General features: G+C 42.3%; 9 protein-coding genes and 2 long non-coding RNA genes across 18 annotated transcripts in view; 4 read left to right on the top strand and 7 right to left on the bottom strand.

Annotated features, from left to right (window-relative positions):
• adgrf3a (adhesion G protein-coupled receptor F3a) overlaps positions 1-1,631 on the top strand; it is a 25,078-nt gene extending 23,447 nt beyond the window's left edge. Inside the window, exons 15-16 of the mRNA XM_071382468.1 lie at positions 199-234; positions 329-1,631. Of these exons, the coding sequence (XP_071238569.1) occupies positions 199-234; positions 329-388 (96 nt within the window). The 3' untranslated portion in view covers positions 389-1,631. The remainder of the gene's footprint in view (positions 1-198; positions 235-328) is intronic.
• LOC139563630 (ankyrin repeat domain-containing protein 66) overlaps positions 1-5,375 on the bottom strand; it is a 5,778-nt gene extending 403 nt beyond the window's left edge. The window contains exons 1-3 of the mRNA XM_071382469.1: positions 5,197-5,375; positions 4,581-4,809; positions 1-969 (exon numbers count right to left, since the gene is read on the bottom strand). The exon at positions 1-969 is cut by the window's left edge and continues 403 nt beyond it. Coding sequence (XP_071238570.1) covers positions 873-969; positions 4,581-4,809; positions 5,197-5,344 — 474 coding nt within the window. The 5' untranslated portion in view covers positions 5,345-5,375 and the 3' untranslated portion in view covers positions 1-872. The remainder of the gene's footprint in view (positions 970-4,580; positions 4,810-5,196) is intronic.
• A 470-nt stretch (positions 5,376-5,845) lies between these two features.
• tdrd6b (tudor domain containing 6b) lies at positions 5,846-21,301 on the bottom strand. 2 transcript variants are annotated; one of them, XM_071382882.1, is made up of 3 exons: positions 21,055-21,301; positions 6,934-12,598; positions 5,846-6,582 (listed from the first exon to the last, which is right to left on the bottom strand). In XM_071382882.1, exons 2-3 carry the CDS (start codon positions 12,563-12,565, stop codon positions 6,536-6,538), a joined length of 5,679 nt encoding a protein of 1,892 aa, XP_071238983.1. In that variant the 5' UTR covers positions 12,566-12,598; positions 21,055-21,301; the 3' UTR covers positions 5,846-6,535. The 2 variants fall into 2 exon arrangements, with proteins under 2 accessions (XP_071238983.1, XP_071238982.1); XM_071382881.1 differs by having other exon boundaries at positions 5,846-6,585; positions 21,055-21,300.
• Positions 21,302-25,190: 3,889 nt separating this feature from the next.
• Positions 25,191-55,237, top strand: smc6 (structural maintenance of chromosomes 6). 3 transcript variants are annotated; one of them, XM_071382873.1, is made up of 27 exons: positions 25,191-25,260; positions 26,420-26,573; positions 26,659-26,776; positions 27,015-27,120; positions 27,282-27,418; positions 27,964-28,025; positions 29,202-29,282; positions 29,556-29,657; positions 30,533-30,652; positions 30,809-30,904; positions 32,641-32,787; positions 33,073-33,161; positions 33,820-33,990; positions 34,858-35,036; positions 35,266-35,467; positions 35,794-35,908; positions 39,730-39,890; positions 45,577-45,712; positions 46,026-46,106; positions 46,244-46,414; positions 46,613-46,750; positions 47,676-47,821; positions 49,815-49,940; positions 50,218-50,323; positions 50,647-50,799; positions 54,750-54,847; positions 54,978-55,237. In XM_071382873.1, the coding sequence occupies exons 2-27, from the start codon at positions 26,442-26,444 to the stop codon at positions 55,066-55,068; spliced, it is 3,264 nt and encodes a 1,087-aa protein (XP_071238974.1). In that variant the 5' UTR covers positions 25,191-25,260; positions 26,420-26,441; the 3' UTR covers positions 55,069-55,237. The 3 variants fall into 3 exon arrangements, with proteins under 3 accessions (XP_071238974.1, XP_071238975.1, XP_071238976.1); XM_071382874.1 differs by having other exon boundaries at positions 25,240-25,404; XM_071382875.1 differs by having other exon boundaries at positions 25,259-25,719.
• Positions 55,238-56,415: 1,178 nt separating this feature from the next.
• On the bottom strand, positions 56,416-67,872 carry LOC139563885 (visinin-like protein 1). Its single transcript, XM_071382880.1, has 4 exons — positions 67,637-67,872; positions 64,945-65,111; positions 64,444-64,659; positions 56,416-58,645 (listed from the first exon to the last, which is right to left on the bottom strand). Exons 2-4 carry the CDS (start codon positions 65,104-65,106, stop codon positions 58,448-58,450), a joined length of 576 nt encoding a protein of 191 aa, XP_071238981.1. The 5' UTR covers positions 65,107-65,111; positions 67,637-67,872; the 3' UTR covers positions 56,416-58,447.
• Positions 67,873-69,169: 1,297 nt separating this feature from the next.
• On the bottom strand, positions 69,170-84,226 carry LOC139563884 (sex comb on midleg-like protein 4). Of its 3 annotated transcripts, none has more exons than XM_071382878.1 (8): positions 84,087-84,226; positions 78,365-78,594; positions 77,255-77,384; positions 72,858-73,058; positions 71,983-72,144; positions 71,011-71,229; positions 70,635-70,780; positions 69,170-70,221 (listed from the first exon to the last, which is right to left on the bottom strand). In XM_071382878.1, exons 2-8 carry the CDS (start codon positions 78,587-78,589, stop codon positions 70,096-70,098), a joined length of 1,209 nt encoding a protein of 402 aa, XP_071238979.1. In that variant the 5' UTR covers positions 78,590-78,594; positions 84,087-84,226; the 3' UTR covers positions 69,170-70,095. The 3 variants fall into 3 exon arrangements, with proteins under 3 accessions (XP_071238979.1, XP_071238980.1, XP_071238978.1); XM_071382879.1 differs by lacking the exon at positions 84,087-84,226 and adding an exon at positions 79,322-79,422; XM_071382877.1 differs by lacking the exon at positions 84,087-84,226 and adding an exon at positions 78,767-78,906.
• On the top strand, positions 83,638-85,345 carry LOC139563886 (uncharacterized). The gene is made up of 2 exons (XR_011672660.1): positions 83,638-83,807; positions 84,277-85,345. It is a non-coding gene; the product is annotated as an uncharacterized lncRNA (long non-coding RNA).
• A 7,266-nt stretch (positions 85,346-92,611) lies between these two features.
• foxo3a (forkhead box O3A) lies at positions 92,612-110,912 on the top strand. 3 transcript variants are annotated; one of them, XM_071382916.1, is made up of 4 exons: positions 92,612-93,087; positions 93,255-93,388; positions 93,514-94,086; positions 107,295-110,912. In XM_071382916.1, exons 3-4 carry the CDS (start codon positions 93,553-93,555, stop codon positions 108,735-108,737), a joined length of 1,977 nt encoding a protein of 658 aa, XP_071239017.1. In that variant the 5' UTR covers positions 92,612-93,087; positions 93,255-93,388; positions 93,514-93,552; the 3' UTR covers positions 108,738-110,912. The 3 variants fall into 3 exon arrangements, with proteins under 3 accessions (XP_071239017.1, XP_071239016.1, XP_071239015.1); XM_071382915.1 differs by having other exon boundaries at positions 92,612-93,397; XM_071382914.1 differs by having other exon boundaries at positions 92,612-94,086.
• A 2,547-nt stretch (positions 110,913-113,459) lies between these two features.
• LOC139563903 (uncharacterized) lies at positions 113,460-116,611 on the bottom strand. The gene is made up of 2 exons (XR_011672663.1): positions 115,927-116,611; positions 113,460-115,838 (listed from the first exon to the last, which is right to left on the bottom strand). It is a non-coding gene; the product is annotated as an uncharacterized lncRNA (long non-coding RNA).
• An 839-nt stretch (positions 116,612-117,450) lies between these two features.
• LOC139563901 (F-box only protein 30-like) lies at positions 117,451-124,596 on the bottom strand. Its single transcript, XM_071382913.1, has 3 exons — positions 124,386-124,596; positions 119,013-121,260; positions 117,451-118,556 (listed from the first exon to the last, which is right to left on the bottom strand). The coding sequence occupies exons 2-3, from the start codon at positions 121,200-121,202 to the stop codon at positions 118,353-118,355; spliced, it is 2,394 nt and encodes a 797-aa protein (XP_071239014.1). The 5' UTR covers positions 121,203-121,260; positions 124,386-124,596; the 3' UTR covers positions 117,451-118,352.
• A 132-nt stretch (positions 124,597-124,728) lies between these two features.
• Positions 124,729-141,761, bottom strand: LOC139563653 (pancreatic secretory granule membrane major glycoprotein GP2-like). Its single transcript, XM_071382498.1, has 9 exons — positions 141,496-141,761; positions 140,731-140,873; positions 140,408-140,512; positions 133,843-134,003; positions 133,357-133,492; positions 128,198-128,292; positions 126,916-127,081; positions 126,517-126,631; positions 124,729-125,176 (listed from the first exon to the last, which is right to left on the bottom strand). The coding sequence occupies exons 1-9, from the start codon at positions 141,581-141,583 to the stop codon at positions 125,001-125,003; spliced, it is 1,185 nt and encodes a 394-aa protein (XP_071238599.1). The 5' UTR covers positions 141,584-141,761; the 3' UTR covers positions 124,729-125,000.
• Between the last annotated feature and the right edge of the window lie 1,514 nt (positions 141,762-143,275).

Here is a 143,275-nt window from a genome sequence, read left to right as displayed (position 1 = left end):
AATAATTTATTGGGTTGTGGGTTGGGAAACGCTGTCAGCATGGCTGCTGGCCTGTAAATATATCACTTATTGCTTCAAGCCACACGTTTGGCTGGAGTGATGTTGATGGGTAACCAGGCAACAATACCTGATGAATGAGACAAATATGTAGCAAAACAAAAACCCATTACAATCATTTTTTTTATTCCTTCCTAACAGATTCGTGTTGCACTACTGAAATATTTCAACCTAAAAGTGAGTTCACAAATCACAATTTATTTATTGGTCTAAACCAACTGGATGTAATGTCATAGCTAATTGATTATTTATCTATTTCACTCTTCACCAGCAGGTACAATCAGCAGTGAGTCAAAGTTCCAAACTGGCATCCACGATGAAGACGAAATGATATTCTAATCCAGTTTCTTTTTTTAGATACGTTTTATACCTATACTGTTTATTCATCTAGGCTTAGTTTATATCCAAATTAAACCCAATACTAATCAACTGAAATTCTGACACTGAGAAAGTATGTGCAGTGTCATACATGTATCATTTATTATAATTGTAGCCTTATTTTTCTGTTGTAATATAGCCTATATATTAGATGTTATGTAGAATGGAAAATTACATAATAGGAATTAATCATTTGGAAAATGAATTGCATAATGTGTAACCTACACTTGTTTCTATCGTAAGTGTCCAGAATAGTTTTTCATACTGTATGGCCAGTGAAATATATGTAATGTCTGTATTTTTCTGCCAAATGCCACTAGTGCTTCATGTTGTAACATTTTAAAAATTGGTTTGGGTAAACTATATTAGCTGTTTTCCCAATAATGTTTTTGTTAAGGAGGTGTGGTAATCCCTTGTTTTGCAGTCCTGTTTAGTTCCTATCTTCTCTGCTCCTCCCATTCCTTGTCCGTGTCGTCCAAGGGAAAACCGTTTAACACTGCCATCTGGCGGTAGGCCCTGCACTCTGGCTCTGCACTGAAATATGATGCAGACAATCACATTAAGGAAGTAACCTACTGCACATAACACACATGGGCTTGCACCCTAAATGTAACCCTACTCCTTACAAAGTGCACTACTTTTGACCAGAGCCCTGGGAAGGGAATAGGGTTCAATTTGGGAATCTACAATGATGGCCGTGTCCGAAATCGGTCTTGCCTACTAGGCTACCGACTAAAACTGCACATGTGTACTAATCATACTACATAGGATTTAGAACATACTGTTTAGTAAACATTTATGCAGTAAACAACAAATATTAACATAGGCTACTATACACACTCACCCTTACTGAGAATGCGTAATTGCATTGCTTCCTGACATTAGTTTATTCATTAGTTATTTTTTGTTCAGCGCGTCCTCTTATACCGCTTTCAAAACAACTCGGAAATCTCTGACAACCAACTTCAGTGCATTCAAGGAAAGACAACTGGAGAGAAAAAGAACGAGCTCCGACTGGGAAAGATCTTTTTGAATGGTCATCCAACTCGGAATTCCAAGTCGGGAACTCAGGCCTCTTTCTAGAGCTCCAACCTGAAGATCAGACGTCATGATTTGACCTAGTTTTTTTCCGTGTTGTATTGAAAGCATCATTACCTCATCTGATTATCAGCTGCAATAAATATTTTTAAAATCCATCTGTTAAGCTAGAGATGTTTTTTTTTGTATGGGCTGTGTCTCAATCCACAGTATCCGCCACTTTAATGTCTATGATGCGCCAATGTCGCCTTCCGCATTTGTGGTGGAAGGTAGCAGAGCGACAGTGGTGTTCTCAGACCAAGAGACATCCCGAAAATGGATCTTCTCACAAACGTCTGTAGCGTTTGGGCTACACACTAATATGACCCAACAAATGTCACGGTACTCGTCTGACAGTAACCCAGTACGGAGCCGAAAAATGAATGGATGTGAATGATGCATTTCTATGTTTAAAAAAAAAGCATACAGGTAATTCCACACTAAACTTATTTTTTTATGCACCCTCTCTGATAGCGTGTGTGGGTGAGTAGTTTGCTGATGTCAACATAGTGAACAGAGTGGCCCATGGTGGGGTTATGGTATGGGCAGTCATAAACAACGGACAATGAACACAAATGCATTTTATCTATGGCAATTTGAATGCAGAGATACCGTGACAAGATCCCGAGGCCCATTGTGTCATTCATCCACTGCAATCACCCCATGTTTCAGTATGATAATGCACAGGCCCATGTTGCAAGGATCTGTATACAATTCCTGGAAGCTGAAAATGTCCCAGTTTTTTCATACTCACCAGACATGTCACTTATTGAGCATGTTTGGGATGCTCTGGATCGACGTGTACGACAGCGTGTTCCAGTTCTCGTCAATATCAGCAACTTCGCACAGCCATTGAAGAGGAGTGGGACAACATTTCATAGGCCACAATCAACAGCCTGATCAACTCTATGCGAAGGAGATGTGTTGCACTGCATGAGGCAAATGGTGATCACATAATATACGGACTGGTTTTCTGATCCACGCCCCTACCTTTTTTTTTTTAAGGTATCTGTGACCAACAGATGCATACTGTATCTGTATTCCCAGTCATGTGAAATCCATAGATTAGGGCCTAATGACTGTTTTTCAATTGACTGATTTCCTTATGAACTGTAACTCAGTCAAATCTTTCAAATTGTTGCATGTTGCATTTATTATCAGTATAATTCCGAGAAAGTAATTTTTCCAAAACATTGCCTCATTGACAAATAGCTTCCATGCTATGCATAGATCTCCCCTGAAATGTGAATATTTTAGCCTTATACGGTTGTAGACTACCTTATCCATTTTATCCCTGATTCATTGAATGAGGGAATCATTCTATAAAGACGTATTTGGTTGTAATGTTGCAATATTTTATGTCAAGGGTGGCCAACCGTCCTCCAGGAGGACCGAAATAGAGGTAAACATCAGCTGCGCAACAGGACCTTGATAAGCCCCGCTCGAACACACCACACTGTAGCCTAAACATCAGCTGATTGACAGGACCTTGATAGGCAGACTCTGGTGTGTTTCAGGGCTGGATCAAAAGCTTGCACTCCCAGTCTCTCTCCAGATGGAGGGTTGACCACATGTTTTATAAAGTAGCCTAACAGTGCAATTATTTTACTTTGTGGGGGCTTAAGTGCCTTGATCAAGGGCACAATGACAGGAGATAGTAGGTCTACATGGGAACAGAGAGCAGCAGCCTTCTAGTGTCAATACCACATTTATGCAGACTTTCATGTAGGCTACATAGATGCCACCAATTATTGGTCATGGAAATTTGGTTAAAAGTCATGGGAAGTCGTCAAAATGTGTATGAAACCTTAACAGAGAATAATCAGGTGTCTCTATAGCATAATGTCATTTGGGAATTTCTGTCTAATGGACCGACTTGGGGAAAAAAGACCGCTCCTGCACTGCTTTCATCCCAAGTCAAGCGCTGGAATTAAAGGAAAACTGTCGTGTACACAGTTCAAATGCCGGAATTATTTTGGGATGAACATGCAAAGGTACCCTACTTTTTGAAGGGAATCGTCAGATGAAAACATGACTGGATCACATTAATAAAAGGTCAAACATTTTTACAGTTGAGGGGGGTCTCATACTGGCCTCTGTCTGGAGCTTCCAAATCACTAAGTCCGTCCCTGACTAGATGCAAAGCCGAAAAGAGTATGACATCCTGGCATTTAAAGCCTACTGAATTTCACATTTTACTATTCACGTTTTTTAGTATATACCCAAAATGCCTACTACTAAGAACGCAAGTAGGCCTACGGTATTCGGACACGGCCATTGATCCCCTCACACATCATTCAAATAAAGCAGTGAATCAAATCATGTTATTGTGCATGATGCAGAAATAAATAAGCACATGTACTACATCACACATATCCCCTCAGACATAGTAGAGATGAAGCTGTGGAGCAGTTTACTGTACTTAAACTACACTTAAAGAAGTCTGTTAAGAGGGAAAGTTATTCTTATATCAATCACAAATCATTACCCAAATGTTTAGTAGACTAGAATCAATTAACCACAACAGTAAAGTTTGCATGTCAGAGCAGAGTAAAATAAAAAATATATATTTTTAAAAATCACCGAAATATTATACTATAAATATACAAAACACAGTGGTGTAAACTACTTTAAAGTACTACTTCAGTAGTTTTTGGGAGGTATCTGTACATTACTTTACTATTTATATTTTTGACAACTTTTACTTCACTACATTCCTAAAGTAAATAATGTGTAATGTAGTGTGTAAATTAAAGAACAAGAAAATAATGTGTAATATAGTGTGTCAATTAATGAACAAGAAAATGGTGCCGTCTAGTTTGCTTAATATAAGCAATTTGAAATGATTTATACTTTTACTTGTACTTTTGATACTTAAGTATATTTTTGCAATTACATTTACTTTCGATACTTAAGTATATTTAAAACCAAATACTTTAGACTTTTACTCACATAGTATTTTACTGGGTGACTTTCACTTTTACTTATGTCATTTTCTATTAAAAGGTATCTTTACTTTTACTCAAGTATGACAATTGGGTACTTTTTTCACCACTGACAATACATACCTTTCAAGAAATCGAACACAGTCACTATGTCCATAGACTTCTGCTATTCTGACTGGTTTGTCACCAGAGACGTCCTCTTTGTCTATGGGGGCGTGTAGTGAGTGGAGCATCCGCAGCACTCCAAGTCTCCCAGCCTCGGCTGCAAAGTGGGCCGGTGTCCATCCACTATCAGTTCTCAGGCAGGCTCTGGCTCCGTGCTCCACCAGAATTCTAACAGTCTCTGTCTGTCCTGGGAAACAGGGACTAAATGTGACAATAACGTATTTAAAAAATAAAAACACAAGAGAGTCACAATGCAGTTCATAATAAACAGGATTTGATAAATGATGTGTCCCCAAATGGCACCCCATTCCTTAAATAGTGCAAAAATTTGTTCAAAAGAAGTGCACTATATAGGGAATAGGTAAACGAATAGGCAAACGTCTTCAGTAGGCAAACGTTGCAAATAGACATGTCAAACAGAACCCATGTGATTCCTTATTCTACATGTCAGAGAGGCATGTTTGTTCTATATGTTTGTTCTATAATATATTTCTAGCTGAAAGTTCCACAACATTTTACCCTGCTGAATGCAGCCCTCTTGTTTAATGGACACAAACCTTCTAAAGACAACTACCTTTGGCTGCTGCCCAGTGAAGCGGTGTCTTGTAGTTCCAGTCTATGTCTCTGTGATTGGGGTTACATTTCTTCTTGTTCAGAATCTCCTCCACTAGATCAAAGTCTCCAGCAGCAGCTGCCTGGTGCAACTCTGTCATTTCTAACATGATTGGGAAAAAAAGAGGTTGCCAAGCAACATTCAACAACACAAGAGGGGTTGTCTTACAGCTCCAGGGTGAATTTCCCCTAGGAACAGATCTAGCATCAGCTTCCCCTCCCCCAACCCTTAACCATTAGTGGGGAAATGCAAAACTGACCCATGATCAGCATCTAGGGACAAGAATGAACCAGGAAGTATGTTTGCCCACTGGTGGACTGGGGGGGGGGGGTTTACACATTAGCTCAATTCCCAATTCGTTCCTACTTCCTGAGGTGTGCACTTGTACACTCCTCCCTCAAGGATTAAAAATAATTTGATTGGTGCAGGAAGGAGGAAGTAAAACTTCCTGGTTCAAGGCAGAATTGGACTTGGGTTAATTGATCCTTCTAATCGTGAAAGGGAAAACAAATTCATACATGACTACTATGCAAAAATGTTTGACAATTATGGCAACAAACTGACAAAAAGTAGGCTATTTGAACTCGAGTATAAAACTACAAACAATATCTTTGATAATGCATTCTCAGTCCCATTTTATTGCTTTCAATTCCAAACAAGGTACAATGTCATGACATTCCAAGACAGATACTAACACTGTCATTGAAACATTCTTTGAAATTCCCATCTACAAGCTTTTCAAAACCTGTTGTTTCCAAGTGCATTAGGTTTAGTAGCAGTTATTTTGAAAACTAGTCACATGGACAAATATAACACAGATCACTAGAATAGGAAAACTCCAAATGCAAACTTTGAGGAGAAACAACAAGTGGGAATCCCAGACACCACAAATAAAACAAGATTATTCAATCAAGATCATTCACCACATAACATATTCAAACAGTTACAAAAACATTACAGCTATGGTATTTTGAATCTGAAAATAGTCACATTTAATAGTACATTTTGTTACATTTTAGTAGACGCTCGTCCAGAGCGACTTACAGGAGCAATTAGGGTAAAGTGCCTTGCTCAAGGGCATGTCGACAGATATCACTTAGTTCCCTCGGGGATTCGAATTAGTGACTTTTCGGGTACTGACCAAACGCTCTTAACCGCTAGGCTACCTGCCGCCCCTGTAGATTTGTTTGCAGACATTAATGTCCACAATGTGCTAACATCTACAATCTTGAGGATCCAACAACTTCATCACTTCTAAAGTCTTGATGCAAACTAGGACTAAAATCTGACCAAACCAGATTCAATCATCAGTCTCTTCCAGTTGCCAGCTACAATGACTGGCCGCTTCTTCTGAAAGGGAAGAAACATGAATTGACATAAATTATTTATAATGTACATGCATATAATGTATACTGATGATTGAATCAATAATCTCAACTCACTTTGGTTTTACGTGTGGTGCATTATTTTTTATATGCAAACTAAATTTCCCAATGGGATAATAAAGTTGAACATTTTAAATGTATAGTAGTATTACTAAACAATATTAGAATTCAAAAGTTTAAAAACTTAATCTGAAGCACAGGTAACCTTCAACAGAAAAAAAAACAAAAAGTTCAAATGAAATCATTCTATGGAGACATAAGTCTCTATGGAGACTGTACAACTCTCAATAAAAAGTTGAGAACATTTACAAACCTGATTGAGACTCGGTGGGGGAGCTTCTCCAGCAAGTCTTCATGAAGTCATTCACAATCAGCTTCTCACACTCTACTTTCACTTGGTATTGAGGAATGGGGAGCTTGTTATTATTATCCATTTTCTGAACTGTCACTTTCAGCAGCTTATCAGCAAGGAGCTCATAGAACCCATCAAGGGCATTGTCATCCCAGCTGCCTTCTGAGTTCTCAAATTCAGCCAGGGAACACAGAAAGGCCTGAGGAGGGTGTTCTAGTAGCTGAGGTGGAACAGACTTCAAAGACTTCAAATCAGTTTCTGACTCATTTCCATAATCCACAAAGACAACAGAGATAACATCCATTTTGCTAACAATCTGAGCTCGATACCATTGCTCGTCTTCGGCAAAGAGAGCCAGACAAAGACTTCCAGGGCTCAGGGTAGACATGAGGACTGTGTCCTTATGCTCAGAGTTTCCAATGAGCTGACAAACTTTAGAGATTTCAGCAAGCTCCTCAGAGTTTGCATACTGGCACCAGAAATAACCAGGGCCCGCTATGGAGGAGGCGTACACATCCAAAGTCTGTCCCAGGAATATATCCCGTTTCCAGAATTGCAGCAGTGTATTATGCTCTCTGTCACTCCTCTCTATCTGGGATGGCAAAGATCCAGAACTTGGGCTTTGTCGGTCAAGGTGAGTAGAGTCTCCAGCTGAACAACACATATTTAGTGAATCTGCTAGTACGATGTTCTGGTCCAGACAGACCTCCCAAGTGGATCCAGTGTCTTTGATGAACTTACATTCCCATTTCCTTGCACTGTCCGCACCTGCAACTTTTTTGAACTGGCAACTAATTTCCTGCTCCAATCCTTTGTCTTTAGTGTCCGCAAGTCCACTTAAAGAACAATGGATGCTAAATCTTGGGTGCTCCAGGAACTGGGTGTCCACCCTGCAAACCTTGAGGGGTGAAACGTATGCTTCATTACCAAAGTCTATGTATTGCACATGAATTTTGTCTTCACCATTTGTTTCTAGAATGACTGCACGATACCAGGAACAGTCATCTGGAAACTCAGAATTCACCAGATCCCCTGGCTGCGGATTGGCAACGTTCTTGCGTGCAACACCATCTGATTGGTCAGAATTGAGTCTTTCCACAAGAGAGAACAGATACTTTTCATCCTCTACTAATTGAACGAAGAAACTTGATGGACTGTTGCATTGTGAAAAATAGACATCTGCTACCCAACCTGGTTTTATTGATCGTTTTGGAAGAGTTTCAAGTTTGGGGACACTCTCAGAAGGTACATTGGATCCACTTGAGGAGACTCCTGCAAGACCATTATAAGAGATTGTCCTGACTGCCAGAGTGTCTCCTGAACATTGCGTGGTGCTTGGTGATCTATCCATCACTGGAACCTCAGTGGAATTCAATTTGGGAGTTATTTCTTGTGTAAGATGTTTATACTCAGACCGGTTGAAGCTTTCATTTGAAATGGTCACATCAGAGAAGAGCTCGTCAGCACACTCTGTTTTGCTGTGGACGTGCAAATCAGAGCAATGCAAGTAACTTCTCATCAAGTCGTTGATAACATGCTCCTCACACTCCACTTTGACCTGGTATTGTGGGGTGAAACTTTCCAGATTATTATACATGTTCTGAACTGTAACTTTTAGTGGTTTGTCAACTATAAGCTGATAAAACCCATCAACAGTGTTGTTATCCCAGGCACCTTCTGGGTGCTCAACTCCAGCCAGAGAACACAGAAAGGCCTGAGGGGCGCTCTCTAGTAGCGGAGGTGGAATTGACCTTATCGCCTTAAGATCAATTTCGGACTCATTTCCATAGTCCACAAAAAGAACAGTGAAAAGATCATTCGTTTTGCGAATAATCTGAGCTCGATACCATTGGTTGTCTTCTGCAAAGAAAGCCAGACAAGGACTTCTGGGGTTCAGGGTATCCATTGGGACAGGGTCCTGCAGGGCAGAGTTTACAAACTCTTGAACAATTCCTGAGATCCTGTATAGCTCCTCAGAGTTTGCATGTTGACACCAGAAGTAGTTAGGTTCAACTATAGAGGACGCATAGACATCTAAAGCCTGGTTCTGGGAAACGCTTGGCTTCTTGTACAGCATGGGAATCGTGTTTTCACCTGAACAAGACAGTTGTGATACATCTGCTCTGCCTGTTTGACTAGCTTCAACTAAGGAATGTGCCAACACAATACCTTGATCTTCTAGACTGACCTCCCAAACTGATCCGGTCTCCTTCATGAATGTGCATGCCAGTTTCTTCTCAGCGTTTTCTGTTGTTGTAGCCTTTTTGATCATCGATGTGACATCTTCCTCCCATGTCTCTTTGTTAGCATTAGTTGTTCTACTAAGTACACAGTGAATACTGAACCTGGGATATTCTATGAACTGCTTGTCGAGTTGTTTTACATTCAGGGATGGAATAGTTGCTTCATTTCCAAAGTCTATGAATTCGACATGAACGGTTCCATTCCCAGGTTTGCGTCTAACAACTGCACGATACCATGAGCTGTCTTCGGGATACTCCGCATTCACCAAGTCACCGAGCTGCAGTTCGTTCAAGTCAACTGGAGGGGCATCACAAGATGACTGTGAGTCATTTAGTTTCTCCACAAGAGAGAATATATAATCTTCATCCTTTGTGAACTGAATAAAGAAACTAGAGTGGCTGTTACAGTGTGAAACATACACCTCCGTTACCAACCCTGGTTTCAAGGGTCTTGAGGGAAGGTCTGTGAGTTTGGAGAAACGACATATCTGTCCATCATGTTCAACCATAGGCTTATTTTCAGGTTTGTCCAACAGTGACTGCTGAGGAGTAGACTGTCCAACTTTTCTTTGCGGGGATGCGAAACACATTGCAGTGCTACTGTGCTTTATTACCGTTCCCCTCGCAGCCCAATCCTGAGATGTTGGCATTTGCACACGTTCTGGCCCTTTAAATTTGGTCTGAAATTGAGCTGTGCGTCTTGAAGTAGTTGATAGTTCAGAGCTCAGAGAAGACGATTGGACTAAAATTATTTCTTTTCCTGGTCTCGCCTCTTTTAGCTTCTCTCTGACCATCTCATTTATATGTGTTGTTCCGTCATACAGTTCAACTAAAAGCTTTCCACCAGAGTCTTTAGCCACTGCTGTGATGGTAAAGCTCAGGTCTGTGGCATGCTTTTCAAACCAGCGGTTGACCTCTTGGGATACATCTTCTGGAACACCGAAGAGTCCAAACAGAACAGCTTGCACAGGAACTGACATGAGCGAGCTGGCTTCTACAGGACAGGGAAGGATGTCTGATTGACTCAATGTGACTGTGTCACCATAATCCACAAAGTGAACCTGGAGGGTTGGATGTGTTGCTTTAATCTGTCCTCTGTACCACTGGTTATCAGTGTATTTAGCAAAACAAACAGTTTCTAGTGATTGAAGACAGTTTGTGCTCTGCAGTGGTTGGTGGCAAAAATACTGAACATCTTTTGTCAATTTGTCAATCACATGAGAATTTCTTTCAAGCTGGCCGTAGAAGTGAGCAACACTTTTTGCACTAGTTATCCACACCTTCTCTTTCCCTCCAACTTCAATGTTGTGTAATGAGAAGTTTTCCGTGTCGGGAGGAGCAGAAGAAAGTGGAGGAGATTTTAGAGGAGCTGGGGTCTTTACTCCTTTCTGAACCAGAAGTTTGCCTGCACTTTGAACTGGTGTTTCAATATCTACCATATTAACCACCAAGCCTTGGGTGTCACGCATGACTGCATGTACGGTGCATTTCAAGCCTACATTAGAGTCAGCAGTGGAATCTACAAACTTCTGGAACTCCGATGAGGCAGCATCACTCCAATCTGCTGGAACAGGACTTGTAGGAGTGTTCAGATTCTGCAGGAAACACTGAAAGGCCTGGGTCTTCAGTCTTTGAAACACTGGGTCCAGGGGGCGCAAGTCCTGCAGAGAGACACGCCTGGTTTGTCCGTAATCTATGAGCCGCACATCTACATGGGGAGACTGATCATTCTCAACAATCCGTGCTCTGTACCACATACCATTGTCATGATCCAGAGCAACACAAATGTCTCCATCAATTTGCTGTGGAGGACTGGAGGTATAATGATACTGCATTTCTTGCATAAGGATCTGAAGACTTGTACTCTCCTGTGCTATCTGGCACCAGAATTTTGCTGGACTTTCAATGCAAGATACTTTGACTTCCAAGGTGCTTCCTACCTGGAACCAATGTTCATTGAGGACAGTCTCTGTTGCTGACGGAAGGTGTGGAGTGGTAAGGGGATGCACACGGTTTTGTATGTCTGTGGCAAAGCTTTCCTCTGTGACTCGTGGTGGAGGCCTCTCTGACTCCAGAAGACATCTCTCTTTCACTCCAAAAAGTTTGTTGATGTTTACATTGTCGTCTCCATAGAGTGTCACACAGTTGATGCCTTCTGACAAGTTGTGGTATTCAAATTTGGCAATGACGGTCTTGTGCAACAGCACAGATTTCAGATACTTGATTTCATCCACTGTCCATCCAATGCCTCTGTCCTCAATACCGTGGAGGGAGCAAACATAAGTTACAACTGGCATTCTGAAGAACTTGGCAGCCAGTGGTCTGATGTCACCCACATGGACGAAGTCCGTCTTCCCATTATCGACATATAGTACTTCCACAGCACTCTCTGATCCAATGTCCTGCTGTAGCAGAGATCGATACCACTTGCCATTGCTCCCTCTTGCTGCACATGGAGCGCCTGAGGCCGTCTGTCTTGCCTTGCAAAAAGTAGATCTTCCTTCGTAATATTCATCAATCTGCTCAGAGAGTTTCTTCAGCTCCTGAGAGAAAACTGAGAGTTTGCAGAAGATACGATGTGGGTTTATCACCTCTGTGACTTCCACAGTCTCAATGAAGTCTGTTAGCAGTTCTGGATAGAAGTATTGTTGAAACTTCTCAATTTCTATCCCAGCATCAGTCTGTTTGTGTAACACTGTAGGTGGCAATGTCTCTGTGGAGGAGACCTGACTCTTTGGCAAGTTCAGAGACAATAGAACAAGTTGTTTGAACTTGTCACTGGGGAGCTTTCTGGCAAAGCCGACTTCATACATATGTTTGTTAATGATCGGAATATAAAGGAGGACTGTTCTGTCTGGCATCAATACATCTTGAACCATTCCATTGACCGTTTTGCCGCAAAGAGACTCCAAAAAATCTGAGGCTGTTGGAGTCCATTTGTTTTCATGTGATAAGGGGGATACATTGGCAAGAACACAGAACTCCACTTCTGGAGGTAAAAGAAAACAGTCATTCTTACCCCATGCTAAGGTGTTGTTTGTAGCAACATGAGCTCTCCCTTCATCAATGAGAAACACATTGTAATGATGCCCATGTCTAGAAATTATCCTAGCTCTGTGCCAGGTTACATTCAGATGAGCTAGACACAAGTCTCCAGGGTTTCCTTCTGATTCACAAAACCTCTGTCTGGGAATCTGAACTCCCCTTCTCATTTGCTGGTAAGCATGTTGCCTTTCTTGATCAAAGTTGCCCCACAATTCCACTAGAGAACAGATAGGATTTAGGTTTACCCTTGTAATGAGAACTGTGACTTGGGATCCTGGCATTGGCAATCCAGGAATGGAACACATTTTGAGTAGAATTCAGGACAGGTCACAATTAACCTGGGAATACAAAAAAAAAAAGAATTAGATATGTGGATGGTAGGCTACACAGGAAGTTGGTGGCACCTTAATTGTGGAGAACGGGCTCGTGGTAATGACTGGAGTGGAATAGTATCAAACACATGGTTTCCAGGTGTTTGATGCCATTCCATTTGCTCCGTTCCGCCATTGTTATGAGCTGTTCTCTCCTCAGCAGCCTCCTGTGTTAGGCTACCCCTTTTACAATTACATTAAGCAGACACTCTAGACAGAGTGACTTAGTCAGTGCGTTCAACTTTTGCAATGGACATATTTCTTTTAAATACACTGCTCAAAAAAATAAAGGGAACACTTAAACAACACAATGTAACTCCAAGTCAATCACACTTCACTGAAATCAAACTGTCCACTTAGGAAGCAACACTGATTGACAATACATTTCACATGCTGTTGTGCAAATGGAATAGACAAAAGGTGGAAATTATAGGCAATTAGCAAGACACCCCCAAAAAAGGAGTGATTCTGCAGGTGGTGACCACAGACCACTTCTCAGTTCCTATGCTTCCTGGCTGATGTTTTGGTCACTTTTGAATGCTGGCGGTGCTCTCACTCTAGTGGTAGCATGAGACGGAGTCTACAACCCACACAAGTGGCTCAGGTAGTGCAGTTCATCCAGGATGGCACATCAATGCGAGCTGTGGCAAAAAGGTTTGCTGTGTCTGTCAGCGTAGTGTCCAGAGCATGGAGGCGCTACCAGGAGACAGGCCAGTACATCAGGAGACGTGGAGGAGGCCGTAGGAGGGCAACAACCCAGCAGCAGGACCGCTACCTCCGCCTTTGTGCAAGGAGGTGCACTGCCAGAGCCCTGCAAAATGACCTCCAGCAGGCCACAAATGTGCATGTGTCTGCTCAAACGGTCAGAAACAGACTCCATGAGGGTGGTATGAGGGCCCGACGTCCACAGGTGGGGGTTGTGCTTACAGCCCAACACTGTGCAGGACGTTTGGCATTTGCCAGAGAACACCAAGATTGGCAAATTCGCCACTGGCGCCCTGTGCTCTTCACAGATGAAAGCAGGTTCACACTGAGCACATGAGCACATGTGACAGACGTGACAGAGTCTGGAGACGCCGTGGAGAACGTTCTGCCGCCTGCAACATCCTCCAGCATGACCGGTTTGGCGATGGGTCAGTCATGGTGTGGGGTGGCATTTCTTTGTGGGGCCGCACAGCCCTCCATGTGCTCGCCAGAGGTAGCCTGACTGCCATTAGGTACCGAGATGAGATCCTCAGACCCCTTGTGAGACCATATGCTGACACATGCACATGCACATTTGTGGCCTGCTGGAGGTCATTTTGCAGGGCTCTGGCAGTGCACCTCCTTGCACAAAGGCGGAGGTAGCGGTCCTGCTGCTGGGTTGTTGCCCTCCTACGGCCTCCTCCACGTCTCCTGATGTACTGGCCTGTCTCCTGGTAGCGCCTCCATGCTCTGGACACTACGCTGACAGACACAGCAAACCTTTTTGCCACAGCTCGCATTGATGTGCCATCCTGGATGAACTGCACTACCTGAGCCACTTGTGTGGGTTGTAGACTCCGTCTCATGCTACCACTAGAGTGAGAGCACCGCCAGCATTCAAAAGTGACCAAAACATCAGCCAGGAAGCATAGGAACTGAGAAGTGGTCTGTGGTCACCACCTGCAGAATCACTCCTTTTTTGGGGGTGTCTTGCTAATTGCCTATAATTTCCACCTTTTGTCTATTCCATTTGCACAACAGCATGTGAAATTTATTGTCAATCAGTGTTGCTTCCTAAGTGGACAGTTTGATTTCACAGAAGTGTGATTGACTTGGAGTTACATTGTGTTGTTTAAGTGTTCCCTTTATTTTTTTGAGCAGTGTATATGGTCATCCATATGATATATATTTTCGTCATTTCTTTGATATATGACAAAAATATGTATCTTGCATATGGGACTGTTTTTGTTCAAAACTAAATTAGGAACAAATCAATGCTTATGTATAGTAGGCTACCTTGATCATGAGAATATTTATTTTATTTTATGCGCAACACAATGTGATAGGTGGCCACTTAAAACAGATGGAAAAAAACACTAATTAGAATTGCAAAAAATAGTTATCGAAAGCACTCTTTTATAGTTATTCATTCAAACGTTGCTATAACTATGTGCTACAGTTTACTATTGTGAATTGTGTTTGTCAAACCAGCTAGAGCTGGTAGATGGTCGAACTAACCAACCAGCTAGAGCTGGTAGATGGTCTAACTAACCAACCAGCTAGAGCTGGTAGATGGTCCAACTAACCAACCAGCTAGAGCTGGTAGATGGTCCAACTAACCAACCAGCTAGAGCTGGTAGATGGTCTAACTAACCAACCAGCTAGAGCTGGTAGATGGTCTAACTAACCAACCAGCTAGAGCTGGTAGATGGTCTAACTAACCAACCAGCTAGAGCTGGTAGATGGTCTAACTAACCAACCAGCTAGAGCTGGTAGATGGTCTAACTAACCAACCAGCTAGAGCTGGTAGATGGTCTAACTAACCAACCAGCTAGAGCTGGTAGATGGTCTAACTAACCAACCAGCTAGAGCTGGTAGATGGTCTAACTAACCAACCAGCTAGAGCTGGTAGATGGTCTAACTAACCAACCAGCTAGAGCTGGTAGATGGTCTAACTAACCAACCAGCTAGAGCTGGAAGATGGTCTAACTAACCAACCAACTAGAGCTGGTAGATGGTCTAACTAACCAACCAGCTAGAGCTGGTAGATGGTCTAACTAACCAACCAGCTAGAGCTGGTAGATGGTCTAACTAACCAACCAGCTAGAGCTGGTAGATGGTCTAACTAACCAACCAACTAGAGCTGGTAGATGGTCTAACTAACCAACCAGCTAGGGCTGGTAGATGGTCTAACTAACCAACCAGCTAGAGCTGGTAGATGGTCTAACTAACCAACCAGCTAGAGCTGGTAGATGGTCTAACTAACCAACCAGCTAGAGCTGGTAGATGGTCTAACTAACCAACCAGCTAGAGCTGGTAGATGGTCTAACTAACCAACCAGCTAGAGCTGGTAGATGGTCTAACTAACCTACCAGCTAGAGCTGGAAGATGGTCTAACTAACCAACCAGCTAGAGCTGGAAGATGGTCTAACTAACCAACCAGCTAGAGCTGGTAGATGGTCTAACTAACCAACCAGCTAGAGCTGGTAGATGGTCTAACTAACCTACCAGCTAGAGCTGGAAGATGGTCTAACTAACCAACCAGCTAGAGCTGGAAGATGGTCTAACTAACCAACCAGCTAGAGCTGGTAGATGGTCTAACTAACCAACCAGCTAGAGCTGGTAGATGGTCTAACTAACCAACCAACTAGAGCTGGTCAACCAGCTAGAGCTGGTAGATGCTACCGTGTTCAAAAACATGCCTAGAGCTGGTCAAGTAGGTGAGCAGCTTGCCTAATAAATCACACTGTGATACCAACTATTGGTACACATTCTGAAACAATGCAGTGCAAAAACTTGGAAAGTTGACTTTCAAGCCAGAATGTTGAATAAAATTACATTTGAACTCAGTCTATCTACAGGAGAGTATTATTTAACTTTTTAGAGCGCCGGTACTGCCGTTGAAATTTCTATCACCTGGCAGATGTGCAAAACCATAAATACCTGCAAGACTTCGGTTAATATGCTTGCATGCATTTCCTTGTTGTGCACATGATGCAGGTAGCCTAGCGGTTAAGAGCATAGGGACAATAAATTAAAAGTCGCTGGTTTGAACCCCCGACCTGACTAGGTTAAAAATCTGTTAATGTGCCTTTGAGCAAGGCACTCAACCCTAACTGTTCCTGTATGTCGCTCTGGATAAGCAAGTCTGCTAAATGACGTGAATGTATAAATGTAAATGACTGCCACACACAGAGACCCGTGTTTTGAAGTTGGTTTAATAATACTTTCCTGTGGATATTGTCTCAAATGTCGACCACCTGAAGGACCAGGGGCCTCCTTTATAAACACTGCATACAGTGCCTTCGGAAAGTATTCAGAGTCCTTGACTTTTTCCACTTTGTTACGTTACAGCCTTATTCTAAAATGGATTAAATAAAACATGTTACTCATCAATCTACACACAACACCCTATAATGACAAAGTGAAAACATGTTTGTAGACATTTTTGCAAATTAATAAAAAGATAACTTATTTACATAAGTAATCAGACCCTTTGCTATGAGACTCGAAATTGAGATCAGGTGCATCCTGTTTCCATTGATCATCCTTGAGACATTTCTACAACGTGATTGAAGTCCACCTGTGGTAAATTCAATTGGTTGGAATGATTTGGAAAGGCACACACCTGTCTATATAAGGTCCCACAGTTGACAGTGTAAGGTCAGAGCGAAAACCAAGCCATGTTGAAGGAATTGTCCGTAGAGCCCAGAGACAGGATTGTGTCGAGGCACAGATCTGGGGAAGGGTACCAAAATATTTCTACAGTATTGAAGTTCACCAAGAACATAGTGGCCTCAATCATTCTTAAATGGAAGAAGTTTGGAACCACCAAGACTCTTCCTAGAGCAGACACCTCACAAGTCCTCAACTGGGAGCTTCATTAAATAGTTCCCACAAAACACCAGTCTACAACATCAACAGTGAAGAGGCAACTCAGGCATGCTGGCCTTCTAGGAACACAGGAGTGATGGTTGCTGACAATGGGCCTCTGTACACCTATGTAGATATTCATTATTTTATTTTTTGAATCTGCTGTTTCCAGCTACAATAGTCACTTACGACATTAACAATGTCTACACTGTATTTCGGATCAATTTGACGTTATTTTAATGGACAGAAAGTGTTTTTGTTTTGTCCGTATTGCCCAGCGACAGCCCCGAAACCTGAAGGATCTGGAGAAGGTCTGTATGGAGGAGTGGGCCAAAATCCCAGCTGCAGTGTGTGCAAACCTGGTCAAGAACTACAGGAAACGTATGATCTCTGTAATTGCAAACAAAGGTTTCTGTACCAAATATTAAGTTCTGCTTTTCTGATGTATCAAATACTTATGTCATGCAATAAAATGCAAATTAATTACTTAAAAATCATACAATGTGATTTTCTGGATTTTTGTTTTAGATTCCGTCTCTCACAGTTGAAGTGTACCTATGATAAAAAATTACAGACCTCTACATGCTTTGTAAGTAGGAAAACCTGCAAAATTGGCAGTGTATCAAATACTTGTTCTCCCCACTGTATATACACACACAGTTGAAGTCAGAAGTTTACATAGACCTTAGCCAAATACATTTAAACTCAGTTTTTCACAATTCTTGACATTTAATCCTAGTAAAAATCCCTGTCTTAGGTCAGTTAGGATCACCACTTTATTTTAAGAATGTGAAATGTCAGAATAATAGTATAGAGAATGATTTATTTCAGCTTTTTTTCTTTCATCACATTCCGAGTGGGTCAGAAGTTTACATACACTCAATTAGTATTTGGTAGCATTGCCTTTAAATTGTTTAACTTGGGTCAAACGTTTTGGGTAGCCTTCCACAAGCTTCCCACAATAAGTTGGGTGAATTTTGGCCCATTCCTCCTGACAGAGCTGGTGTAACTGAGTCAGGTTTGTAGGCCTCCTTGCTCGCACATGCTTTTTCAGTTCTGCCCACAAATCTTCTATAGGATTGAGGCAGGGCTTTGTGATGGTCACTTCAATACCTTGACATTGTTGTCCTTAAGCCATTTTGCCATATCTGTTGAAGTTTGCTTGGGGTCATTGTCCATTTGGAAGACCCATTTGTGACCAAGCTTTAACTTCCTGACTGATGTCTTGAGATGTTGCTTCAATATATCCACACAATTTTCCTCCCTCGTGATGCCATCTATTTTGTGAAGTGCACCAGTGCCTCCTGCAGCAAAGCACCCCCACAATATGATGCTGCCACCCCCATGCTTCACGGTTGGGATGGTGTTCTTCGGCTTGCAAGCCTCCCCGATCTTTGTCCCCATGTGCAGTTGCAAACCGTAGTCTGGCTTTTTTATTATGACGGTTTGCAGCAGTGGCTTCTTCCTTGCTGAGCAGCCTTTCAGGTTACGTCGATATAGGACTCGTTTTACTGTGGATATAGATACTTTCGTACCTGTTTCCTCCATCATCTTCACAAGGTCCTTTGCTGTTGTTCTGGGATTGATTTGCACTTTTCGCACCAAAGTACGTTCATCTCTAGGAGACGGAACGAGTCTCCTTCCTGAGCGGTATGACGGCTGCGTGGTCCCATGGTGTCTATACTTGCATACTATTGTTTGTACAGATGAACGTGGTACCTTCAGGCGTTTGGAAATTGCTCCCAAGGATGAACCAGACTTGTGGAGGTCTACAATTTTTTTTCTGAGGTCTTGGCTGATTTCTTTGGATTTTCCCATGATGTCAAGCAAAGAGGCACTGAGTTTGAAGGTACACATCCAATTGACTCAAATTATGTCAATTAGCCCATCAGAAGCTTCTAAAGCCACGACATCATTTTCTGGAACTTTCCAATCTGTTTAAAGGCACAGTCAACTTAGTGTATGTAAACTTCTGACCCACTGGAATTGTGATATAGTGAATTATAAGTGAAATAATCTGTCTGTAAACAATTGTTGGAAAAATTACTTGTGTCATGCACAAAGTAGATGTCCTAACTGAGGTGCCAAAACTATAGTTTTTAACAAAAAATGTGTGGAGGGGTTGAAAAATGAGTTTTAATGACTCCAACCTAAGTGTATGTAAACTTCTGACTTCAACTGTATATATATTGTTGTTGTTTTTTTTTTTGGGGGGGGGGGTCAAATATTTGGGGATACCTGGCATCCATGAATTGGTTATTAGCTAGGTTTCCATCCAATTTGCGACAGATTTTCATGCGAATATTCTAAAATCTGCATAAATCAATATGCGCATTATCCAACCAGAGATGTGTTGCCATTAAACTGACTTGTTGCGGATAAAAAGCTGTGCGCGATGACGTAGTGCACATACATTCCCGTTAAATTCCCATGTACCAAATGAAAAATACAAGTTAAATGGGGTTCATTGCATTTTCAACTCTACTGAGTTATGTAGCGAATGTGCCCACTCTGGTGTTGGCTCATGCACTCTAGCCAACAGATCACAGATACAGTGCGGGTAGACTACATTATGATGTTATTATGGATAAGAGCGATATTATTTGTATTTGTCAAATGGCAGCCAAGCATCAATCCTCATGTCACCAGAATAATATTATTGGAAAGCAACATCAAGCTCATCACCTTGCACATTCACCACCAAGTTCATAATTTATTTCATCTGTAGCATAATTTGTATTATTAATTTTTTTGACCAGGTAAATTGACTGAGAACACTAAATTTACAGCAACGACCTGGGGAATAGTTACAGAGGAGAGGAGGAGGGTTGAATGAGCCAATTGTAAACTGGGGATGATTAGGTGATCATGATGGTAAGAGAACCAGATTGGGAATTTAGCCAGGACACCGGGGTTAACACCCCTACTCTTACGATAAGTGCCATGGGATCTTTAGTGACCACAGAGTCAGTACATCCGTTTAACGTCCCATCCGAAAGACGGCACCCTGCACAGGGCAATGTCCCCAATCACTGCCCTGGGGCATTGGGATATTTTTTTTTAGACCAGAGGAAAGGGTGCCTCCTACTGGCCCTCCAACACCACATAATACACTTCATGCTTTCCGAGTAGTCATTTTTACTTAGACATGTTGGTTATTATATCAATATTTGCGCATAAAGGTGTTTCCGCCACCATTTATTGCATTATTTATTTTAACGACACAAAAAGAGCCCACCATGTCGAACGAACAAATTGTCTGTCGGCCTTTATAACATTGTACCGGCATTTCATGTTTCCATCAGTCCAGTCGTGACTTATTCTTTTTCATGCGTCACGTAATTAAACCTCATGAAATGGTTGGAGGGGAACGTGACCATGAAAAGAGAATGGAGGGCGTTTTCCATGCGGAGTTTTAAAGCTCATTCACACAATTTTAAGACTGTTCTGATTTATAACGGCGAAAATGCGTATCTATGGTGTGCGCCAAATTTTAGAATCTCATTATTTTCGTACGTGCCTAGACCTTTTATAAATTGTGCATGTAGAAAATTACCTAACGGTTATAATTGAGGTCCCAGCCCCATGGTCAATCGGCTGAGTAAGTTCAAATATAATTATATTCAACATTCGTGACAGATCAGGAACGTTTAGGTTTTTGAGCTATGTAAATATGCGTGACTATATGCTGTACACAATGGAAAGCATCGCCAGATTCAGATGGTCAAACTGGATGTCCCAGCGAGTAATACTCTGTCATTCCATGGTGAATGAAAACTTCTGCTATTTGACATGAAAAACAATATGTCGAATTAGTTCTAAGAAAGCAGTTAAAAATCAAATATAAATTCAGAATAAATCCTTACCAAATTTGATGTAACTCATGTTTGTGAACATTTTGTATTTCCTCATCGCAATCCAATTGGAATCAACCACCACTTGCAATGGACGCCAAATAATTAGTGTTTATTGGAGCCAGTCTATGGGTGGAGGTGGGGGAGCACCATATACTTATTTAGACATAGCATCATTGTATATGTCTCATTATGGTGTCTGTGAGCATGGGCCGCTCCATTGAACTAGTCAGTTTTCTTCTTCTACTACTTCTATGAGTTGGTAAACAAACTGAAAGGGTGCACACTGTCACCTAGAGTGTGTTTGATCTGGGAATAAAGCAAAGGTTGGCAATTTACTGACACCTGCAGTTATGGAATGTTTGCTCAGGAGTATAATTCATTGGTTGATCCCTCCCTCCTGATGACCTATAATTATGTGATCCTTCCTTAACTCAAAGGAAGTCCCACCCAGTTGACTACTTCAAAATGTTGAAAGTCCTCAATGGACACTGCCCATACTAAAATGGGGTTTTTGGGCACTAGAGTCTTCTATCTCTATGGGGTGCGTGTCACCTGTTGTACCCACAGCCGCAAATGTATACATTAAAGTGCATGAGCATGTTTACAACAATTTTTTGATAAGAGATGAGGCAGAATTTGCTGGAGAAACGGGAAAAAGACTCGGCACACTTCCTTCTAATTTATTTTAATAGTAGCTAAGATGTCGGTCAATAGACCTTAATCAGACCATGTAGAACTTTTTAACGGTGTGTGCAGCTAAAATCTGACCGTTGCGCGCTCCTCGTAACAAACCAACACAAACAGGTCGGTCCTCTTACCTATGTGAAGCTAGCCAAAATAAGGATTAGCCACAATAGTGGAATTTGCGGTTCGCCTTCAAAGTAAAGGTCCCTAATTTTAATTGATACAAATATTGGAATCTTGCCATATTTGGACTAGATAATGTTAAACAAGTTTGGAATGTTATATAAATTCAACAACAATCAGTTGATCACATATTAGACTTTACAATTGCATTGGTGGCAAACTTATATTTCACTACAGCCTTACCTATGGATTGTGGATTCATGAAATGGGGTATCAGTCTACTCAGTGACACCCACAGAACACAACTGTGAAGAGTTTACACAAATATGAGCGTCGTAGCTCAATATTGCTGGATTCTGAAACCACTGTGAAGTGAGCCACATTAAGCTTACCAGTCAAACTACTATGTATATTGGACATTCATATTGCACTGCACAGCCTTACCTAAGGATTGTGGATCAATAAAATGGGGTAGTCAAGTCCCACAATAAGAGCTGCAATGGTAATATTAAATATGACATTTTATGTAAACTCTAAACAGATTTGTTCTGTGGGTGTCGATGAGTAGACCCCCAATTCATGGATTCACAATACATAGGTAAGGCAGTACAGTGCAATATGAATGACGGGCCACCCCCAGGTGGTAAGTGTGGGTAACAACACATCCGCCACGCTGATCCTCAACACAGGGGCCCCTCAGGGGTGCGTGCTCAGCCCCCTCCTCTACTCCCTGTTCACTCATGACTGCACGGCCAGGCACGACTCCAACACCATCATTACATTTGCCGATGACACAACAGTAGTAGGCCTGATCACCGACAACAACGAGGCAGCCTATAGGGAGGAGGTCAGAGACCTGGCCGGGTGGTGCCAGGACAACAACCTCTCCCTCAACATGATCAAGACAAAGGCATTACAGAGGGTAGAGCGAACAGCCCAGTACATCACTGGGGCCAAGCTCCCTGCCATCCAGGACCTCTATAAAAGGCGGTGTCAGAGGAAGGCCCTAAAAATTGTCAACGACTCCAACCACCCTAGTCATAGACTGTTCTCTCTGCTGACTATAGTAATGGTAAAATAGACTGGGTTTTAGTCTATCTGCACATCTAAAATCCTTCTATGTGGATGAGACATTTCTGCTGGGATGGAGGAATTATCTGGAATGCTTAACTAGATGATCAGGACAGTCTAGGGTACTATTTGCCCGAAGAGGTGAACTATTGCAATGAGCTATACGACCTTACTTAAGATTCAAATTCTCAAGAAGGAAGTTAAAACCCTCAGCCGTGAGGTCACTGAGGTTAGAGAAATGTGGGTGGTGGGTGGGTGGGGGGGGGGGGGTTCCACGCTGCACCTTGAGTGATTATATCAAAGCACAGGATGTGTAGTTCTGTATGATAGCCACATTAGCGGATGATTAGCATTTCATTCTGGGGGGGGGTGATTACAGGCAAATATATTGATCGATTTGTGTGGTTATCAAAACGCCACGCCAGGGTTAGCCTACACAAAACACAGACCTTATATGAAGTCATTTTAAAATCCTCTACAGAAAAATGAATGGTGGAAAAAAACGATTGGAACCATTTCAGGGTTTTAACGCTAGGTTTTATGGGTATTATGACTCATACTGTGGCTGGCTTCACAGAGGTGTTCCTCGTCCGAGGTGAGCAGGATGATTATGAGATGGAGTTAGGTTGGGATGCCACCGGGCTGCATGCAAAGTCGGGAAAAGAGGAACATTTGGACAGGGACACAGAATGGTGGATTTCTGAGGAGGAATGGAGGTGGAAAAATGGGAAGAACAGATCGAAGAGAATGACGAAAGCAGAGGTTGGATTTGAATCTGAGGAAGATGACCAGATCTTAAGATCTTAAGATAACAAAGGAGATGGGGTGTCGAAGAAGATTGGTCTTGAGTGCGAATAGAGTGAGCTGTGCGCCTGACCGAGTTCTGGAGGTGAAATGGAAGGGAATGAGGGCGAGTTAAGTGAGGTGGAAAGTGTGGTGAAGAGTTCAGAACCAGAGCCTGGCATCAATGGACATGATAAAGAAGAATCTGGTCCAGTAGGAGTTACATTTTTGGAGAAAGTGAATCTTTGCCTTTTGACAGATCCATTTGTGGTTTCAGGCTGGGTGAGAAAGGAGTTGGGTGCAGTTGAATCAGTGAAGGTAACCTGTAACATTAGTGGACTTGTGATATCTTTTTGTGTTTCTTCTGATCAGAGGGAGCAGGCACTCGGTGAGTCAGAGTCTCTACCAGACAAAGTCATGTTAGGATATAGCAGTTATCCTGTTAGAGCCTTTTGTGCTGAATCCACTGCTCTGTTTCAGGTGTTTTTTTGTTATTACATACAGCCGGAAATAAATGTTGGATATCAGTGAGGAGGTAACTCACCAGCATTACGACCAGGAATACGACTTTCCCGAATTGGATCCTTTGTTCGTACACCCCAGGGCAATTGAACTTATCCCAGAGGCTGCTCCAAGATGCCACCAGCAGAGAAGAGGTTTTCGGAGTGGACTTCTAGGCATGCACACCATCCACCACTTATTACTCACTCATGTTAAGTCTCTGGACAATGGTCATGTCACAGCAGTTTGTAGGAGGGAGATTCCAAGATGTGGGAAGTGTGCAGGGAGGCATGGGATAGAATATTGTGGAGTCTCGGTGGATAAAGTTTTGTGTCAACTGCAGGGGTGCCCATGTTTCTGTGGATCGGACATGTCCGGTGCGAGAGAGGCAGGTTGAGGTGGCTAGAGTCAGAGTAGTGCAGAAGGTGTCGTATACTGAGGTAGTGAAGAAAGTAGAGGAGGATGGGTCAAGGGTGAGGGATCCTGAGAGGATCCCTGTGAGTAGTAGACCTATGCCTCCATTGAGGGATAGGCCAACGAGTGAAATATGCTTCTGTAAGGTTGGCTTCTTAGCGTTCATAGCAATGGTTATCAACTGTACCGCAGAAATGGAATGTAAATCACAGAAAATAGATGTTGTGGTGGCAGCTGCAGAGAAGTATTTGGGTATACGAGATTTGACGTCAACAGGGTGTGTTGAGTGGTGGTGTACCGGCCTCCCAGGCCGTTGGCATGGTGCATGAGTAGATGGGGACAAAGTATTGGAGTGGGCTAGTGGGTTTTGAATGAGTGTAAGGTTAGTTTGAAGGGTGTGTTTTATTTTAGATTTGTAAATTTAGTATTTTATTTTCCCCTTTTCCTATTTTGTATTACAAAGTATAATGGATTTATATTATAGTCCAGTTGGGGGCGGTAATGCAACATATTTGACGCAAACCGAAGAAGAATAGGTGTTCCTCTTTGAAAACAGCCTGATACAAAGTTAACACACTCCCACACATTTCTCCTCCTCCGTTTCGCAGCACGTCCACCACACCAGGAAGTCAGAGTCGGGTACGTACGCGCTCTATTTTTGTCTGTTCTTGAAGAACACATAATGCATAATTCAACCTCATAAACGGACATTTAGAAGTTAAGACTATCCTGAACGAAAGGCAGTAGAATAAGACTGCTTGTCTGGACCTGTGACTGACGGGGGTGAACGCTTTTGTCTATTCAGTTTAAAACTTTAATGCTCTGATCTTGCAAACAAAGATAGCCTATGCTTCGCAAAGAAAGTATCGAGTAGGCCTATTGTAGCTGTATTTGTCATATCACCCCCTATATGGAGCTTCAGCAACCCTTATATAGTTGAATACGAAACGTAAAAATGTTAGATTGTATCAGTTTGGATTGGAACGTTGCAATGTTAGTCTGCACCTGCGCGTTCTTATGGAAGATGTGTCAAGCTTTGTACTTTCATGGCGCCTTCCTGTGTGGTAGTGGTCTACACTGAAGCTTACCCTTCCACCTGTAAGACAAGAACACATTTTGTAATATCTACAATGATTCCCCCCCCCCCCCCTGGGTATCATTTCAAGTCACCAATTTCAAGACACCAGACGTCAAATCACTTACTCAAATCAAATTAAATTTTTCACATGCGCCGAATACAACAGGTGTAGGTAGATCTTCCCGTGTATTGCTTACTTACAAGCCCTTAACCAACAATGCAGTTCAAGAAATGGAGTTAAGAAAATATTTGCTTGTTCATTTTTTTTAAACTTTTGTTTATTTAGTAACACAAGAAAATTACATAACGAGGCTATATACAGGCGATACCGGTAACTGGTTAGTCGAGGTAATTTGTAAAGTGACTATGCATAGATAATAAACAGCGAGTAGCAGCAGTGTAAGAACAAGGTGGGGGGGGGGGGATGTCAATGTAAATAGTCCGGGTGACCATTTGATTAATTGTTCAGCAGTCTTATGGCTTGGGGGTAGAAGCACAGTTGGTTAGGAGCCCGTAAAACGGCAGCCATCTCTTCCGGCGCCATCCAGAGCGACTCAAACGCGATAGCCACATCTGTAGTGTAGCCTACAGTAAGCCAGGCAACAATCAATTTGAGACCCATATGTCTCTCCAGAATCTTCCCTATGTGCTCTGGCAGTAAACTAACATGACTTAGGCATGTAATTACTAATATTTATGCAGATGTTTTTGTTTCAACAGCGTGGATCCAGATGTTACTAAAATGAAGCGGAAAAGCAAAGTACTGAATGATGAAAAATTCACCAAGAAACGTAGATTGGAAGCGGTTAATGAGGAAGAAGATGGCAGAGAGGATCATGGGACAACATTTAATGACCACTCCACCTCTCCCTCGGTCAGTGCCTCCCATCAATTATCTGATCGATAGATTGATTTGTAATGGCTTACAGTTTTCTTCTATTTTTGTTGTTCATTTTTAGGGTTTGGGAGATATTGGAGTTATTGAAAGCATCACCATAAAGAATTTCATGTGTCACCATTTGCTCGGTCCATTCCAGTTCGGGCCCAATGTGAACTTCATTGTTGGCAACAATGGAAGTAAGAAAGATTTTTAAACTGATACTTTGTATTGGTTAAAGGACTCCCCATATACATGTTTTTGATGCCTTCCCTTAACTTTCTTACCCTTCTCCAACAGTCATTATAACTGAATTTGAATGCTGAATTCAAGTTAGTTTCCCCCTGTCTATAATGGCTTAGTTGCTATTCATTGTACTGTGAGTGGGACCTATTTCTGCTATGTGCCATGGTATTTTCACCTGATTTTGTTTTGCAGGTGGGAAAAGTGCCATACTGACTGCTCTAATAGTGGGCCTTGGTGGAAAGGCCACCATCACAAACAGAGGAGCATCTTTGAAGGGTTTTGTGAAAAATGGTGAAAGGTCAGTTCTAGTTACTTATATTATATTGACACCCATTCCATATCTCTCTTTTTTTATGGACAGTGTAAATTCTCATTACCGCTGAGTTTGCAAATAGATCTTTTGAATGTAATGTAAACAATAGACCAATACTCTGTCCATGTGGGTGAACTTATTTCCAGCACAGCGGATGTTACAGTGAAACTGAGAAACAGAGGACCAGACGCGTACAAAGGGGATGTCTACGGGGAATGCATTTCTATTGAACAAAGGATTTCTAGTGATGGTGTTCGGACGTGCAGGTTGAAGAGTAAAACAGGTAATAGTTTAAATCTGTCAGGTCTGTCTGGCCGTCAGGTTGGTCTGTCTGTCTGGCCGTCAGGTTGGTCTGTCTGTCTGGCCGTCAGGTCGGTCTGTCTGTCTGTCTGTCCGGCCGTCAGGTCGGTCTGTCTGTCTGGCCGTCCGGTCGGTCTGTCTGTCTGTCTGGCCGTCCGGTCGGTCTGTCTGTCTGTCTGGCCGTCCGGTCGGTCTGTCTGTCTGGCCGTCCGGTCGGTCTGTCTGTCTGGCCGTCAGGTCGGTCCGTCTGGCCGTCAGGTCGGTCCGTCTGGCCGTCAGGTCGGTCCGTCTGGCCGTCAGGTCGGGCCGTCTGGCCGTCCGGTCTGTCTGTGTCTGTCCGGCCGGCAGGTCGGTCTGTCTGTCCGGCCATCAGGTCGGTCTGTCTGTCCGTGTCTGTCCGGCCGTCAGGTCAGTCTGTCCGTGTCTGTCAGGTCGGTCTGTCTGTGTCTGTCCGGCCGTCAGGTTGGTCTGTCTGGCAGTTTTCTTTATCTCTTCTCTATTTTAATCAACCTTTACCTTTTATTCCAGGGCACTTGGTTTCAAATAAAAAGGATGAATTGACTGCAATTTTAGATCACTTCAACATCCAGGTATTGTGTGTGTGTGTATGATATATATATATATATATATATATATATATATATATATATATATATATATATATATATATATATATATATATATATATATATATATATATATATATATATATATATATATATATATATATATATATAGTGTGTGTGTGTGTTTTTTATTGAAAGTGAATGATGTTATTTATTTTTAATTACACTACCGTTCCAAAGTTTGTGGTCACCCGCAATGTCAACAGTGAAGAGGCGACTCCGGGATGCTGGCCTTCTAGGCAGAGTTCCTCTGTCCAGTGTGTGTTATTTTGCCCATACTAATCTTTTATTTTTATTGGTCAGTCTGAGATAGGGCTTTTTCTTTGCAACTCTGCCTAGAAGACCAGCATCCCGGAGTCGCCTCTTCACTGTTGACGTTGAGCATGTTGTTTTGCGGGTACTATTTAATGAAGCTGCCAGTTGAGGACTTGTGAGGTGTCTGTTTCTCAAACTAGACACTCTAATGTACTTGTCCTCTTGCTCAGTTGTGCACCGGGGCCTCCCACTCTTCTTTCTATTCTGGTAAGAGCCAATTTGTGCTGTTCTGTGAAGGGAGTAGTACACAGTGTTGTACCAGATCTTCAGTTTCTTGGCAATTTCTCGCATGGAATAGCCTTCATTTCTCAGAACAAGAATAGACTGACAAATTTCAGAAGAAAGGTCTTTGTTCCTGGTCATTTTGAGCCTGTAATCGAACCCACAAATGCTGATGCTCCAGATACTCAACTAGTCTAAAGAAGGCCAGTTTTATTGCTTCTTTAATCAGAACAACAGTTTTCAGCTGTGCTAACATAATTGTAAAAGGGTTTTCTAATGAGCAATTATACTTTTTAAAAGGATAAAACGGGATTAGCTAACACAACGTGCCATTGGAACACAGGAGTGATGGTTGCTGATAATGGGCCTCTGTACACCTATGTAGATATTCCATTAAAAATCTGCCGTTTCCAGCTACAATAGTCATTTACAACATTAACAATGTCTACACTGTATTTCTGATCAATTTGATGTTATTTTAAATGGACAAAAAATTTGCTTTTCTTTCAAAAACAAAGACATTTCTAAGTGACCCCAAACTTTGTAAAGATAGTGTATGTCCATATTTGAAAAGCCTCTTTTGCTGTTTACTGTAAATCACAGGTGGATAACCCAGTCTCAATTCTTAACCAAGAAATGAGTAAGCAATTTCTCCATTCAAAAAGCGAAGCAGATAAGTATAAGGTACAGTTGTAATTTAAGCTCTTTGTCCTTGTTTTGTAATTTAAGCTCTTTGTCCTTGTTTTGTAATTTAAGCTCTTTGTCCTTGTTTTGTAATTTAAGCTCTTTGTCCTTGTTTTGTAATTTAAGCTCTGTCATTTTCTTGTCTACATGTTTGTGGTGCTTGTTTTTTTTGTCATTCATTTTTGTCCCATATGCAATTCTAATTCTGTGTCCACTTCATCATGCGCAACCAAAGTTCCTTCCGGGGATTACATTTTTTTAATATTTATGTAGTTCTTCATGAAAGCGACTCTACTGGAGCAGATGAAGAGAGACTACATCCACATCAAACAGACTAAAGCAGTGACCAGAGAACAGGTTGAGAGGCAAGAGGAGGTAATGCTATCGCATGGAAATGACATTTTATGGGGGCCCAAAAATAAATGTATTACATTTTTAAAGTGCATTTCATACATGGTCACACATACACTTAATGAAAAATGTTTTTTTAAATTAGATTTTAAAAAAGATGACAATGTAACACTACGTCTGTACCCGGTTTGTTAGATGTTTTCAATTAAATTACCCCGTACAAAAATATAAACGCAACATGCAACAATTTTTTATTTTTTTTACTGAGTTACAGTTGATATAAGGAAATCAGTCAATTACAATAAATTCATTAGGCCCTAATCTATGGATTTCACATGACTGGGAATACAGATATGCATCTGTTGGTCACAGATACCTTAAAAAAAGGTAGGGGCGTGGAAGAAAAAAATAGTCAGTATCTGGTGTGACCACCATTTGCCTCATGTAGCGGGACATATTTCCTTACATTTTCTGGTAACCGCTCTGGTGGACATTCCTGCTGTCAGTATGCCAATTGCACACTCCCTCAACTTGAGACATCTGTGGCATTGTTGTGTGACAAAACTTCACATTTTTAGAGTGGCCTTTTATTGTCCCCAGCACAAAGTGCACCTGTGTAATGATCATGCTGTTTAATCAGATTCTTGATAATCCATCCAGCTGACAGGTGTGGCATATCTTGGAAAAGGAGAAATGCTCACTAACAGGGATGTAAACAAATTTGTGCACAACATCTTAGAGAAATAAGCTTTTTGTCCATATGGAACATTTCTGAGATCTTTTATTTCAGTTCATGTAGCATGGCACCAACACTTTACATGTTGCATTTCTATTTTTGGTTAGTACATAAATAGGACAGTAAGTTAAGACTCTAACCATGTTTTATCTTTTGCTTTCAGTGTCTAAAGGATCTCAAGCAGGAGTTTTTGCAGAAGAAGGAGAGGTATGAAAACCTGTCATCTGTTGGTAAGATGAAGGAGACTCTGGAGGAACTCAAGAAGATGATGGCATGGTGCTTGGTAGGACTTTACTTGGTTGTTTCTCATTCACCATTTTGTTTAGTTTGGGCTAAGTCAAAGCCATTCAAAAGTGTTGGAAATTCTTTGAAAAACTGCATAAATTATTTTCTGCAAGAAAATAATATGGTCATGTCACCTTTGTTTTGTTACTTTCAGGTGAGAGAAAAGGAGCGGTTGGTCCAACAGCTACAGGAACAGATGGACGCAGAGGAAAGTAATCACAAACACGAAGAAAACCTTCAACTCTGTCAGGTATTTGTGAAGTATATTTGTCTAAGTACACTACATTACCAAAAGTATGTGGATACCTGCTCATCGGAACATCTCATTCCAAAATCATGGGTATTAATATGGAGTTGAACCCCCCTTTGCTGCTTTAACAGCCTCCACTCTTCTTGGAAGGCTTTCCAATAGATGTTGGAACATTTCTGTGGGGACTTGCCATGAGAGCATTAGTGAGATTGGGCACGGATGTTGGGCGATTAGGCCTGGCTCGCAGTCGGCGTTACAATTCATACCAAAGGCGTTCGATGAGGTTGAGGACAGGGCTCTATGCAGGCCAGTCAAGTTCTTCCACAACGATCTCAACAAACCATTTCTGTATGGACCTCGCTTTGTGCAGCGGGGGCATTGTCATACTGAAACAGGAAAGGGCCTTCCCCAAACAGTTGCCACAAAGTTGGAAGCACAGAATTGTCTAGAATGTCATTGTGTGCTGTAGCGTTAAGATTTCCCTTCACTGGAACTAAGGGGCCTGAACCATGAAAAACAGCCCCATATCATTATTCCTCCTCCATCAAACTTTAGTCCTGGCATCCGCCAAACCCAGATTCGTCCGTCGGACTGCTAGATGGAGAAACGTGATTCATCACTCCAGAGAAAGCGTTTCCACTGCTCTAGAGTCAAATGGCGGTGAGCTTTACACCACTCCAGCTGACACTTGGCATTGCGCATGGTGATCTTAGGCTTGTGTGGGGCTGCTCGGCCATGGAAATCCATTTCATGAAGCTCTCGACGAACAGTTCTTGTGCTGACGTTTCTTCCCGAGGCAGTTTGGAACTTGGTAGTGAGTGTTTCAACCATGGACAGACGATTTTTAAGCCCTACGCGCTTCAGCCCTCGGCGGTCCCGTTCTGTGAGCTTGTGTGGCCTACCACTGCCGTTGTTGCTCCTAGACGTTTCCACTTCACAATAACAGCACTTACAGTTGACCGGGGCAGCTCTAGCAGGGCTGACTTGTTGGATAGGTGTCATCCTATAACGATGCCATGTTGAAAGTCACTGAGCTCTTCAGTAAGTCCATTTGACAACCAATGTTTGTCTATGGAGATTGCATGGATGTGTGCTCAATTTTATGTCAGCAACGGGTGTGGCTGAAGTAGCCGAATCTACTCATTTGAAGGGGTGTCCACATACTTTTGTGTGAGTGTGTGTGTATATATATATATATATATATATGTGTATGCTGTCAGTTGGATCTGTTGAGAAATCCATTGGAGAAACTCTTATGATTTTCTTAGAAATCCTGCCTGTGTTATATCTTAAAGGTCCAATGCAGCCATTTTTATCTCAATATTTAATAATATCTGGGTTACATTTTAAGTACCTTACTGTGAATGAATTTACTGTGAATCTTTTTTTTTTTTAAGATTCTTAGCTCAAGCAGGAATTTTGCTCGGGAGTGGGGAGGGGAAAACTGAAATGGAACTCTTATTGACAGAGGCTCAGAACTCTTTTTATTATTGGTCTATTACGGTAACTAATTTACTGCATGGTGATGTCACCATGGAAGGCCAAAACTCCATCCCACCTAAACAGGCTGAAATTTCAGGTGGTCTTTTCAAACAGCGCTTACACTAAAACGGCATATAATTATTTTCACAATTTCACAGTATTATTTCAACAGTGTGGAAATGTATTTAAAACACATGAAAATCTAGTTTTTCACTGCACTGGGCCTTTAATGTTTTCCTCTCTTTTCCCTCCAGAATAAAGTGACAGTAGCTGAAAAGAAATTGCAGGAGATCCAGAGCAGGCTTCACAGTCGGAAAGAAGAGGAGGAGTCACTGTCAGAGGACTGTCGGAAGATAAAGGAAGAAGTAAAGTCAAAGAATAAAGCTCAGAAAGAGCAGGAGGTAAGAGGCTGAGTTGAGGTCAATCCCATTCCAGGAAGTAAATGTAGGTTTACGGCCCTAATGGCACCTATTACCTATGTAGTGCACTATTGTTGACCAGGGCCCATAGGGCTCTGTTCAAAGTAGTGTACTTCATAGGGAATAAGGTGCTGTTTAGGACTAACATGAAATGTCCATTTTCCTCACTAATATCCTTGCTTACCGATACTTTTTCTGTATGTTTGCAGCACTTTGATGAAATGCAATACCTTTGTCTGAGCTGTATTTTATGCTGTTGTATTGTAGGTGGTGTACTTCCGTGCTGTGAACAAACTGAAGCAATCAGAGAAGGAACAGTCCCTTCTTCACGAGAGAATTCACAAAGTGAAAAATATGTGAGAGATGTTTGAGTGATAGTCAATGTTTGGTAGAATATACTGTGAAAGGATTAACTGCCCGTGTTGGATAGTAGTAATTGAACTACGTTTTGCCGTAGCTAGGTAGTAGTTAAACTAAATTCAAATATAGGTAGTGTTTTCAGTAGTTCAATACTTTTTAGCCATGTAGCGGTCTAGCTAACTACTGCAACTTTTTTCCCTAAAAGAACTGAAAGTATGGGTGAAGTAGGCATCACATCTTCCTAATTCTGACTTGAAACAGTTTTTGTGTTTTAATAGTCTAAATGACACGTTCTGGTGACATCTGACTCCAGATCGATCTGTTCTTTCAATTTGTGGTCTATGACATCTCAGATTTAGATAGAATAATTTTTCACTAAGTAGTTTGGATGTAGTGAACTGCTTTTTTAAAGTAACTTAAGTAAACTACATTTTTCTTAACTTCTTCCAGTGCGAAGTAATTGGTAGCTTCACAAACTATGTTTTCAGAGTAGCTTCCTCAACACTGTTAACTGCGCACACTGATTTACGTAAGCATTAATAGTCATTGCATTGTGATCTGGTCCACATTTTTTAGTTACATAACTACTGTCGTTTGGATTTCCTTGCATACATTCAGCTTTTGTTGAAATGATCTTTTGATGTAACCCTGTAGTGGGAGTCAGAACAAGAAGGCTGAGGCAGAGCACACCAAGAGACTGCAGAAGATCTCCAGTCTGAGGACGCAGTTGGAGAAGCATGAGACGCAGTGCACCGCTCTGAATCAGGAGATCAAGGACAGGCAACAGGCTCTGTTCAAAGGGAAGGAGGAGTTGGACAAACTACGGTAATGGAAAACGATTCAAAGTCTATTTTCTTTCTCTTCCAAGAATGTGGCCTTATCATATTGTACAGTATGATAAGATCAGATAATAACCTGTTATTTTTAAATGATTAAGTCCGATGAATTCTGTTTGCATTTTTCTACCTGTGGCATTCTTCTACCTGTGGCATTCTTCTACCTGTGGCATTCTTCTACCTGTGGCATTCTTCTACCTGTGGCATTCTTCTACCTGTGGCATTCTTCTACCTGTGGCATTCTTCTACCTGTGGCATTCTTCTACCTGTGGCATTCTTCTACCTGTGGCATTTTTCTACCTGTGGCATTCTTCTACCTGTGGCATTCTTGTACCTGTGGCATTTTTCTACTGTATGAAACAAGTACGACAACAAATACCTACGGACCATTAGCAATTTTACACATCCTCACGGTGTTGAGACTTAAGGGGCCATGGTTCCGGTCTAGAAGCACTGTCGACTGCTCCTACAGTTTTGCTTCGGTACTGCAGTTTAACTGACGCCCGGTCCAGAATGACCATTTCTGTACACGGCCACATAGAGAAGTCAGATTTGGACATTCCTAATAAGACACTTTAGTAATCAACTTTGTGCACAAAACATCCATAAATTATTCAAATAATTGTCACTGAAGCCTTTTTATTTTATCACTCTTTGCCAAAGACATTAACATTTTATATTCCTTCAATGTGTGGAGTAGGGTGTGGCCCAATAGGGTGTGGCCCGGAAGACTCACATATAGGCCTCAGCAACGTGATCACCACCACTTTCTGCATCAACCATTTGCTCTCACGTTCTTCTTTTAGTACAAGTACTCAAACTTCTGTAATGCTCATGTGTTGATTGAATGCTCTAGATTGGAAGAGAAGAATATTCAGGTGTCGATGGAAGCCAAACTGAAGAGGAAGAACCAGCTCCTGGCCAGTAGATCCAACAAACTGAAGCGTTTTGGAGATAACATGCCTGACCTGCTAGACACCATAGACAAGGCTTACATCCAAGGACGTTTTACCAAGAAACCTCTTGGTCCTATAGGTCAGTGGTTCTCAACCTTCTTTGGTTTAGTATAGCCCAATCATATAGTGGTCTGGCAGAATGGCACGGTCATGTGCAACAGTCTTCCTATTTACCCCCTGTGGGGAAACTTCAGAAAGATGTACTTAACATGAATTAATCTGTTTTTCTTTCTGTTCATTCATCCATCTACCCATCCATCCATTCATCCACCTACCCATCCATCCATCCATCCATGGTTTCCCATCAGGGGCATGTATAAACCTGAAGGACCCTGCCTTAGCTGTAGCAGTGGAGAGCTGCTTGAGGAGCTTCATGAAGACCTTCTGCTGTGACAACTACAAGGACGAGGCCGTCCTCCAGGATCTGATGTCACGCTACTTCTCTAAAGGCAATAGACCCCAGATCATCGTCAGCCCTTTCTCTGGCTCCGTCTACAAGGTTCAAGGACGGTGAGACACAATCGCTCCATCTGAAATGGCAACATATTCCCTACATGGCCCATGTCAATAGTAGTGCACTATGTAGGGAATAAGGTGCCATTTGGGACATTACCACATATTGTTTTGTTGTTGAATACCGGTAGCTACTATGGACCGTATTTGATCCTTGACCATATTTAGTTACAGATATTATTAGAGTGAAACTCTGTGGATTTGTGAATACATTGTCTCATTGTTACCAAATTATTTTGTTAGATGTTCATAACAAACTGTATCTATACTTTTTGTTGTTGTCAGTAAAGCTAATTTAGTTTTTTTATTTGGTTGTGTTTCAGGGGAGTCAATCACCCAGACTACCCCTCAGTACTGGACTCTCTGAGCATAGCCAACCCAGTCATCGCAAACTGTCTCATCGACATGAGAGGCATAGAATCCATTCTCATAATCAAGGTTAGTTTCTTCCCTGATTTAAGCTCCTAGTTGAATGTGCAGTCCAACAAACCGTTTGTTTGAAGGAGTTGGCATTGAGGCATCATACGACAAAGGTAACTTGGAAGATAGAAACAACAGCATTTACCATGTTTCTAACTGTACCGTCATGGAATTGATCAGGCTGTCTTGCATAGAGTGGGAACCAGTGGTGGTTGTAGCCTGTATGGCTCCCTGGGCGAAGGACCCTGCCTTAGCTGTAGCAGTGGAGAGCTGCTTGAGGAGCTTCATGAAGACCTTCTGCTGTGTCAACTACAAGGACGAGGCCGTCCTCCAGGATCTGATGTCACACTACTTCTTTAAAGGCAACAGACCCCAGATCATTATGGCTCACTGGGCGAAACCCCCCTTAAAACCATATAAATATAAAAATATATACAAAAAGAAGATTCATAAATATCAAAAAGAAGTAACAAAGACCAATAGAAACAAATTGTTGCATATAAATACAAATAAAAAAGAGAATGGAATTATTACACTATTACCCTATTGCTAACAAAAACCCCACAAAAAACTAAATTGCACAAAGCCTATATCACACAAATACACAAATAGAATAACACACTTATAAAGAAGAGAAGCTGATTATTACACAATTGTACTTCAAACAAGAAACGCACAAACTTAATTGCACAACTGTTCAGTGTGGCTGACATCTGAGGTGCAATCTAGAATGATAGAGAAGCATTTTGCCAGCTTGATGTCACTCACCATTATTGAAAAGACCTTGCTGCTCAAAAAATCAATGAGTCCATTCTGTATTTGGTGGCTAAGGTAGCTGATGGTGTGACTCGAGGACCCTTTTTGGACACGGTTAAGATGCTCTTTCATGACTGGATCAAATTGTGCCATCAGTTTAACCTCCTTTTGAGAAAATGTCCATTTTGATGGAGAGTACAGTGTTTCTGTGTGTCTCCTTAGTGCCAGATTTCTATATGTCAGAGACGGCACAATAGCAGTCAGACATGTCAACACCTCTCTCTCCATCTTATCCTCCCAGCCTCCATTAAGTGCCATCTCATGATTATCAATTGTTTCCTCTTTTTTGATCCTCATTGCCAGTTCTTTCTATGTTTTCATGCAGTTGCAGTTTTGGTGTTCTGGACTGCTGTCATGTGAAGTCAGCAAAGAACTTGCATGTTTCCAGTCTGTCAGTCCTGAGTTTGCTAAATACATTTTCTTCTTAGAAAAGAGTTTGCATCAGAAGAGGCTGTTGTTTCTTTCAGAATACACCAACCAACTTCTAGGGATTTATTTTCACCACTCACCAAGGTCTTCCTGGTGACAACTTCTTCCATCACTCTCATTCCTTGGGAAAACAAAGTCAGGTGCTACCTCACTTGGTCCTCTGTAAACTAGTTGTGTCTTAATTCTGTGGCTGAGGAGGTGGATGGCTCCTCATCCTGAGGCTCCGAGATAACTTCTGAAGAGGCCTGTGTGGCTCAGGAGGTAGATGGCTCCTCATCCTGAGGCTCCGAGATAACTTCTGAAGAGGCCTGTGTGGCTCAGGAGGTAGATGGCTCCTCATCCTGGGGATCTGAGATAACTTCTGAAGAGGCCTGTGTGGCTGAGGAGGTAGATGGCTCCTCATCCTGGGGATCTGAGATAACTTCTGAAGAGGCCTGTGTGGCTGAGGAGGTAGATGGCTCCTCATCCTGGCCAGTGCCAGAGGGTGCTCCAAAATATTTCAGGAGTGCCCCTGAATTTGCATTGAAATACAGTATATGAGTCTGACACCCTAAATACATTTGTCGCACAATTAAATATACATGTCATTATGCACAATTTATCAAACTTTCAGAATAGGAACCAAATGAACCATACAACCTCCTTGGCTAATTCTAGGCATAAGACACCAAAAGACTCAATATATCACAAAATATACAAAATATTAGCATAATATAGACAAGTTAGCCTACAGCCTTGGAAATTCCCCTTACTGAGCTCAGGACCTAGTCAATACAATCACACAAAACCCTTATGACGTCACCCCAGTGAAAGTTTTTTTTATATATATATATATTTTTTCGTGGTATCCAATCGCTAGTAATTACTATCTTGTCTCATCGCTACAACTCCCGTACGGGCTCGGGAGAGACGAAGGTCGAAAGCCATGCGTCCTCCGAAGCACAACCCAACCAAGCCGCACTGCTTCTTAACACAGCGCGCCTCCAACCCGGAAGCCAGCCGCACCAATGTGTCGGAGGAAACACCGTGTACCTGGCCCCCTTGGTTAGCGCGCACTGCGCCCGGCCTGCCACAGGAGTCGCTGGAGCGCGATGAGACAAGGATATCCCTACCGGCCAAACCCTCCCTAACCCGGACGACGCTATGCCAATTGTGCGTCGCCCCACGGACCTCCCAGTCGCGGCCGGCTGCGACAGAACCTGGGCGCGAACCCAGAGACTCTGGTGGCGCAGCTAGCACTGCGATGCAGTTACGCCACAGGGTTCAATTATCGGGCCTAGTCTCTTCTCTGTATACATCAATGATGTCACTCTCGCTGCTGGTGATTCTTTGATCCACCTCTACGCAGACGACACCATTCTGTATACCTCTGGCCCTTCGTTGGACACTTAACTAACCTCCAGATGAGCTTCAATGTCATACAACTCTCCGTCCGTGGCCTCCAACTGCTCTTAAATGCAAGTAAAACTAAATGCATGCTCTTCAAACGATCGCTGCCCGCCCGTCCAGCATCACTACTCTGGACGGTTCTGACTTAGAATATGTGGACAACTACAAATACCTAGGTGTCTGGTTAGACTGTAAACTCTCCTTCCAGACTCAAATTAAACATCTCCAATCCAAAATTAAATCTAGAATCGGCTTCCTATTTCGCAACGAAGCATCCTTCACTCATGCTGCAAAACATACCCTCGTAAAACTGACCATCCTACCGAACCTCGACTTCGGCGATGTCATTTACAAAATAGCCTCCAACACTCTACTCAACAAATTGGATGCAGTCTATCACAGTGCCATCCATTTTGTCACCAAACCCCATATACTACCCACCACTGCGACCTGTATGATCTCGTTTCATACTCGTCGCCAAACCCACTGGTTCCAGATCATCTACAAGTCTCCGCTAGGTAAAGCCCCGCTTATCTCAGCTCACTGGTCACCATAGCAGCACCCACCCGTATCATGCGCTCCAGCAGGTATATCTCACTGGTCACCCCCAAAGCCAATTCTTCCTTTGGCAGCCTCTCCTTCCAGTTCTCTGCTGCCAATGACTGGAACGAACTGCAAAAATATCTGAAGCTGGAGACTCTTACCTCCCTCACTAACTTTAAGCACCAGCTGTCAGAACAGCTCACAGATCACTGTACCTGTACATAGTTCATCTGTAAATAGCCCATCCAATCTTCCTCATCCCCATACTGTATTTATTTATCTTGCTCCTTTGCACCCCAGTATCTCAACTTGCACATTCATTTTCTGCACATCCTACCATTCCAGTGTTTAATTGCAATATTGTAATTACTTTGCCACCATGGCCTATTTATTGCCTTACCTCTCTTATCCTACCTCATTTGCACATGCTGTATATAGATTTTTCTACTGTATTATTGATTGTATGTTTGTTTATTCCATGTGTAACTGTGTTGTTGTATGTGTCGAACTGCTTTGCTTTATCTTGGCCAGGTCGCAGTTGCAAATGAGAACTTGTTCTCAACTAGCCTACCTGGTTAAATAAAGGTTAAATAAATAAATAAAATTAAAAACATGATAAAGTTCCCAGCTACCAATGTCTTTTGTCCCGGTTGTGATTGCAGGAGAAGAATGCAGCCAGGAGAGTGATGCAACAAGGCCGACCCCCGAGGAACTGCCGTGAGGCCTTCACTGTAGAGGGAGACCAGGTTTACCCTAACCGGTACTACACTCCAGACTTCAGCATGGCCAAATACCTCGGGGGAGATCTGGAAACAGAAATTCGGCAAGTACCTATTTTATTACTGTGGACTATTATTACATTTATTTTGGTATGGTTGTTGTGGTGTGCTCTTATAAAGTACCTTGCTCCGAAACACATCAGCAGTAAATATTTGTTTATTTTATTTAACCAGGAAGTACCAGATTAAGATCACATTATTGGTCAATTGCACATAAGGTCCAACGGAAATCTGACTTCAGCTTTTTACCCTTTTCCCTCCGAAAGACGCACACATACGTACACTACTGTTCAAAAGTTTGGGGTCACTTAGAAATGTCCTGGTTTTTCAAAGAAAAGCAATTTCTTTGTCCATTTTAAAATAACATCAAATTGATCAGCAATACAGTGTAGACATTGTTAATGTTGTAAATGACTATTGTAGCTGGAAACAGTTGATTTTTAATGGAATATCTACATAGGCCCATTATCATCAACCATCACTCCTGTGTTCCAATGGCACGTTGTGTTAGCTAATCCAAGTTTATCATTTTAAAAGGCTAATTGATCATTAGAAAACCCTTTTGCAATTATGTTAGCACAGTTGAAAACTGTTGTCCTAATTTAAAGAAGCAATAAAACTGGCCTTCTTTAGACTAGTTGAGTATCTGGAGCATCAGCATTTGTGGGTTCGATGACAGGCTCAAAATGGCTAGAAACAAAGACCTTTCTTCTGAAACTCGTCAGTCTATTCTTGTTCTGAGCAATGAAGGCTATTCCATGTGGGAAATTGCCAAGAAACTGAAGATCTGGTACAATGCTGTGTACTACTCCCTTCACAGAACAGCGCAAACTGGCTCTAACCAGAATAGAAAGAGGAGTGGGAGGCCCCAGTGCACTACTGAGCAAGAGGACAAGTACATTAGTGTGTAGTTTGAGAAGCAGACGCCTCACAAGTCCTCAACTGGCAGCTTCATTAAATAGTTCCCGCAAAACACCAGTCTCAACGTCAACAGTGAGGCGGCGACTCCGGGATGCTGGCCTACTATTGTAAAGCCTTTATTACAGCATAGCAAGGATTTAAAACAACCAAATCTGTGTGTTTGCTTTCTCCAACATTTTGCTGTTGCATGAGGCTTGGTGCTCACGGAATCAGTAGGCTATTAAACACTCAAACAGACAACAGAAGCAGCTTCTGTCTTATTTCTGTAGATATATACAGTTGAAGTCGGAAGTTTACATAAACTTAGGTTGGAGTCATTAATACTCGTGTTCAACCACTCCACAAATTTCTTCTTAACAAACTATAGTTTTGGGAAGTCAGTTAAGACATCTACTTTGTGCATGACACAAGTAATTCTTCCAACAATTATTTACAGACAGATTATTTCACTTATAACTCACTGTATCACAATTCCAATGGGTCAGAAGTTGACATACGCTAAGTTGACTGTGCCTTTAAACAGCTTGAAAATTCCAGAAAATGATGTCATGGCTTTAGAAGCTTCTGATAGGCTAATTGACATCGTTTGAGTCAATTGGAGTGGATGTATTTCAAGGCCTACCTTCAAACTCAGTGCCTCTGCTTGATATCATGGGAAAATCAAAAGAAATCAGCCAAGACCTCAGGAATAAGAATTGTTGACCTCCACAAGTCTGGTTCATCCCTGGTAGCATTTTCCAAACGCCTGAAGGTACCACGTTCATCTGTACAAACAATAGTACGCAAGTATAAACACCATGGGACCACGCAGCTGTCATACCGCTCAGGAAGATGACGCGTTCTGTCTCCTAGAGATGAACGTACTTTGGTGCGAAAAGTGCAAATCAATCCCAGAACAACAGCAAAGGACCTTGTGAAGATGCTGGAGGAAACGGGTACAAAAGTATCTATATCCACAGTAAACGAGTCCTATATCGACATAACCTGAAAGGCCGCTCAGCAAGGAAGAAGCCACTGCTGCAAAACCATCATAATAAAAAAGCCAGACTACGGTTTGCAACTGCACATGGGGACAATGATCGGGGAGGCTTGCAAGCCGAAGAACACCATCCCAACCGTAAAGCATGGGGGTGGCAGCATCATATTGTGGGGGTGCTTTGCTGCAGGAGGGGCTGGTGCATTTCACAAAAGAAATAGCATCATGAGGAGGGGAAATTATATGGATATTTTGAAGCAACATCTCAAAACATCAGTCAGGAAGTTAAATTTTGGTCGCAAATGGGTTTTCCAAGTGGACAATTACCCCAAGCATACTTACAAAGTTGTGGCAAAATGGCTAAAGGACAACAAAGTCATGGTATTGGAGTGGCCATCGCAAAGCCCTGACCTCAATCCTATAGAAAATTTGTGTGCAGAACTTCAAAAGCGTGTGCGAGCAAGGAGGCCTACAAACCTGACTCAGATACACCAGCTCTGTCAGGAGGAATGGGCCAAAATTCACCCAACTTATTGTGGGAAGCTTGTGAAAGGCCACTCAAGTTCAACAATTTAAAGGCAATACTAATTGAATGTATGTAAACTTCTGACCCACTGGGAATGTGATGAAAGAAATAAAAGCTTAAATAAATCATTCTCTCTACTATTATTCTGACATTTCACATTAAAATAAAGTGGTGATCCTAATTGATCTAAGACAGAGAATTTTTACTAGGATTAAATGTGTGGAATTGTGAAACTGAGTTTAAATGTATTTGGCTAAGGTGTATGTAAACTTCTGACTTCAACTGTATGTATGTGTATATTATTTTAATAATTATATTTGTGTGTGTATTTTATATGTGTATGTATATACAGTGAGGGAGAAAAGTATTTGATCCCCTGCTGATTTTGTACGTTTGCCCACAAACAAAGAAATGATCAGTCGATAATTTTAATGGTAGGTTTATTTGAACAGTGAGAGACAGAATAACAACAAAAAAATGTCAGAAATTTTATAAATTGATTTGCATTTTAATGAGGGAAATAAGTATTTGACCCCTCTACAAAACATGACTTAGTACTTGGTCAGTACTTGGTCAGATGTTTCTTGTAGTTGGCCACCAGGTTTGCACACATCTCAGGAGGGATTTTGTCCCACTCCTCTTTGCAGATCTTCTCCAAGTCATTAAGGTTTCGAGGCTGATGTTTGGCAACTCGAACCTTCAGCTCCCTCCACAGTTTTTCTATAGGATTAAGGTCTGGAGACTGGCTAGGCCACTCCAGGACCTTAATGTTCTTCTTCTTGAGCCACTCCTTTGTTTCCTTGGCCGTGTGTTTTGGGGTCATTGTCATGCTGGAATACCCATCCACGACCCATTTTCAATGCCCTGGCTGAGGGAATGAGGGTCTCACCCAAGATTTGACGGTACATGGCCCCGTCCATCGTCCCTTTGATGCGGTGAAGTTGTCCTGTCCCCTTAGCAGAAAAACACCCCCAAAGCATAATGTTTCCACCTCCATGTTTGACGGTGGGGATGGTGTTCTTGGGGTCATAGGCAGCATTCCTCCTCCTCCAAACATGGCGAGTTGAGTTGATGCCAAAGAGCTCCATTTTGGTCTCATCTGACCACAACACTTTCACCCAGTTGTCCTCTGAATCATTCAGATGTTCATTGGCAAACTTCAGACAGGCATGTATATGTACTTTCTTGAGCAGGGGGACCTTGCGGGCGCTGCAGGATTTCAGTCCTTCACGGCGTAGTGCGTTACCAATTGTTTTCTTGGTGACTATGGTCCCAGCTGCCTTGAGATCATTGACAAGATCTTCCCGTGTAGTTCTGGGCTGATTCCTCACCATTCTCATGATCATTGCAACTCCACGACGTGAGATATTGCATGGAGCCCCAGGCCGAGGGAGATTGACAGTTCTTTTGTGTTTCTTCCATTTGCGAATAATCACACCAACTGTTGTCACCTTCTCACCAAGCTGCTTGGCGATGGTCTTGTAGCCCATTCCAGCATTGTGTAGGTCTACAATCTTGTCCCTGACATCCTTGGAGAGCTCTTTGGTGTTGGCCATGATGGAGAGTTTGGAATCTGATTGATTGATTGCTTCTGTGGACAGGTATCTTTTATACAGGTAACAAGCTGAGATTAGGAGCACTCCCTTTAAGAGTGTGCTCCTAATCTCAGCTCGTTACCTGTATAAAAGACACCTGGGAGCCAGAAATCTTTCTGATTGAGGGTCAAAGTTATTTCCCTCATTAAAATGCAAATCACTTTATAACACTTTTGACATGTGTTTTTTCTGGATTTTTTGTTGTTGTTATTCTGTCTCTCACTGTTCAAATAAACCTACCATTAAAATTATAGACTGATCATTTCTTTGTCATTGGGCAAACGTACAAAATCAGCAGGGGATCAAATACTTTTTTCCCTCACTGTATGTGTGTATATATATGTGTGTGTGTGTGTGTGTGTGTGTGTGTGTGTGTACATACATACATACATACATACATACATACATACATACATACATACATACATACGTGTATATATATATATATATATTATAATGTGTATATATATATATATAATAATATATATTATAATGTATGTATATATATATATATATTATAGCGTGTGTTATACTGTAATATATATATATATATATGTGTGTATATAATATATATGTGTGTGTATACATACATACATACATATGTGTGTGTGTATATATATATATATATTATATATATATATATATATATATTATTATATATATATATATTATAATATATATATATTATAATATATATATATATATTATAATGTATGTATATTTGTATGTGTGTGTGTGTGTGTGTGTGTATATATATATATTATAATATATATATATATATTATAATGTATGTATATTTGTATGTGTGTGTGTGTGTGTGTGTGTATATATATATACACATATTTATGTATGTATGGATGATTTTATAAAGCCTGGCACATTTAACAGTTAGGCTATTGATTATAGACCTAATTAAGTTGGTTTCCTCTCTCCTCAATTTTCTTGGATAATTAGGCTAATGCAAGGGCTGTTTCCTCATCTCTGCTGCTGCCTCCGTCGCATTGTTCTCAATCCCAATATGCTGGGTAATTTTGCTATTTTGCACAATAGCAACATAGGGGAAGGTTCCAATTCTACAGTGCGCTATCATGGACAGTGACCATATACAACGCGGTAGAAAGCGCATTTGTTATTAAATTATATTAAATGTATTAGTGTTCCACCATTTATTTTTTACATGATTTAACCATACACAATTTCACTATCACATGATCTTAGAGTGATGGAATCCATCATCTTAGAGTGATGGAATGTGCCATCCCTGTGGCCTCCGCCATGGAACAGTCCACTGAGACAGGCATGAATCAAACAGGTGTCTTGTGCAACATGTAAAAAATTAAAATTAGTCACAATTAATTTATTACAATCGACCAGTCGACTAAATGGGGTCAGCCCTAATATATACATATACAGGGTTTGGAGAGTTATGGGGGGCTGCCACACGGGCGCCCGGGGAGCAGTTGTTTTGGGGGATTAAGTGCCTTGCTCGAGGGCACAATAGCAGGCAATGGCATCAAGGATTTGATACCAGCAACCTTTCGGTTGCCAGCTCACGTTCCCCCTCCCCCCACCCATTTTTCCAGTCAGACCCGGGATTCGAACTGGCAAGCCTCTTAAACAGCCAGGCTACCTGCCACCTTCATCCCATGAGATGGTACTGTCCTTCAGCATTGTATTGATTTGTAGTTTTATTGTTCATTGTCATTGCCCAGCATGGTGGAGTCAGAGCTGGAGAACTACAAGGCCCAGCTCTCCCGGTTTCAGCTTCACCTGAGCTCAGTCAATGAGGACATCCAGCGCATGGAGGCCAAACTACACAGCACAATCATGACTCTGAAAAAGACTCTGGTAATGTGTTGAACTGTGTTATAATGTGTTTGTCACTGCTCAGTTTTCTTGACCAATTGTTAATTTGAATAGGGACATATGCAATGAAAACATTGACACATTGAACTGACAACAGTCCGATGCATTGCACCATCACTACTCTGAAAAAGACGTGTGTTGTAAACGGAAGCATTGCTGTAGATGTATCTGAAAGATATTGACAAATGTCCTGTATATTAATGCAGGGTGTCATCTGTTGTTGAGCATGTTACACCCCCTATGTAACGTAGGACATGCATGCTGTTTAACAGTCTACCTGTATATTTGAATCCAGGCCACAGTGAATCAGGTCAAGGCCGGTGTGACCGAGCTGGAGAATGTTGAGGAGGAACAGACTGATGACATCAGCACTTTGGTAAAGTGTAACTTTATTTATTCATGATTCCAAATGATGCCATGATTTCCTGTAGAGATGATCGATGTTGGTTGGATTGATTGAATTGTTAACACGGTGAATTTCATTTAAATGTTTAACTTCATCAAATGCTACAGGAAGAAGTGGCTCAAGAGAACCAGCAGAGAATCGATGGTGAGAAGAAAACTGTGGAGGAAGCGAAGGAGGAGCTGGAGGAGCATAAGAGAACTACCAAGGAAGTTGATTGCCAGTATGTTGACGTGAGGAACAGGATAGAACAGCTGGCTGAGGAGACAGAGCCACTGAAGGTACTGTAGACATGTTTGGAGTGCCTGATGCTGTAAAGATGAAAGCGCTTAATAATGCCACTTGACAGACACTTTTATCCAGAGTAACTTTAATCGTTGAAATGGTACCTAATGAAATTGGAGTTATTTGATACAAACACAAACTGTTTGTGATGACGTTGTGCTTTGTGTGTTATTGTTTTGTTCTTGACTGACCAGGAGGAACAGGGTAAGGCTGAAGCACAGTGCAGTAAACTGGAACGAAGCCTGAAGATCTTAGAGAAGAAACTCAAGGATCATCAGGACAACATGCAGGCTATGAGAAGTGATCTGGCTCTGAAAGAAGAGGAGGTCACAGTAAGAGATAATATTTGTCCCAATGTTGGAATCAACCCTAGTGCTGAGCGATTAACCAAAATGTAAATGTAAATAATAATAATTCAACAACTAATTAACCAACGTCGGTTCAATTATTTGAATTCCATGAAGTATATTTTTTCATATCGTGAAGGGATCTAGAGAGCAGCTGTTGCTTAGCGACGTATCGTGAAGGGATCTAGAGAGCAGCTGTTGCTTAGCGACGTATCGAGATCGTGAGGTGATATCGAGAGCAGATGTTGTTTAGCGACTTATCGTGATGTGATATAGAGAGCAGCTGTTGCTTAGCGACGCATCGTGATGTAAGGGGTTTTAGAGAGCAGCTGTTGCTTAGTGACGTATTGTGATCGTGAGGGGACATAGAGAGCAGCTGTTGCTTAGCGACGTTTCGTGATCATGAGGGGATCTAGAGAGCAGCTGTTGCTTAGATAATGTATTTTCAGGTAGTGATATGCTAAGTGATTGATAGCTGGTCTTCAGCAGTCATAAAATGATGCTTTATTTACTTTGAAGAACTACAAAATAGTGATTTAGTCAGACAGGATATACATCAGCTCTATAGAGATGAGATAATGACTTGGAATTAAATAATAGTCATAAAACAAATGTAGCCTAATATACACACTACCATCATGGGACTTTTGTTGTTTTATTTTGTGTTACAGCATTCAACCCAAATAATCTAACCGAAATAGAACCGACCTCAAAAAACACAAATCAACCCATATATGGATATTTATTGGTGAATTATATAAGATGAATTTAAATTATTGCATGCATATTTATTTTTGTCATCCTGCATGTTATTTTGCTAAATAAAAAACTATGATGAGGCCAAATTGTGCAAAATGAAATGAACATACTGTAAATGGCAGTTGTTAATCTGTTTATCAACTGTTGACAGGAATTTGTGGCCAAAGCCAAAGAGATCAGCCCAGAGCGCCAACAGGTAGATCGCAGCGCCAGGAGTATTGATGTGGAGATCACGAGGTTACGGAGGAAGATCAGCGTTCAGGAGAGTAGCCATGGAGACCACGAGCAGGTGGTTAGGTAGGGTACTCCATCAGTACATATCCAAACGGCATTAATATTTCATTAAACATTGCTCATTTAACTGTCTGTCGTCTTGTAATGTTTCATCTCTCGTGGACAGATGAGGTAAACACCAAATTAGGCAAGATTTTAGTTCTGCGTTATGGAGATTGTGATGTTAGACATTTCTGCCTGCTCCCACATGCTGTACCTACTGTGTCAAGGCATTTTGAAAATATTACTTTTCAAGGCCAATACTGTACGTTTCTTTTGTATATACAGTTGAAGTTGGAAGTTTACATACACCTTAGCCAAATACATTTAAACTCAGTTTTTCACAATTCTTGACATTTAATCCTAGTAAAAATTCTCTGTCTTAGGTCAATTAGGATCACCACTTTATTTTAAGAATGTGAAATGTCAGAATAATAGTAGAGAGAACGATTTATTTCAGCTTTTATTTCTTTCATAACATTCCCAGTGGGTCAGAAGTTTACATACACTCAATTAGTATTTGGTAGCGTTGCCTTTAAATTGTTTATCTTCGGTCAAACGTTTCGGGTAGCCTTCCACAAGCTTCCCACAATAAGTTGGGTGAATTTTGGCCCATTCCTCCTGACAGAGCTGGTTTAACTGAGTCAGGTTTGTAGGCATCCTTGCCTGCACACGCTTTTTCAGTTCTGCCCACAAATGTTCTATAGGATTGACGTCAGGCTTTGTGATGGCCACTCCAATACCTTGACTTTGTTGTCCTTAAGCCATTTTGCCACAACTTTGGAAGTATGCTTAGGGTCATTGTCCATTTGGAAGACCCATTTGCGTCCAAGCTTTAACTTCCTGACTGATGTCTTGAGATGTTGCTTCAATATATCCACATAATTTCCCCTCATGATGCCATCTATTTTGTGAAGTGCACCAGTCCCTCCTGCAGCAAAGCACCCCCAAAACATGATGCTGCCACCCCCATGCTTCACGGTTGGGATGGTGTTCTTCTGCTTGCAAGCCCCCCCCCTTTTCCTCCAAACATAATGATGGTCATTATGGGCAAACAGTTCTATTTTTGTTTCATCAGACCAGAGGACATGTCTCCAAAAAGTAGGATCTTTGTCCCCGTGTGCAGTCTATGGCGGTTTTGGAGCAGTGGCTTCTTCCTTGCTGAGCGGCCTTTCAGGTTATAGGACTTGTTTTACTGTGGAAATTGATCATTTTGTACCATTTTGTATCTTCACACGGTTCTTTGCTGTTGTTCTGGGATTGATTTGCACTTTTCACACCAAAGTACGTTCATCTCTAGGAGACAGAATGCGTCTCCTTCCTGAGTGGAATGACAGCTGCGTGGTCCCATGGTGTTTATACTTGCGTACTATTGTTTGTACAGATGAACGTGGTACCTTCAGGCGTTTGGAAATTGCTCCCAAGGATGAACCAGACTTGTGGAGGTCAACAATTTTTATTCCTGAGGTCTTGGCTGATTTCTTTTGATTCTCCCATGATATCAAGCAGAGGCACTGAGTTTGAAGGTAGGCCTTGAAATACATCCACTCCAATTGACTCAAACGATGTCAATTAGCCTATCAGAAGCTTCTAAAGCCATGACATCATTTTCTGGAACTTTCAAGCTGTTTAAAGGCACAGTCAACTTAGCGTATGTCAACTTCTGACCCATTGGAATTGTAATACAGTGAGTTATAAGTGAAATAATCTGTCTGTAAATAATTGTTGGAAGAATTACTTGTGTCATGCACAAAGTAGATGTCTTAACTGACTTCCCAAAACTATAGTTTGTTAAGAAGAAATTTGTGGAGTGGTTGAACACGAGTATTAATGACTCCAACCTAAGTTTATGTAAACTTCCGACTTCAACTGTATATATCTACAGAAATAAGACAGAAGCTGCTTCTGTTGTCTGTTTGTTAACAATAAATCTGTGGAGAGGTTGAAAAACGTGTTTTAATGACTCCAAATTAAGTCTGTAAACTTCCGACTACAACTATCTTTGTCTCCTCACCAGAGAGTATGCAGAGGCCCTGGCTAACTACAGGGACAAATCAAACCAAGTGAGAGATCTGAAGAAGTTCATAGATCGTCTTGACAACATAATGTCCGACAGGCAGACCCGGTACAAAATAATGCGCAGGTAATTCGTGATCATTTGACGCATTTCATAAAGGACAATCCCGCTTTGAAAATGCTCATGACTGTTGTTATTTATTTAAACCGCTCTAAACCCCCAAAATAATACTCTATGGCTCATTTCCCAGATACAGATTACGCTTAAGCCTGTACAAATGGATGATCTCCATTGAGCATGCTTTTTAGGACACGACTGGGCCTTTTAGTCCACAACTCGCCCTATGAATACTGATTGTCGAATACCGTATGTTGAATATTCCCACACTCTTTTATGTACCTAGGTCCCTCTCTGTGAGATGCAAGTTATACTTTAATAATTTCCTGATAAAGATGAATTGCTGTGGGTCCATGATGTTTGATCACAACAGTGAGACCCTCTCCATCTCGGTATGTGTGCTAATCCTCATAGTTTTCAAATGGCCTCCGTAGCTTTTACATAACATAAAGTATCTGTATTCGTCAGAATCAATTTGACAAATACATTTTCATCATAATTGTTCAGTTCATTTATTTAGCTTTTTACAGGAATGTGTTTGGCATTCAAGAGGACTGCGTTTAAGACCGCATTAAATCATCAGTATTTACAGACAACAGGACCCACATAACAACAACCAGATCAAACTAGACACTCAAGCTACGGGTGTGAACCCCAACTCAATGTGTCCTGTTGTCTGTCTGTCCTCTCTAACCTCCTGGGCCTGTGTGTACAGGTGAAGCCGCCAGGCCGTGAGAACGACAGTATGAGTGACATGCGGTCTCTGTCTGGAGGAGAGAGATCCTTCTCTACAGTGTGTTTTATCCTCTCCCTCTGGGAGATCACTGAGTCCCCCTTCAGGTGCCTGGATGAGTTTGACGTCTACATGGTAAGACAGACCTACATGCATATGCTTGTTATTTACACACCTGGATTCACATAGTTAGTAAAATAGTATTTAATCAAAGTTCAAGTTAATGCTCATCTCCAAGACCTTAGTTTGAGCTGACGTGCTGATGAGACATTTTGAAATCGTTGAAGATTACAACTTCTATGACTAATTTAAAGGCCCAATGCAGTAATTTTTTTTATTCATATGAAATAATTTCTGGGTTACAACTAAGTACCTTAATGTAATACACTGAACAAAAAACTAAACTTAACATGCAACAATATGAAAATATTTGACTGAGTTACATTTCATATAAGAAAATCAGTCAATTGAAATGAATTCATTAGGCCCTAATCTATGGATTTCACATGACTTGGAATACAGATATGCATCTGTTGGTCACAAATAACTTAACAAAAAAAAGGTAGGAGCATGGTCAGAACCAGTCCGTATATTGTGTGACCACCATTTGCCTCATGCAGCACGACACATCTCCTTCACATAGAGTTGATCAGGCTGTTCGCACAGCCATTGAAGAGGATTGGGAATGTTGTCACAATCCTCTTCAATGGCTGTGAGAAGTTGCTGGTTATGGGCGGGAACTGGAACGCGCTGTCGTATACATCGATCCAGAGCATCCCAAGCATTCTCATTGGGTGACGTGTCTGGTGAGTATGCAGGCCATGGAAGAACTGGGACATTTTCAGTTTCCAGGTATTGTGTACAGATCCTTGCGACATGGGACAGTGCGTTATCGTGGTGATGGTGGCGAATGAATGGCACGACAATGGGCCTCAGGATCTCGTCATGGTATTTTTGTGCATTCAAATTGCGATCAATAAAATGAAATTGTGCTCGTTCTCTGTAGTTTATGCCTGCCCATACCATAACCCCACTGCCACCATGAGGCACTCTGTTCACTATGTTGACACCAGCAAACCGCTCCCCCACACAACGCCATCTGCCCGGTACAGTTGAAGCTGGGATTCATCTGTGAGGAGCACACTTCTCCAGCGTGCCAGTGGCCATCGAAGGTGAGGATTTGCCTACTGAAGTCGGGTTACGACGCTGAACTGCAGTCAGGTCAAGACCCTGGTGAGGACGACGAGCACACAGATGAACTTCCCTGGAACAGTTTGTGCAGAAATTCTTTGGTTGTACAAACCCACAGTTTCATCAGCTGTCCTTGTGGCTGGTCTGACATTCCCACAGGTGAAGAAGCCAGATTTAGAGGTCGACCGATTATGATTTTTCAACGCCGATACCGATTAATCGGACAATTTTTATATATATATATTTGTAATAATGACAATTACAACAATAATGAATGAACACTTTTTTATTTTAACTTAATATGATACATCAATAACATCTATTTAGTCTCAAATAAATAATTAAACATGTTCAATTTGGTTTAAATAATGCAAAAACAAAGTGTTGGAGAAGAAAGTAAAAGTGCAATATGTGCCTTGTAAAAAAAGCTAACATTTAAGTTCCTTGCTCAGAACATGAGAACATATGAAAGCTGGTGGTTCCTTTTAACATGAGTCTTCAATATTCCCAGGTAAGAAGTTTTAGGTTGTAGTTATTATAGGACTTTTCTCTCTATACCATTTGTATTTCATATACCTTTGACTATTGGATGTTCTTATAGGCACTTTAGTATTGCCAGCCTAATCTCGGGAGTTGATAGGCTTGAAGTCATAAACAGCGCAATGCTTGAAGCACAGCGAAGAGCTGCTGGCAAATGCAGGAAAGTGCTGTTTGAATGAATGCTTACGAGCCTGCTGCTGCCTACCACCGCTCAGTCAGACTGCTCTATCAAATATCAAAACATAGACTTAATTATAATATAATGACACACAGAAATACGAGCCTTAGGTCATTAATATGGTCAAATCCGGAAACTATCATTTCGAAAACAAAACGTTTATTCTTTCAGTGAAACCAAGTCTAAATATTGCTGTTACATTGCACAACCTTCAATGTTATGTCATAATTATGTACAATTCTGTCAAATTAATTACGATCTTTGTTAGGAAGAAATGGTCTTCACACAGTTCACAACGAGCCAGGCGGCCCAAACTGCTGCATATAGCCTGACTCTGCTTGCACAGAACGCAAGAGAAGTGACACAATTTCCCTAGTTAAAAGAAATTCATGTTAGCAGGAAATATTAACTAAATATGCAGGTTTAAAAATATATACTTGTGTATTGATTTTAAGAAAGACATTGGTGTTTATGGTTAGGTACACATTGGTGCAACGACAGTGCTTTTTTCGCAAATGCGCTTGTTAAATTATCATCTGATTTGATGATAAATTAACAGGCACCCCATCGATTATATGCAACGCAGGACAAGCTAGATAAACTAGTAATATCATCAACCATGTGAGGTTAACTAGTGATTATGTTAAGATTGATTGTTTTTATTATATAAGCTGCTAGCTAGCATTAAACTTATCTTGGCTCCTTGCTGCAATCGCGTAACAGGTAGTCAGCCTGCCACGCAGTCTCCTCGTGGAGTGCAATGGAATCGTCCATAATCGGTGTCCAAAAACAACGATTACCGATTGTTATGATAACTTGAAATCGGCCCTAATTAATCGGCCATTCCAATTAATCGGTTGACCTCTAGTAGATGTCCTGGGCTGGCATAGTTGCACGTGGTCTGCAGTTTTGAGGCCGGTTGGCCGTACTGCCAAATTTTCTAAAACGACTTATGGTAGAGAAATAAACATTTAAATTCTCTGGCAACAGCTCTGGTGGGCATTCCTCCAGTCAGCATGCCAAATTTGTTTACATCCCTGTTAGTGAGCATTTCTTCTTTACCAAAATAATTCATCCACCTGACAGGTGTGGCATATCAAGAAGCTAAATAAACAGCATGGTCATTGCACAGGTGCACCTTGTGCAGGGAACAATAAAAGGCCACTCAAAAATGTGCAGTTTTGTCACAACACAATGCCACAGATGTCTCAAGTTTTGAGGGAGCGTGCAATTGGCAGGTTGACTGAAGAAATATCCACTAGAGGTATTGTCAGATAATTGAATGTTTGTTTATCTTCCTTAAGCCGCTTCCGACGTCGTTTTAGAGAATTTGGCTTTATGTCCAACCAGCCTCACAACCGCATTTCATGTCTATGACGTTGTGTGAGTGAGCGGGTTGCTGATGTCAACATTGTGAACAGAGTGCCCCGTAGGGTTATGGTATGGGCAGGCATAAACTACGGACAACGAGCACAATTTAATTTTATTGATCGCAATTTGAATGCACAAAAATACCATGACGAGATCCTGAGGCCCTTTTTTTTTACGGGACATTACATAACCAAAAGTGTATGAACATCTGCTCATCAAACGTCTTATTCCAAAATCATGGGCAATAATTTGGCGTTGGTCCCCCCCTTTGCTGCTATAACAGCCTCCACTCTTCTGGGAAGGCTTTCCACTAGATGTTGGAACATTGCTGCGAAGAAAAGCTTCTATTCAGCCACAGGTATTAGTAAGGTCGGGCACTGATGTTGGGTGATAAGGCCTGGCTCGCAATCTGCATTCCAGTTCATCCCAAAGGTGTTCGATGGAGTTGAGGTCAGGGCGCTGTGCAGGCCATTCAAGTTCTTCCACACTGATCTCGGCAAGCTATTTCTGTATGGACCTCCCTTAGTGGACAGCTGAAAAGGGCTTTCCTCAAACGGTTGCCACAAAGTTGGAAGCACAGAATCGTCTAGAATGAACTGTAACTCAGTAAAATCTTTGAAATTATTGCATGTTGCATTCATATTTTTGTCAGTATATTTTATTTGTTTTTATATCCTCTTTTGATCCCAGGAAGAGTAGCCGCTGCTTTGACAGCGGCTAATTGGGGATCCCAACAAAATAGTAAAATAGTAGGTCTTACTGAATCAACGCTGGAAAAAAATTGTCTCCAATTTGTTTTTCAAAGGACATGCACAATCGTCGTATCTCACTGGATCTCCTCCTGGAGCTGTCAGAACGGCAGCACCTTCGTCAGTTCTTCTTCATCACCCCCCTATCTACCAGGTAGGAGGAGATAGGAGGAGGACATTGTACATGTGTATATTGCCCTTATCCCTTATTGATCTTCAAATCAAATTTGAACACAGAACATAAAAAATGTGTTGTTGGTGATTCTCTCACTTTTTTCTTTCAGCAATTTGCCAAAAAGTGACCACATCAAGATACATCAGCTGCAGGATCCAGAGAGGGCAGGAGGACAGACAGGAGATGAAGACCTGGGGTAGTTGATAGATGTCAATTTGGTTAGTAAACCAAATTCCAATTTGTACTTCCGGAATTTAAATGGAGTTGACCCCAACCCTGATAGATGGTGGATTAGTCCATCGTCATGCCTAACAAGCCATTAGAACAGTATGGGATTTTTAAACACATTCTATTAATTTTTGCTAGGAGTGAATACGTAAGTCTCTCTGGGAGACTTAAGACTATGCTTTATTGTTGTGCGCCATGCAGACGGATGAATTATGAAGAATTCCCCCTATGATGCCGTATGTAGGCCTATATACTTTCATAGTGGCTGTGTGGATACATCTTTGTTGTATTGTCAACACCGTTACTTTCACATATCTCTATGCATATTTTACATTTTCTACATATTAAAGCTGCAATATGTAAATTTTTTAGTGTGACCCAACCAAATTTGCTTAGAAATGTGTGTTATAGTTCTCATAGAAAGCAAGTCTAAGAAGTGACAGATCTGTTCTATGTGCGCTATGTCTATGCTTCTCGTTCTTAAGTTTTGTCTCTCTTACTTTCGGTTTTGTACACCAGCTTCAAATAGCTGAAAATACAATATTTTTGTTTTTGGAAACGATATTTCACAGCTGTTTTTAGATGGTACAATGATTCTCTACACTATACTTGCTTGTTTTGTCACATAAACTGAAATTAGTCGACTATTCAAATTTTAGCAACCAGGAAATTGAGAGTTATTTTTGCATAGTGCATCTTTAATTGCTTGTAATTTAAATTCTGTAAATTTGTTTTTTGCTGATTTTTTTTATTTTTATTTTTTTTCTGCTTACTGTATGTGTACACTAGATGTAGATATCTTTTGACTTTGATTACAGTTAGTAATACACTGTATAATTTTGATACATTGGGAATTATGTTTTGTTTCATTCTTTGTTCAGAAACAATTTGCCCAACCCTGCTATTGATTTTATCTGCAATATTTTTAGGTTACTGTATTTGGTTTTTAACATATTTGAATGCCGATGATGTGCTTTAAACTACTGTCAACTGAAAGATGTTTTACGCATCCAATTCTTCTAACCTAATTTATATGTTAATTCTTGTTACAATAAAATGGATTAACAAATACTAGCTGATCCAACTGTCGTTGGTTGTAATACATAATATTACAGACATGGAAATACCTGTTTCTTAAATTAGAGAATCTTGAAAGATTCCAATAATTCACCTCGAACAACAACAACAAAATGCATATGTTTGGAAACCTAACAGGTTGCTAAACAGCATCATTTTTTTAAATGTTGGATAAGCGATCAAGGAAATATGTACCATTCTTGATTGCCTGGATAATAAATAGAATCACACTTACCAGACCATGCCTTTTGTAAAAGCCCATAGATGTTTATTTGATTGAGTTTCTTTAGTACTACATAAAGAATGTAACCATGTCATTTTGGGTGCAACACATGCAACATGTATAAAAAGAACAAAACTAACAAAATACACTTATCTTTTTTTTTAATTGGATTTTTCAAATTTAGTATAAACATTTACTTGACAAAGATTCTTGCCCATGGAGTTAGGATCACCCTGTTGTAGTAATAATATAGACTAATGTTAATTAACAGCTATGAGCATTCAAGTCTACATGATGCTGTATCCAGAACTATGAAAAACAGGGCCAGATTCCACTGGTACAGTAAGTGGACTGCCTGCCAGTACATGCCTGCATAGCTTCCAAGTGGTAAATCAGTCTGGTTATGTTCAATACAAAGTACATTTTCACAATATCTGTAATCCATATAGGTGTAAATTTGACACAGGGCTGCAACCTTTAGTTTCAGAAGCTATGTTTTCATCCTAACACTTGTATCTCGTGGAGGATCCTGCATCTTTTAAAGACCATTGTAAACTTAGATTGAGATTAGAAGATGAAACCTTTGATAGTTTTTTTAAAAATTTTAATAAAAAAGTACTGTTGGTGGTAATGCAGTATGTCCGGTAAACTCATGTAAGGCTTTTCTGCTCTGGAAATAAGCGCTTCATTTACAAGCTCCAGATGCCATGTTCTGTGTTACGGTAAACATATTGATATGTATGACGTAACTTTGTATTGTAAATAGTGGGAAAACGTACAGGCTGAGAAATCCAACCTATTAGGATGTTATGGCGTATAATGTATCCAGCAATGCTAAGAGTGATGGGTGACTGGTATTGATGATAGATTAGTATTGGCCTGGTGATTTGATTGATTTGATTGAAGCAACAGAATAATATAATAGATAACCACTGGGCACAGACGTCATTTCAACGTCTAGTTTTGATTTACATTTGGTTGAGTTGTCAACTAACGTGAAATCAACAACAAATGTCACCATGTCATTGGATTTAGGTTCAAAGTTGGGTAAAAAAAAAAAAAAAAAATTAAATGTGGAAATAACATTGATTCAACCAGTTTCTGCCCAGTGGGTAGTATATTATCAGCAGCAGATGTATTCTCTAGTTTTTCAATTACTGCTGTGCTTTAATTCAATACTAAATTTTCAGATACGTCTTCTGTATGTGTGAGAGGTTACAACCAGGGCCCATATTATCTGTCGTTCAAGAACTCAAGTGTCACATTAATTACACATGTATACGTTATTAAATATGAGGGCAACAACCACCCACAGAAGGTTAATCATGTAATGGTGAGGTGAATCACTACTGTACATCCCATGCAACAATACCAAACGCTTTTCAGGGGGGGGGGGGTTCTCCTTGAATACCCCCCTTGCAGATGCAACAGTTTAACAAGAGGTTAGAGTATATAGTCTGAACACAAAACACATGCATGCAAATAGAACCTACACATCAGTCAGTCAGTCTGAACAGAACACCTTATTTGGAAAGAACAAGGATCTCCTCTATTTTTCCAAGAGCTCAATAAGTTTGGGTATTATAGAGACAAGTTACAATGATCATAGGAATGATTGTTCATTACCAGCATGTTAAGCATTAGCATTAGCAGCTAGCATTAGCAGCTAGCTGCAGCAGTGGACATGGATCATCTAAATACTGCAGGAACAGAATCATTCAATTTATAGCGCTTCACTGATATACAAGCTAGCCTAAAAGTGAATGGGTAAATGGAATAGGATTACTTGTGCACAATTCACATTGGCAGGTCAGGTTCGATAAAATATAAATGTATCATGATACTGTGTAATGTTATATATTAAAAATTATTCCGCTATTTGACATTCTCATGCATACAACCACAAGAAGCAAGTCCATTGAAAAATAGTCCAAGCATAATTTTTTTCCTGTGGAAAAGGCTGAGAAGAAGAACTTAATGAAACATTTAAAACATGTGCTGCCTGTCCGCAGAGTGTGTGCATGTCTGGTTTTATACAGACGAGCACCTCCTCACTTCTGCATATCACACTGCAAGAGGAGCACGATGGACGGATCACTCTTGGCCGCCTCTTTGAACTCATCCAATGAGATCTGGTCATCATTATTCTTATCCATCTTGCTGAAGATCCTGTCCACCCGTTGCTCCGGTGTCAGGCCATCCTCGTTCATCTTCATCATGATCACAGTGCCCACCATTTTGTATATGGCCTATAGACAACCAGGGTTGATAGGTGAGGCGATACCACAGAAAGGAACAGGGGTGTAATGAATTCAAGAAAGACCTATTTTCACACAGTCTTGGTTAATCTGTTAACATGTTCAAAGTTTAATCTTGATACTTCTGAATTTATATACCAATGTTCCCCACTGTAACATATACATACAGTGGGGAGAACAAGTATTTGATACACTGCCGATTTTGCAGGTTTTCCTACTTACAAAGCATGTAGAGGTCTGTAATTTTTATCATAGGTACACTTCAACTATGAGAGACGGAATCTAAAACAAAAATCCAGAAAATCACATTGTATGATTTTTAAGTAATTCATTTGCATTTTATTGCATGACATAAGTATTTGATACATCAGAAAAGCAGAACTTAATATTTGGTACAGAAACCTTTGTTTGCAATTACAGAGATCATACGTTTCCTGTAGTTCTTGACTAGGTTTGCACACACTGCAGCAGGGATTTTGGCCCACTCCTCCCTACAGATCTTCTCCAGATCCTTCAGGTTTCGGGGCTGTCGCTGGGCAATACGGACTTTCGGCCCCCTCCAATGATTTTCTATTGGGTTCAGGTCTGGAGACTGGCTAGGCCACTCCAGGACCTTGAGATGCTTCTTACGGAGCCACTCCTTAGTTGCCCTGGCTGTGTGTTTCGGGTCGTTGTCATGCTGGAAGACCCAGCCACGACCCATCTTCAATGCTCTTACTGAGGGAAGGAGGTTGTTGGCCAAGATCTCGCGATACATGGCCCCATCCATCCTCCCCTCAATACGGTGCAGTCGTCCTGTCCCCTTTGCAGAAAAGCATCCCCAAAGAATGATGTTTCCACCTCCATGCTTCACGGTTGGGATGGTGTTCTTGGGGTTGTACTCATCCTTCTATTCCTCCAAACACGGCGAGTGGAGTTTAGAGCAAAAAGCTCTATTTTTGTCTCATCAGACCACATGACCTTCTCCCATTCCTCCTCTGGATCATCCAGATGGTCATTGGCAAACTTCAGACAGGCCTGGACATGCACTGGCTTAAGCAGGGGGACCTTGCGTGCGCTGCAGGATTTTAATCCATGACGGCGTAGTGTGTTACTAATGGTTTTCTTTGAGACTGTGGTCCCAGCTCTCTTCAGGTCATTGACCAGGTCCTGCCGTGTAGTTCTGGGCTGATCCCTCACCTTCCTCATGATCATTGATGCCCCACGAGGTGAAATCTTGCATGGAGCCCCAGACCGAGGGTGATTGACCGTCATCTTGAACTTCTTCCATTTTCTAATAATTGCGCCAACAGTTGTTTCCTTCTCACCAAGCTGCTTGCCTATTGTCCTGTAGCCCATCCCAGCCTTGTGCAGGTCTACAATTTTATCCCTGATGTCCTTACACAGCTCTCTGGTCTTGGCCATTGTGGAGAGGTTGGAATCTGTTTGATTGTGTGTGGACAGGTGTCTTTTATACAGGTAACGAGTTCAAACAGGTGCAGTTAATACAGGTAATGAGTGGAGAACAGGAGGGCTTCTTAAAGAAAAACTAACAGGTCTGTGAGAGCCGGAATTCTTACTGGTTGGTAGGTGATCAAATACTTATGTCATGCAATAAAATGCAAATTAATTATTTAAAAATCATACAATGTGATTTTCTGGATTTTTGTTTTAGATTCCGTCTCTCACAGTTGAAGTGTACCTATGATAAAAATTACAGACCTCTACATGCTTTGTAAGTAGGAAAACCTGCAAAATCGGCAGTGTATCAAATACTTGTTCTCCCCACTGTATATATAACATAACACACTGCCCTTACCCACCTGGACAAAAGGAATGCATACAGTGCATTGGGAAAGTATTCAGACCCTTTGACTTTTTCCATGTTTTGTTACGTTACAGTCTTATTCTAAAATGTATTAAATAGTTTTTTTCCTCATCAATCTACAGACAATACCCCATAATGACAAAGCAAAAACAGGTTTTTAGACATTTGTGCAAAAATGAAATCACATTTACATAAGTATTCAGACCCTTTACTCAGTACTATGTTGAAGCACCTTTGGCAGCGATAAAAGCCTCAAGTCTTCTTGGATATGATGCTACAAGCCTGGCACATCTGTATTTGGGGAGTTTTTCCCATTCTTCTCTGCAGATCCTCTCAAACTCTGTCAGATTGGATGGGGAGCGTTGCTGCACAGCTACTTTCAGGTGTCTCCAGAGATGTTCGATCGGGTTCAAGTCCGGGCTCTGGCTGGGCCACTCAAGGACTTTCAGAGACTTGTCCCGAAGCCACTCCTGCGTTGTCTTGGCTGTGTGCTTAGGGTTGTTGACCTGTTGGATGGTAAACCTTTGGCCCAGTCTGAGGACCTGAGTGCTCTGGAACAGGTTTTCATCAAGGATCTCTCTGTACTAGGCTCCGTTCATCTTTCCCTCGATCCTGACTTGTCTCCCAGTCCCTGCTGCTGAAAAACATCCCCACAGATCGCTGCCACCTCCGTGCTTCCAGAGGGATGGTGCCAGGTTTCCTCCAGACGTGACACTTGACATTCAGGCAAAGAGTTCAATCTTGGTTTCATCAGATCAGATAATCTTGTTTCTCATGGTCTGAGTCCTTTAGGTGCCTTTTGGCAAACTCCGAGTGGGCTGTCATGTGCCTTTTACTGAGGAGTGGCTTCCGTCTGGCCACTACCATAAAGGCCTGATTGGCAGAGTGCTGCAGAGATGGGTGTCTGTCTGGAAGGTTCTCGCATCTCCACAGAGGAACGCTGGAGCTCTGTCAGAGTGACCATCAGGTTCTTGGTCACCTCCCTGAACAAGGCCCTTCTGCCCCGATGGCTCAGTTTCGCCGGGTGGCCAGCTCTAGGAAGAGTCTTGTTAGTTCTAAACTTCTTCCATTTAAGAATGATGGAGGCCACTGGTTCTTGTGGACTTTCAATGCTGAAGACATTTTTTGGTACCCTTCCCCAGATCTGTGCCTCGACACAATCCTGTCTCAGAGCTCTACGGACAATTCCTTTGACGTCATGGCTTGGTTTTTGCTCTGACATGTACTGTCAACTTTGGGACCTTAAATAGACAGATGTGTGCCTTTCCAAATCATATCCAATCAATTAAATTTACCACAGGTGGACTCCAATCAAATTGTAGAAACATCTCAAGGTTGATCAATGGAAACAGGATGCACCTGAGCTAAATTTAAAGTCTCATGGCAAAAGTTCTGAATACTTATGTAAATAAAGTATTTCTTTTTTATTTCTAATACATTTGCAAAAAGTCTAAACCTGTTTTCGCTTTGTCGTTATGGGGTATTATGTGTAGATAAGGATTTTTTATTTATTTAATACATTTTAGAATAAGGCTGTAACGGAACAAAATGTGGAAAAAGTCAAGGGGGTCTGAATACTTTCCAAATGCACTGTATGTGAGGATGCTGTTTATCGAGTATGGCTCGTCCTTCAATACCATAGTGCTCTATGAGCTCATTACAATCGGCCCTGGGTTTGAACTCCTCCCTATTAAACTGTCCTGGACTTGCTGATGGGCAGCCCCCAGGTGGTGAAGGTAGGCAACATTACCACCTCGACACTGAATCTCAACACGTGGGCCCCACAAGGGTGTGTCCTCAGTCCCCTCCTGTACTCCCTGTATACCCACGACTGCATGGCCTCACACAGTTACAACTCCATCATCAAGTTAGCTGACGACACGACAGTAGTAGGCCTGATTACCAACAACAACGATACGGCCTACCGGGAGGAGGTAGGCACTCTGACGGCTTGGCGCCAGGTAAACAACCTCTCCCTCAACGTTAGCAAAACAAAGGAGCTGACTGTGGACTTCAGGTGGAACCAGGCTGGACACACTCCCATCCTCATCAACAGGGCAGCCGTGGAGACAGTCAATGACATCAAATTCCTCTGCGTACACATCTAAAAGAAGCTGAAATGGTCAAACCACTTGGAGACCATGGGGAAGAAGAAACGACAGCAACTCTTCAACCACAGGATGCTGTCCCCGAGGCCCCTCAGTGTTCTATGGGAGCAGCATCGAGAGCATACTGTCAGTCTGCATCACAGCCTGGTACGGCAATTCCACCACCGCAGACAGCAATGCACGTCAGAGGTTGATACGTGCAGCCGAACGCACCATTTGGGTGCACACTTCCTGCCCTACAGGACACCTACACCACCAAGTGTCACAGGAAGGCCAAGATGATCATCAGGGACCCAAGCCACCCAAGACACGCCCTGTTCTCCCTGCTTCAATCACTTAGATGCGGGTAGTACAGGAGCATCATGGCAAAACTGGAAGACTGGCCAATAGTTTCTACCCTCAGACCATCAGGCTGTTGAATAGTCAGCAACCTACTCCCCCAATTGACATTTTCTCCCCACCCCCCGTCAACGGTCACTTACCTGCTGCTCCACCTAGGGACATCCCACCCCCCTCAACGGTCACTTACCTTCTGCTCCACCTAGGGACATCCCACCCCACTCCACGGTCACTTACCTGCTGCTCCACCTAGGGACATCCCACCCCCTCAACGGTCACTTACCTTCTGCTCCACCTAGGGACATCCCACCCCCCTCAACGGTCACTTACCTTCTGCTCCACCTAGGGACATCCCACCCCCCTCAACGGTCACTTACCTTCTGCTCCCCCTAGGGACATCCCACCCCCTCAACGGTCACTTACCTTCTGCTCCACCTAGGGACATCCCACCCCCCTCAACGGTCACTTACCTTCTGCTCCACCTAGGGACATCCCACCCCCCTCAACGGTCACTTACCCTCTGCTCCACCTAGGGACATCCCACCCCCCTCAACGGTCACTTACCTTCTGCTCCACCTAGGGACATCCCACCCCCCTCAAAGGTCACTTACCTTACCTGCTGCTCGTGTAACAGTTTTTAACTTTAGACCGTCCCCTCGCCCCGACCCGGGCGCGAACCAGGGACCCTCTGCACACATCAACAACAGTCACCCACGAAGCATCGTTACCCATCGCTCCACAAAAGCCGCTGCCCTTGCAGAGCAAGGGGAACCACTACTTCAAGGTCTCAGAGCAAGTGATGTAACCGATTGAAAGGCTATTAGCGCGCACCACCGCTAACTAGCTAGCCATTTCACATCCGTTACACTCACCCCCCTTTCGACCTCCTCCTTTTCCGCAGCAACCAGTGATCCGGGTCACGGCACCAATGTAACAGTTTTTAACTTTAGACCGTCTCCTCGCCCCGACCCGGGCGCGAACCAGGGACCCTCTGCACACATCAACTACAGTCACCCACGAAGCATCGTTACCCATCGCTCCACAAAAGCCACGGCCCTTGCAGAGCAAGGGGAACCACTACTTCAAGGTCTCAGAGCAAGTGGCGTAACTGATTGAAAGGCTATTAGCGTGCACCACCGCTAACTAGCTAGCCATTTCACATCCGTTACACTCGCCCTAGGGATATCCAACCTCCCTCAACGGTCACTTACCTGCTGCTATCCCTAAGGACACACGTTCTCCTTATTCATCTAGCGGCTAAACTTGATCGTCCTCTGTCTCAATGTTTCTTTTAGTCATGTTTGTCTTTGTAGCATACATTGAAGTAACATGCACTGCTGATTAATTAAAACTGGATAAACAACTTAAACAGCTAGTATAAGCTTCATGGGTACAAGTAAATCAAAAAACATATAGGGCTGGTTCCCGGACACGGATTAAACCTAGTAATGGACTAAAACGGCTTAATCTGTGTCCGGGAAACCAAGTAGGCTTAATCTGTGTCCGGGAAGCCAGCCATCAGTGTTATTCCTTACCTCGATGATCTCTAACATCTCCACCCTGGTGATCTTGCCGTCTCCATCCAGATCGTACATGTTGAAGGCCCAGTTGAGTTTCTGCTCGAAGCTGCCACGCGATGTGATGGACAGGGCACAGATGAACTCTCGGAAGTCGATGGTGCCGTCGCTGTTCTTGTCGAAGGTCCTGAAGGCGTGCTGTGCAAACTTCGACGCATCGCCGTACGGGAAGAACTGCAAAGTTGAAACATTTATTGAGAGACAGCTGTGATATCCAACTATTTAAAAACATCTATGTTTAACTAGCATTATGATTGGTTAATATGACAGGGAAAAAACATGAGCAACAGTGCAGTTCTAATATAGAGAAATCAAACCCTGATTCTGTCTGTTCTAGCTTCACAAAGGTTTCTTACAATCACATGATATAATCAGGATATCAATCATTTCCCTAGCTAGGAGTAATAACACCATATACATCATTTCTCCAGCATCGGGTGTACCACACCTCATACACACCTTGATATAGAGTTGTTGAAACTCATCCAGGTTCAGTCTACCACTGGGGCAGTCTTTGAGGAAGCCTTTGTACCACTGCTTCAGCTCGTGTTCGTTAAACTCTGTGCTCTTCACCAGGTCCTCCATCACCTCAGGGGTCAGCTTGCTGTTCTGTTTTCCCATGATGCCTGTGGTGCAGGAAGGATTTATTTTGAATAGAAAGGAAACTCCAGCACACATTTAATAGATCATAGACCAGCGTTTTCGGTCTCAATAAACCTTCATCAAGGTATTGTTCTACTAACATGTAGTACAATATAGCACATATAGCACAATATAGCACAATATAGCACAGTGTGTAAGACATGCCTTTATTTGATTTATATCATGGTTATAGAAAAAGCCTATCACACATTCAAATGTATGCTGTGCATTATAGTGCGTTATGCATAGCGCATAAGATGTTATAAACATGCTTATAATGCATTATGATGGGAGGGTTTTCATAGGAAGTTTTACCCACAATTTTGCTCTCAAACCTGTTTTGTGTCAAACAGTCCTTTTGTAAAAATTCAAATAAAAAAAAAAGACAATAATGAATTGCTTGGTTGATTTCAATGAGGTTGATTTTGACATGCACAGATGCTTTCCCTGCCTGACGGCAGTGTTCTATTTGTGTTCTCTAAATCTGTTGGCACCACATCACATCTGGCCTGACATCACACAGTGTCGGACAGGACCACTGCCGTCAGCACGACCACTTCATCAAGCGTTCGATCATCACCTATCAGGTTACCGGTCTGCATTTTACCTGTAGCCTGTAGTCTTGTGTGACAGACTGTCGTACACCAATTTTGGTTCCATGATTACCTGTAGCCTGACACATGGGATGCTTCACAAAGGACACCCTATTCCCTTTATAGGGCTCTGCTCAAAAGTAGTGTACTATATAGGGAATAGAGTGCCATTTGGGACATACTCCTGGACTTTTAATTGCAGTTTATGTTTAATAACCTCGATGTAGAAACCTCCAGAGGAATCTATTCATTAATGGAAACAGAGTGAGTGATAAGGTATCCATCACATAGTGGAGGGATTAGATGAAGTCAGTGTGTAGCCCGTAGGGTGTGTGGGCAATAGGCTATCGTTGGTACTTCGGTGATCATATAAAGCCTTTTGACTAATGAATAAACAAGGGAATCAGCCCATCTGGTGAGCTGCTCTCTGATCCTCTTCAATAATAAAAACGTGCAATTCTGACAGCCTGGATTAACAAAAGCTGCTGCTGACACCTGTCCTGCAAATATGTTGACCACAGTACATTATGTAAACTATATGGGTGTTGATATTGTAGCCTATATGCGAAATGTCAGATGTTATCCTGACCTGTCCTGGAAAACATAATCCAAATCAAATTAACTCTGACTATTTATAAATTGACAATTGAGGGAGATCACGATAACTGGAACAACCATCATATGATAGAAACAAGTTGATGGCCTTGGGTGTAGGCTAGGCAGTAGGATATGCATACAGTATATTGTCATGTAGTCATGGACAGCGAGCACTGTGCTTGAACCAACAACCATGTGTTAAGGTCACAATTTAGTAAGGAAATCCCCTCACCTGGTTGTCTAGGGCTTAATTGAAAGGGAAAAACAAAAACCAGCAGACAGTTGGGCCTCCATGGAAGGAGTTTGACATCCTGACATACATAACCATTACACGATACACAGGCACAGTATATTGACATGGGCTTGGCTTATTTGCAAAGTAGGTTATGTTGCATACCCAACATTTTGCGCAAACTATATTTTTCATTAAAAAATGACATATATTTAGATGATGCAACCAAAAGGCTTGTGTTGAAATAATTTAGATGTTACATAACATAAAATGAGCCTAAATCATTAGGCTACTATGCATCGAATGACCTTGAGGAGAAACATATTGAGCGAAGATAGGAGAGAGAAATGATCAGGGGCAAGGTGAAAATGGGGTTGGCTCCTACGGTCTATTTGTTCATCTAAGATTAACGTCGTTAGACATTGAACAAGGTATAGGTGTCCACCTCACATGTACGCGCAAAACTAACATGTGATGTGGATAGAAATAGGCTATTTATTTGCAGATAGAACATGTCGTTTCAGTTATCCAGTTCATGGTACGAGTCTGCTCGGACAGAGAGAGAGAGAGAGGTATGCAAGTGCATTCCGATAGAAACGACGCAGTGGTGAGGGAATTAAACCCCGTAAGTGATAACCCGCCTGAAATCACACCACTCTGTTTCTCATGTCATTTTTCACCATGCGCATAATCTTAAAATATGACAAAAACTGACAATCAACCCTTAAAATGACATGATTGTCTGGTCATTCTCATGAAATGTGAATAGAACAACGAGAAAAACACGATTTTTATATTATTTTCTAAATATAATGAATTAACTCAGGATGTTTTTAAAACGTTATGCATTCATTTTAATGATGGATGCGCAGGTGACAATTCCTCCCCCAAATAAAACGCCAAATCTCTCCCCAAATCTCATTAATCAAATGTGTTTTTAAGGCAGGATACCCCCATTATGAGATACATCGTGAATGGAAATGATTAGCCTATGTCTCTAGACAATCATACAAAATAATTTAAAATATATGCTATGACAACATAAAAACAACATTCACTGTGTCTGCTGCAGACAAATGCTTCTTACCTTATTTTGGAGATGCTACCGCTAATGGCAGTCTGTACTGTCGTCTGTCAGACACTGTAAAAACCTCCCGATGATCAAGAATGCCCAAATGGGACTATCCCTGAAATTGGCCTCTTCAGGACGCAGAGAAAAAAATAACGGTTTTCCGTGCTATTCCAAATGAGGCAGGCAGCAGCGGCAGTATAGGGACGGATCCCACGCTCGTCTCGTCGTTGGTTATGCGACTCTAGACATACGGCGTCACCCCACCTCAGCCCCTACTCCGTGCATTGCTCCATTGCTTGATTTTATACATTTGCATCGATAAAATAAGTATAGGCCTGTCTATGACTTAAAAGTCTTGTTCCCTTTCAACACAAACAATGATATTATTGGATAGGTGTATGGATAAATTAAGAATGGGGTGACCAAAACCAGTCAATAAACACATCGTGGATTAACTAAACATTTATTTTACCTGGTGGATTGCATGCTGTTTTGTTGAAAGGCTATGCTTCAAATGGGATATACAATAAATAATTCAATTTTAACAGTTATATTCATTCAGATTGAAATGTACATGCAACTGCAAAGCCTGCTGCAGTAAGGCCTAGTCTACGTGCACCTGTTTCTGCATATAGCCTAACCTACAATAGCCAGGTCAATCCCAAAGCAAACATGACTGAAAGAATAGACTATGAGCCAAACAAAGGATAGGCCATACTGTTTAACGCATTCAAATATACTGAAGTAAGCCTGTAGGGTAATACATTATTCTGCATCAGGAGAAAACATAACCGTCTGAATCGACACATGATTGTGTCACATTTGGTAACATGTCATTATTATTTTTACACGAGTCCCAAGCTTGATTTCATTCTGAAAGATGCTTGATATCAACAAGAAAGATGCTTGTCAGACCACACCTTGTTTCCTTAATATTTTTTAAATTTTATTACTTAGATAGGATACACAGCCAGGTTAAATACACACATTGATTGATTTCCATTTAAGTCTCACAACACAAAAGCAAACATGAGATATTCAATACATTGAGAACTTCTTTAGCACCAGTACAAATTAATTAATCCATACAGTGGTTATTCTCTGATTTACAGTATAGATCTTTCCAATATTATTTTCAAAATAAAAGACCTAGTCCCAGGTTGATTTGACTTGGCATGAATGACATGTAATTGTATACAGCAGCATTGACGTACACAGGTTACTAAAAAGTACACATACTGCCAAACTGGCGTACACAAGCAATGCTATATGGCCTAATAACCCAATACTGTAGGTCAATTGAAGTTATGCAGTGAGTGTTCTCATCCATTGCTCTCCAACTCTGTTTCGAGAATGATATGTAGTAAAAATGTCCATAGTAAATACGTTGTGAGGAGGCAAGATCGAATCCCCGAGCTGACAAGGTAAAAATCTGTCGTTCTGCCCCTGAACAAGGCAGTTAACCCAGTGTTCCTAGGCCGTCATTGAAAATAAGAAACTGCCTAGTTAAATAAAGGTAAAATAAATAAACCAAATAAAAAAAGAGGCTGGAGATCATTATTTTATTAAACTATAGAAATGTCTCATTATGTGTTGCAGCACAAACATGATCTTTTTGGCAATTTTATCAAAACAATATGTAAAACAATATGCAAAACAATATGTAAAACAATATGCAAAACAATATGTAAAACAATATGCAAAACTATATGTAAAACAATATGCAAAACCATTTTAGTTTACATTATTTTGTGTAAATAACAAAACCAAGTATAGTAATGTTTAACATCACTGTAGCTTCCTGCTTTTAAATCACATGCATTGATGTGTTAAGAACTTCATCAACAGCTTTAACCCTACTACATATTCAAGTCACTGTTGTAAAGGTATAGAATAAAACAATACGGGACAGCTTTGATGTGTTTGTCACACATTTGTGGAGACCCCCCCCCCCCCCTTTTTAATATCCTTTAAAACAAAGTTATACCGCAGATTTGAGACCAAGTATAAATAACAGTTTATCTAAAATAATTCACACTTCTCAACAGATCATAAACGTAACTTGGTATGTTTTACCAGGGCGCATAGGTGCCTTAATAAGCTAATTTATAGGACAGCTGTATCTCTCTTCCAGGTATTGTCAACCAGTGTATCAGTTATGCATTCCACAATTTGCATATTTTGTAATCTGTATAAACCAAAACCTTGTTTCAACAGAAAAACTAGAATATCCAAAAACGTATTCTGTCACGATCACATGATCACATTGTTTTCTTTAGATACATGATATATGAAAATGCAAAAATAACCAGTAAAATATAGCGTCTCAAATGGCACCCTATTCCCTATATATTGAACTAGTTTTAACCAGGGCCAATAGGGCTACGGTCAAAACGAGTGGGTTATGGGTACCATTTGGAACGCATCCACAAAGTTGGGTCCCACAGATTGATGACGTGAAAAAATGTTCAGATTTAGAACTTGTTTTGTTTTAGTTTGTCGATGTGATAGCAGAGCTTCAGGGCTGGCCCCAGCTTCAGTCCTAGGTACTTCATCATCATGTCACTCTTTAGAAGTAACAGCGCGTTGCCGTCTATCTCCTGTGGGATAGAAACAGAAGCTCAGGTTATATTAAATCTCCACTAAAAGTAAAGTGGACACATGTATCAGGGTTGTTTACTGAACTGGGAGTGACCCCAATCCGGGTAAGTATTTCACAAAACATCACATTCAGATTTAATCCAACCACTCAAATCAAATCAAAACATCACATGAAACATAACAACTGAAAAAGAAAAGGGGTTTCCCCCAACTGTTGCAGATCCAGGCCTCAATCTCAATTTGTCTTTCAGCGATTCCTCACATCCTTGTCTCATCCTCAACTGGATTGGAAGAGAAGGTCCGAGGTCCCTCCCCAAGGACCTTCTCCTCCAAGGCGTTTTGAGAAGGTTCGGAGAGAGGATACGAGGTATCAAGGAAATATTAATTATGAGTGAGCCCAGGGGTAGCCTACATGCTTCCTGAAGACGTCCGCGTGAGGGCCCAGGGACTGCGGGTCAGCGTCTCTGATGAACCACACCACATCCTCTACACTCCAGGTGGAAGGGTCCTTACTGGGGGGCGGCTTGGACTCCTGGGAGTCCTGAGATGGATTGTACGCTGCATGAGAAAAGAGAAAGAGGTCAAGAAGGATTTCTATGCTGGTCTATTTTACCTGGTTAGGGCATTGTGATTATAGCAAGAAACACATTTTCCCCAAATCTCCAGGTTTCCCAGAAATCCCAGTTGGAAGATTCCCGGAATCGGGAGAGAATATCCCGGAAAACCTGGAAATTTTGGGAAATTTACCAGAATTTTGCAAGCATAGTCTCCACTCTCCAATCTCTTACCTATCCTGTTGCCTTCCATGAAGGTGTTAGGGCTGGACGTCTGTCTACACATGCCCAAGGGGGAGGAGCCGTTGGGGAACTGCTGCGAGGAGCGGAACCCATAGGATGGTTTGGATGAGTAGGAGGAGCTTATGGCACTGAAGGCGGAGTCACCTGGGTCCATTGAGTAGCGTTTGTCTGACGGGTCCAGAAGATACTCCTCTGGCATGGAGGTTTCAGCTGTGATATGAATGGAAAGAGATTACATAAGTAAAACATATTGACAATACTTTGAATAACTTTCGATAGAAGCTGAAGCCTTTAAAGATGTCTATGAAATGTCCTTCTGTGCTTTTATGGTCCAATCGGAAGAAACAAACCCTGTTTGGAGAATTGAGCGTAGGGTTTCCCTGGTGCTCTTGTTTAGGTTCAAGAGAATGTTCTAGGTAGTGTTCTGGCATGGAGGTCACATTTGTTTAGGTTGGAATACAGGGATTTGGATAGTGGATTAGGATTACCAGGGATTACACAAGTAAAACACCAAATGATGTGTATTTGACAAAATGTCATTCTGTGCTTTCATGAGCAATCTGACGCAATATAGCACAATATTTGAGGAACTGAGCCCACAAAATGTCTGAGGGGCGAGATCTTCAAAAGCTCTTGTTAAGGCACAGGATTGTTCTAAAAAGTATTATAAACCTGGTGGTTCGAGCCCCGAATGCTGATTGGCTGAAAGCCGTGGTATATCAGACCGTATACCAACGGGTATCACAAAACATTCATTTTTACTGGTCTAATTATGTTGGTAAGTAGTTTATAATAGCAATAAGTCACCTCGGGGGTTTCTGGTATATGGCTAATATACCACACCTCCTCGGGCCTTATTGCTTAAACAATCAATGTATCATATCTGCACCTCTGCCTACACCATTTCCCTTGTGGGATAAAGAAAGCATTTTGAATTCAATTGAATACAGGACAGTGCATTACCCTCTGATTGGTAGGAGGCATTATTATGCTGGGGGATTGGTTGGTCGCTGAAGAGGTTTTCACAGTGCAAGCTGCGACAGAGCTTCTTGAGAAAGCGTAGAACGTAGCCCATGCTGTTGACCACAGGAAGACTCAGAAGGTGCTGCTTCCCATCGAAAGTGGCTGGAACACAAAGGAACACTTCATTAACCCATTGGGTTGCGTCCCAGATGGGACCCTATTCCAGAGCCAATGGAATCTATGCATAGTCACTTCAATAACTCTACCTACATGTACATACTACTTCAACTAACCGGTGCCAACGCACATTGACTCTGTACTGGTACCCCCCTGTATATAGTCTTGCTATTGTTATTTTACTGCTGCTCTTTAATTACTTGTTACTTTTATCTCTTATTCTTGTCCGTATTTTTTGAAACTGCATTGTTGGTTAGGGGCTCGTAAGTAAGCATTTCTCTGTATTTGGCTCATGTGACTAATAACATTTGATTTGGAGTGTTGCTCTGTGAATAGGGTGCTATTTGGGACGCAACGCTGGAATATATTTTAATTTCCCATTGCAGTAAATCTTGTTGCAGTTAACTTTGCTCTAGGGGACACATCTCTACAGCCATGTCTCAAAGCAACAGTTACAACCTAGGATGGCCATTGCATTTCATCCACTGACATCCAAAGATGGAAATGGCCAATAACCCCGGGGTAACAGATCCGGATGTTCTCAGATGTTCTCATGGTTACTAGATTATCTAATCAGTGTATGTCAATTTCTATCATTTTCCTCAGGCCAGTTGCTACGAATAAAATTAATAAATATAAAACCAAAATCTCAGTGACACTGTACAAGCACATGTATGAGCACATGGCCCTAGTTATACCTGATATTTTCTCCCCTCCGTAGCCCTGTGTGAGGAGAGTGAACACAGCTTTCTGCTGGAAGGCGCTGTCGATGCATCCCTGGACAGCCTGCTGCAGCACCACCGAGGGCCTGTCAGGCCCAAAATGATCTGGGAGCTGCTGCAGCTTCTTCCTGTCCAGGTTAGGACCCATGTTGACATGCTTGTTGATGTAGATACACACTGCAGGATACACAAGAGTGGAGAGAGCGCGGGTTAGTAACCATGTCCACCTGCTTGATGATGTACGAGCGAGGGTTAGTACCCATGTCCACCTGCTTGATGATGTACGAGCGAGGGTTAGTAACCATGTCCACCTGCTTGATGATGTACGAGCGAGGGTTAGTACCCATGTCCACCTGCTTGATGATGTACGAGCGAGGGTTAGTAACCATGTCCACCTGCTTGATGATGTACGAACGAGGGTTAGTAACCATGTCCACCTGCTTGATGATGTACGAGCGAGGGTTAGTAACCATGTCCGCCTGCTTGATGATGTACGAACGAGGGTTAGTACCCATGTCCACCTGCTTGATGATGTACGAGCGAGGGTTAGTAACCATGTCCACCTGCTTGATGATGTACGAACGAGGGTTAGTAACCATGTCCACCTGCTTGATGATGTACGAACGAGGGTTAGTACCCATGTCCACCTGCTTGATGATGTACGAGCGAGGGTTAGTAACCATGTCCGCCTGCTTGATGATGTACGAACGAGGGTTAGTAACCATGTCCGCCTGCTTGATGATGTACGAACGAGGGTTAGTAACCATGTCCGCCTGCTTGATGATGTACGAGCGAGGGTTAGTAACCATGTCCGCCTGCTTGATGATGTACGAACGAGGGTTAGTAACCATGTCCGCCTGCTTGATGATGTACGAACGAGGGTTAGTAACCATGTCCGCCTGCTTGATGATGTACGAACGAGGGTTAGTAACCATGTCCGCCTGCTTGATGATGTACGAACGAGGGTTAGTAACCATGTCCGCCTGCTTGATGATGTACGAACGAGGGTTAGTAACCATGTCCGCCTGCTTGATGATGTACGAGCGAGCGTTAGTAACCATGTCCGCCTGCTTGGTGATGTACGAACGAGGGTTAGTACCCATGTCCGCCTGCTTGATGATGTACGAACGAGGGTTAGTAACCATGTCCACCTGCTTGATGATGTACGAACGAGGGTTAGTAACCATGTCCGCCTGCTTGATGATGTACGAACGAGGGTTAGTAACCATGTCCACCTGCTTGATGATGTACGAGCGAGGGTTAGTAACCATGTCCACCTGTTTGATGATGTACGAACGAGGGTTAGTACCCATGTCCACCTGCTTGATGATGTACGAACGAGGGTTAGTAACCATGTCCACCTGCTTGATGATGTACGAACGAGGGTTAGTAACCATGTCCACCTGTTTGATGATGTACGAGCGAGGGTTAGTAACCATGTCCACCTGCTTGATGATGTACGAGCGAGGGTTATTACCCATGTCCACCTGCTTGATGATGTACGAACGAGGGTTAGTAACCATGTCCACCTGCTTGATGATGTACGAGCGAGGGTTAGTAACCATGTCCACCTGCTTGATGATGTACGAACGAGGGTTAGTAACCATGTCCACCTGCTTGATGATGTACGAACGAGGGTTAGTACCCATGTCCACCTGCTTGATGATGTACGAGCGAGGGTTAGTACCCATGTCCACCTGCTTGATGATGTACGAACGAGGGTTAGTAACCATGTCCACCTGCTTGATGATGTACGAACGAGGGTTAGTAACCATGTCCACCTGCTTGATGATGTACGAGCGAGGGTTAGTACCCATGTCCGCCTGCTTGATGATGTACGAACGAGGGTTAGTACCCATGTCCACCTGCTTGATGATGTACGAGCGAGGGTTAGTAACCATGTCCACCTGCTTGATGATGTACGAACGAGGGTTAGTAACCATGTCCACCTGCTTGATGATGTACGAGCGAGGGATAGTAACCATGTCCACCTGCTTGATGATGTACGAACGAGGGTTAGTAACCATGTCCACCTGCTTGATGATGTACGAGCAAGGGTTAGTACCCATGTCCACCTGCTTGATGATGTACGAGCGAGGGTTAGTAACCATGTCCACCTGCTTGATGATGTACGAACGAGGGTTAGTACCCATGTCCACCTGCTTGATGATGTACGAACGAGGGTTAGTAACCATGTCCACCTGCTTGATGATGTACGAGCGAGGGTTAGTACCCATGTCCACCTGCTTGATGATGTACGAGCGAGGGTTAGTACCCATGTCCACCTGCTTGATGATGTACGAGCGAGGGTTAGTAACCATGTCCACCTGCTTGATGATGTACGAGCGAGGGTTAGTACCCATGTCCACCTGCTTGATGATGTACGAGCGAGGGTTAGTAACCATGTCCACCTGCTTGATGATGTACGAACGAGGGTTAGTAACCATGTCCACCTGCTTGATGATGTACGAACGAGGGTTAGTAACCATGTCCACCTGCTTGATGATGTACGTAGATACACACTGCAGGACACACAGCAGGAGGGACAGAGGAGACAAAGATATTTAGGTTGGCTACTTTGGTGACGTTGCTTTCCTTAAATTAACGAGTACAACATGCTTATAACTAACAGAATACAAATTACATTTGAAATGTGATTACCAACATGACTTTTCATAACACCCAAGATGTTTCACCAGACAAAGCATTATGGAGGGAGACATTGGAAGAGTGAGGCAAACTCTGTGAGCGCCTAGGGCCTTGTTTATCAGATGTGCATAAGCACAAAAAAGACAACCTTGCATGCACCACTTTTCCCGCAAAGGTTGGTATTTATCAAATTTGAATTTGACGGGAAAGTGTGCATATCTCAGACCATGCGTACTCACAACTTCTAGTGGTTGAAGAATTGTATTACAAGTCAATACTGTTGTTTTGAGTGTTTGACACAAGGGAATTATAATAAAGCGTTGCTAGGGAAAAATGTAAACGTAGCCTAACGGTAAGAAGATCACATAGCGGCCTTCGTAGGAGCGCAACACCATTTTCTATTTAATCTCAGAGACTATACCAAGACAGGTGATATAAACGCAGTCATCTATTGACAAACAAAAGAAGTGTGGGCTGTAGTATTTATTTTTTGATTGTTTGAACAGACAGTCAATCATCCAGAATGTGAGGTCAGCGAGTGCCAAACACTGACCTTAGTTTGAAAAAAGTCACTGCAAAAGATTAAAACATTCTGCCCACACCTGTATAGAAATGTGATAACATTTGCTACTGCGCTTTCTTTTAGAAACTGTCATGGCCCAGTTCCAACATTTCCAAATCATACAGCAAATGAGGGTGTTTTTGTTACCATAAAAGTTGAATGGAGGGCGTTTTCCAGGCGGGGTTGTAGTAAAAATATAGTATGGCTCTGATTTATCAATGGAAACATGTGTATATGTTGCGTACGACAGTTTGATAAATCCCAATAATTTGTTGTGCACGCAAATCCTAGAATCTCCACATACGCCAGAAATTTGTACAAAATTTACGCACGGTTGAAAAATGAGGCCCCAAGGGCGTGGCAGAGTGGGGGTGGGGCCTACCTGTGAGCACCTGGGGCGTGGCAGAGTGGGTATAGTTAACTGTGAGCACCTGGAGCCTGGCGGGGTGGGTATAGTTAACTGTGAGCACCTGGAGCCTGGCGGGGTGGGTATAGTTACCTGTGAGCACCTGGGGCGTGGCAGAGTGGGTATAGTTAACTGTGAGCACCTGGAGCCTGGCGGGGTGGGTATAGTTACCTGTGAGCACCTGGGGCGTGGCGGAGTGGGTATAGTTAACTGTGAGCACCTGGAGTCTGGCGAGGTGGGTATAGTTAACTGTGAGCACCTGGAGCCTGGCGGGGTGGGTATAGTTAACTGTGAGCACCTGGAGCCTGGCGAGGTGGGTATAGTTAACTGTGAGCACCTGGAGCCTGGCGGGGTGGGTATAGTTAACTGTGAGCACCTGGAGCCTGGCGAGTTGGGTATAGTTAACTGTGAGCACCTGGAGCCTGGCGGGGTGGGTATAGTTAACTGTGAGCACCTGGAGCCTGGCAGGGTGGGTATAGTTAACTGTGAGCACCTGGAGCCTGGCGGGGTGGGTATAGTTAACTGTGAGCACCTGGAGCCTGGCGAGGTGGGTATAGTTAACTGTGAGCACCTGGAGCCTGGCGGGGTGGGTATAGTTAACTGTGAGCACCTGGGGCGTGGCAGAGTGGGTATAGTTAACTGTGAGCACCTGGAGTCTGGCGGGGTGGGTATAGTTAACTGTGAGCACCTGGAGCCTGGTAGGGTGGGTATAGTTAACTGTGAGCACCTGGAGCCTGGCGGGGTGGGTATAGTTACCTGTGAGCACCTGGGGTGTGGCAGAGTGGGGGATGGTAGCAGCATCCTGGGGGATGGAGCTCATGTCTGGTTCTGGGGTGCTGCTGGGAGGAGAGATGGCCAGGGGATTCAGCACCATCCTGGGCTTCAGCTGCAGGAAAACAGGGGGTTGGATCTCAGTACCTAATTGTAAATAATACATGCAATTTAGCATACGCGTTTGTCCAAAGCGACTGATAGTCACGCGTGCATACATTTTTACATATGGGTGGCCCCCGGGAATCGAACCCACAACCCTCTTGTTGCAAGCGCCATGCCATACAGTCTGAGATAGCAACAATAGACTAAAAGATGACGGTTCTCAATTGGCATTAGTAAACACTCAACAGAAATCTACACATTGATATTTTTACACAGAAACTTGTAAATAAAATAATCTCCCCTCTTCGTATTGCAATATTTACCAAACATTTAATTTTGCTAGGCATATACATGGCCAATCAGAATATAAATTAAAACAGTCTTCAATTAAACAAACAAAGGCTACCTCATGTTATATACTACTCCCACTATATCTAAATGAAGTTAGGTCTGTCAAGCTACATCATCATATGCATTTTGTTAACATCCTGCATCCCCACTGGCCCCTCTCCTTTCCCTCTCCTCCAATTCCATCCCCTCTCCTCCAATCCCATCGCCTTCCCTTTCCCTCTCCTCCAATCCCATCCCCTCCCCGTTCCCTCTCCTCCAATTCCATCCCCTTTCCCTCCTCCAATCCCATCCCCTCCTCTTTCTCTCTCTCTCTTCCCATCCCCTCCTCTTTCCCTCTCCTCCAATCCCATCCCCTTTCCCTCTCCTCCAATCCCATCCCCTCCCCTTTCTCTCTCCTCCCATCCCCTGCTCTTTCTCTCTCCTTCCATCCCGCCCCTTTCTCTCTCCTTCCATCCCCTCCTCTTTCCCTCTCCTCCAATCCCCTCTTCTTTCTTTCTCTCCCATCCCTTCCCTTTTTCTCCCCCCCTTTCCCTCTCCTCCATTCCCATCCCCTCCCCTTTCTCTCTCCTCCAATCCCCTCCTCTTTCCCTCTCCTCCAATACCCTCTTCTTTCTCTCTCCTCCCATCCCTGACACTGACCTTGAAGCCAGGTTTTCTCCCCCTCTTCTTGGGCACTTTGAGGGGAGGGAGGGATTCAGGGTAGCGGGTTGGAAAATCCATCTTGCGATGTAGTGGGGGTCTCCCCCTCTTCCTGCCTGGAATCTTTCCTGGCTGGCTGGGGAGGAAGGAGGGAGACACTGCAGGTGACTGCATTTCACTGTTGCTGTCTGCTTTCTGTGCTGCTGCTGCTGCAGGTACACTCATTGGAGCTGGAGGGAGACACAGGAAGGAGGGAAACACAAAGGGAGAAATAATTATATTAATTGAAGACTGCATGGCACATAATAAAAAACAGTGGCAGTTCCACCATCCAGTCCATCCTATCCTCAATGTGCATGAACCCCAACATTCTGTCTGCTTGTCTCCCAGAGCTTCCATTACCTGATCTCCTTTGATCTAGAACGCTTGAGAACCAAGCGCTTCCCTTCTTAGATCCCGGTTAGATTCCAGAATAGCAGAAGAAGGTTCTAAACCCTGCACACTGCCTCAGCAGGCTGTTGAAGCCATCTTGCCTTTAGCTGCTGTGCTGTATGTTTTCTCTCTGCTCCTCTCGTCTCTGCTGCTGCACGGCACACAGGCTGGCTGGCTGCAGACTCCTCATTACACTAATGCATTCAGCAGTGGCAGAGGAAGGGAGGGGGGGAGGGGGAATTGACTTCACCATGGCTACACAGCTATGAATTAGCATTATGATGACAGCGTTCACCATAATCTTAAAAAAGCAGCAGCCTCAAGAGTCAGCCTAGCCTACTGATGAAAACAACATCAACATGCATGTCTCATATATAGAGCGCAGAAGACTAGACACACAGGCAATGCTGAATTATTACAGTGGTTAAAATATAGCATTAGCATGCAGCATGCTTCATCCTTCCTTTGTGCAGACAAAGACAACAGAAAATAAAGGGAGATAAAACAGAGCCAGTATGCACACACCATCAGAATGAATGAGGATAGGAGAGTATATCCCTTTTCAGTTGTTCTCCTATTGAATCACCCTCTGTCCTGTCTGTGTCTTTGCCTGCTTCTAAATGTCTTCAACTGCACCGCAGAGTGGAATCTCCAAGCAAGGCAGATTCCACTGTAATGGTGTGTGTGTGTGTGTGTCAGCCAGTGCCGGGAAACATTCGCCTGTTGTCATGGCAACAAGCCTGTAACACCCTGCCGGCTGTATCTCCCATGTCTTGCTGCTTGATACTCAGGCCCAAAACTGGGTGGATGTATAATTAATATAGAAGCCACCCTCAAATCAACCGCTAATTACAATAGGAATTAATTTGAAAGTGTTGAGAGTGTACATAGATATGGTGTGTGTGTGTGCGTGTGTGCGTGATTCCATGCCCTGCGATTAGTGCTTTTTGAGGCCGGTTCGGTTTCATTTTTCCCCGAAACATTAAATGCACTATGCATTATGTGGGTTGAATGCTGTAACAACACAGAATAAAATAATTAATAAAGTCCCATGATGGTAGGGACTGCCCATTACTGCTTATCACTTATTAACCATCATTTATTCACATTACTTTAATAAAATATTTCAGTTGTTGTGTATACTGAGAGGACAAAACATTAAGAACTCCTGCTCTTTCCATGATATAGACTGACCAGGTGAATCCAGATGAAAGCTATGATCCCTTATTGAGGTCACTTGTTAAATCCACTTCAATCAGTGTAGATGAAGGGGAGGAGACAGGTTAAAGAAGGATGTTTAAGCCTTGAGACAATTGAGACATGGATTGTGTATGTGTGCCATTCAGAGGGTGAATGGACAAGACAAAATATTTAAATGCCTTTGAACGGGGTATGGTAGTAGGTGCCAGGCACACCGGTTTGTGTCAAGAACTGCAAAGCTGCTGGGTTTTTCACGCTCAACAGTTTCCCGTGTGTATCAAGATTGGTCCACCACCCAAAGGACATCATGCCAACTTGACACAACTGTGGGAAGCATTGGAGTCAACATGGGCCAGCATCCCTGTGGAACACTTTAGACTCCTTGTAGAGCCCATGTCCCGACGTATTGAGGCTGTTCTGAGGGCAAAGGGGGGGGGGGGGGGGGGCTGCAACTGAATATTAGGAAGGCGAGCTAAAAGCGAGCCTACCAGATGAGCTAAATGCTTTCTATGCTCACTTCAAGGCAAGCAGCACTGAACCATGCATGAGAGCACCAGCGGTTCCGAACGACTGTGTAATCACGCTCTCTGTAGCCGATGTGAGTAAGACCTTGAAACAGGTTAACATTCACCAGACAAATGACCAGGATGTATACTCAGAGCATGCGCTGACCAGCTGGCGAGTGTCTTCACTGACATTTTAAACCTCTCCCTTATCCAGTCTATAATACCTACATGTTTCAAGCAGACCACTATAGTCCCTGTGCCCAAGAACTCCAAGGTAACATGTCTAAATGACTATCACCACGTAGCACTCACATCTGTAACCATGGAATGCTTTGAAAGGCTGGTCATGGCTCACATCAACACCATCATCCCAGACACCCTGGACCCACTCCACACTGCCCTTTCCCACCTGGACAAGAAGAACACCTATGTGAGAATGCAGTTTATTGACTACAGCTCAGAATTCAACACTATAGTGGCCTCCAAGGTCATCACTAAGCTAAGGACCCTGTGACTGAACAACTCCCTCTGCAACTGGATCCTGAACTTCCTGACGTGCCGCCCCCAGGTGGTGAGGGTAGGCAACAACACATCTGCCACACTGACCCTCGACACGGGGGCCCCTCAGGGGGTGTGCTTAGTCTCCAACCTGTTCCCTCACGACTGCGTGGCCCCGCACAATTCCAACACCATCATTAAGTTTGCAGATGACACAATGGTGGTAGGCTTGATCACCGACGGCGATGAGACAGCCTATAGGGAGGAGGTCAGAGACCTGGTAGTGTGTTGGCAGAACAAATCAAATCAAATCAAATTTATTTATATAGCCCTTCGTACATCAGCTGATATCTCAAAGTGCTGTACAGAAACCCAGCCTAAAACCCCAAACAGCAAGCAATGCAGGTGTAGAAGCACGGTGGCTCGGAAAAACTCCCTAGAAAGGCCAAATTCTAGGAAGAAACCTAGAGAGGAACCAGGCTATGAGGGGTGGCCAGTCCTCTTCTGGCTGTGCCGGGTGGAGATTATAACAGAACATGGCCAAGATGTTTTAATGTTCATAAATGACCAGCATGGTCAAATAATAATAATCACAGTAGTTATCGAGGGTGCAGCAAGTCAGCACCTCAGGAGTAAATGTCAGTTGGCTTTTCATAGCCGATCATTAAGAGTATCTCTACCGCTCCTGCGGTCTCTAACAACCTCTCCCTCAACGTCAGCAAGACAAAGGAGCTGATCGTGGACTACAGGAAACGGAGGGCCGAGCACGCCACTATTCACATCGACGGAGCTGTAGTGGAGTGTGTCGAGAGCTTCTAGTTCCTCTGTGTCCACATCACTAAGGATCTATCATGGTCCACACACACCAACACAGTCGTGAAGAGTGCACGACAACGCCTCTTCGCCTTCAGAAGGCTGGAAAATTGTGGCACGCATCATTGAGAGCATCTTGACTGGCTGCATCACAGCTTGGTATAGCACCGCTTGGTATAGCAACTGCTTGGTATAGCATCGCTTGGTATAGCACCGCTTGGTATAGCAACTGTTTGGCATCCGTCCGCAAAGTGCTACAGAGAGTAGTGCGTACAGCAGAGTACATCACTAGGACCGAGCTCTCTGCCATCCAGGACCTCTATACCAGGTGGTGTCAGAGAAAGGCCCTAAAAATTGTCAAAGACTCCAGCCACCCAAGTCACGGCAAGCGGTACCGATGTACCAAATCTGGAACCAACAGAACCCTGAACAGCTTCTTCTCCCAAGCCATAAGACTGCTAAATACTGTAGTTAGTTAAATAGTTAACCAAATACCGTAGCTACCAGGACTATCTGCATTGACCCTTTTGGTAACACTTTATTGGACACCTAGCGTCATAACACGGTCATAACCATGTCATAGCATTGTCATAACACTGTAATGACACATATGTTGTGACATACAGTATATTGCAATATTTTATGGTTGGTTATGACACCTACATAAGAGTGTCAAAGCCGACAAATCCTAACACACAAGGCAAACCATTCCATTCTACTTATAAATAGTATGTTAAGTAACATTTCCTAAAATTGACCATTTCATTACCATTGTTAATGTACACACATTGATGACAAATATGTGCCTAACCCAATGCTATATCGCAGATTTTTTTATTTAACCTTTATTTAACTAGGCAAGTCAGTTAAGAACAAATTCTTATTTACAATGACGTCCTACACCGGCCAAACCCGGACGACGCTGGGCCAATTGTGTGCCGCCCTATGGGACTTCCAATCACGGCCGGTTGTGATACAGCCTGGATTCGAACAAGGGTGTCTGTAGTGACGTCTCAAGCACTGAGATGTAATGCCTTAGACTGCTGTGCCACTCGGGAGACTGGGACTGATGACTGGGATGAATGCACCAACAGGACAAAACACCCTCTTTGGGACTTATGACTGACATATGGTTTTCAGGATCAAAATAAACGGAATGGAACTAGGAGCTAGGCACAGGCAAAATAAGTCAATGGGTACGAATACTTTCTGAAGGCACTGTAGATCAGTTGAAACATAATTTCATGAACTTTCAAAACCACTTGTCAAACAAAGTTTAACATTATCAGGGTTTCCTTCTTAAAGCAATTTATACAGGTCATTCTGATATGTACACTAGAGGTCAAATGTCAAAGTTCTGTTGATGTGAGCATTCCCGAAATTGTATCTGATGGATAGCTGTTAATCTTAGCTTTGCAATTATATCTGATTAATGGGTATATGTGGGCAATAACTTGTTGTATACTGACATTGTTTTGTCATAGTAAAATCCCTATGGGAAAAATGAATGAGATGGAGGGATGAAATAAAGAGTGATAACACAGAGAAAGCTGCCGTTGCTGCACTGCTATCACACATGTTCCAACTAGGGACATAGACCTTCAAGAAAATCACTATGAGGCATCTTCACGAATTTAGGGGTCTGGCCCATAGACTATTACTGCCAATGCCATTCATTGCCAATTGAGATCAAATAAACCAACACTGCAACAAAATGTGCATATTTAGTAAGCTACTTTATTCTCTATTCATGAAAAAAATAAGCATAATGTGAACTGCAGTCCTTAATTAAAATGAGATATACAGCCCTCTCCTGGCTCACTTAAGGATAATTTTGTTAATTTTTGCCTGATTCAATAAAGTTGCATTTGAAGCCAAAATGGCGACGTGCATGTTGTCGTCAAAGATGTCGCCCATCATTAGACTTCTACTGAAAGAGCAGTCCTATTCCTCGACAACGATATGTAACGGTGTGACCGAAATTTCCAGACGAGGTGAGAATATTATTTTGGTATCAATTTGTTATTATTTTGGTGTGTCGTTTCAAATTAATATCAACTGACACCTAGTTAATAGTTACCGTAGCGTGTTAGTATAGCTAAAGTTAGCTAGTTACCTTAACCTGTCAAACTTAATTCCATTCCGGACTTGTCTAGTCAGGCTGGCTAACTAATTAACTGGCAACAAGCACATAAATCAGCCATTATTATAATGACATCAATAGCTAGCTAGCTAGCTAGCTAACTGCATTGTTACGGTGCTGACAAACGTACCTTTTTGAGACGAGGGAATAACGAATCGCTGACAAATCAATCAATCTTTGGAAGCTTGCTTGTTAACTGGATAACCGTTTTTGCTCCTCTAAACACGTAACGTTAAACCTCCACAGGGGTCTAGCTATATATCTTACTACCGCAGCATCAGGATGTTAACGTTAATTCCGTGATCTTGTCTACTGGTCAGGCTACTCGACAGATGGAGATGCTCTCCAACCTGCTGCAGAAGACAGCAATGCCGCCACAGCGGACCGCTGGAGCACTACACCAGTCTGGTCATGGACTGGGCGCTGCGAGAGGACCCGCATCATAAAGCCGTGGTTCAGACCTTGGATAAAATGCACAAAACCCTACGAGGTTACAGCAACAAGCTTCGGTTCTCGAAAAACATTGTCCTTGTCAGCCAATTACTTAGTATTAGTGGGAATCTATTTACGCTGAGAGAATTAATGGAAAGATACAACTTTGAGGTTTCAAGCAAGGAATATGACACTTATAAAATCTATACCTTGTGGGATAAAATATTTACTTAAGAATAATGCATATTTTGGAACATCTATTGTACGCGATATCCAGATGAATGGCATAGGTTTACTAGATAAGATATTCAACAATCGTTAATTAAGGGATATTTTCTACAGGAATTATATCCCCTCTGCTATATATTGCTGGACTTCATAGTTTGATGTAAACTGTCGCCGTGCTTTGCTTACTCCAACAATGGTATGGTGACCAATAAAGTAAAGGATATCTCCTTTAAGATTATCATCCATAGATTATACCCGTGTAATAGCTTGATTTTCTAAATATATACCTAATACCAGTGAATACAGTTTTTGGTGAACTAGAAACTGAATCTATTGAACACTTATTCTGTAATTGTTTAATAGTGAGGTGTTCTGGACTGATAAACTATATCTTGGAAACATAATGCATTCAACCATTGAAATATCTAAGTTTGACATATGGTTTTACTACAGTGATTCCGCAATTGCGCGTCAGTATGTTATAAATATCTTTATTTTATTAGGAACGTTTTTCATACCCAAATCATTTTATGAAGGAAAAGCCTGTTTAATTTTTGTATCTGATTTGGAAAACTATTTAGAATCATTCAAACGTATACAAAAGAAAATGTCAAAAATGTATTCGCTACATGTCTGTATTTGATATGTGGATTTCTTCTGTCTTTTGTGTAATTCCTCTGGCTGTTCTGTTTTGCATGTAACTGTTTAATAAATACAGCAACCAGCCTACATCCATCTTTTTCGAAGGTAATCGGATTTCTATGCATGCACTTTGATTTTAGAAACTGGTGTGCACACTAACAAAACACATTCAATAATGTACAGGGGCGCCAGGCAGAGGCATGTCTTAACAAATGTATGGGATTTACTGTAAAGATATGTAATTTAACTGTACAATTGTATTGCCTTTTAATGTGCCATGAACACAACCATGCTGTTTTCATCAGATTTTGAAACGAATCACTTCAAAAAGTAGGTCACCTTCAAATCAAACTTTATTTGTCACCTGTGCCGAATACAACAGGTGTAGACCTTACTGTGAAATGCTTACTTACAAGCCCTTAACCAACAGTGCAGTTCAAGAGAGAAGAAAATATTTACCAAATAAAGTAAAAAATTATAGAAAGTAACAAAATAACGAGGCTATATACAGTGGGTACCGGTACCGAGTCAATGTGCGGGGGTACAGGTTAGTCGAGGTAATTTGTACATGTAGGGAGGAGTGAAGTGACTGCATAGATAATAAACAGCGAGTGGGGGTGTCAATGTAAATAATCCGGTGGCCATTTGATTAATTGTTCAGCAGTCTTATGGCTTGGGGGTAGAAGCTGTTAAGGAGCCTTTTGGTCCTAGACTTGCTGTTCCGGTACCGCTTACCGTGCGGGAGCAGAGAAAACAGTCTATGACTTGGGTGACTGGAGTCTTTGACAATTTTGGAGGCTTTCCTCTGACGCCGCATAGTATATAGGTCCTGGATGGTAGGAAGCTTGTCCCCAGTGATGTACTGGGCGGTACGCGCTACCCTCTAGTGCCTTATGGTCAGATGCCGAGCAGTTACCACACCAGGCGGTGATGCAACCGGACAGGATGCTCTCGATGGTACAGCTGTAGAACCTTTTGAGGATCTGGGGTACAATACCAGGTATTTTCAGTCTCCTGAGGTGGAAAAGGTGTTGTCGTGCCCTCTTCACGACTGTCTTGGTGTGTTTGGACCATGATAGTTTGTCGATGTTAATGGGGGCCTGTTCGGCACGCCTTTTCTTGTAGTCCATGATCAGCTCCTTTGTCTTGCTCACATTGAGGGAGAGGTTATCCTGGCACCACACTGCCAGTTCTCTGACCTCCCTATAGGATGTCTCATCGTTGTCGGTGATCAGGCCTACCACTGTTTTGTCGTCAGCAAACTTAATGAGGGTGTTGGAGTCGTTTGGCCATGCAGTTGTGGGTGAACAGAGAGTACAGGAGGGGTATAAGCACATACCCTTGAGGGGCCCCAGTGTTGAGGATCAGCGTAGCAGACGTGTTGTTGCCTACCCTTACCACCTGGGGGTGGCCCATCAGGAAGTCCAGGATCCAGTTACAGAGGGAGGTGTTTAGTCCCAAGGTAATTAGCTTCGCAGGTTCATCCAAAATAATTCCAGCATCTGAACAGTGCACTGTGCACCCGCCAACTTTCCTTCAATTCACAAGTGGCTGTAACTATCTCACAGAAGAAAGCTTTAGAGCAAGCAAAACAGCGCCCCTCTGTCTTTTCTATATGTACACCATGTATCTAATGCTATCTGGCCAAAAATAGTATGACATCCCATAATGTTTTTGACCAGACAGCATCAAATACAGCGCCTATACAAAGTCAACACCCCCCTGGATTTCTTCACACTGTCACGTTCCTGACCTTATTTCCTTTGTTTAGTCTTTGTTTAGTTGGTCAGGACGTGAGCTGGGTGGGCATTCTATGTTTTGTGTTTCTATGTTGGGTTTATTGTTTGGCCTAATATGGTTCTCAATCAGAGGCAGGTGTTTGTCATTGTCTCTGATTGGGAACCATATTAAGGTAGGCTGTTTCTCACTGTTTGTTTGTGGGTGATTGTTCCTGTTCGTGCGTTCATGTGTTTTATGTTCTCTCGTTCAAGACTGTAGCGTCGTTGGTTTCGTTTTGTTTATTGTTTTGTTTGTGTTAAAGTAAGTGTTCCAATAAATATGGAAACGTACCACGCTGCGCTTTGGTCCTCCTCTCTTCCACCTAACGACGAGCGTGACACACACTTTGTTATAAAGTGGGATTAAAATGGAATGAATTATCATTTGTTGTCAATGATCTACACACAATACTCTAATGTGAAATATTTGTTATTTTTTAATATTAATGAAAATTAAAACACTAATATACCTTGATTAGATAAGTATTCATCCCTCTGAGTCAATTCATGTTAGAAACACCTTTGGCAGCGATTACAGCTGTGAGTCTTCTTGGGTAAGTCTCATAAGAGCTTTACACACCTGTATTGAGCAGAATTTGCCTGTTATTCTTTTCAAAATTCTTCAAGCTTTGTAGTCCCGGACAAGCACACCTGATTGACATCTTGTCAACCAATCATCAAGCCTCCAGACGAGCTTCAATGCCATACAACGCTCCATCCGTGGCCTCCAACTGCTCTTAAATGCAAGTAAAAATAAATGCATGCTCTTCAACCAATCGCTGCCCGCACCCGCCCACCTGACTAGCATCACTACTCTGGACGTTCTGACTTAGAATATGTGGACACCTATAAATACCTAGGTGTCTGGCTAGGCTGTAAACTCTCCTTCCAGACTCACATTAAGCATCTCCAATCCAAAGTTAAATCTAGAACCGGCTTCCTATTTTGCAACAAAGCCTCCTTCACTCATGCTGCCAAACTTACCCTTGTAAAACTGACTATCCTACCGATCCTTGACTTCGGCGATGTCATTTATAAAATAGCCTCCAACACTCTACTCAGAAAATTGGATGCAGTCTATCACAGTGCTATCTGTTTTGTCACCAAAGCCCCATATACTACCCACCACTGCGACCTGTATGCTCTCGTTGGCTGGTCCTCGCTACATATTTGTCGCCAAACCCACTGGCTCCAGGTCATCTATAGGTCTTTGCTAGGTAAAGCTCCACCTTATCTCAGCTCACTGGTCACCATAGCAATACCCACCCATAGCACGCGCTCCAGCAGGTATATTTCACTGGTCATGCCCAAAGCCAACACCTCCTTTGGCCGCCTTTCCTTCCAGTTCTCTGCTGCCAATGACTGGAACGAATTGCAAAAATCACTGAAGTTGGAGACTTGTATCTCCCTCACTAACTTTAAGCGTCAGCTGTCAGAGCAGCTTACCAATCGCTGAAGCTGTACACAGCCCATCTGTAAATAGCCCATCCATCCAACTACCTACCTCATCCCCATATTTGTTTTTGTTTTTCTGCTCTTTTGCACACCAGTATTTCTACTTGCACATCCTCATCTGCACATATATCACTCCAGTGTAAATTGCTAAATTGTAATTACTTCGCCACTATGGCCTATTTATTGCCTTACCTCCTTACTTCATTTGCACACACTGTATACAGATTTTTCTATTGTGTTATTGACTGTACGTTTGTTTATCCCATGTGTAACTCTCTGTTGATGTTTTTGTCGCACTGCTTTGCTTTATCTTGTCCAGGTCGCAGTTGTAAATGAGAACTTGTTCTCAACTGGCCTACCTGGTTAAATAAAGGTGAAATAAAAAAAGTAACTTCTTTGTACACGATGGAAATCACAAACACCACCATCATGAACTTATGGATGACCTCGACCTAAAAAGGTTAAGAATTGCTCCAGTATTTTATTGATCTCAGAATTCTCCAATTCAAACATTTTATCAAAATCAACACTTCCCTGCATATTATGCGTGGGCTTGCAAATTTGACCAATCACAGCAGTATTTCCACATAAAACAGTCCAACACACAGTACACAGTTCAACCAATCACCATGCATCTATTTGACCTGCTACTGGTCACTATTACTGCTGTTTACATGTATATATTATCACTAGTATATTACCATCAGTATTTATATATTCCTGCTACCAGTCACTTTTCAGCCCTGTTTACATGTATATATTACCACTAGTATATTGCCATCAGTATTTATATATTCCTCCTACCTGTCACTATTACTCCTGTTTACATGTATATATTACCATCAGTATTTATATATTCCTCCTACTAGTCACTATTACCCCTTGTCACGCCCTGACCTTAGTTTTCTATGTTTTATGTATTATTTTGGTCAAGTCAGGGTGTGACGAGGGTGGGTATGTTTGTTTGTCCTGTCTAGGGTTTTTTGTATATTTAGGGGTGTTTGTTAGTCTAGGTTGTTATAGGTCTATGGTGGCCTGAATTGGTTCCCAATCAGAGACAGCTGATTATCGTTGTCTCTGATTGGGGATCCTATTTAGGTTGCCCTTTTCCATTTTGGTTTTGTGGGTTATTGTCTATGTGTAGTTGCATGTCAGCACTAGTTGTTTATAGCTTCATGTTCGTTTTGTTAGTTTGTTTAAGTGTTCTTCGTTTATTAAAAGAAGAATGTATTCCAATCACGCTGCGCCTTGGTCTCCTCGTTATGACGATCGTGACACCCCTGTTCACATGTACTGTATATATTACCATCAGTATTTATATATTCCTCCTACCAGTCACTATTACCCCTGTTCACATGTATATATTACCATCAGTATTGATGTATTCCTGCTACTAGTCACTATTACCCCTGTTTACATGTATATATTACCATCAGTATTTATATATTCCTCCTACCAATCACTATTACCCCTGTTTACATGTAAACTCAGCAAAAAAAGTGTCAACTGTCAACTGTGTTTATTTTCAGCAAACTTAACATGTGTAAATATTTGTATGAACATAAGATTCAACAACTGAGAAATAAACTGAACAAGTTCCACAGACATGTGACTAAAATAAATTGTATAATGTGTCCCTGAACAAAGGGGGGGGGGGGTCAAAATCAAAAGTAACAGTCAGTATCTGGTGTAGCCACCAGCTGGATTAAGTACTGCAGTGCATCTCCTCCTCGTGCACTGCACCAGATTTGCCAGTTCTTGCTGTGAGATGTTACCCCACTCTTCCACCAAGGCACCTGCAAGTTCCAGGACATTTCTGGAGGGAATGGTCCTAGGCCTCACTCTCCGATCCAACAGGTCCCAGACGTGCTCAATGGGATTGAGATCCGGGCTCTTCGCTGGCCATGGCAGAACACTGACATTCCTGTCTTGCAGGAAATCACGCACAGAACGAGCAGTATGGCTGGTGGCATTGTCATGCTGGAGGGTCATGTCAGGATCTGCCTGCAGGAAGGGTACCACATGAGGGAGGAGGATGTCTTCTCTGTAACGCACAGCGTTGAGATTGCCTGCAATGACGACAAGCTCAGTCCAATCAGACCATGACGGACCCTCCACATCCAAATCGATCCCGCTCCAGAGTACAGGCCTCGGGTGTAATGCTCATTCCTTCGACAATAAACGCGAATCTGACCATCACCCCTGGTGAGACAAAACCGCGACTCGTCAATGAAGAGCACTTTTTGCCAGTCCTGTCTGGTCCAGCGATGGTGGGTTTGTGCCCATAGGCGACATTGTTGCCGGTGATGTCTGATGAGGACCTGCCTTACAACAGGCCTACAAGCTCTCAGTCCAGCCTCTCTCAGTCTATTGCGGACAGTCTGAGCACTGATGGAGGGATTGTGCGTTCCTGGTGTAACTCGGGCAGTTGTTGTTGCCATCCTGTACCTGTCCCGCAGGTGTGAGGTTCGGATGTACCGATCCTGTGCAGGTGTTGTTACACTTGGTCTGCCACTGCGAGGATGGTCAGCTGTACGTCCTGTCTCCCTGTAGCGCTGTCTTAGGCTTCTCACAGTACGGACATTGCAATTTATTGCCCTGGCCACATCTGCAGTCCTCATGCCTCCTTGCAGCATGCCTAAGGCACGTTCACAGAGATGAGCAGGGACCCTGGGCATCTTTCTTTTGGTGTTTTCAGAGTCAGTAGAAAGGCCTCTTTAGTGTCCTAAATTTTAATAACTGTGACATTAATTGCCTACCATCTATAAACTTAAAAAATAAAATAAAAAATAATACAAACTGTGCAGAATATTTTTACATTAAACCTCTGGTATCCGTTGATTTTTTTCTATATTTTAGTAATTTACATTTACTATGCAGTACATGTACAGTAGCTAGCGGGTGAATAGTGTGAATGGCGTTTGCAAAGAAGTCTTCAAGGGAATCCACTTGTACAAATGGAACTCCTGGTTCGAGGTGCATTGCTATTTTATTTGATTGAAATCTGGTGATGAAAAGGATTGTTTATTTTAATAAGTGATGTACTGTATTATTTAATTAAAATGATCACTACGAGAGAACTACTACAGTAGGGTGAATAATATCATAGATGTATTTAAGGCTGCTTGTTTAATGTTGAAGGCAACATCCTACGACCTACCTTCTTCATAGTCTTACATTTTATTTAGGAAACAGAGATTACAGTAGTCTGAGTGCCAGTCTGTGATGTGCTTTCATGTCACCGCTTTGTCACTAATTGTCATGCCAAACAATTGGCTTGACAATAAGTAATGGATTTGGCAAGCGCACAAACAGATCTGGGACCAGGCTATAGAAGGAGACAACAGATCTGTGACCAGGCTATAGAAGGAGACAACAGATCTGGGCCCAGGGTATAGAAGGAGACAACCGATCTGGGACCAGGCTAGGAAACATAGACTACTGGGCATAACCTTGTAATTTTAGACATGATGACATATCTTGACTGTGAAGTACCTTGTGTAATTTTGCCCTCCAATTGCGATTTCATGATCATAATAGTATTATAATTATAAATTTAAATTCCAAGTAAATACCTCTGTAATTCTGTAGAATTATGATGACACGTCACTGTATTAAAGCTGCAATAACTTTTTGGGTGACCTGACCCAATTCGCATAGAAATTGAGTTATAGATCTGTTATTCTCATTGAACGTAAGTCTACGAAGAGGTAGATATGTTCTATGTGTGCTATTTCTATGCTTTCAGTTCTTACATTTCGTTTTTGGTTTTTATACTTAAGGTTTTGTACACTAGCTTCCACCTGCTGAAAATACAACATTTTTGGTTGTTAAAAATATATTTTACAGCGGTTTAGATGGTACAATGATTCTCTACATTTTGAGTGCTTGTTTTGTCACATAAACGGAAATTAGAGTCCTGCATATTGCGCCTTTAAATGATATTATTGTGCTGCATTCACGTCCTAGTCTGAACTAGGAAACTCGGAAATTTCCAATTAGCTAATTCATTGAACGCAGCGCTTGATTAACTACAACCAGTAGCAAGTCGGAAATTGTCGAGTTCCGACTAGCACATGAACGCAGCATTAGTATGTTGCGTTCACTTAACGTCACTTGAAATGTTCCAACCTGTCAATGTGATGCAATACAGCGTGTCTCTTTAAAAGCCGATTCCTTTGGCGCAGGTCTGTTCTGTCCTCTGGGACTACTAGTTGCTAGGCTAATTGTATTGTACTACAGTGCTAGTAGCCAGTTAGGGATGGCCTTGGAGGTTGAGTGTGTGGTGTGCACGACTACTCGAGATGAGGAGAGGCAGCGCAGAGTCACAGACGGAGCGAATGTTTTATTTATTCGAATTTCGACATTTGTAAGTAGCTTAACTCTACAATTGGACTCGGTGCAAATGCTGAAAATGTCTCGATGGTAACCAGTAGCTAGCTCACTGGAGGCAGGGAAAGAAAGCTCTCGGTGGTGCTCTGCTCATAGCTAAACGAATAATAAAGGACTTCGAAAGGAAATGGTCAAGATGGCAGCTGCATTCGGAATGTGAAGGTGCTAGTTTTACATTTTGATGTAACCCGCATATTGGAAATGGTAAAGAAACACGGGCAAACGGAAAGCTGTTGATTGAGTAACGTTAGCTAACGTTATCTATTCATTGAGGACGCGCTACATGCCATTCCCAAGATAGGTGATGGAATTATATTGAATCCCTTAACGTATGTATTAACAAATGTGTATATATATTTTTTTTTACAAAGTACAAACAGACGCTGCAGTACTAGCTCAATGCACATAAAACAAGGGACTTTTAAGTCGCGCTATCAATTTTGCTGCGATCAGCAGAGAGAAGACAGTCGACTGGACGCACGTGGAGTTCTACCATCAGCTGAAGGTGTGGAATGTGAATACTAGTTATTGTACTCATTGTTTTAATGAGTCTGGTAATGTCATGCTGATATTATGCATGATAACCAAACAAATAACATTTTATTATTGTAATGAAATTTTGTTAATCAGTGTATACCGAATACAAGCGACAAAACCAAGGAGAGGAATATGGCTGAAGTACCGCACAATGATATTGACATCGATCCAGACTTCGAGCCCAAGAAACGACCGAGGTCTTGTACCTGGCCTCTGCCTCGACCCGAGTCCAACACAGGGAAGCCCGAATCGAACGATGACATCATCCCGGAGGACGAGGAGGATTATGTCACAGCGCCCAGCATCTCTAGCTCCACTCCTGTCAATGGTGGCATAACTATACCTCAGAACACAAATAACTTATCTGAACACCAAAACATCCCCGCCACCACTAAGGAAGAAGTACTAACCCCAACTTCAAAAGAGGAGGCCGGGTCTTCACAGACACATGATTTCACAGCTCTCAATGGCCTGGCCTCCCAACCTAGGAAGTCCTCAACTCGGAGGAATGCCTGGGGGAACTACTCCTATGCGGACCTCATCACCCAGGCCATAGAGAGCTCCCCGGACCAGAGGCTGACGTTAGCCCAGATCTATGATTGGATGGTGAGATCTGTCACTTACTTCAAGGACAAAGGGGACAGCAACAGCTCTGCAGGCTGGAAGGTAAGCAGTGGTAGTGGGCTGGCATCACTGATATGGGAACTATGCGTTCAGTCAGAACACTAACAAAGCGCTGTGTGACCTGGCCCATGTGTTTTTAAGGTACACTGGCGTCTGAATTGATAAAGAAATGCATTGCTTTCACTTGGAGTAAATACACCTTTTAGGTACATAATGTACATATTGTAGTGGACAGGTGCGCGCACACACACACACGTTAAATACTTTATGTGAATCACATTACATCAAGAAGTATTCCAACATTTTAAAGGTGCATTCAAACAGACACTCAGACGCATTCAATCACATGCATACCAAGGACCACAGTATGGTACGCTGTTAGACCATGTCTCTCGGCGTGTATTAGATGAGATGGGGTTAGGCCCTAAATGGCATGAGGCGATAGTCTTCTTTTAATGATAACCAATTAAGATTGGACAGTGTATGGCTGCCTGATTTTAAGAACGGGGTGATCCCAGAATGTACCTGATCATGAAGCACTGCCCAGGGACTGCCCGGTCCCCCGCAGATATCACTGATGACTGTTGCCAGCAGCTCTCCTTTCACCCCATGACGCAGTGTTGTACTGTAATAGAAAGAGATGCACCAATTGTCATTCAGCCCTCTTGATGAAGACCATTCGGAGAAATTGAGGACAATCAGGTGTTATCTCGCATTTAGGACCGAGCCATATACAGTGCATTCGGAAAGTATTCAGACCCTGTGACATTTTCCATGTTTTGTGACGTTACAGCCTTATTCTAAATAGAGATCGACCGATTAATCGTTATGGCCGATTTAATTAGGGCCGATTTCAAGTTTTCATAACAATCGGAAATCTGTATTTTTGGATACCGATTTGGGCTTTTTTTTTTTTTTTTTTTACATCTTTATTTAACTAGGCAAGTCAGTTAAGAACACATTCTTATTTTCAATGACGGCCTAGGAACGGTGGGTTAACTGCTTCGTTCAGGGGCAGAACGACAGATTTTTACCTTGTCAGCTCGGGGGATTCAATCTTGCAACCTTACAGTTCACTAGTCCAATGCTCTAACCACCTGATTACATTGCACTCCACGAGGAGCCTGCCTGTTACGCGAATGCAGTAGAAGCCAAGGTAAGTTGCTAGCTAGCATTAACCTTATCTTATAAAAAACAATCAATCAATCATAATCACTAGTTAACTACACATGGTTGTTGATATTACTAGTTTATCTAGCGTGTCCTGCGTTGCATATAATCGGTGCGTATCGTTGCTTCAATGTGTACCTAACCATAAACATCAATGCCTTTCTTAAAATCAATACACAGAAGTATATATTTTTAAACCTGCATATTTAGCGAAAAGAAATCCAGGTTAGCGCAATATTAACCAGGTGAAATTGTGTCACTTCTCTTGCGTTCATTGCACGCAGAGTCAGTGTATATGCAACAGTTTGGACCGCCTAATTTGCCAGAATTTTACGTAATTATGACATAACATTGAAGGTTGTGCAATGTAAACGGAATATTTAGACTTATGGATGCCACCCGTTAGATAAAATACGGAACGGTTCCGTATTTCACTGAAAGAATAAACGTCTTGTTGTCGAGATGATAGTTTCCGGATTTGACCATATTAATAACCTAAGGCTCGTATTTCTGTGTGTTATTAGGTTATAATTAAGTCTATGATTTGATAGAGCAGTCTGACTGAGCGGTGGTAGGCAGCAGCAGGCTCGTAAGCATTCATTCAAACAGCACTTTCCTGCGTTTTGCCAGAAGCTCTTCGCAATGCTTCAAGCCTATCAACTCCCGAGATTAGGCTGGTGTAACCGATGTGAAATGGCTAGCTAGTTAGCGGGGTGCGTGCTAATAGCGTTTCAAATGTCACTCGCTCTGAGACTTGAAGTTGTTGTTCCCCATGCTCTGCATGGGTAATGCTGCTTCGAGGGTGGCTGTTGTCGACGTGTTCCTGGTTCGAGCCCAGGTAGGAGCGAGGAGAGGGACGGAAGCTATACTGTTACACTGGAAATACCAAAGTGCCTATAAGAACATCCAATAGTCAAAGGTATATGAAATACAAATGGTATAGAGAGAAATAGTCCTATAATTTCTATAATAACTACAGCCTAAAACTTCTTACCTGGGAATATTGAAGACTCGTGTTAAAAGGAACCACCAGCTTTCATATGTCCTGAGCAAGGAACTTAAACGTTAGCTTTCTTACATGGCATATATTGCACTTCAACACTTTGTTTTTGCATTATTTAAACCAAATTGAACATGTTTCATTATTTATTTGAGGCTAAATTGATTTTATTGATGTATCATATTAAGTTAAAATAAGTGTTCATTCAGTATTGTTGTAATTGTCATTATTACAAATACATAAAAAAAATTGGCCAATTAATCGGTATCGGCTTTTTTGGTCCTCCAATAATCGGTATCGGCGTTGAAAAATCATAATCGGTCAATCTCTAATTCGAAAATGTGTTTAAAAAAAACATCCTCATCAATCTACACACACTACCCCATAATAACAAAGCAAAAACAGGTTTTTGGACATTTTTTTTAAATAGAAAATGTTTTTATTTTTATTTATTTCACCTTTTATTTAACCAGGTAGGCCAGTTGAGAACAAGTTCTCATTTACAACTGCGACCTGGACAAGATAAAGAAAAGTAGTGCGACACAAACAACACAGAGTTAGTTACACATGGGCTAAACAAACAATCAATAACACAATAGAAGAGTCTATATACAGTGTGTGCAAATTAAGTACGTTTAGGGAGGTAAGGCAATGAATAGGCCATAGTGGCAAAATAATTACAATTTAGCAATTAAACACTGGAGTGATAGATGTGCAAGTAGAGATACTGGGGTGCAAAGGCGCAAAAAAATAAATATGGGGATGAGGTAGTTGGGTGGGATATTTACAGATGGGCTGTAAAGTTGATGCTTAAAGTTAGAGGGAGATGTCTCCAACTTCAGTGATATTTGCTATTCGTTCCAGTCATTGGCAGCAGAGAACTGGAAGGAAAGGTGGCCAAAGGAGGTGTTGGCTTTGGGGATGACCAGTGAAATATACCTGCTGGAGCGCGTGCTACGGGTGGGTGCTGCTATGGTGACCAGTGAGCTGAGATAAGGTGGGGCTTTACCTTTGCCAGTGGGTTTGGCGACGAATATGTAGTGAGGGCTAGCCAACGAGAGCACACAGGTCGCAGTGGTGGGTAGTATATGGGGCTTTTAAGCTCTGTCAGGTTTGATGGGGAGTGTCGCTGCGCAGCTATTTTCAGGTCTCTCCAGAGATTTTTGACCGGGTACAAGTCCAGGCTCTGGCTGTGCCACTCAAGGACATCAAGACTTGCACAGAAGCCACTTCTGCCTTGTCTTGGCTGTGTGCTTAGGGTCGTTGTCCTGTTGGAAGGTGAACCTTCACCCCAGTCTGAGGTCCTGCGTGTTCCGGAGCAGGTTTTCATCAAGGATCTCTTCCCTCAATCCTGACTAGTCCCCCGGTCACTGCGACTGAAAAACATCCCCAGAGCACGATGCTGCTACAACCATGCTTCACTGAAGGGATGGTGCCAGGTTTCCTCCATACGTGACGCTTGGCATTCAGGCCAAAGAGTTTACAGTTGAAGTCGGTAGTTTACATGCACCTTAGCCAAATACATTTAAACTTAGTTTTTCACAATTCCTGACATTAAATTCTAGTAAAAATTCCCTGCCTTAGGTCAGTTAGGATCACCACTTTATTTTAAGAATGTGAAATGTCAGAATAATATTAGTGTTTTTTTGTTTTTTTTTCTCCCAGCTTTTATTGCTTTCATCACATTCCCAGTGGGTCAGAAGTTTACATACACTCAATTAGTATTTGGTAGCATTGCTTTTAAATTGTTTAACTTCGGTCAAACGTTTCGGCTAGCCTTCCACAAGCTTCCCACAAGACAAGGCCCAATAATTTGGGTGAATTTTGGTCCATTCTTCCTGACAAGGCTGGTGTAACAGTCAGGTTTGTAGGCCTCCTTGCTCGCACACGCTTTTTAATTTCTGCCTACAAGTTTTCTATATGCTTGAGGTCAGGGCTTTGTGATGGCCACTCCAATACCTTGACTTTGTTGTCCTTAAGCCATTTTGCCACAACTTTGGAAGTATGCTTGGGGTCATTGTCCATTTTGAAGACCCATTTGCGACCAAGCTTTAACTTCCTGACTGATGTCTTGATGTTGCTTCAATATATCCACATCATTTTCCTACCTCATGATGCCATCTATTTTGTGAAGTGCACCAGTCCCTCCTGCAGCAAAGCACCCCCATGACATGATGCTGCCACCCCCGTGCTTCACGGTTGGGATGGGTTTCTTCGGCTTGCAAGCCTTCCCCTTTTTCCTCCAAACATAACGATGGTCATATTGGCCAAACAGTTCTATTTTTGTTTAATCAGACCAGAGGACATTTCTCCAAAAAGTACGATCTTTGTCCCCATGTGCAGTTGTGAACCGTAGTCTGGCTTTTTTATGGCGGTTTTGGAGCAGTGGCTTCTTTCTTGCTTAGCGGTCTTTCAGGTTATGTCGATATAGGACTCGTTTTACTGTGGATATAGATACTTTTGTACCCGTTTCCTCCAGCATCTTCACAAGGTCCTTTGCTGTTCTGGGATTGATTTGCACTTTTCGCACCAAAGAACGTTTATCTCTTGGAGACAGAACGCGTCTCCTTCCTGAGAGGTATGACGGCTGCATGGTCCCATGTTTATACTTGCATACTATTGTTTGTACAGATGAACGTGGTACCTTCAGGCGTTTGGAAATTGCTCCCAAGGATGAACCAGACTTGTGGAGGTCTACAATTTTTTGTCTTGGCTGATTTCTTTTGATTTTCCCATGATGTCAAGCAAAGAGGCACTGAGTTTGAAGGTAGGCCTTGAAATACATCCAAAGGTACATCTCCAATTGACTCAGGCTAATTGACATAATTTATCAGAAGCTTCTATAGCCATGACATCATTTTCTGGAATTTTCCAAGCTGTTTAAAGGCACAGTCAACGTAGTGTATGTAAACTTCTGACCCACTGGAATTGTGGTACAGTGAATTATAAGTGAAATAATCTGTCTGTAAACAATTGTTGGAAAAAATACTTGTCATGCACAAAGTAGATGTCCTAACCAACTTGCCAAAACTATAGTTTGTTAACAATACATTTGTGGAGTGGTTGAAACACTTAGTTTGGAGTCATTAATACTAGTTTATGTAAACTTCTGACTTCAACTATGTATCTTGGTTTCATCAGACCAGATAAAATAGTTTCTCATGGTCTGAGAGTTTTTAGGTGCCTTTTGACAAATGCCAAGCGGGCTGCAAGTGCTGCGGAGATTATTGTCCTTCTGGGAGGTTCTCCCATCTCCACAGAGGACCTCTGGAGCTCTGTCAGTGTGACCATCGGGTTCTTGGTCCCTGACCAAGGCCCTTCTCCCCCGATTGGCCGGGCAGCCAGTTCTAGGAACTGTCTTGATGGTTCCAAACTTCCATTTAAGAATGATTGAGGCCACTGTTCTTGGGGAACTTCAATGCTGCTGAATTGTTTTGATTCCCTTCCCCAGATCTTTGCCTCGACACAATCCTCTCTCGGAGCTCTATGGACAATTCCTTTTCCTTGGCTTGGTTTTTGCTCTGACATGCACTGTCAACTTTAGGACCTTATATAGACAGGTGTGTGCCTTTCCAAATCATGTCCAATCAATTGAATTGACCACAGGTGGACTCCAAGTTGTAGAAACTTCTCAAGGATGATCAATGGAAACAGGATGCACCTGAGCTCAATTTCGAGTATCATAGCAAAAGGTCTGAATTCTAATGTAAATAAGGTATTTCTTTTTTCTTAATACATTTGTAAAAATGTTTAAACCTGTTTTCGCTTTGTCATTATGAGGTATTGTATGTGGATTGAGAAATATTTTATTTAATCAGTTTTAGATTAAGGCTGTAATAAAATGTGGAAAATATCAAGGGTTCTGAATACTTTACATTATTGGTCTGGTTTGGTTGAGTTGGGCTATAGGTTAATTGTTCAATTTTACTTAATTTTAGATCCAGGCTAGGCTGCTAGGATTCTAGAGTTCTTCTGACTGACAAAGTTGTATCAGGGGTCGTTACCTCAACCACAAATTCATAAACCCTGCCTATCTCTTAATTAGATTTTTAACCTTAACCCGAACCACACTGCTAAACTTATGTCTAACCCTAGCTCTTAAACTCTAGGCGGCATTCTGCCTTCTCCTAACATTTTTCAGCCTTTAGCTTCGCCCACGACTGGCTCGTGAACTACAATCCTGACGCTGTGTGTTGAACGATTAGAAACGTCGATAATCATGGCTTTTGAAACATATGGCCACTGTCTTTCATCACTGTTTTCAATCCTTCAAATAAAACCGATACACTTACTGTAGCAGTTTTGCACAGATCCATACAGCTATATGGGTGACTTCCCGAGTTAAGTTTAACCTACTCTGAACACCTGTGTGTAATTAGCACAGGTGGTCACCTGATGTCTTCTGTCTGTTTTCTGTAACATGGAGATTTGGCCGTGTGGGAACGCTAACCCTATAAGGGTGTTAAACAATAATTGTTTTCAGATAATTTTTACAATCTAGCCGTTGTGGCTGTCGTAACTAGTAGAAACCTGAGACTAAGGGTATTTGCATGCAGTAGAGCAGCGTTGAGAGAGCGAGAGGAAGAGAGAGGGGAAAAAATACAACTGTCCTTGGGACCCGAAGGGGTACACGTTTTGTTTTGGCCGTAGTACTACACGGCTGGTTTTTGGTCGTAGTACTACACGTCTGGTTTTTGGTCGTAGTACTACACGGCTGGTTTTTGGTCGTAGTACTACACGGCTGGTTTTTGGCCGTAGTACTACACGGCTGGTTTTTGGCCGTAGTACTACACGGCTGGTTTTTGGCCGTAGTACTACACGGCTGGTTTTTGGCCGTAGTACTACACGGCTGGTTTTGTTTTGGCCGTAGTACTACACGGCTGGTTTTGTTTTGGCCGTAGTACTACACGGCTGGTTTTGTTTTGGCCGTAGTACTACACGGCTGGTTTTGTTTTGGCCGTAGTACTACACGGCTGGTTTTGTTTTGGCCGTAGTACTACACGGTTGTAGTAGTCCTCAGCAGCCTAATCATACCTGGGAAGGGAGTCCCACTAGTCCTCAGCAGCCTAATCATACCTGGGAAGGGAATCCCACTAGTCCTCAGCAGCCTAATCATACCTGGGAAGGGAATCCCACTAGTCCTCAGCAGCCTAATCATACCTGGGAAGGGAGTGCTTTCCTTTTTATTTGTCCACAGTGGAGGTACTTCATCTGCCAATTCCCATTTTATCAGTAATGTTTTTTTCAGGCTTCTCTTATTGTGCCCCCACTAACCCTGGGCCATATTCATTAGTGCACACCGTAGCAAAATGTTTTGCAATGTCCAATAAATGTTATTTTTTTTTTTTACGAGTTCAGGTAGTACGTCTCTGTTCTGGCCCGTTTGCTTCCGCTTGGTTCGAAGTGAATACACCCCAGGCCTCTCCTAGTGCCCTTATACCCTGGTGGTTAAACGTGGTCTAGTCTGTTGGTCTGCAAGGCTCTCTGCTCTCTCTCGTCTCCTGCCTCTGTTTCATTCCAGGGATTAGTTTGGCCTGGAAAACCAATCCATCCGTCATGGAATCAAGTCTAATGAAAGCTTCAGCTTTGCTGGATTGAAATATGGGGGGGGGGGGGGGGGAGACTGGAAATAGAAATAACCTAGGTTTGTAATCTGTTACAACTGTTGGAGAAAAACCTCTATTCCGCATCCATCTAAATCAAATTTTATTGGTCACATACACATGTTTAGCAGATGTTATTGCTGGTGTAGCGAAATGCTTGTTTTCCAAAAGACCATGGAAAGGAATAATGATCATAGTAATAACATAGGGCTGGGTCATATATCAAACTCATTAGATTCATTCGTATTTTTTTAAATTATTTGTATTTTTTTTATCAGCGTTTGTCTGCTGGTTCGTTCATGTTGTCTTTTTGGTCTCATCTATTTAACTCCTGTGCTATGTGCACCTTCCCATTTACACCAGAGATCTGGATATAATGAGGAGATGCTCATGTCTCCGTCCTAACAATAGGAGTTGTGCTGAAGGCAGGTGACAAGTTTAGGTCCAAAATAAGCCCATAGAAACACATTGGGCTTATTTTGGCGAGAGTGAAACCTCTCGCTTCACCTCTTCCTGTTTACACACACCAATCCTCTCCCCCTGCCACACACTACAACAAAGATAATGAGAGATCACTTCTTCCTCTGACAAGCGGTTTGAACTCGCCATTTGAGACTTGGTCTGACCAAATCGGCCATTTGGACTAAAACACACGAAGACATGATTTGACTGTAATAGAAAAGATTACCTTTTAATGACAACCTTATGTCTCAAATGACATGCGGAGCAGACACTACTCAAATAGGAGTATCTATGAACCTTTATTCATTCTAGAAAATGTTTGCTCAGTGTGTCGTGTTTATTGCGGTACCACATACCACTAACAGCATTTTAGCCAAAGACTGTTATACTAGCAGTCTAGTCTGTGCAATAAGCATAAACACAATTTATATAAGGAATTGGCAACTCGTTCTCAATCTGAGAAATAAGGTAGGCCAATTGAGTTCAACATCTGAACAAGGTGGACAGGTTAGCATGCATGCTGTTCAATAAGTTGAGACGTACATAAGGGTGTGTTCATAGCATCTACGTTAAAATACACAGGCTTCACAACATCTGTCTGAAGGTCCCCCGGTACCGTTTGGTTAATGGAAGTATACAGTGCATTTGGAAAGTATTCAGACCCCTTGACTTTTTCCACATTTTGTCACGTTATAGCCTTATTCACAAATGTATTAAATAGTTTTTTTCCCTCATCAATCTACACACAATACCCCATAATGACAAATTTATTTGTTTTTTTATATACATTTGCAAAAATATCACATTTACACAAGTATTCAGAACCTTCCATCAATTAAACCCCATTCCTAAAGAGGTTTTCAAAGACCTGTTTCAGAATCATGGCATCTGGGAAGTTTTTCCCATTCTTCTCTATAGTTCCCCTCAAGTTCTCTCAGGTTGGATGGGGAGCATCAATGCACAGCTTTTTTCAGGTCTCTCCAGAGATGTTCGATCGGGTTCAAGTCCGGGCTCTGGCTGGACCACTCCAAGGACATTCAGAGACTTGTCCCGAAGCCACTCCTGCGTTGTCTTTGCTGTGTGCTTAGGGTCGTTGTCCTGTTGGAAGGTGAACCTTCGCCCCAGTCTGAGGTCCTGAGCGCCCCGGAGCAGGTTTTCATCAAGGATCTCTACTTTGCTCCGTTTATTTTTCCCTCGATCCTGGCTGGTCTCCCTGCCGCTGAAAGACTTCCCCACAGCATGATGCTGCCACCATGCTTCACCATAGGGATGGTATTGGCTAGGTGCTAAGTGCTGCCTGGTTTCCTCCAGACGTGACGAATGGCATTCAGGCCAAAGTGTTCAATCTTGGTTTCATCAGACCAGAGAATCTTGTTTCTCATGGTCTGAGAGTCTTTAGGTGCCTTTTGGCAAACTTCAAGGGGGCTGTCATGTGGCTTCCGTCTGGCCACTACTGTAAAGGCCTGATTGGTGGAGTGCTGCAGAGATGGTTGTCCTTCTGGAAGGTTCTCCCATCTCCACAAAGGAACTCTGGAGCTCTGTCAGTGACCATCAGGTTCTTGGGCACCTCCCTGACCAAGGCCCTTCTCCCCCAATTGCTCAGTTTGGCTGGGCGGCCAGCTCTAGGAAGAGTCTTGGTGGTTACAAACTTCTTCATTTAAGACTGTCAACTGTGGGACCTTATATAGATAGACAAGTGTGTGTGCCTTTCCAAATCATGTCCAATCAATTGAATTTACCACAGGTGGACTCAAATCGCGTTGTAGGAACATCTCAAGGATGATCAATGGAAACAGGATGCATCTGAGCTCAATTTCAAAATTCATAGCAAAGGGTCTGAATACTTATGTAAATAAGGTATTTCTGTTTTTTTTTTTTTACATTTGCAAAAAAAAATTACCTATTCACTTTGTTATTATGGGGTATTGTGTTTGAGGGGGGAAAAAATATAATCCATTAGAATAAGGCTGTAACATAACAATGTTGAGAGAGTGAAGGGAGACGAATACTTTCCAAATGCCCTGTATGTGGATACTTAGTGACAAATAAGGAGTGAAATACATGTAAAAATACATGTACATCTTATCTCTGATATACAGTAGTTAATCCAGCTCCCACTGTGATAACGCTGTTTTGTCATACACCAGTTCTTGTATTCAACCTTGAATGGAATTTGTATTTAACCTTGCAGTCAACCCAACTTGTTCAACACGTAACTAACCTTATTTTTAGAGTATTGATTCTATGCATTATGTGAGGCTGCTAGATGGATCACCAACCCTGTTGCTGTAGCTATTGTAGGGATGTGACGGTTCTGGAGGTTTGGGTAACAATTCATTGTCTTGCAATTGACCGTAATCATTTTGGTTGAAAGCTGTTGAGCTTGTAATCCATCATGGTGCGTCTTTGACAACGAGCTATGACATCCTTAATTAATACAACACGTTTTTTGGTGAAACCCACGTCTCAAAAACAAATGGTTGTGACCACTTAACTTTTGGAAACTAAGATTTTTACCCCCGACTGTACCGTTCTACTGTGCTCGTCCAGAAATGAACAACTTTACCCTCCATGTAGAAAGTAAAAACTGCTATTAGGTTAACTGTCTACTTAAGACAGTTATGCATTTTGTTTTTGTTCACGTTATTGTCTATAATTGTTGGTTACTTACACAATAATACAATAATTGTGCCAGCCCTAGCTAATTGTGCCAGCCATAGCTAATGCTCTGATGCAGTGTTATGGGCCTACCTACTACGATTAGCTTTAAATCAATGGGAGGCTTGCCATTGGCAGTTGTGCTCCATACCTCCTTTTTTTCATTGGCTGGTGGCCTGAGCACAATCAACCAGCTGACTGGAAACTGTTGGTCAGCAGTGAGAGATAGCAGGAGAGCCTGAGAGAAGTGTGGGGGGGGGGGGGTAGTAGAGGGTGACCGATATGGAGGAAGAGCGAGAAAATGGAGGGTTTGTGTGTGAGGGAGAGGCTCTCTGTTCACAAGGCTTTGCTTAAATGCTGCTACCGCCTGCTGCTGTGTACTGACGGAGTGGGGGAAGGGAGCACTAACTACACTGGGTGCTTTTGGCACAGTCTTTCTACAGGAAGCACGTACAGTATAGAGGTCACATCTAAAACGTGATATCTTTTCACTCTGCAATTCCATCAGAGAATCCATAGAATCTTGCTTAGTTGACTTGATTTAGATTTTCCACAACTGGAAGCGGGTTGTTTGCCATGTGTTTGTTTAATGTCACATCAGTGACGAAAGATTACAAGGTATTCAGTTCACAGGCCTCGTGGTAGTGTTGCACACATCCATCCCCATGTCAGTCGACATCTGTTTTTAGATGTGTCCACGCTGGCCAGCCAGCTAGCCTACTGGTGTGACCGGTCTGAGGAGAAAGCCAACATGCGTACCCCTGTTTCTTTCTCCACACAGAAGAGCACTTGGGAGAGAAATCTGAAGTCTGCACGCTGCACAGTCCTTTTTGAGGAGGTTTTCATTTAAATGGGCTGGGACTTGTCGCTGCCTGAGGGTTGTGGAAAATGTTATTCCTACTCTTCCGTAGCGGGCTTGAGTTCAACTACATAGCTTGGCAATAAAGGCATTCATTTAACTGAATAGTCAACGTGAAGTTCCAAGATCTTGGAAAAGCCTAGAATGTGGGAACGGAAACGGGCTTAGGCTTTTGACTGTCTCGGCCACAAATAATTAACTTTCTTTTGACGTCAGTCCCAGCTGAGCTAAAAAAAACAACCCCTAGAGGCTTTGTATTCTTTTTTTAAAGGCATCACAACATTCAAATGTTTATATGCTATGACTTGGCCTACAAGGAAAAGTTCTGGATTGGGCTACATGGGTTCTCAAGAATGAGACTTTGTAGTTTGATTGTTACATCATTTGTATAATCCAAAGAATACATTTGGATCTTAATGAGGTAGGTTTGTTACCCTGATCCGCTAACCTTAGTCATGACCACCTTGCCAGGCTAGTCCATAACAAAAAGACAGGCTGGTCATTAAGAGTGAAGGAGAAGAGAAGCATGTTTCACTCCTTACTGACTGGGCGATGAAAAGGTTCACGGGTTGGTTTAACCCTGTAATTAATTGGCTTGGAGTAAGCGAGGGCTGAGGGCTTTGCTAAAAGTTTGATTTCACAAGACCAACCCATTGACCCAAAGTAAAATATAGACCGGCTTAGGTCAGGCCCAATGACACACAGTACATCGTGGACAGACTTGGTCAGTCATATCTCTCACATCACAGAACTTCCCAGCTTTGTAGACTATTGTGTGATTCTAGTGGAATGCTTATTGCTATTATGCAAAAAATGAAACCTAAAACCATATGGGACATATCTAATTTGTATACCACCAATCAAGCTGTCAGCTGACGCTAGCCTAAATGGTAGAAAGACTAGAACCACTTCCATCCATACATCTCATTAGCCCAGCCCTCTGAGCCCTGGTGCTGCAGTGCCAGAGATGACTTACTGCGCTGGTTCCTCTGCTCTACGGCAGCACTCTGTTAGTGTAGCCTGAATACAGACTTTCATTTAAACGCTACATGGTTGAGAATATCTCCAGGGAAAACTGTTAGACCTTTCACAGAAAATAGGTCACAGCTGCAGTGGAATACTGTATGTCCCAGAAGAAGACCAACACATTGTATAACTAACTGCAGTGTAATAACAGTGTATATTAGTGTTTCCTCTTATTGAGCTTTTCTGCTTAGTGCCTAGTTTATGTATAATTGAGTACAGAGGTTGTGGAAAATATAAGTCTCCATAGGAATAACAACTTTTTGGAGCAAAGTTACCGCCAAGAATCTCGAACATCAAAGACAATTCACAAATTTGCATCAGCAATTAAATCAATACTGCTAAATCCACGTGTATTGGGCTCACTCCATTAAAAAAATGATCACGTTATAGTGTTGCTCTTAAACCTGTGTAGTAACACTAATTACACAACTGAAGTGACCTAATTCTAACCAACCCTCTTCTCTGTCTCCAGAACTCCATCCGACACAACCTCTCTCTCCACAGTCGTTTCATGCGGGTGCATAATGAAGGAACGGGGAAGAGTTCCTGGTGGATGGTCAACCCAGAGGTTGGGAAAAGTGGCAAAGCTCCACGACGACGGGCTGTATCCATGGACAACAGCAACAAGCTGATCAAAGGTGCTCGAGGCCGCGCCGCTAAGAAAGCATCTCTAGGCCTACAGACCTTCCAAGATGGCAGCGCCGAGAGTTTATCTTTGTCCTGTAGCCTGTCCAAGTGGACAGGAAGTCCCACGTCTCGCAGCAGCGACGAACTGGACACCTGGACAGACTTCAGGTCACGTACCAACTCCAACGCCAGCACGGTCAGTGGCCGCCTCTCCCCTATCCTGGCAAACCCGGAACTGGACGAGGCTCTGGATGACGACTCGATCGCGCCCCTCTACTCCAGTCCCAGCAGATTGTCCCCCTCCACCGCCACCCTCGGTCTGGGCGACATGGCCCTTACTAAGAACCTCAACGACGGGCTCCCTGACCACCTGATGGGCGACTTGCTTGACAACGTCAGCCTGACGGCGTCCCAGCAGCCCCAGGGGCAGGAAGTGGAGAGCAGGACCAATCAGACGGGGAGCTCAGTGTTTACCTACACGTGTCCAGGAAGCGGCAGTAGTCTGGTCGTCCCGTCCTCCGGCAGCTTCGGCCCTCCCGGCACCATCTTCCTGCTCAGCCCCCCACCCTCCTCAGTGGCCTCCCTACGTCAGTCCCCCATGCAGACTATCCAGGAGAACCACCAAGCTTCCTTCTCCTGCCTGTCCTCTCGTTTCAACCACCACCACACCCTGCAACACCTAATGAACCTGGAGACCCATGGAAGCCATGTCAGCGACGTCATGCTCACACACTCTGACCCGATGATGTCACAAGCCAGCGCCTCTGTCACTTTGTCCCAGAATTCCCAGCGGAATGCTATGCTTCTCCGCAAGGACCCTATGTCATCATCAATCCGGGACTTTGCTGCAGGTCCGAATTCAAAGACTTCCTCAGTGTCCGGTTGGTGGGCTCAGGCTGGCTTGTCAACACCTGACAATGAAGTCTTGTGCGCAAGCAATGAATTGGCCCAGCAGGCCAACCAGCTTCTCCAGCACCTTCCATTTCCCAGTAGAAATTATTGTATGCAGCTTGGTGGCTCAGGTACCAACAGCAGATCTGGAAGCCTTTTGCAGTTGAATGCTCAGGACCACTTCCCAATACCTGCAGACCTTGATCTGGAGGTGTTCAACAGCAGCCTGGACTGTGACATCATACGTAATGAGCTGATGGACGCTGACTGCCTTGGCTTATGCTTTGACCACTCTCCCCTGCGCTCTGGTACTCAGACCACTAATAACTTAAGTACAGCAGGGGGATTCTCCAGCTCCAAACAAACCTCTTCTTCCCCAAGCTGGGTTCCAAGCTAGCTGAGGTACTGTACTACCCAGTGCCCGGTCTCAGAACAGTGTCAGGGTTGGGGACAGTTTGAATTTCAGTTAAGTTAATTCAATGGAATTTCAGTGTACTTGCTGAATTGACATGGAATTGAACCCAACCTTGATCAGTATAGAGAGTGATCATTGCAGGTGAGCTTTCATAACTCATGCATATTGTGCAACTTGATTGTATAGCAGGGCTAAGTGTCAAGTATTCAATGATTTTCTTCTTTTTATTATCAGGCATTACATATTTAGAACTGCAAGTGTCTGGAAGACAAGATAGAGATGAGCTTCTTGTACCCTAAACCATGTTCCAAAAACAAGGAGGCTTGAGTCTGATTTCAGGGCAGGTATTCACAAACCATCTGCCAGTAGAAGGGATGATCTAGGACCAGGTCCTCACTCTTATTCATAATGATCTGAAAGGCAAAAACGGATCTTAGATTAGCACTCGTACGCTGAGGTGCTGTGTGAATACAGGCCCTGGACTGTAGAGCTGTGTCTAGTCTGTTGGGACAGTGACAATTATTTTTCTTAAATTTTTTTTTAAACCTTTTTAACACCAGTGTTATCAGTGGGATTTTAGATTTAAATGTGAAATAGACACTGCTTTTAAGTCTCAGGGATTTTTCCTTATGTGGTGGATTGTAAACACTGATATATAAAATTAAACTTTTTTTTTTTTTACCCTGCTTCCCATGTCATATTTCTTAACCATACATATGAACCAACACAATATTTTTACCAAACCATTTGTCAGTACAGTGGTTGACTGCCTGTTTACATCTAACAAGCTCCAGCAAATGTGACCTTTTTGTTGTAGATACTTTATTCAGCTTTTACTGGTATGTTCTCAGCCGAAAAGAGGACAAAAGAAACAATTGTTTTTGAAAAGCCTTGCATCAGTGCACAATTCCATGCACCTATATAATAAAACATATGGTTTTTATATGTGTAACATCAAGTCCAAGGTAATCCACATTGTGTTAATTGTACTGTATGAAACTTGTGTTTTAATTTTCTTCAGTGATTTTAGTATTCAGTACTCCTGTGATAAACCCTGATAAGGATGACAAGTCTCTGCTTGTAAAGGGGGGACCTGATCCTAGATCAGCACTCCACACCTGACACTTTATGAATGCGGGGCCCAGATGTTGGATGGTTGTTATTCCTTAAACAAAGTGATGTAATTACAGCTCACAATCATATTTTTTGAACATTTACATTGAATAAGCTATTACTCATGCTAAATATTGACATATAGGCTAGGCCTAAAATATGATTATGGAAAATAACATTCCATGTAGAATCAGAAGCAACAAACTCTCAATGTTCTGAATTATTGCCCCAAAAATATGAAGTCAATATTTTGAGTTGATTTCCCACATGGAGTAGGACTATGTGAAGAGACGTTAACTAACTTCATAGCAACACCAAAGGAGGTCTTGGTAATTAATTTTGATGGATTTAAACTCCTAATACAACATATTTAGAATACAGTAATTGGTTTTGGGATGTTTTTATGCTGAAACAAGTTGTTTGTAATCATCATTAAAGGAACAATCTGCAGTTGCTGTCTGTTTTTAGACTTTCAAATGAATGATGCATACCCATTGATTCTTGAAGAATGTAACATAGATGCCTCGTGCTTACCTCAACTGTCGTAACCTATTAAACCCAAAATGTAAACAAACACTATATAGCCTCAACATGGTTAAAACTATTATTGTGATATCATGGAGGTTCGGTCCTTGTATCCATAGCTCTGTCCATGAGTTTGAAAGCGCTTACATTTCTCCAGCCCCATCCCTCAGCAGTTTACCAAATCAGCGGCGGGGGTGTCCGCTTTGTTATTGTTCAAACTGCAGATTGCGCCTTTAAAGTAATTAACAGTATTACTTCACGTACTGTGGATCAACACCCACTGCCTACCTATGTTTGTATTTACCTCACTGGTCCTCCATGAATTGCTTCTACATCTGCATTGCTTGCTGTTTGTGTTGTGACATCTGCTGATGTAAAAATAGCTTTATAAATACATTTGATTGATTAACCACAACCATATTTGATTTCAGTTGGCTTTTCCTCATGTATTTTTCCACTTTGCATTATGTTATGTATGTCTGAGAAATGGTGCATGTAAATAAAAGCTTTATGAAGCACTATAATTGTCTTGAAAATTGATGTTATTCTTCTATTGTATTGAATATCAATCTCAATGTGTATTTAAAAATGTTTACTCTGAAGGGCTCTGTTCTGAGACAAAGGGAAGTCTTTCACAAGAACGTCCTGCTATAGGAAATGGTTGCTAGGGAGACCTGCCGCCATAAAATGGGGGGTTGCAACCAGATTCTGTTAAACAGAGCATTTCTATAGTTCTGTCTTGTGATAGGAATAGAATGGTGTGTGGAGACAAACTTGATTCATAAATTCAACAACAAACCATATTGAATTATTGTTAATCATCTATCCACAGTCAATGATTCATGGTGCGGTTCAGTCCAGGCGATCACACAGCCTTCTCCTCTCCTTGTGACAAAGGAATTAGAACAATCCCTTGTCCTTGTGCACTTATTGGTGGAAGTGCACCTTGTGACCATTTCTTATTGGATGTGCCCATCCTTTGTTGGAGCCAATCAGTTTCCCTGTATCCAAGAGAAGTGAGCATGTTGAGCTATTTCAATCCAGCTAGGGTAGTTGATAATATAATTCAATATTTGAAAGGTACGGTAGGGTAAATATCTACAGGGAAGAGATCAAGGTGCACCTGATTTATCGAAATCACTGATAATGGTTTTGGATTTGTACGGCGGAAGTTTATACTTGTAATTATAATTTTTTAAAGATAAGATCTGCTAAATACACTGAGTATATAAAACATTAGGAACACTGCTCTTTCCATAACCTACTGACCAGGTGAATCCAGGTGACAGCTATGATTGCCTTGAGACAATTGAGACATGGATTGTGCATGTGTGCCATTCAGAGGGTGAATGGGCAAGACAAAACATTTAAGTGCCTTTGAACAGGGTATGGTAGTAGGTGCCGGGCGCACCGGTTTGTGTCAAGAACTTCAACGCTGCTGGGTTTTTCACACTCAACAGTTTCCTGTGTGTATCAAGAATGGTCCACCACCCAAAGGACATCCAGCCAACTTGACACAACTGTGGGAGGCATTGGAGTCAACATTGGCCAGCATCCCTGTGGAATGCTTTTGACACCTTGTGGAGTCTATGTCCCCGACGTATTGAGGCTGTTCTGAGGGCAAAAGAGGGAGGGGGTGTTCCTGATGTTTTGTACACTCAGTGTATATTATCAATTACAATATTTTACAAGAGCATAGTGCATTTATCTCCCTTGAAGTTATTCAAAGATAATGAAGTGTAGTCACCAGTGAAAGAACATACAAATATTACCACAAATTTATTGGGGGGGGGGGCATATGGCGATTGTCTATCAGAAAATTCTGATTTGCATAGATCAGCAATCCAGTTGGATCATAGTGTTATTGGAGTTCTAGTGCTCTCTAGAGGTCAAAAGTATGTATAGGTTCCCTTCGCAAGTAAATCAGACTCTTCATGGATACTCTGAACAACAAGCTTGGGAGAGGAACCAGTTTGGAGTTGCTTTCAGAAGCCAATGATTCACTTAAATTAGTTTATTTCAGTTTTGTAAGATTTATTGAGAAATTTAACTACTATACACTACAATATCTCTCCCCAGAGATGTTTTGGTTGGATTACAGCAGTAGAGATACGCCCATTGATTGTGCAGTGATACATCTCTTCATAATTAACTTAATTTTTTTTGCATTTTTTACTCATAGAGTCTCCAGGACATCCTGTCATGTTCAAGGTGGTTTACAAAGTTTCCTCTGCTGCTAAGGTAAAGCTAATGGAACCAGAGTTGTCTTCTCAGTTCTCTGTACAGAGATAGTAACACCCTCCCAGTCTAATACGTACAGACGGATATGGGGGAGGAGGTCTGTGAGCAAAACATAGTTGGCCATGGTTTAAATGCCAGTCAGTGATTGTCATATTGTCTGTTTATAGTCTTATTTTGATCATTTGTATTTTATTTTGTTCTATTCCATTATTGTTGGACCTTTTCATAGCTCAGTTCCGGTTTCTAAAGATGTATCCTATTTCCGCAGGTCCTGCGAAGAGATTACTACCAGACCTCACCGATGGAGACCCTGCTACCAGACCTCACCGATGGAGACCCTGCTACCAGACCTCACCGATGGAGGCCCTGCTACCAGACCTCACCGATGGAGGCCCTGCTACCAGACCTCACCGATGGAGGCCCTGCTACCAGACCTCACCGATGGAGGCCCTGCTACCAGACCTCACCGATGGAGGCCCTGCTACCAGACCTCACCGATGGAGACCCTGCTACCAGACCTCACCGATGGAGGCCCTGCTACCAGACCTCACCGATGGAGACCCTGCTACCAGACCTCACCGATGGAGGCCCTGCTACCAGACCTCACCGATGGAGGCCCTGCTACCAGACCTCACCGATGGAGGCCCTGCTACCAGACCTCACCGATGGAGGCCCTGCTACCAGACCTCACCGATGGAGGCCCTGCTACCAGACCTCACCGATAGAGGCCCAACCTCCTCCAGTCTCCCGCACACCTTTAGCAGCTGAGACTCGACCATCAGTAAACATGATGCTGTTCTCGTAGAAGATATTTAAACCATGTTGTAGCAAGTAAAGAAAAACTTTTATTGGTGATTAAATTGCTGTTGATACACAGTAATGTGAAGGAGCTTTATACACCAGGGCCGCTAAAACAAACTGAACAAAACATATAAAACAGTAAGACACTGGGAAAACGTTTTCGTATAGCAAAAGTAACACGTTAAAGCTAGAATCCTTAGATGCTACATCAATTTTTGGACTTAAATTAATGATACCCATTGATTCGTGAAGAATAGAACTTATAAATGCCTCATGAACTTAAGTTCAGCTGTCGTTCCCCATTAGAACCCCAAATATAAGCTTGTTTTACTCAAGTGTTTGTAGCCAATATAAATGTAAACAAACACTATATAGCCTCAAAACATGGTTAAAACTATCATTTTGATATCATGGATGGGCAGTCCTTGCATCCATAGCGGTCTATGAATTTGAGCAGTTACATTTCTCCAGGTTCATCCCTCAGCTTTTGACCCTTAGTTATTGTTTCAAGTAAGGATTCTAGCTTTAAGTGCAAAATGTACCATACACTTCATTGTAATCTGGCAGCATGAGTTAATCTCAAACCTTTTTTCAACAAATTGTGTTATTTAACTAGAGTTTAGTAAACTGGGCAATACATAAACAATCACCTCTTTATAACATAAATTGTTGAAGAAAAGTTTCAAACTAAATTACGCTTCCAGATTCTTGTTTAAAGCTGTCATTTCATTGTTGCAAATGCCACCATCAAATGTAGTCAAATACAATATAATCCCATTGTATAGAGGCACACACACAACCGTTAGAAAGGTTATTGTAGTGCGAAAAATAACAGTGCATTTTATGGATAAATCATGTTTTTAAGAATGATGGTTAATCTCTTCACTCACATGCAGAAAAAAAGGGGAATTAAATCTGACTCGAGCAGAAACATGTCTAGCCTGGTCCCAGATCTGTTTGTGCTGTTTTGCCAACTCCTAGTCATTGGTCATCAACGACCATCAGACTTGTCTAAGCATCAAACAGATCTGGGCCCAAGATATAATGTGGGGATGATCAATAGGTTAAAATCAGACCTGAGAACAACCAGACCTGGACCCATACCAGAACAGACCTGATTGGACCAGAGTGACCCCAAAATATTTATGATCAGCCAAGTTGCTCTTCTGGTTAACGAATAGGTCTTTATACTGTATGTTGTCTAGGCCTTCTATAAGTCAATAAATTCACCGTATTAGCGTAAAATAAATATATTTTAGACTATGCAGAGCCGTGGTTGTGTCCATTCGGATCTATCAGCTGTAGTTAAATTGACCCGAGACCCAATGACAATCGAACAGGACCCGGACCCTAGGGAAAAGTTTGAGTTTTAGACCCATTCAGGTCCCGGGTCTTTGGGTGGACCAGCGAAGACCTTTACGTGGTCTATGTAATATTGGTGGCATGTTAATAACATCCTGAACTACACCAAATAATAGGAAAAAACTCCATTTAAAAAAGTGTTGCGTGGAAGAATACTAAACACGTACAAAATGTGTATCAAACCAAACAAGTGTGGATTATTTCACCATATCAAAATGTTTCAAACTATTCATCCGGGGTGTTCATCATGATTGCAATAATGCAAAGTTTGCACTGGTCTTTTCCCCCAAAATGTAATAAAACACACAGGGAAGAACAAACAGTACAGCGATTCAGAGAAGAACTTGAAGTAAAATAAACATTTACTTCCTTTTAAAAAGAACAGATGCAAACTGTGCCCTTAAGATCCAAGGCCGTTACAACCCAATCTTAAACCCATGAATTAAGGCGGGATTCAATTTGATTGTGCTTCGCCGACAAAGCGTCATTTAAAGGGTAATTTCCAATTGAACCGAAATATACAGCGTTTACTGTGAATGCGATCTCCGCAAACACTGGAAGATTGCCTTTTAAAGCCACATTTTCTTCAACCTGCGATCGGATTGAATCCAGGCCTTAATTTCATTAACACCATCTTTAAGACTGATTAATTAAATATTGCACTCCACTTCCAAACCCAAACAGATTCAACTAATATTCAAACCGGAGAAAATCATGTCAAATGATGGGTAGGTTATCGATAAGTATAAGATCTTTTGAGGACATGGAATTGAATGTGTCAGTACCGACCCTGTAATAAAACACATCAGTAATACTGAACGGTGTATCAGTCCTAGAACTAAGCCCACTCTATAACCATGACAATAAAGTGACTGTTCCATGTGAAGACTGGTAGATAGCTTGGTGCATCTTTTACACACAAGCCAGATTCACACTATAGAGTCCGGTCTGGCTCGGCCCTGTAGTGTCAATCAGGCAATACAGTACAAGTAATGGCCAGCACTATTGATGCAGTTCCATGGCAACTACCCAAATGGCACCCTAATCTCTATACAGTGCACTACTGCTGACCCCGGAGCGTCAAAATTAGAACACTATATAGTTCATAGGGTGCCATTTGGAAGGCAACCATGTTTTACAAACCCTGAGACACAGCAGGCAACTTCTGAACACAGTAACTACGTAGAGCCAAGAGGAAAATACAAAGATAAAAACACTAATATGATAACTTAAAGACATGCCCATGATTGAATGATGATCAGTTTCAATACTGATCAACTCTAAATGAACGGAAGCTACATTATGCCAACGTTCCCGGACCTGCAGGATTCACTGATCTATAACAAGTATTCACACAAATGGTTTTCACAGAAGTAACATTATTCTCAAATGAGGAAAAGGAGAGTGGATACAAAAAGACAACCAATCACCCTTAACTCAAACAGTCAACATTGTTGTCCAGCCTGATACTGATGGAGGTTGAGTTAGGCCGGGATTCATTCTGATCTACATTTAAAGGTAATTTCAAATAATTGAACTGACATCTGCCAAGTATACCTTTAAAATCTGCGTTGTCTACAAGAGTGATCGGATTGAATCCCGGCATTAAATAGCTACAATGACAATATCTTAACATGATCCGCGGACTCAAAAGTAACGGCATGATCCGCTGACTCAAAAGTAACGGCATGATCCGCTGACTCAAAAGTAAATGCATGATCCGCTGACTCAAAAGTAACGGCATGATCCGCTGACTCAAAAGTAACGGCATGATCCGCTGACTCAAAAGTAACGGCATGATCCGCTGACTCAAAAGTAACGGCATGATCCGCTGACTCAAAAGTAACGGCATGATCCGCTGACTCAAAAGTAACGGCATGATCCGCTGACTCAAAAGTAACGGCATGATCCGCTGACTCAAAAGTAACGGCATGATCCGCTGACTCAAAAGTAACGGCATGATCCGCTGACTCAAAAGTAACGGCATGATCCGCTGACTCAAAAGTAACGGCATGATCCGCTGACTCAAAAGTAACGGCATGATCCGCTGACTCAAAAGTAACGGCATGATCCGCTGACTCAAAAGTAACGGCATGATCCGCTGACTCAAAAGTAACGGCATGATCCGCTGACTCAAAAGTAACGGCATGATCCGCTGACTCAAAAGTAACGGCATGATCCGCTGACTCAAAAGTAACGGCATGATCCGCTGACTCAAAAGTAACGGCATGATCCGCTGACTCAAAAGTAACGGCATGATCCGCTGACTCAAAAGTAACGGAATGATCCGCTGACTCAAAAGTAACGGCATGATCCGCGGACTCAAAAGTAACGGCATGATCCGCTGACTCAAAAGTAACGGCATGATCCGCTGACTCAAAAGTAACGGCATGATCCGCTGACTCAAAAGTAACGGCATGATCCGCTGACTCAAACTCAACAAAAATCATGATCACCCTAAGTATATAAAACCGTGCAAGACGTTGTAAATCGCTCTAGCCGGGGGTCAATGAGAAATCTACTCATTAAAAGATCCCCATCAGATCCCTCCCATGACCAGAAATCAAGTCTTTATCATAAGTTAAGGCTCCATTTTCTTTTGTTGTCAATGCGGCACAGTACGAACTTAGTTATCTTATAAAAATAGAAAATGTAACATCAAAACATGTTTTATTTACACATTGACAGACTATGTAAAAGTTAAATAATCTATTCAGTACATTGGTAACAAGAATATATACAGTGCACAAAACATTAAGAACACCTCCCTAATATTGAGTTACGTTGCGCCTCCCCCATGAACAGTCAATTCATTGGGGCATGGACTCCACAAAGTGTCAAAAGTGTTCCACAGGGATGCTGGCCAATGTTGACTCCAATGCTTCCCACAGTTGTGTCAAGTCGGCTGGATGTCCTTTGGGTGGAGGACCATTATTGATACACACCGGAAACGGTTGAGTGTGAAAGACCCAGCAGCGCTGCAGTTCTTGACAATCATACCGGTGCGCCTGGCACCTACTACCATACCCACGTTCAAAGGCACTTAAATATTTTGTCTTGCCCAATCACCCTCTGAATTGCACATATGCACAATCCATGTCTCAAGGCTTAAACATCCTTCTTTAACCTGTCTCCTCCCCCTTCATCTACACGGATTGAAGTGGATTTAACAGGTGACATCATAAAGGGATCATAGCTTTTACCTGGATTCACCTGGTCAGTCTGTCATGGAAAGAGCATGTGTTCTTAATGTTTTGTCCACTCAGTGTGAATGAATATCAAATAGGTTGAAAACAAGTCCGTTTTTTTCTGTCAAGACCGGAAGAGGAAGATAGCAGCATTTTGTATTTGCTTCTCATAGAGCAGGGTTGGAGTGCATTTCAATTCAGTGAATTCTGGGAGTACTTCTGTAAGAACTTACGGAATTGATTGAAATGAGCTACATCCATAATAGTACCCTAAAGCTTACATAGTGCACTACTTTTAATAGGGTGCCATTTAAGACGTACCCATTTAAGACGTACCCATGGACTACCAACCCTTTTATAGCGTTACTCATAATACTGGCTTGAGGACTGAGCGCAGTGAGCGTCCCTCTTTGGTGAGCTCTCTGGATAAGCACATGCAGGGCAGAGGGATGGCCTCGTCCCGACAGGTGATGGTGTTAAACTTGCACTTCTTCAGATGGTCGGCCATACTGGTGATGTTTGCAAACTTCCACTCCTTCACTGTACTGAAGGCTGTGCTAAATCGCCACACCTGGTTCACAAACAGAATATTATAAACTAATTAGTTCTCATCCAATAACAATAAAGCCGTTGATATACTATATGTCATATTGTATTCCTGCTTGTGTTTGTCCTTTTGCAATGCCAAGCCTTTAATCTAAGTGACAATTTTGTTGAGACAGGACAACCTGCATTCATTGGTCAGCAAATAGGTGTGAATTCTAGCTTGAGATCCCCACACATCTCAGACTGTCGTACTATTGCATGGATCATAGATTTATGGGAAAATTACACTAGATAAAATTCAATTGAACATTTATTTAACTAGGCAAGTCAGTTAAGAACAAATTCTTATTTACAATGACGGCCTACACCTGATGATGCTGGCCCAATTGTGTGCCACCCTACGGGACTCCCAATCACAGCTGGTTGTGATACAGCTTGGATACAGATGTTAATGCACATGCATGCACAGTAAGTGACTGACCTTGTTTTGGATCTGCCATGAGGACGACCCATCAGGCCTTCGTGTGTTCTCCCAGAGCAGCACCACCATGCCTCTGGACTGCAGTAAACTGCCACACACATCCCTCATTGTCCGAGAGACCCTAGACAACTGGCACAGGGTGAAGCCATCCAGGAAACTGGCCACATACTGTTGCACCTCGAAGGGCAAGGAGCTCAGGTGGTCGCAGGTGGACCCGAACCGACAGGCATTCCTGTGGAGGGTTTTATCGCCGTACTGGGGAGGCATGTCGGGCCGCACCCCAAACGAGCCCAGGTGTCTGTCATGGATGATCCTGGAGCCCTGAACAGAGGGACAGAAGCGTCTCTGGGAATAGGTGCAGCCGTAGTAGGCCAGGGGACAGCGGTGCTCCAGCCAGCCGTTCAGCCCGGCGTGGATGTCCCCGTGAACGTTTTTGAAATGCGAGGAGAACTCGTCCCTGCGGAACAGCTGTCCACACACGAAGGTGAACATGGTGCGCTGCTTGGTCTGGTAACGGGCCACGCACTCCAGAACCAGGTCCAGCCGGAGAGAGTGGAAGGGGCTGGGGTTGGAGAGCTGAGGGCTGGCGTGATCACAGGCCGACGCTGAGGCGATATCCCCCACCATGGTGTTAGTGGCCAGTATAGCCGAGGGGAAGGAGAAGGTCTGGGTACCAAAGTCGACGTGGTAGCCGTCTACAAACCTGCTGTCTGAGATGCTGCGGCCCCCAGGGGAGTCCCCCAGACAGAAGAGCAGTGCTGCCGTGATCAGGTCGATTCCATGGAGCCCCAATGGATCGTCAGTTACCTCCAGGTCTGAGGTGTCCACTGACTTGTCCTCCATTTTGGCTCTGAACAGATAGGGGTCAGACATCAGAGCCCTGCGCCCGTTAAATGTAAACACGCTCATCCCTCTGAGCACCTGGAGGTTCTGAAGTTTCCTCTCCAGCCACCTGTCTTCTATCTCCAAGGGCAGATGCTGGAGCACGTTGTAGGGCTCCAGATTAGGGAGAGGCATGGGAAGAGGCAGGTGGATGGGTAGTGGTGGAGGGTGGGGCCCAGAGGGCTCCCGTGGTGCTACTATATTAGGCATGGAGAGATAAGGCATCACCAGCCTGAAGTCTGAAAACCTGTTGACTTCAGAGCATCTGGGTGGAGATCTGCTCAGATCCATCCACTCACGCTGTCTCAAGTGTTTTTGGTTGTCTCCTGTATGGTTGAAACCATTACTGAGAGGAGGACAACCCACCTCAGCAAGACCCATCACATGGTCCTTCTCCACTTCCTCTGAAGACTCTCTCCAATAGCTCTCGTCTCCCTGTCTGTCTGTTCCAAATCCACAGTCCACTCCGGCTCCGCCCACTGCGCCGAGCTCACAGCCCGACTCTGTGTCACTTGCCTTCATCTCTACATTCTTCAAATCATTATGATTATCATTATCACTGTCCTCTCCCCTATGGAGAACCCCTTCTCTCTCACCGTTTTCAACATTTACACTGATCAAGTCAATGTCCTTGGCACTTCTGAGGACGGCCAAGGTAGCTGCTAAGTTTATTTTGTGTACCTCACTATAAGACTCATCATCATCTTCCATTTCAACCACTCCATTAGTCAAAGCAGCAGCCTCATCCATTTCAACCACTCCATTAGTCAAAGCAGCAGCCTCATCCATTTCAACCGTTCTATTACTAACGTCAGTCTCTGGTACACTTGACATTACATCAGCGATCTTGTAACACGTTTCCTCAGCTGATTTATTATATCTGTTCTTTGACGTGTTGGTGGTGACTCTAAGAGACTCCAGTAGCATCCTCTGATCTTGCAGAGCCAGGGCCATGTCGAGCTGCTCCACCACTTCAACATTGCTCAAATGCTCGTAGGACTTCCTGTCTGAATAGCTGACAGGCCAACGGTTCCACTCCATGGTACAACACACCACACTGGCTGGGCACGTCTCTAGGTGTTTAGCCATCTTAATCCGGGGGATAGTGAAAGGGCACCCAAATCCAGTGTTGAGGCAAGGCACTCTTTCAAATGGGCATAGTAAATGATGCTCCTCCTCTTTACAGGAGTGGAAGACTGCCCCACAGACGAGAGGACAGCCAATGAGATCACAGGACATACCAGTCTCTGTGCGAATCATACACCTCCGGTTCACACAGTTCAGGCAGTGGGTATGGAGCTCCTCCATCTTTGTTGTGTTGATATTCTGGATGTAAAAGGGGGTGGGGGGTTAGGGGTGAAGTGGCCTGCAATAATGAGGGTGAAAAAACACCATTATTAAAAACATTGGACAATTTAGGTCTAATTAAAATAGACAAAATCAAGTTCAACCACAGTCAGTTTATGAATAGAAAAAGTAACCAGGCCATGTCCCAGTTGCTAGAAACATCCTGTCACATTATCCCACTGACTGGCTCTCTAGCCACGGAACATGTGGCAATGGAGTCTCGTGCCTTTAAAAGGCTTGCATAGCGCCTGCTCCCTGCTGCCATCTCAGACGGTTTCTGTTTACTAAATCTCTTACGCTGCTGCATGACATTTTACGACACCCGTCTCGGGTTGCAGTACACGGTCACGCCAGTTCTAGAATATAACCTAAAGTACCACAGGGTTCATGACCTTTGACCCCAAGGTGAGGCTGTACGAAGCAGAGGCCGGTTCAGTGGTCTCACCAGAGACAGAAGAGGAAGCGAGACATCTCACTTGCTCCCTTTTCTGGTTCATATACAGTCAATGAACTAAGCAGATCAGAACCAGCTGTTATTGCATTGGTACATATGGGAGAGCCACTTAAGCAGACAGGAAATGCCACTTTTTTTTTTTTCAACTGTAAAAGGTTCGGAGTGGGACATCTTCATTTATTCACCATCTTTGGACTCACTGGCCTGCTCATAGCTTGATAATGACAAAACTTGAAGATTATTATAAGCAACTGTCGGCCAACCATGACAGTCTAAGGAAAAACGTTGCACTGCTGGGCTTGGATGGCTTGACAGGCCTTGAATTACTATAAATACAACAGCAGGATAGGATTCCATTTTGGAATATCTGGTCATCCACAAAAGTGGCGTGTAATGAAAATAGAAAATACTAGAGATGTGTTTGCAATTATTATTGGACATATACAGGTAACTGCCAAAATAAAAGAAACACCAGCATAGTGTCCATGCTCTTCTCTGTCCTGGCATACCAATGGTGGAACCAGCTTCCCCCTGAAGCTAGGACAGAAGAGTTCCTGCCCATCTTCCGAAAACATCTGAAACCCTACCACGTCAAACAGTATCTTAAATAATCCTCCTCACCTCAATTACGTTCTAATGCCTGTGATGTAGTTGTCCCACCTAGTGCATTCATCTTAAGATAGCTAACTAAATCGCTCTGGATAAGAGCGTCTGCTAAATCAGGGTTTCCCCAAACACCCAGAGGGGGGCCCCAGGACTGAGGTTGGAAAACCCTGTGCTAAATGAGTAAAATGTAAAAGAGATCTGATGACAGATGACTCACTAAGCTCCTTTGAGACCCCTGTTTCAAAGTCACTGAGATCTCTTCTTCTAGCCATGGTAGCCAAATAATGGTCAACTGGGCATTTTTATACATGACGGGGAAGTGAATTGCTTAACTCAGGAACCACACCTGTGTGGAAGCACTGGATTTCAATATACTTTGTAATCCTAATTTAGTTTTTCCTTTATTTTGTCAGTTACCCGTATAGCTATCATCCATAAACGTGCATCTAAATATGCTTACTTCCTGCTGTAGTTGTAGCTAAGAATTAAACTTTAGTCAGATATGGCTAGCTACTGTTGTAAAGTTATTTGTGTAGCTAGCTAAAAAAAAATCTCCAGTAACTTTCATATATAGAAATGCATAAGATACGACTAGGAAAAACATTTCAACAGAACTTAGTCACTGCAAGAAGTAGCTATACATACACATAGCTAGCTTGCTATTTTTATTACTACCAGTGCCCGTTTTGCACAATATAAAGAAAAAAAACAATGACTTGTAGCAAGCCACACATATTTTTTTATAACTCACCTGTTCTATCTTAGCCATTGATCATGACTCTCAGTTACATTATATTACACAAAAGAGCAGTGGTGTAAAAAACTTAAATAAAAATACTTTTAAGTACTACTTAAGTAGTTCTGTGTGGTACTGTACTATTTATATTTTACTTCACTACATTCCTAAAGAAAATAACATAAATTTTCCCTGACACCCAAAAGTACTAGTTACATTTTGAATGCTTAGCAGGTCTAATTGACACACTTATCAAGAGAACATCCCTGGTCATCCCTACTGCCTCTGATCTGGCGGACTCACTAAACACATGCTTCTTCGTTTGTAAATTATGTCCAAGTTTTGGAATGTGCCACTGCCTATCCTTAAATTTCAAAAAATCATTTAAAACAATGGTGCTGTCTGGTTTACTTACAAGGAATGTTTAAGGATTTTTACTTTTGATACTTAAGTATATTTAAAACCAAATACTTTTAACTCAAGTAGTATTTTACTCGGAAAATACGTCAACTGTATGGGGGAGTTTTAAGAGTCGCGACGCTCAATCTGAACATTAACGCTCGTCGATTGCGCTACGGTATTGGAAGCATTTAAGGACCTTATGAAAAAAAAAAAAGTTTAATTGATACACACCTTGATAGGGTTAGAGTTCCCACAAGGTCATATATCCATGTTACAGCGCTTGTATACAGAAAACAAACACCTGTGCTAATTAGCCTACTCTGAACACCTGTGTGTAAACGTAACTCGGGAAGTCACTAATATAGCTGTATGGATCTGTGCAAAACTGCTACAGTAAGTGTATCGGTTTTATTTGAAGGATTCTTTATCGGTGATGAAAGCCATGACTATTGACGTTTCTAAACGTTAAAACACAGCATCGAGATTGTACTTCACATTATTAGCCCTTCGTGACGAAGCTAATCGCTGAGAACAGTAGGAAAACGCAGAATGCTGCCTAGAGTTTGAGAGCTACGGTAGTTCTATTACTAACAAATATTTCATTAAACATGGTAGCAAGCTAATTAGTTAGATGATCAAAATGATGCAGTTAAAATGATAGCCAGATAAGCATGCCACTGCTTGGCAAGTGGTATGCCTGGCTTAGCGGCTTCAAATATAAAATAACGATGTCTAGACTAACAACACCCGCGCCAGCTCCCATCTTTAACCCTACTTTAGCCGTAAATTAGCATTGCTAGCTAGCGGCTACCGAACACCCCTGTGATTTAATTACAGGTAATAAGGAGTTTGAAAATTAACTGACGTTAACTAGCTAAACGAGTACTATAGCTAGATCGCTAAATTAGCTGGCTAACGTTACTGTTACTTGGCAAAGTTGGCTTACCCGTAAGAAAAAACGATACAGCAAATGAGTCTTGTCTTTATATTCGGCAGCAACACTAGCCACACACAATTAACTAGTTCGTCAATGTTGTAGCTGTTAGACAGTTACAAATATTCATGTCGTGTCTTTCGACTCCAGTCGCTGTGTTGTAAAAAGCTAACTAGCTCATCTTTGGATAGCTGCTACAAGTGGCGCTAGTTGATTACGTCATCATGTAGTGAAGTTTGGCTAGAGACGTGCGCCTGAAATAGATGGGGAATAACCTCACGATATTACATCTCACTAAAATATGTTGTCTTAGACATTGAAAAGGTCCGAAATATTACAATTAAACGCCATAAACAGCTCTTTGAAATACCTTTATTTTTCTCTACAAAAAAAACACAGAACAGTCCTTGCAGAGACATTTTCGCATTTACATCTTCAAAATCCCTCTAATTTCTACAGTGAGATTTTATTTACACCCCAAACTACAGTCAATTCATACTTTCCTCTTTCCTTATGCAGAAATGTAATGTGTGTTTATGTGTGCATGCATGCCTGTGCATGCTTTCATTTGTGTGTCTGCGTGCACCGGTTCATATCAGTTTTCATTGCTTGAACTGCTGGGTTAGATCAGCGGGCGACCTCTGAGTTGTGGTGTATGTTGGACAAGGTGAGCTGAGCCTCCTGTGTTGGGTAGGAGCGTCTGGTTCGCAGCCACAGCCTCCCAAACACTCCAGTGAACAGCAGCAGGACCACAAGTAGGCCTCCCAGGACAAAGGTCTCCACCGAGGGGACACCTCCAGAGTCTGCAGGGCAAGAGATGAGTCAACCACATGCAGGGACGTATTCAGTAGGGCACCGCTTAGCAAAACATTTTTAAAACGGAAAACATAAATGAGCTGGGGTGTGTTCAGCAGGACACAACATTTTGGAACGTTCAGATAGAAATATGTTATGAAGGACAAACAAGCCTCTCTGAAGTGTAGAATAAGGAATCACGTTGACTCTATCATGGCATTTCTATCTGCAACGTACACTACCGTTCAAAAGTTTGGGGTCACTTAGAAATGTCCTTGTTTTTGAAAGAAAAGCAAAACAATTTTGTCCATTAAAATAACATCAAATTGATCAGAAATACAGTGTAGACATTGTTAATGTTGCAAATGACTATTGTAGCTTTAAACGGCATATTTTTAATGGAATATCTGCATAGGCGTAGAGGCCCATTATCAGAAACCATCACTCCTGTTTTCCAATGGCACGCTGTGTTAGCTAATCCATGTTTATCATTTTAAAAGGCTAATTGATCATTAGAAAACCCTTTTTCAATTATGTTAGCACAGCTGAAAACTGTTGTCCTGATTTAAAGAAGCAATAAAACTGGCCTTCTTTAGACTAGTTGAGTATCTAGAGCATCAGCATTTGTGGGTTCGATTACAGGCTCAAAATGGCCAGGAACAAAGACCTTTCTTCTGAAACTCGTCAGTCTATTCTTGTTCTGAGAAATGAAGGCTATTCCATGCGAGAAATTGCCAAGAAACTGAAGATCCCGTACAATGCTTTGTACTACTCCCTTCACAGAACAGCACAAACTGTCTCTAACCAAAAGAGGAGTGGGAGGTCCCGGTGCACAACTAAGCAAGAAGACAAGTACATTAGTGTGCAGTTTGAGAAACAGACGCCTCACAAGTCCTCAACTGGCTGTGTCATTAAAGAGTACCCGCAAAACACCAGTCTCAACGTCAACAGTGAAGAGGTGACTCCGGGATGCTGGCCTTCTAGGTAGAGTTCCTCTGCAGTGTCTGTTTTCTTTTGCCCATCTTAATCTTTAATTTTTATTGGCCAGTCTGAGATTTGGCTTTTTCTTTACAACTCAGCCTAGAAGGCCCTGCATACCGGAGTCGCCTCTTCACTGTTGACGTTGAGACTGGTGTTTTGCGGGTACTCTTTAATGACACAGCCAGTTGAGGACTTGTGAGGCGTCTGCTTCTCAAACTAGACACTCTAATGTAATTGTCCTCCTAAACTTTTGAACGGTAGTGTACCTCACTGTTTCACTCTAATATATTTTTTTTATCTCGACTGAACATGACCCAGTACAGTATGTTGGTTATGGTAAATAAAGAGCCTTTATTGGGAGACTTACTCAGGCTGGGTTGGTCACTCTCAGGCAGACGTCGCCTGATTGGTCCATAAGATACTGTATGGGCCGTAGTGACATCTCTTCTCATCCGCCCATTGTTATCCTCACCAGAACAGTTCTGTTAAATGAAGGGTAGTAATCAACAATATAAATTAGGGAGACATATTAAGGTACAGCAAGCAAATATATATAGTTTAATTACAGTATTATTACCCAGTCTAATTACCATATTTACTTTTTGTTTAATATTTTCCAAAATGAAAGTTCATTGCAATAATAGACATAAAAAAGAAGTGTGTTTTGTTGTCTATTTTATGACAGCATTAGGCCCTTGCTATAAACTAGGGTTTGAACGAGCCAGTGAGCATCGTCTTTATGAAGAAAGGGGGAGGGATCACTCACAGGCTGACAGACCCCAGGTGTGTTGTGACAGATCTGAACATTGCAGTGGAGAAACACATCCTTGTAAGAGCTGCCCACGAACTTGAACATTTGTATCCTGAACATAGCCTCTGGCCCCTGTCCATTCTTCAGCACTGTCAACGGTTCGTTTGACAAAACGGGGCAGCTGAGACAGACCGAGAGAGAGCCAGAGAAAGAGAGGGAGCCAGAGAAAAGGAGAGAGGGAGCCAGAGAAAAAGAGAGAGGGAGCCAGAGAAAAAGAGAGGGAGCCAGAGAAAAAGAGAGAGGGAGCCAGAGAAAGAGAGGGAGCCAGAGAAAGCGAGAGAGAGAGAGAACAGGCAATGGATCGTATCAGTATCAGAGGCAGCATGTGCAACCGTTTAATAAGATATCATACATTTTAGAATGTGTTGGTTAATAAAACTCAAAATTTTAATGGATCTCCCTATAATTCCTAGTAAACTATTCCAACATCTGGTACAAAAAAACTGGTGTAGAATCTACAGTCGCTGGTTTTGATTGAACATATGCCAATGTAAGAGCAGAGAACTTTGCTATTGTGACATATCCATCTTTCATAATGGGAATGCAAACACATTAACATTAGTATTCTTGGAATGACAAGACAGATCCTCCGAAGTGTTTTCTCCTCAGACGTAGTGAACAAAAGTCCTTGTGCAAGTCATTGCTGTGCTGTTGCTAACAGTACAACAAACCTCCTGGTTGTCAACGACATGCACAGTTGTTGAGCTGAAATGCATATGGCTGATGCAGTGTTCACGTCATGTCGAAAACTCGGGACCTCAGATTTAAAATGAACGTAAGTTATTTGCGTAGAACTTCCTATTGGTAGAGTCTGATACTTCCCAAGTGGGAAACTCTGATATCATCTTTCTACCACACGTAAGCAAGTCGGAAATTTTGGGGTTTCCGACATGACATGAACGGGACATCAGACAGGGCCTGGTCCATGTGACAGGGGTCTGAAATCTATATGGCCTCAGACAGGGTCATGTGACAGGGGTCTGAAGTTGTCACCCCCAGGTCTCTTGTCTAAGCAATTCAGCAGCTCTTATTTCATATTTCAACAACACCATTCCCAGAGGACTGTGTGCTGGTGTCAAGTGTGGTTGAAAATGTGACACTACAAAAATATACATTTAGATAAGCCTCCATAACATATTTATGAATTCTATCAAACAGAATGAAATATAAAGCAAGATGTGGTGAGAGGAGCTTATTATACACAGTGATATGATGTTTAACTTCCCTTTGAACAGACCTGTCCTTGATGAAGGTGTACTGGATGTTGCTGTACGGGTCGTTGGTTGGGGTAGCCCAGCATCTCTCCACACGCAGCAAAAGATGAGCCGGTATCTAAGTGAGAGCGAGACAAACCAGGACTGCAGTCAGTGACACACACACACAAAGAGGTGACTCAGGCCTGCAGTCATTAAATATTTTGACCAGGTCAACAGATAGAGAGTAAAACACCAAAAATGCATGCAGAGCAGAATTAGGACAAAACCCGCTAATTATCAAAATCCAGAAAAGAACCGTTAAATTCTACAACCACCTAAAAATAAGTGATTCCCAAACCTTCCATAACAAAGCCATCACCTACAGAGAGATGAACCTGGAGAAGATTCCCATCAGCAAGCTGGTCCTAGGGCTCTGTTTACAAACACAAACAGACCCCACGGAGCCCTAGAACAGCAACACAATTAGACTCAACCAAATCATGAGAAAACTTACAGATAATTACTTGACACATTGGAAAGAACTAACCAAAAAACAGAGCAAACTAGAATGCTATTTGTCCCTAAACAGAGAATACACAGTGGCAAAATACCTGACTACCGTGACTGACCCAAAATTAAGGAAAGATTTTACTATGTACAGACTCATGAGCATAGCCTTATTGAGAGAGACCGACGTAGGCAGACCTGGCTCTCAAGAGAAGACAGGCTATGTGCCCACTCCTAGCCAAATGTACGACCATATTAGAGAGACATATTTCCCTCAGATTACACAGACCCACAAAGAATTAGAAAAATAAAATGTACAGTTGTGGCCAAAAGTTTGAGAATGACAGAAATATTAATTTCCACAAAGTTTGCTGCTTCAGTGTCTTGAGATATTTCTGTCAGATGTTACTATGGAATACTGAAGTATAATTACAAGCATTTTATAAGTGTCAAAGGCATTTATTGACAATTACATGAAGTTGATGCAAAGAGTCAATATTTGCAGTGTTGACCCTTCTTTTTCAAGACCTCTGCAATCCGCCCTGGCATGCGGTCAATTAACTTCTGGGCCACATCCTGACTGATGGCAGCCCATTCTTGCATAATCAATGCTTGGAGTTTGTCAGAATTTGTGGGGTTTTGTTTGTCCACCCGCCTCTTGAGGATTGACCACAAGTTCTCAATGGGATTAAGTTCTGGGGAGTTTCCTGGCCATAGACCCAAAATATCAATGTTTTGTTCCCCGAGCCACGTAGTTATCACTTTTGCCTTATGGCAAGGTGCTCCGTCATGCTGGAAAAGGCATTGTTCATCACCAAACTGTTCCTGGATGGTTGGGAGAAGTTGCTCTCGGAGGATGTGTTGCTACCATTCTTTATTCATGGCTGTGTTCTCAGGCAAAATTGTGAGTGAGCCCACTCCCTTGGCTGAGAAGCAACCCCACACATGAATGGTCTCAGGATGCTTTACTGTTGGCATGACACAGGACTGATGGTAGCGCTCACCTTGTCTTCTCCGGACAAGCTTTTTTTCCGGATGCCCCAAACAATCGGAAAGGGGATTCATCAGAGAAAATGACTTTACCCCAGTCCTCAGCAGTCCAATCCCTGTACCTTTTGCAGAATATTAGTCTGTCCCTGACGTTTTTCCTGGAGAGAAGTGGCTTCCTTGCTGCCCTTCTTGACACCAGGGCATCCTCCAAAAGGCTTCGCCTCACTGTGCGTGCAGATGCACTCAGACCTGCCTGCTGCCATTCCTTAGCAAGCTCTGTACTAGTGGTGCCCCGATCCCGCAGCTGAATCAACTTTAGAAGATGGTCCTGGCGCTTGCTGGACTTTCTTGGGCGCCCTGAAGCCTTCCTCACAACAATTGAACAGCTCTCCTTGAAGTTCTTGATGATCCGATAAATGGTTAATTTAGGTGCAATCTTACTGGCAGCAATATCCTTGCCTGTGAAGCTCTTTTTGTGCAAAGTAATGATGATGGCATGTGTTTCCTTGCATTTAACCATGGTTGACAGAGGAATAACAATGATTCCAAGCACCACCCTTCTTTTGAAGCTTGCAGTCTGTTATTCGAACTCAGTCAGCATGACAGAGTGATCTCCAGCCTTGTCCTCGTCAACACTCACACCTGTGTTAACGAGAGAATCACTGACATGATGTCAGCTGGTCCTTTTGTGGCAGGTCTGAAATGCAGTGGAAATGTTTTGGGGGGATTCAGTTCATTTGCATGGCAAAGAGGAACTTTGAAATTAATTGCAATTAATATGATCACTCTTCATAACATTCTAGAGTATATGCAAATTGCCATCATACAAACTGAGGCAGCAGACTTTGTGAAAATTAATATTTGTGTCATTCTCAAAACTTTTGGCCACGACTGTATATAAATAGCATAGCATGTGTAACAGTATAACTTTAGACCGTCCCCTCGCCCCGACCCGGGCGCGAACCAGGGACCCTCTGCACACATCAACAACTGACACCCACGAAGCGTCGTTACCCATCGCTCCGCAAAGGCCGCGGCCCTTGCAGAGCAAGGGGAACCACTACTTCAAGGTCTCAAAGCGAGTGACGTAACCGATTGAAACGCTATTAGCGCGCACCACCGCTAACTAGCTAGCCATTTCACATCCGTTACACATGCCATCACAGCAGCAAGATGTGTGAGCTGTTGCTACATGAAAAGGGCAACCAGTGAATTTTTGCCTAAAATGACATACTCAAATCTAACTGCCTTTAGCTCAGGACCTGAAGCAAGGATATGCACATTCTTGATACCATTTGAAAGGAAACACTTTGAAGTTTGTGGCAATGTGAAATTAATGTAGGAGAATATAACACATTAGATCTGGTAAAAGATAATACAAAGAAAAAAACATCCATATTTTTTTGTACCATCATCTTTGAAATGCAAGAGAAAGGCCACATTGTATTATTCCAGCCCAGGCACTAGATGGCAGCAGTGTATGTGCAACGTTTTAGTCAAGATCCAATGAACCATTGTATATCTGTTCAAAATGTTGTGTCAAGACTGCCCAAATGTGCCTACTACAGTAATTGGTTTATTAAGAACACCTACTCTTTCCATGACATAGACTGACCAGGTAAATCCAGATGAAAGCTATGATCCCTTATTGAGGTCACTTGTGTAGATCCAGTGTAGATGGGTGGATACCAGTTAAATGTCATCTACGTATTCCCCAAAAGGAATTCGTTATCATGAGAGGGCCATAAACAATAACTAGTGATGCGGCATACTCAAAGAAAGGTTAAAATCTCACCTTTCTGGTAAAAATAGTTATACATTGCTGAGGTGTAGTCACTTTTAAGGACACAAGCTCAAGTACACAGTGATGTATTTCTTATTCAACAAAACTGTATGAATAAGTTGAAATTACTGATATGCTTTCTAAATACAGCATAATCAAATTATAAAATGACTAAGTGTAAGATTTCACCTTCCTTATAAGTGTAAAATACATATTTGTATGCTTAGTGTTAGAGAAAATGTACATATTTTCTTAAGGTCTCTCTTGATCAAAATGTCTGCCCCCTTTTATACTTCAACTATTTGCACATGGTTAAAACACTGTACATGGCCATAGCATTTGAAATGTCTCTATTCTTTTGAAACTTTTGTGAGTGTAAGGTTTACTGTTCATTTCTGATCATTTCATCTTTGTTTATTATCTATTTCATTTCCTTTGGCAATATAAACATGTTTCCCATGCCAATAAAGCCCTTTGCATTGAATTGAGTGAGGATAGAGATACTGTGGGGAGAAATAGAGAGCGAGAGAACTAGAGTCCAAGTTGTAGATAGTATGCAGAGCAGTGATAGAGGCAGGGGGTCAGAGCAGTGATAGAGGCAGGGGGTCAGAGCAGTGATAGAGGCAGGGGGTCAGAGCAGTGATAGAGGCAGAGAGTCAGAGCAGTGATAGAGGCAGGGGGTCAGAGCAGTGATAGAGGCAGGGGGTCAGAGCAGTGATAGCAGACTGTGATAACAGCAGAGAGCCAGGGGGTCAGAGAAGTGATAGCAGACTGTGATAACAGCAGAGAGCCAGGGGGTCAGAGAAGTGATAGCAGACTGTGATAACAGCAGAGAGGTAGTGGGTCAGAGCAGTGATAGCAGCCTGTGATAACAACAGAGGGCACGGGGTCAGAGCAGTGATAACAACAGAGAGGCAGGGGGTCAGAACAGTGATAACAGCCTGTGATAACAACAGAGAGGCAGGGGGTCAGAACAGTGATAACAGCCTGTGATAACAACAGAGAGGCAGGGGGTCAGAACAGTGATAACAGCCTGTGATAACAACAGAGAGGCAGGGGGTCAGAACAGTGATAACAGCCTGTGATAACAACAGAGAGGCAGGGGGTCAGAACAGTGATAACAACAGAGAGTAGAGAGGATCAAGAGCAGCAGCACTCACATTACTGTCCAGTCTGTCACAGACTGAGTAGTTGATTAGCTGCCCACAACGTCTAGTGTCCAATATAATTTTCATTTTACATTTGAGTAATTTAGTAGACGCTCTTATCCAGAGTGACTTACAGGAGCAATTAGGGTTAAGTTCCTTGCTCAATGGCACAACAACAGATTTTCACCTAGGATGCTCAGGGATTCGAACCAGCGACCTTTCGGTTACTGGCCCAAAGTCTCGTAACCACTAAGCTACCTGCCGGCGATGCCCTACTTGACAAGTACTGTATGTGTATGGTCAGGGCCAATGACTGGGGTTATATCCCAAATGGTACCCTATTCCCTATGTAGTGCCCGATGTGCCCTGGTCAAAAGTCATGCACTATATAGGGAATAGGATGCCATTTGGAACGCAAACTCTGTCTATGGTCAGGGCCAAAGACTGGTCATTCAGCTCAACATTCACTAAAGGTGCTTATCTTTATCCAACAAGAAGCACAAATGGCTCAGACACAGTAAGCTTCTACAGATTATAGGGTCTCTTATGAATCGTTCAAATTCTGTACCGCATTTGTTGGTACTTCCAGTAACCAGCAGATATTTAGTTAGGCTAGTTATCTTTACATGATCAGCTCTGATTTCATATTTCAACAACACCATGCCTAAGAAGGCGTTGTGATGGTTCCGAGTGTGGTTGAAATATACAACAGATAACAGAGACAGTACATGACACTGAATCAAACAGAAAGAAATCACATGGTGATCTTTACCATCAACACTTTAACGTAGATGTTGTCGTCCAGGGTCAGGGAGGGCACAGTGGTCCACTTGTCCTCAAAGTCTTCGTCTTTATAAAGCAGCATGGACACAGAGAAGTTCCCATCTTCTGTGTTCAGAGTGATGGTCCTGGAGAGAATAGTATAGATGTATAGGTGCAGTGCAGTTTTAAGGGTGTGAATCCTAATTTCCACTAAAGTCACATTTTTGACACGAATGACTAAAGTGAAAATTCGACTTAAAGTGGAAGTTAGAATCGTCCAACAGAGATCTTAAAGGTTATTGGATCGATGTTTTCTATAAACTGTAAGTACCATATAGAACATAAAACGTCCTCCTTTTAGATAAGATGCTTTGGTCAATTAAGACTGTGTGAACAATCGTACATTTAAAGTTTAAATCATGTGTTAGTGAACTCATAATGTAAATCTATGACCAAATGTGATTTTTTTTTCTCAACCTTAGCTTAGATATCTTACTTGACATCCACTCTGATCATGTTTTCCCCATTGGGCTGCTGCACCATGTAGTTTATTGGGTAACGGCAGACGAACGTGATGTTGATGTAGTTCCTTGTGACGACATCCAAATCGTTGTTGCGTATGGTGTTTATGAACATAATATGTGTATCATCTGATGCCTAGAAGGACGTCAGAGAAACAACAGTGTCAAGGAAACATGAAGGTTATGAGCAGACCTATGAGTCTATCAGTCAGACAAACGTGATGTACTGGCTGGCTTGGTACATTATTCCACAGCTAAATGAGTCACTTAGGAAGTAACTGGAGATTGATAACCATGACGCACGCAACACAAATAAAATACAATTTGAATACAACTGGTGTAGACTTTACTATCAATGCTTGCTTACAAGACCTTCCCAAAGACACACAGTTTAACCTTTTACTGCCGTGGGCTAAATCAGGTTCACACAGAGTGTTTCTTGGTAGTTTTTAACAAATCTACCTTGAAACAAGAGTATACACCTCACACACATGGTTATGGGCTTTAAAAAAGAAGGCACCTTTACCATGTCAGATATAGAGTTGAAATATATTCAATTTTTAGTTTGCATCCCCAATATTACACTTTATTTACATCACAGAAGACTGAAATATAACAAAACAGTTTGACATAAACCACAGAAAACCCGGTTGTTTCTTTTTTCAAATAATGTTTACTATTTATGAAATTATGAAAAATATACATTCCACCCATGAGTCCACGAGGTAATTTGACTACAGGAAAGGGCTACAAATAGTAACAAAATACAACACACAAGAATGGAGCGATATACAGGAAGTACCAGTACCAGATCAATGTGTAGCTATATACAGGAAGTACCAGTACCAGATCAATGTGTAGCTATATACAGGAAGTACCAGTATCAGATCAATGTGGAGCTATATACAGAGAGTACCAGTACCAGATCACTGTGGAGCTATATACAGGAAGTACCAGTACCAGATCAATGTGGAGCTATATACAGGAAGTACCAGTACCAGATCAATGTGGCGCTATATACAGGAAGTACCAGTACCAGATCAACGTGGAGCTATATACAGAGAGTACCAGTACCAGATCAATGTGGAGCTATATACAGGGAGTACCAGTACCAGATCACTGTGGAGCTATATACAGGAAGTACCAGTACCAGATCAATGTGGAGCTATATACAGGAAGTACCAGTACCAGATCAATGTGGCGCTATATACAGGAAGTACCAGTACCAGATCAACGTGGAGCTATATACAGAGAGTACCAGTACCAGATCAATGTGGAGCTATATACAGGAAGTACCAGTACCAGATCAATGTGGAGTTATATACAGGGAGTACCAGTACCAGATCAATGTGGAGCTATATACAGGGAGTACCAGTACCAGATCAATGTGGAGCTATATAGAGAGAGTACCAGATCAATGTGGAGCTACATACAGGAAGTACCAGATCAATGTGGAGCTATATACAGGAAGTACCAGTACCAGATCAATGTGGAGCTATATACAGAGAGTACCAGATCAATGTGGAGCTATATACAGGGAGTACCAGTACCAGATCAATGTTGAGCTATTTACAGAGGGTACCAATACCAGATCAATGTGGAGCTATATACAGAGATTATCAGTACCAGGTCAATGTGGAGCTATATACAGAGATTATCAGTACCAGGTCAATGTGGAGCTATATACAGAGATTATCAGTATCAGGTCAATGTGGAGCTATATACAGAGATTATCAGTATCAGGTCAATGTGGAGCTATATACAGAGATTATCAGTACCAGATCAATGTGGAGTTATATACAGAGATTATCAGTACCAGGTCAATGTGTAGAAGCATGAGGTATTTGAGGTAGATATGTACATGAAGGCAGGGTAAAGTGACTAGGCATCAGGATAGATAATAATAAGGTATTTGAGGTAGATATGTACATGAAGACGGGGTAAAGTGACTAGGCATCAGGATAGATAATAATAAGGTATTTGAGGTAGATATGTACATGAAGACAGGGTAAAGTGACTAGGCATCAGGATAGATAATAATAAGGTATTTGAGGAAGATATGTACATAAAGGCAGGGTAAAGTGACTAGGCATCAGGATAGATAATAATAAGGTATTTGAGGTAGATATGTACATGAAGGCAGGGTAAAGTGACTAGGCATCAGGATAGATAATAATAAGGTATTTGAGGTAGATATGTACATGAAGGCAGGGTAAAGTGACTAGGCATCAGGATAGATAATAATAAGATTAAAATAAAGAAAACAGAGTAGCAGCGTGTAAAAGTTTGTGTGTAATGTGTATATACACTGAGTGTACAAAATATTAAGGACACCTGCTCATTCCATGACATAGAGGTACAGGTGAATCCAGGTGAAAGCCATGATCCCTTATTTACATCATTCAGTGTAGATGAAGGGGAGGAGACAGGTTAAAGAAGGATTTTTAAGCCTTGAGACAATTGAGACATGGATTGTGTACTGTATGTGTGCCATGCAAAGGGTGAATGGGCAAGACAAAATATTTAAGCGCCTTTGAACAGGGTATTGTAGTAGGTGCCGGGCGCACCGATTTGTGTCAAGAACTGCTCAACAGTTTCTCGTGTGTATCAACAATAGTCCACCACCCCAAGGACATCCAGCCAACTTGACACACCTGTGGGAAGCATTGGAGTCAACATTGGCCAGCATCCCTGTGGAACGCTTTCGAAACCTTGTAGAGTCCATGCCCTGGCAAATTGAGGCTGTTCTGAGGGCAAGGGTGGTGGTGGTGGGGGGGGGGGTGCAACTCTTCAGTAAGAAAGTGTTCCTAATGCTTGGTACACTCAGTGTATAGTCTAGTGAGTGTATGTACGGTCAGTGCAGATAGTTTGGGTACCATTAATTGACTATCTAACAGTCTGGTTATTTAGCAGTTTTATGGCTTGGGGGTAGAAGCTGTCATGGAGCCTGTTGATCCAAGAGCCGATGCTCCGGTACCATTTGCCAGACGGTAGCAGATTTTTTTAGGGCCTTCCTCTGGCGGTGTGCCTGATATAGAGGTCCTGGATGGCAGGAAGCTCGGCCCAGGGAGGGTGTCAGTCCCAGGGTCCCAAGCAGGGTGATGAGTTTGGAGGGGACTATGGTGTTGAACACTGAGCTGTAGTCAATGAACAGCATTCTCATCACAAACCCTGCTACATTCACCAAATGCCTGTATGCACGTATGCTGTAAGTCACTTTGGATAAAAGCATCTGCTAAATGGTATATATTATTACATTATTAAAAGCCATTCTTCTTTAGCAAACTCTTTCCTTAGTCTCGTGTGACAAGACTGTTAACATAAATGTCAAATTGAGTAGCTGGCCAGTCCACGCAAGATTTGGTTCTGGGTTCCAAGATGACACTTTCCCCAAACAGAGCCTCTAACTATGTACAGTAGGCAGCAACCCTGTGGTTTTCTGTGACTGAAGAATGTGCGATTATTACAGTGGAAATGTTTAGTAGCCGGCTACTGACGTAGGCAGAAACTATAAAGAGGGGTTGGATGATAAGGTGTGACAGGGTTGTGTTCAGATCCGTGTTGAGGGTTGTCCTCGGATCCGTGTTGTGGGCAAAAGGAGTACTGGTCCCATGGCCATTGAGAAGGATGAATTGACCCTTGGCCTTACTGTCCAGACTTAACAACACCAGGGTATTAATATAGCCCCCACTGGGCCTACCACTCACTATGTTTGGCCCACAAATTACTTCTTGGGTAATATAAAATTATTTCCATGACAGAATTAAAAAGCAATTTGGAGTGACCAATGTAGACATTTTGAAATACATGTAACTTACAAGTTTTATACCATACAATTTCGATCTGAAATATTTTATTGAGGGAATCCTATTTGAGTCCAAAAAGGATACTATATGTTAGGTAAGATGTACAAAACCTTACAGAAAGCATATCCTACTGGAAATCTCTTAGAAAAAAATATACTATTGGAACCAAGACCTAAAAAGAACTGATGTTGGCACAAGATGGAGGGGGTGTATTATAATTTAACAAAATTACAGTTAAATGTATGCTTAATCCAGTATCAAATAATGTACAAAATGCATTATACAAGAGAAAATCCATAAATTCTACAGCACAACGGCAGTCATATCTTAAGTGTAAAAAAAACAATGACTCAATATTTCATGCCTTCTAGGAGTGCTATAAATTCCAAAAGTTATGGTTTGCGGTAGACAGTTGGCTATCAGAAGTTTTACAATTTAAAAATACCTTTTAATCCGTCTATCTGCAGTTTTCAAGACATGGCAGCCGAACGTGCGGTGAGATACCCAATGGGTTGGACAATCCTTTTCTTGGCAATCATTTTGAAAATAAAAAGTTATTATACTTATTAACTGTAAATGGGATGATCAGATCCTCCATCGTTAAGACATTGGATGAATCAAATGCAGTATTATTGAAAAAATGGGGGCTACAGAAATAAACTAAATAGAACAATTTGAAGCAGTGTGCCATAAAATTAAAGCACTATATGGATGAAAAGTAAAAACAGTATGTTATTATGAGAACAAACAACATAGGTGTCAATACTGTGGGAACATGTATGAGCAAATATGATGTCATGAATGTTTGTTGAAATGTATTCGTCTTTTTTTCTTTATGTTGAAGGTTGGGCGTTAAATCCCAGCCAACGTCATGTCTAGTTTAGTGGATCCATGTCTGTGAATTGTTAAATTGTCTATTGTCCTTGTCTATTGTCTAAAAACCAAAATAAAATCTTACAAAAAAAAAAAGATTTATTGCCTGGCTATTCAGCAGGTCTGAAAACACGCTCCTCATTTCTATGTCAACCCTGATAATTTAGAGCTTTAAGCTCCCACCCATCCTTGCTGCTTTGAATAAAGTCTAGTAGCTCTTGTGAGGACCAACACTCCCTATTTTCATATAGGCTACTTATCCCTCCCTCTTTCCTTTCTCTGTCTCACTCTCTTACTCTCTCTCTCTGTGTGTCTCTCCCTCTCTCGTTCTACAGATTACAAGATTATTACAGTGCAGGAAGCTGATATCTGAGGTCTAAACTCACCGGCCTGTTTATTAGGTACACCACTCCATTTACAAAAATGGTCTGCTCTTACAGACAGTGAGTCAGGTGACTTGCTATATAAAGCAGGCAGAAAGGCATCGAGTCATTAAGTTATTGTTCAACTGAACATTAGAGGGGAAAAAACTAGTGACCTAAGCGACTTTGAGCGTGATATGATCGTTCGTGCCAGGCGTGCAGGATCCGGTATCTCATAAACGGCCGGCCTTCTGGGCTTTTCACGCACGACAGTGTCTATGGTTTACAGAAAATGGTGAGACAAACACAAAACATCCAGTCAGCCTGAGCTCGTTGACGAGAGGTCGAAGGAAAATGGCAAGAATTGTGCAAGCTAACAGGCGGGCCACAAACAGACAAATAATGGTGTAGTACAACAGTGGTGTGCAGAACGGCATCTCGGAACGGACAACTCGTCGGTCCTTGTAAAGGAAGGGCTATTGCAGCAGGCGGCCAGACCGGGTTCCACTCAAACAGCAGAAACAAGAAGAAGCAGCTCCAGTGGGCACACGATCTCCAACACTGGACTATAGAGGAGTGGAAAAATATTGCCTGGTCCGACGAATCCCAGTTCCTGTTGCGTCATGCTGATGGCAGAGTCAGGATTTGGCATAAGCAGCATGAGACCATGGACTCATCCTGCCTGGTGACAACAGAACAGGCTGGTAGCAGTGGTGTACTGGCAGTGGTGTACTGGTGTGGGGAATGTTTCCTGGCACACGTTAGGTCCCTTGATACCAATTGAGCAACGATTGAACGGCACACCATATCTGAACATTGTTGCTGACCGAACCCAATAGAGTATCTTTGGGATGAGATGGAAAGGGCTGTTTGCAGCATGAATGTACCTCAGTCCAATCTGCAGCAACTGCGTGATGCCATCGCGTCAGCATGGACCATCATCCCTGTGGAACATTTCCGAAACCTTGTAGAATCCTTGCCTTGAAAAATTCAGGCTGTTCTGGAGGCAAAGGGGGATCCGATCCGGTACTAGATGGGTGTACCTAATGAACTGGCCAGTGAGTGTACATGTAACTTATAAAGGAAAACAAGACATATTATTTATGCTAGTCATTTTAAGCATAGCGTCTATCCAAACTCCTATTTAGCTCACACAAACTAGTGCAGGGATGTTCTACAACACTACACCAGACAGGAGGCCAGAGCTCAGTAAAACAGAAGTGCATCGTAAAATTAGGTAATTTATTGTGATGGGGATTTTATGTGATTGGTGAAAGGAATCCCAACTGTAGTTTATCTCTATGTTCCTGGTACTAATGTCTTTCTACTTTGTCTGGGAAGCTCTGAATGACAAAGGTTACTACTTTGTTTACTTTACGGATTTAAATCCTTCATAGTTGGCGTACACAAGTAAATGTAAATTTTCCAAAGCAATCATTACAGAATTGCGATGCCCCTGGAATGAAAGGGCATGCCCAAAGGGAAAAACTCAGTCTTACCAGGATCGTCCCACAGTCAGAGAGATTAGTCTTGATGCTGAAGACATAGTCATCTCCAATCTCAACACCACGGCATTCCGGGTCATTTAGGTGCAAATCCCAGACCTAAGAGAGGGGATTACTTGAGAGTTGCAGTAGACCCACGTGACAGCCTAATATTAAAAAGGTGATTTGGTTTTGGGTGCTGAGATTACTAGAGCAAGATATTGCACAATATGACACAGCACACAGGCAGTAATCTATAATACCAAATTTAACAGTAGATTAATGGTAAGGTAACTGTATTACAAAGAAATATTAATTCTAGGTGAAACAGAACTTACATAAACGGGTGGCACTTTGTTGAGGAAGAAGGCACTGGGAATGACCACCTTCATCAGATCATTGGTGCAGAGGACAGTTTCATTCAGCTCTTGGCGAGAGGAAGGAGTCAGAGGGACTACAAATACATCCTGTCCCCCTGACCCTGACATGAAATCAGATAATATGAAATCAGATCACATGAAATCACATCACATGAAATCACAGAACATGAAATCACATGTGAAATATCATAACGTAAAATGAGATGGCATTAAATCTGTTAAATGGAGTTTTAAATGTATTACATTGTACATCAATATGTGCACCTATGCCGTTATTATAAGGGCAGTTGATTAAGAATGTTCTGTGCCACACTGTATGTGACAATATCAGTGTTGTTACGACAAGGTTAAATCTATAGATTCCATTCTCCTACATGTTCCATCACAAACTCCAAACAGTTTCCCCTGTGACAACATGCTGCTTCTGTAATACATGTGATCTCTAGATTTGAACAGGTTCTTATTGTTGAAAAAGATCCATCAAACATTAAGCCCACATCAACAAACAGTTACAAAAACAGATGTTCAACTTGACATTTGCTCACGAATATGGTTGCAAAATTCCTGAAAACGTCCCCAAAATTCATTTGTTTATCAAAAAGCTTGGTTGAAGAGAATTCCAGCTTGGAGGATTCTCTCATCGTATTCCCTGCTTTAAAAAACGGGATTATAGCAACCCTGAAGTAGTTGGATCCCAGTGGTGTTGACGTGAACTGAACTCACCCTCTTCCTCAGGGTCCAGATACACAGCAGAGTTGACTGTCCTCACAGCGAGCAGGAACCAGCCTAACACCAAACTGGCAGGTGTCATCTTCAAAGTTTCTCTCTCTCTCTCTCTTTGGTTTATCTACTGTCAGACACTCGCAACCTTAGACTCCTGTCTTCTTGGCACTTTCTCCCAGATTTTTGAATCTTTTGAGCTATTCACCACAGTGTAGCTGTCAGGTTCAGATGTAGTCCGCCATCAGTGCAGCTCTAAACACAGCTCTAATGAACAAGGACTGGGGCCCAGCCTCCCCCCTTTCTTCCCTCTCTTCAGACCTTAAAGGCCCAGTGCAGTCAAAAACAAGATTTCCTTGTATTTTATATATATTTCCACACTATGCGATTGGAATAACGTTGTGACATTTTGAAAATTATGATAATGCCCTTTTAGTGTAAGAGCTGTTTGAAAAGGCTGCCTGAAATTTCAGCCTGTTTTGGTAGGATGGAGTTTTGGCCTTCCATGGTGACATCACCATGTGGTAATATTTAATAGACCAATAAAAAAAGAGTTCTAAACCTCTCTGCCAATAACAGATAATTTTTGTTTCTTTTTGACAATTTGAATTGAAAAACAATCACAGTAGGATACTTAATTGTTACCCAGACATTATCTGATATTGAGATTAAAAACAGCTGCATTGGACCTTTTTTTTAAACCCAGCCTGAATGATGTCCCCACCAACAATGAGATTACACATATGAATAGGGGAAACCGAGGTTGTAGGAAGTAGTCCGAGGTAACACACATAAATCTGCATCGCAAATGGCACCCTCTTCCCAATATAGTGCACTACTATTTGTCAAAAGTAGCACACTACGTAGGAAAAATTGTGCCACTTGGGCTGCAGCCATACAACTAGGCCGTTGCCGGAGATGCCCTCTTAGTAAACATCTTACAACTACGGAACTACATCGTCTTACTACACACATCAACAAGCAGACTCATTAACATGTAAACAGGGGCAATAGTACATGGGTGGTACTGCTCTTTTGTCTGCCGTCTTTTGTACATACATTTTTAAAGGCCATTGTGAAATCTTTACTGGTGCGGGAACCCCAGTCAATAGCTACGTCCCAAAGGGCACCTTATTCCCTATATAGTGCACTACTTTCGACCAGGGCACACATAGGGCTCCAGTAATACGTAATCCACTATATAGGGAATAAGGTGTCATTTGGGATACACAAAGTGAGATGAAAAGGAGGCCTGCCAATGAGTCACGGGCAGTTCACTGACACTGCCAATGCTCTAACTGTGTGTGTGTGTGTGTGTGTGTGTGTGTGTGTGTGTGTGTGTGTGTGTGTGTGTGTGTGTGTGTGTGTGTGTGTGTGTGTGTGTGTGTGTGTGTGTGTGTGTGTGTGTGTGTGTGTGTGTGCGTGTGCGTGTGTGCATGCGTACGTGCGAGGCTGTAACAGACAAGGAGCACTGGAAAGCAAGCTAGAACATGAGGAACATTTTAAGACAATTGTACCATATTTTTTTCGTTGGAATTTAACTTTTTACGAGTTGATTTTTCAGCCTACATTATACGGACATAGAAACATGTTTTGGGGGGGTTTGCAAATAAGACGAGCTGAACAGTTAGACTGTGATTGTCTGTCATTATCCCACCAGACAACCAGCTTCAATGGATCCTCTCAACGGATGAGATTTCCCCCAAAACTCACAAAATCCACTTACTGTATGATGTAAAGGACAACAGCTTCCTTCCTGCAAACTTTTACAATGCCCTCAACG

The sequence above is a fragment of the Salvelinus alpinus genome, chromosome 34 (genome assembly GCF_045679555.1).
Source record: "Salvelinus alpinus chromosome 34, SLU_Salpinus.1, whole genome shotgun sequence".
Taxonomy (NCBI): Eukaryota; Metazoa; Chordata; class Actinopteri; order Salmoniformes; family Salmonidae; genus Salvelinus; species Salvelinus alpinus.
Note: the sequence above shows the minus strand (reverse complement) of the source record. Positions and strands in the feature narration are given on the sequence as shown.

Excerpts from the sequence above, each read along its gene's own strand:
- tdrd6b (XM_071382881.1), bottom strand. The coding sequence starts at position 12,565 with ATGTGTTCCATTCCTGGATTGCCAATGCCAGGATCCCAAGTCACAGTT. Across the intron at positions 6,586-6,933 it reads CCCCACCGAGTCTCAATCAG|AAGAAGCGGCCAGTCATTGT; the intron begins GTTTGTAAATGT and ends CTTCCCTTTCAG.
- smc6 (XM_071382873.1), top strand. The coding sequence starts at position 26,442 with ATGAAGCGGAAAAGCAAAGTACTGAATGATGAAAAATTCACCAAGAAA. Across the intron at positions 47,822-49,814 it reads GACCACGAGCAGGTGGTTAG|AGAGTATGCAGAGGCCCTGG; the intron begins GTAGGGTACTCC and ends TCTCCTCACCAG. Across the intron at positions 54,848-54,977 it reads ATCACCCCCCTATCTACCAG|CAATTTGCCAAAAAGTGACC; the intron begins GTAGGAGGAGAT and ends TTTTTCTTTCAG.
- LOC139563885 (XM_071382880.1), bottom strand. The coding sequence starts at position 65,106 with ATGGGAAAACAGAACAGCAAGCTGACCCCTGAGGTGATGGAGGACCTG. Across the intron at positions 64,660-64,944 it reads TTCAACAACTCTATATCAAG|TTCTTCCCGTACGGCGATGC; the intron begins GTGTGTATGAGG and ends TCAACTTTGCAG. Across the intron at positions 58,646-64,443 it reads AGATGTTAGAGATCATCGAG|GCCATATACAAAATGGTGGG; the intron begins GTAAGGAATAAC and ends GGTTGTCTATAG.
- LOC139563884 (XM_071382878.1), bottom strand. The coding sequence starts at position 78,589 with ATGAGTGTACCTGCAGCAGCAGCAGCACAGAAAGCAGACAGCAACAGT. Across the intron at positions 73,059-77,254 it reads CACACCCCAGGTGCTCACAG|TGTGTATCTACATCAACAAG; the intron begins GTAACTATACCC and ends TGTATCCTGCAG. Across the intron at positions 72,145-72,857 it reads CGGAGGGGAGAAAATATCAG|CCACTTTCGATGGGAAGCAG; the intron begins GTATAACTAGGG and ends TTTGTGTTCCAG.
- foxo3a (XM_071382916.1), top strand. The coding sequence starts at position 93,553 with ATGGCTGAAGTACCGCACAATGATATTGACATCGATCCAGACTTCGAG. Across the intron at positions 94,087-107,294 it reads ACAGCTCTGCAGGCTGGAAG|AACTCCATCCGACACAACCT; the intron begins GTAAGCAGTGGT and ends CTCTGTCTCCAG.
- LOC139563901 (XM_071382913.1), bottom strand. The coding sequence starts at position 121,202 with ATGGAGGAGCTCCATACCCACTGCCTGAACTGTGTGAACCGGAGGTGT. Across the intron at positions 118,557-119,012 it reads CATGGCAGATCCAAAACAAG|GTGTGGCGATTTAGCACAGC; the intron begins GTCAGTCACTTA and ends TTTGTGAACCAG.
- LOC139563653 (XM_071382498.1), bottom strand. The coding sequence starts at position 141,583 with ATGACACCTGCCAGTTTGGTGTTAGGCTGGTTCCTGCTCGCTGTGAGG. Across the intron at positions 134,004-140,407 it reads CTGACTGTGGGACGATCCTG|GCATCAGATGATACACATAT; the intron begins GTAAGACTGAGT and ends ACGTCCTTCTAG. Across the intron at positions 128,293-133,356 it reads TCTACGTTAAAGTGTTGATG|ATACCGGCTCATCTTTTGCT; the intron begins GTAAAGATCACC and ends GCTCTCACTTAG.